Source organism: the organism of the source record quoted next, unplaced genomic scaffold (genome assembly GCF_019419815.1).
Source record: "Pyrus x bretschneideri cultivar Hongxiangsu unplaced genomic scaffold, Pyrus_bretschneideri_v1 Contig27, whole genome shotgun sequence".
NCBI classification, from domain to species: Eukaryota; Viridiplantae; Streptophyta; class Magnoliopsida; order Rosales; family Rosaceae; genus Pyrus; species Pyrus x bretschneideri.
In genome coordinates, this window is record NW_025999579.1 from 2,879,013 (window position 1) to 3,015,671 (window position 136,659).

Here is a 136,659-nt window from a genome sequence, read left to right on the forward strand (position 1 = left end):
GGAAATTGTAGAGAGAAGGTGTGAAGTAGAAGAGAACCAGAAAGGTGAAGAAAATCGGCCACACAAACAGTGTGTGGATCAAAATATTAACTCGGTTGCTGTGGTAAGCACCATGGAAGGCGAAGTGACTTTCCAGATCGAACAATCCAGTCCTCCCCATGAATTTTTCAGGGAAAATCGAATTGGGTTTCCGGGAAAATAGACGGATTTTCCTAGAAAATCGATTCGGAAGGACAATGAAAATGTAATGAAGTAATAAAACAAGATAATAAACAAAATAATAAAGTAAAACAAGATAAATAAACAAAATAATAAGGTCCCGAACCTGCGACCTTCGCGTCGTTAGCTACCAGCTGAGGTAATAGGCCAGTTGACAATTTCTGTTAAAATATTTATTTAGTCTAATTTCTCAACTTTTCATATGCCTTAAGCTTCAATTTTTCAATTTTTCATATGCCTTAACCGGCTGAGCAAATGGTTCTCTTATCCACTTTCCCTCCAAACCAAAGAAAAACAAAAATTGTTACCTAAACTCCTACAATTGAATTTGGCAGTGCTGCTCAACTCATTGGAGACAATGGCAAAAGCTATCATGGCATTCACCATTACCACTCCACACATTCACAGCTCTTCTCTCCAAACAACAAAGTTGGACATCAGCAGCTCATCTACCATATTGGTAAACATCCAACCTTTTTCCTTATTTTAAATTTTCTTGCTACGTTTGAAACGGGACATGGGTGGACGTGGATTAGGCCAGTTGGCCAAAATAGTTTGCTCATCCTTCAATGCGTAGATTAGAGAAGTTGAGTGTCTTGTCTTGTAAAAAATATGGTACATGGAAATGCTTTTGAGTACTTTTCTTTTGCAGCTTAGGCAGTCTTCTAGCTCTGAACTATTCAGCGGTTGCAAGCAGGTAATTAACCATATTGATAATTTCTTAGTCCTCAAAAAAATGAAATTTTTATGAATATGTCAAAACCATTTTCTGCATTAAATTTTGGTTTTATAGATTGAATCAAGGAAAAAGAGCAAAAGAGCCTCTTTCTGCAGAACAAATGCTTTCCCAGATTGGCCTTTGATGGCAGTTCTAGTTGAGCACATAGAAGGCCAGAGAGACCTCATAACCCACAAATCCATTGTGCATCTCAGTGATGAAAACATAAAGAATGTCTGTAAGTATTATATTTTCCTAATTACTTTTTATATATGTTTTTGTGTAGTTTGTGGTGGATTTCAATTGGGAATCCATGAAAATTGTGACAATTTTTTGTTTTTGTAGATACTTTTTACATCATGTTCACTTGTTGGGGATGCTTGTTCTTTGGTTCCATGAAGGTATTTAATTAGCTACTCTCACTTCACTCCTTCTTCTTTGGAAATTTAATTACGTTATATTATTTCATTATCTTAGGGATTATTTTGAAAGGTGGGTGAATGTTTTCAGGATCCGTACTACGAATCTACGATTCAAAGACGTATAGAGGAGATGGAGGTGATGGCACTGGGTTCTGGATTTATGAGAAGGTACTTAATTATCATTTAAATTACTTTAATTTCCCATTTATGTATCTTATCTCCAAAAAATATTTCCACACTTTTGAATAATGTTGAGTTAGATCATAGATTAAGCAAAAGACCAATTGCTTCTCATAGTTTTATCAGGAAAAAAAAAAGGCTTTCGGGCAAGAGCAAAAGATATAGCAGTCGGACCAAACTATCTATAAAAGGTAGAAGAGGCCCTAGAGATAAGGACACTCAACCAAACAAACAAACATACAAACTCTACTCTCAAGCCAAATTTGCATCCAAAAGCTGAAATCAACCCATATTCAATCATTTTTAGTGATAGTTCTCTGAAAAAGCAATCTCTTGTCTAGTATAAAAGCTATGCTACCGCCCTTAGTGTTGTAGTATCGATTCTCTCGAGTAAACTTGTTTACCATCCATCATTTTTTAGCATATAAACCCTGTAAATTCAAAGAGAAGTGACTCCAAGAAGTTCAACCTTGCCAGACAAGGTGAAATCTTGCCCGAAGCTCTTTGTTTGTTTTCTAAATTAGTAGATCTATTACTTAATGCACTCTTCAACATGTATTCAAATTATTCCCACCTGTTTCTCTATTTTAAAAGTCTCGTTTGCATCTAGATCTGATTAGCTTAATGGATATGTTTTCGTTAAGAATAGTTTGGAATCAACAAATGATTTAAGGTGCTCTGGACTCCCTTCATTCAAACATACAAGACTATGAACTAAAAGTCCCTGTTTATAAGGCAAGAAAAAGAACTTAATGCAGACTTAACTCATCCATGACAATCCCTTGATAGCAAAAAGTTTAAGTAACTTGGGGCGCAAGTAATCAACTTAAAACAGACTTATTCTACATCTGCTATGCCGAGATAGCAGTGGCACACCTAGCACTTAGTTAGTTTTGATTGCAAGCCTCAAGGCCTATACCTAAGGCCTCACAAACGCACATTTCAGAACTAACTTTGTTCTCTTATTGTAGCACATTAAAAAGTAAGAACCTGATTACATATCCAACGTACCAATCCCTTGAGGAGCTCTGCTGAGGTTCGAGGAGCCTTCTTCAGAGAAATCTTTACTCGAACAACCGTTAACCACCTTTGGCACCTAAATTCAAAACCTTCGTCGCTAAAGCTAAAGAAAGACATGTAAGAATAATCTGACCTTTAAAAACAATGAAGAAGATGAAGTCATAGTCGACTTCAATAGTAAACTTCTTCTCTCTTGCAAAAATAATATGCTTGACTTACAATATGTCTAAGTCCAATACTGAGGCAGTTTTCTATGAAAGCAGTGACCACTATTTATATATAGAAACAATCCATATGATTCTCCTATTAGAATCCTTATAGGAAACTAACATGGTCTCCCAGTTGTAATAAGCGAGTAATTTAGGATCAATTCCCAATTTCAATCGTATATAAACTGTAGGACATCCAAACCTCCTTCAATAAGACTTTTCTAAACCAATTTGCCCTAAACTATCTAGCCAAAATACTCCTACACTTATGCTTATATTTTACCATTCTCCCACTTGAGCATAAAGTAAAAGTGTTGCACAAATTTTTAAAATCATTTTAGAAGTGATCACTAAGTTTTAAACCAAAATAGTTTATCATCACACAAAAATTACCAATGCGTTTCAAAATATAGAATCAAAGAATCATTGCTACAATTATAATGCATTACGGTGTCCAAGATTACAGATATCCAATTTGCATGAATATTGTTTTCAACTGTAAAAGCAAACTCAAAATCATTATTCTCACTTTAACGGCAATAATGTTAAGCTTTAGTTAACAACAAATGAGTATATAAAGTAATAATTCAACCGATTGATGAATCAAACAACAATTTGATTCATAAGCATCAAAATGAATTATAACTTTATAAGAGACATGAACTAACTAGCAAAACAAAACCAAAATCGTTTTCTCCCACTTATCCATGCATGCCAAACTCAATATTAATAAATAATACTTCGTTCCAATAATCTCATTACTCAAGCGTAATGAATAACATGATCATCATTCAACTAATTGCTTAAACAAAAATCTTAAAAAGATCTATAAGCAACACCATGAATGATTATACTACAATTCCAACAACTGCCTTATCAAATCAGAAACGATTTTAAAGCATCAAGTAATTGGATAAGCACATCTAGCATGAGGTTCTCCAAAACGAGTTTCTATGAAGCGCATTTAAACTTTTCTGATAAACGTGATCAAGAATGTTTTTGGTTGTTAGAAAGGAGAGAGGATCCTCGCCGAATCCTTTTTACGAGGTTCCGGAAAATTTTCAATCATTTATGTTTATCGTATACCGTACGATTAGTTTTTATCAGGTACTTTTTATTTTTATTTTTAAATAAAAAAAAATTTCCAATGAAGTTTTTTAAAGGTAGTTCCATACTGACCCATAAGTTAGTCAGTTTTCTAGGACCAATTAATGATAGTGTAACAGAATATCTGATTTTTGGCACAAGCCTTTGTGGCTGGCAAAAGCATGTTTAAAGCAGCTTTCCCGGCAAGTCTGTTCCTAGAACCGGTCTTGGACTCGAGTCGTGGGAATGTAAGGTAAAACAGTCACACATAGTTAAAAGAAGAAATTTTGCAAAAGTTTATAAGAGATTATACTATTCCTCATATTACTTACAATGAAATCTCAACTTTCTTCATGGTATCAGAACAAACTGACCACTTGTGAAGCCCAACGGCTACACGTAATTCTCTTCACCCAATTTATGTTGTCCATATATTTGGTTTGAAAATTTACCACACGTGAAGAGGCAAATAAAGATGTTGAGATAAAAAGTCTCCTATCGATGAAAGGAGAATAAAGAATTTGTTAATTGTAAGCGAGTGGACCAAGATGCACTCTTCTCTTGCGATGCACACAAACATTATCCTTCAGTTTGTTACAACTATCAGCCACCATTGGCGCCTAAAATGAAAATTTTTCAGTAGCCGAAGACAACGAAAGACAGGACTACGTTCTTCTAGCTAACATGCATGAAAGTTCGGGCCGGCAGAACAAAGTTACGAGAGTAAGAAAATCAATGAAGGACAGGGGAGTTGAAAAACCAGAGACTGGTTAAGTACGGATAGAGATTACAGATTAATACATTAATCTCATTCTTTACAGACGGTTAAACAGTACTAGTTTAGTGATTACAGTCTGATATAGCCCATCTAAGCTAAGTGATTTTCTTTTGTTTCTTGTCCCTCCACTCCTTGATCTGAGCTTCTATCTTTTCTTCCACACTTGAATGAAACCCTTGATATGGTTCATAGCCGAATACCGATTGAAGACACTGCACGATGCAAGAACAAAATTGACTCACTCATCACCAACAAGAGAAACCATTTCCGGTTCGGAAAGGATTTAGATTCGTTACCTCAAGCAGCACAAAGAAAGGAGCCATTAGAAATGCTTGAACAAGGTTGTCCAAAAGAGCTGGTGCTCGTTTCTGAAAAGAAATACATATTCTCGTGAGATGTATATACATATTTTGCTGCTTTCGGTCAAGAAAATGATTATCGTGAGATGTATACTGCATTAGGAACATGGGAGCAGTGCAAATTACAAAATCTCAGTTACCTCGAACACCCCGTGGCCTATGAACTGTCCAGTCCAACAGAACAACTGAGCAGCCAACACAACCTGGATAAGTGATTCCTCAAAGAATTAGGACTCGAGTTTTCGATACTCTTAGATTACATTGTTAATTTATCTACATGCTTAAGAAGGAAAGATTAATAATTTTCGTATTTTGGCCGACTTGAGATTTCATTCAAATACACCGCAAAACGTTGGAAACAGAAAAACAAGGCAAAGGAGACCAAACGGGAAATCAGGTAAGCTAAAGTCCAAGCAAACCTAAACAAACATGAATGTCCCCAAAATTAACAAGAGACAGCTACAATCGAAAGTTGATGAGTACAAAGAGCTTCTCTCTAATTAAAACCATGAATACAACTCTCACGCTTCTCCTCTACATAAAGAAGATTAGATTTCCATCTTTTCTTCGCAAACAACTCATTGAACGATGAATTATGTTTTAAATTGTATATTTTTATTTGTCGTATCCATGACGTATCGTATCTTAATTTTTAGAGATTGTTCGTAAGTGGGACAATTGGGTACTACGATATCAATGCAAAAAACCCAGAGCAAAGCCAAGAGCTTGCCAAGTTGAACTCGTCAACAAAACTATCAAAACTCCTAACCCATAAGTGCTTAACCCTAACCTAAATTCAGGAAAAAGACAGCAAATTTAATTAGATTAAAAAGTTAGAAAACCATCATATCAAACCCAAAAACCAAATCCTTAGAACCATAAAATCATCAACCAAAAAATCACAATAAGGAGAAAGCTTGCTTTACCTTCCATGACAGAGAAAACCCAAGACGGCTAGCAAGCAGGGTGGACTGAACCCAGCAGAGAACACAGAGCAGAGCAGCAACAGACCCAGCTTTCTTATCCAAGCACACATAAAACCCAGCATAGATCACAGTGAAAGCAAACCCTAAATTCAAACAGAAACCATTCGGGAAATTGTAGAGAGAAGGTGTGAAGTAGAAGAGAACCAGAGAGGTGAAGAAAATCGGCCACACAAACAGTGTGTGGATCAAAATATTAACTCGGTTGCTGTGGTAAGCGCCATAGAAAGCGAAGTGACTTTCCAGATCGAACAATCCAGTCCTCCCCATGAATTTTTCCGGGAAAATCGAATTGGGTTTCCGGGAAAATAGACGGATTTTCCTAGAAAATCGATTGGGAAGGAGAATGAAAATGTAATGAAGTAATAAACCAAGATAAATAAACAAAATAATAAAGTAAAACAGGAAAAAATTGCGTGGCCCATGCAGGTCTCGAACCTGCGACCTTCGCGTTATTAGCACGACGCTCTAACCAGCTGAGCTAATAGGCCAGTTGATAACTTCCGTTAAAGTATATTATTTATTCTAATTTCTCAATTTTTATATGGCTTAAATTTTAGTAGAAGGGTGGTTGCAAATGGTTCTCCTATCCACTTTCCCTCCAAACCAATGAAAAACAAAAATTGCAACCTAAACTCCTACAATTCAATTTGGCAGAGCTGCTCAACTCATTGGAGACAATGGCAAAAGCTATCATGGGATTCACCATTACCACTCCACACATTCACAGCTCTTCTCTCCAAACAACAAGGTTGGACATCAGCAGCTCATCTACGAGATTGGTAAGCATTTAACCTGTTTCCTTATCTCAAATTTTCTTGTTATGTTTGAAATGGTACATGGGCGGACGTGGATTAGGCCAATTGGCCAAAACAATTTGAATGTCTTTCAAACATGTAGATAAGAGTAGTTTAGTGTATTGTCTCTTGTAAACAATATGGTACATGGAAATGCTTTTGAGTACTTTTCTTTTGCAGCTTGGGCAGTCTTCAAGCTCTGAACTATTCAGCGGCTGCAAGCAGGTAATTAACCATATTGATAATTTCTTAATCCCCAAAAAATGAAATTTTTATGAATATGTCAAAACCATTTTCTGCATTAATTTTGGTTTTATAGATTGAATTAGGGAAAAAGAGCAAAAGAGCCTCTTTCTGCAGAACAAATGCTTTCCCAGATTGGCCTTTGATGGCAGTTTTAATTGAGCACATAGAAGGCCAGAGAGACCTCATAACCCACAAATCCATTGTGCATCTCGGTGATGAAAACATAAAGAATGTCTGTAAGTATTATATTGCCTAATTATCTTTTTTTATGGGAGTTTTAACGAAACACTCATGGTACTATTCACTTTAACGAAAAACCACATTTTTACCTTTCACTGATACTATTCACTATACCTTTATTTGTCATTTTTCATTAAAACTAAAGTTTTTTTTTTTTTACTTTTCATTAGTTTGTTTTTTTTTTTTTAATTTGTTTTTGTGTAGTTTGTGGTGGATTTCAATTGGGAATGCATGAAAATTGTGACAGCTTTTGTTTTGTAGATACTTTTTACATCATGTTCACTTGTTGGGGATGCTTGTTCTTTGGTTCCATGAAGGTAGTTAATTAGCTACTCTCACTTCACTCTTTTTTCTTGGGAAATTTAATTACGTTATATTATTTCATTAGCTTAGAGATTATTTTGAAGGGTGGGTTAATTCTTTCAGGATCCGTACTACGATTCAGAGACGTATAGAGGAGATGGAGGTGATGGCACTGGGTTCTGGATTTATGAGAAGGTACTTAATTATCATTTAAATTACTTTAATTTCCCATTTATGTATCTTATCTCCAAAAAATATTTCCACACTTTTGAATAATGTTGAGTTAGATCATAGATTAAGCAAAAGACCAATTGCTTCTCATAGTTTTATCAGGAAAAAAAAAGGCTTCTTCCCGTTGAAAAGGAGAATAAGAAGTAAGGACTCTTGCAAATAAGCTCCTCAAAACTCCATTTCTTATTAAGAAAACAAAAAAACACTTGAATGACCGTTTGAAGAAGAAACTCCCCTAAACCCAACGGTTATTGCACCCGGTATTAGTGGTTGACAAGGGTTTTGTTTTTTGAGTGAATAATGACATTTATTGAATGAATGCAACGTACAAAGGAACAAGTGTAAGGAGTGGTTCGGTTAAAACCTTGTCGAGACTTTCAACCAAATAACATTTTTGTTTGTTTACCATGGTTTAGTGACCACTTTGTAAACTGATTTTTGGCTTGTTTTGGCAACCCTGTCCATGTGTGCTAGCCTCCTATATAAAGTGATATGAGCATCATAATTAATTGAAGATTCAATTATATATTTTGCTTGCCCTACAACTAAAAATTGTGGTATAACTGGTGATATTATTGCAGCAAGAAGACATAGAAGAATCAGCAAGAGCAGAATTGTGGAGGGAGGAGCTGATTGAGGAGATAGAACAGAAGGTTGGAAGTCTTAGAGAGTTGGAAGAGGCTGGAAAGAAGGAGGAGCTTGTCAAGTGAATCATCATGCATTGTTTAATATTCTTCCACGGTTTCACTTACACCCCTTCAAACATCCAGACGTTATTGTATATATACAAGCTTTGAATGTTTTATCTAAGAGATAATAAAGCATAATATAATTCAACTAAAACCATGTTGAAGATAGTTAAGTTCTCATGTAAAGAAACACCAACTTTTGGAGAGTATGATGAAGTTGTTACAATTTCACTGCCATGAACACAGCAATCAGTCTGAGTGCCATGACCTTTGTCAAATGTCATTCCTTTGCATTGGAATCCGATGATTTTTATTAGATTGTGAGCATCCAATCTAATACTAATTGAGAATAAGGTAAAAGGCTTAAAATCTTTTAAGCTCTAAGCTATATAAATCTTCAACCTTCAATGTAGAATACGAATTTCAACGATGAGAAAATGACAATATTCTCATATCATGCACTATCATGTATTTTACTTTGTCTGTATAACATTTAATAATTGATCATGAGATACCGGCACCTCCACGTCTCAATTGCATGCAAGTTCTTCTCATTCGATGGAACTAAACTCTATCAATCCAGACAAAAAAGAAAAAAAGCATACCATAGCTAAAAGAACAAGAAACCGATTTGCCACTTGGCCTTGGACTGCTCAAGAAATATAAATAAATAAAACAGTAAAGTGGATTGATGGATAATTGGATTATTAGGGTTGTGGAGAACAAAACTGCACATTGATATGCCCCTTGTTGCTTTGCTTGGTGTAGACTCTTGTGGCACGAGAAAAAACAGTTCCAAAACTCGATGGACTTATTCTAGAAGAACCTTTTCCCTTGGTTTTCTTGCGAACCAGTGTTCCAAATTCAAAACTTATGGGCCACCCTAACTTTCAGCACACAAAAAATGCTCAAAATCCATGGGCAAAGAGGTTCATGAACTGAAATAAACAGATCGCATGCACATGCAGATGTAGTGGAACTTTATCATCATCATCATCTCATCATCTAGAACTAATATATATCTCAGGCGCTCTCATTGTCACGCAATTTTATAAAAATATCCGAGCCAACTCTCTTGCACGACACTCCCATAATCTATGTGGGTTTTTGGTCCTACTCCATTTTTGTATTTGCCTGAACCTGCAGTTATTGCTGCCTGCAGCCGTTTGCCATTTAAAATGGAATTATTTTGGGGGATCCTCAGTTAGTTTGTAAACTTGGAGGAAGTAAAATGAATACATATATATAATATATATGCGTGTATGTACAGAAATTCTATGTGCATGGCCATGTAAGAAGATGTCACATTTACGCAATTTCTTTAGTTTTGACTTATTTATTGACATGATTAATGGCTTAGGATATGAAATAGAGTTTCAACTTCAAAGTTAAGTCCAAAATTGGATACTTAAATAAGCGATTAACCAATCAAAAAATAGAAAACTAAAGTCTAAGAGATGAGTATGCGTCGTAAAACATTAATCACGTCAACCGAAAAGTGAAGAAATTAAGTAACGATAAAGTCTTCACAACGTCGCTTTTTTTTAATATTAAAATATTAAAATATTTAATCTTAAGATTTAGAAGATCAACCTAATTCAATTATGAATCACCTCCACGTTACGTGATGTGATCATGTACTTAATTTAATCGTGCTATCTTTCAACTAATATAAAATCAATTATCTCTTAATCCAACAACTAACTTAATTATTTGAACAAAAAAAAACAAAAACCAAATAATAACTAACTTGCGTTCTAAAGAGACTTTGGTTGAGTAAAGTGCAGAGCTTCAAACTTCTTGGAAATATCAAAATTTAGTTTAACTACAACTTGATTTTCTTTCTTTTTCCCTTGATTAGGGATCGGATTAGGCCTCTTGTACCATGACTCATCACACATAATTATTAATGGGAAACTATCATCTGCATCTCAAACCCTAGTGTGTCTATCGTGTGTTTGCAGTAGATATTTTGTATTAATTTATTGTTTTTTTTAAAGAATATTAGATGGTGATTTCGTTACGATATTTTATCATTTTTTGGTAAAAAAAAACTTACAGTTGTATTTCAGCCTCCACATGGCCACTATCGTAGATTTACAATAATCGAACCCAAATCATACCGTGTAACGCGTCTAAAATTCGTTCCTAACTACTAAGTTATTCCATGATGGTTGTACTAATTTATTGTTTAAGTCATAGTTTATGACCAAGATTTGCCATTATTGATTAGGCACTAAGCAGAAGACTGACCACAAAGCATCTCATTGGCATTTGTTTATTAAGTAAGATTAATAGGAAATTATAAGAAGACAGAAAACATTAGCCCTGGTCATGTGTTATGCCTTGTGAGGATCCCTTGTTTTCATATGATCAAGTGATTGGGTATGAAGTTAATCCACCCTACACATATGAATAAATGTTAAAACTATTAAGGTTTGATGGTAATTAAACAAAACCCTTGTAATTCTAAAAATCTAAAATTACCTCTAATGAATTTTAAAATTATCTTCGCACGAATTTAGTCATTCATGAAAGCTAATTGAAGAGCTTTTTTTTTTTTTTTTTGCCGACGAAAAAGGTAAAAGTTTGAACTTGGAATCTTTTTTAAGATATCATTAAACTAACAACTGGTGGTTAAGGGACACCGATTACAAAACATTTCGCGTGTTAAAATATTTGTTGACTACTAGCTACAATGGTTATAACGTGTGATAAATGCTAAGCAAACCGCATTTTTGTAATAGGTGAAAAATTAAATTATGAGGAATTACCTAAAAATATGAAAGAATGATAATTTATCTATAAAAAGAAGAATTTGATGATATGCATCTTTTGACTTTTTTTTTAATCAGAAAATAGTAAGAATTTCACAAAGAAATGGATTTTTACTAACCATAATAGCAGCGTACACTATATTTAGAAAGAATTTTATGAGGAATTAAATAAAATCATTCAAAAAAGATAATTTATCTATATAAAGAAAAATTTGACGATACGAATGACTTGATAAAAAAAATGAACTTTTTTTATCAGAAAATTGTACGAATTTCACAAAGGTAAAGATTTTACCACCCAAAATAGCATTTACCATAAAGAAAAAGTCAAAAACCAAGAAACAATTTTACTAGCAAGTAAAAAGAGAGATAAAAAGATAATCATCTTATCTAAATTTTGATGACGCAGACACAATCCGGCTATCAGCTGCCAATTTTATCCGCTTTCATAATTTATTGGATAAATATCCTAATTAATATTTACACAAAACTAGAAGTTTTGACTGCCAAACATTTTCCTGAAATATAGCAAATTGTTTAAAAACTTGCCAACTCAAATCCGAAACCAATTCCCAAAAATACAACATATACAATCCCATATAAAATCAAGACACAGCTATAATTCTGTGTCATTTATCCAAAAAATAATAAAAATAGAAATAAAATTTTTGGATAAGAATCACAGATTTTAACCTATAAAAAAGTTTTTGGATAAGAGTAAAAATCCATATCAGAAAGACCCCACCCAACTTTTTTCGTTTTTTTTTTCCTAAATACCCACTTCTTCCTCCTCGTCCTCCTCCCTCCCTCTCTATCTCTCTCTCACACGGCCAAGTTTTCAAAGAACCGGCACAACTCTTGTTAATTAGATTTTTAGTTTAAAAGGAGGCAGCTTTTTGTGCAAAGCTTTGAACTTTTTGTTTAAAAGAACGAGTTTTGTTGGACTTTTGATTGCAAGGATTTAATTTTGATCCATTACGCCGTTTCGATTCGAAAAAGTGGTTTTTTAGGCAGAGGATCAAGTGGGTTTTCTTGTTTTCGTTGTGAAATCTCGGAAAAAGGGCGTTTGATTCGACATGGCCAAGGCATTTGCATCCCAGAGTGGTTTCTGCATTTCTTCTGGGTTGGATGAAATTGCAGTTGGCTCCAAATCCCCCAAAGGGGAATTCAGGGTTTCTCCCTCCTTCAGTACCTCACAATTTAAGGATGCAAATTCAAGAGCTTTTCCTTCATTGAGTGTTGATTTCTTGGGAAAACCCATGACTCTCTCAGATCACAAGGGTTTTGAGAATTGGAGGGTCAGAAAACCTAGCAATTTCTCTGTGCATGTATGTAAAGCTCTCTCCTTTCTCCCTTTTGACTTTTGGCTTATGGCTTTTGTAGATTGCTGTGTTTTCCCATTGCATTTTTTGTGATCTTTTTTTAGTTTGGAATTTATGGTTTTTCAGGCTCAAGCATCTGTCTGTGTAAGCAGAGCTATGAGGTGGTGGGAAAAGACCCTTCACCCCAACATGGTGGAGATCCATTCCGCTCAAGAACTTGTTGATTCCCTGAAAAATGCTGGGGACAGATTGGTTGTAGTTGACTTTTACTCACCCGGCTGTGGAGGCTGCAGAGCTCTCCATCCCAAGGTATATATATATATGATTTTTAGTTTATGTTCTAGCAACCTTTCAGAGAGACGGACCAACGGTCGCACTAATCCGCCTCGGAATCATGGCAGCTTGATTGATTTATTTGTTAGAGCTTTAATCTGAAACTTTATGCGACATTTGTTGACCAAGAGTTGTCCATTTTATCAGATCTGTCAGCTGGCTGAATCGAACCCGAATGCGATTTTCCTCAAAGTTAACTATGAACAGCACAAGACTATGTGTCATGCTCTCAACATTCATGTGCTGCCGTTCTTTAGATTCTTTAGAGGCGCAGATGGTCGCGTGTGCAGCTTTAGCTGCACCAATGCAACTGTGAGTATTTCCCGCAATCATTATCTTGTTCATCGAGTTTTAATTGCAATGAATTAGTGGATTGTTTGTGGATCAAGAAACTGAGTCAGAATTCTTATTTAACAGATTAAGAAATTCAAAGATGCATTGGCGAAACACGGGTCCGATCGTTGTAATCTTGGGCCGGCGAAAGGGTTGGATGAATCTGAGATACTAAAGTTAGCTTCAATAGGTGAAATATCAACAACAACATCATCACCTTCCACGAAGGAAGAAAGATTGGAGGATCTGCTCACGAAAAGCGTTGATTTTTTGGGTGTTTGGAACAATGCAGGCCATAGCATAGAACTAGAGGAAGAAAATTCCATGGTGAAAGTTTAAAAGCAGCTTCTCTAGGGCAGTTTCCTACATGGTGTGGTTGTACATAGCTTTTAGCTTTTGGGTTTCCCATAAGCAGGGGGCTCTGGCTTTTTTTACATTGAGCCCTGCCTAGTTTGGTTAAATCTGTTATTTAGATTGGATGTTATGATTTGATTAATGATTTTTAATCAGATCTAAAGCTTCTTGGCTTCAAATTTGCCTCTTCTATTAGAACAAGGTGTTCTGGATTTGGTACCTAGAACTATGCTTTTCTTGGAAGTGCTTTTTGTCAAACTTCTTGAATTCTTTCAAATGCGTATGGCAATCTTAACTGGGTCCTAACAATGTCTTTCTTGCAGGCCCCAAACTTATTTTGTCAATGATTCCAGACGGGAAATTTAAACAATTCCCTCTTTAATTTTTTAAAACTTTTTCATTTCCGTCTGACTGTCAAATTTTCCGTCGAAATTAGGAGTTTATTTCCTTCCGCTCGCGTTTGCAAAACTTTCATAAGTGTGCATTTTAAGACTTACGGAGACTCGTAACCAAAGTAAAAGTTAAGAGGGTAAATCGGAATTCTACAAGATTAAAAAGATTTTTTTTCTATTAGTGTTTGTATTACTTGGTGAGCAAGTTCTATCTTCCTTACTAAAATAAATAAAATCATAAGGTATGAGGAATATTACACACGTAGAACTTATTTCGAAGTGCTTTAAGATAACTAAAAGCACTTTTTTGGGAACAAAAAAAAAACGTGTTTAGGTTTCAAAGCACTTGAAGTGCTTCTTGTAAGAAGCAACAATCACCTAAAATGCTTTTAATCATTTTAAAAGCACTTCCAAATAAGATCATAATTCTTCATACCTCTCTCTCTGTCAATTTTCCTTTCTCCCCTCTCTAAATTTATGCCACAGGTGTAACTTCATGTGGATTTTTTTTTATCAATTTGTGGCCACCCTTGAATATTGACAATGGAAGTATGAAGCAATGGTGTTGGAAACCGGCCGAACTTTGTCGGCTTTGCATCTTGGATTTGGATTATGATTTGGCTTTTGTTAGAGAAGGAAGGAATCATGGGATATATTTGGACTTTTGGGATTTTGTCTGTCGTTTTGGAATCAATGTGGCAGTTGGAGAGCCAAAGTTTGTATTGTTTTCAACATCCACTTCCCCTCAAAGTTATGTGAGTTTAATAAAACGTTTCACGTGAAAACATCATCCACTTTTTTAATGGCCTGTCAATTTGGTGGCATGTGGTGAGCCAAATGTGGTGTGTAAAATAAGTTAGGTCATATTAATTAATAGGAGAGATTTTTTTAATGTGACGCGAATACAATCTGAAATATCAAGTGTTATAATATAAAATGTTAGAATTTATTTTTCAAGTATCCAACTACTTGTATTACAACATTTAATGTATCGAGTTGGGTTTCTAACACATTAAAAAATTTCTCTACTAATATGATCCGAAAAGAACTTACATGCACTCATAACACCATAATCACAATGTTCTAAGTCAATTAAGCGATGAAACTTTACATGCACTTATAACACCATAATCACAATGTTCTAAGTCAATTAGGTGATGAAACTCAACAGTGATAGGCTATAAAGTACGGTGGTGCTATTGAAACACCCATTTTTATCTTTCGTGATCAAATGAATTTATGAAGATTAAAGAACAAAATTCACAAAAAGTTTGTAAGAAGTAAAAATGTGTGTGTGGATAGCACCGCCCTTAAAATATCACTACTTTGGCATCTATGACATGAATTTCTCCTAAACCAAATACATTAAGTCCGTTCTCATATGAACATTGCCAAAAATAGATGAAACTCATTAGTCGATGAGTTTTAAAACAAATTTATATTTACATATCTCAAAAATGTAAAATGAAACGTAAATGTAATTTATGCATCTTAAATTTGCGTCTTTTTATTAGAGATGCTCTAATAAGTGGAAAAAAAAACAAGGATTCAATTTGATTACAAGTAGTTCAAAAAATGTTCATTACACACTCTTCAAAGTTAACCTAAGCAATGAGCACATAAGTGCCCTACACATTCTGGAAAATGATTTTAAACAAAAAAATAAATAAGCAAAAAGGAGGCCAACGAGTTTTGATTGGTCAACTAACGTGGAACTGACGTGGATGGGCCCAGAATCCTACTCAGCGTGGGTCCCAGGGAGGAAAATATTGTAAAAAAAGTACGGGCAAGTGAGGATGATCTAGAGAATTGGATCCTCTCTAGGGCAATACATCGGGATCATACTTATCGGACAATATAGATCGTTAGATTTTTATCTAATGAATACAATTATTATAACTTTAAACAAACCTCCATGTTTGTAACCGTTTGATCAAAATCCAACAATCTATATTGTCTGGTCAGTAAGATCCCAGAGGCATTGCCTCGGATAGGATCCAATTCCATGAACCTGCATCGCTTTGCTGGCTGTATATTTGATAAAAAAACGTGCAGAATCCATGCAAATCCACAACAATCTGCAGTTTTTATTCTCCACTTCCATGTTAGTGGATAAATTTTTTTATTTTTATTTTCTCGAAGATTTGGATAAATTATTGGATAAGGTGAGAGTTGTGAACATTTTGATAATCTAGTAATGAAAAATTTTATTTGAACCCAGTAAATTTATTTCTACATTTGTTAGATTTTGTTGAATTATATATTTCAATTATGTCCTAAAAAAAGGGGTGTAGAGAGATATTATCAACTGGCAAATGGTTGGTCGAAATGACCGTGAGAGCCACAATTGGCATGTGGGTGGGTTGCCGGAAATCGAAAAAAGGGATTGATGGAGGTAGAGGAGAACGGTAAAAAGATACTGGAGGGGGGTTGTGGTCTTTGACGGCATCGGGAGAATGTGTCGTCTGAGATAGGTTGGGTTCGTCGGAGAAATATAGGGGTTGTGATAGTGATATCGACTACTCTCTCTCTCAATTTTTGGCGTCTCATCAATACCCTCTTCACTCAATCTCAAATGCTAAAAGCTTTGTTCACGAAGGTTTTAAGAAAATAGTAGTCATACAAAAATCCAGCCCCATGCAATTGGGCACGAAAAATTGAACATCGACGAGAAAGGGCAGGTCGGCGACGACATTTTTGGGAATGACGACCGGAACCAAGTCCGATTGCTGTCACGGTAGGTGGTTTATGTGTTTGTGTTCTTGTTTTTGTCAAGTTTGTAAATTTTGCATTTGAGGGTAACATGGTAGATTTGTAGAACAAAGTTTTTAACTTGGTTTCTTTTCTTTTTAGGAAAACTAATAAAAAGAATTTGAAAACTTTAAGTTTTACGATAAAAACAAAATAAAATGTAAAGTAAATAGATCAGCATTGATTTTTTTAGTATAAAAATATGATTTTTCATTAAAATGTATAGTGCTGAAAACTTTCCCGATTTTTTTTTTCAACGTGTTTAAGTTAGTTTCGGAAAGAGTATTATTGGGTTTGGATAAAATTTTCCTTTGTTACTAAATAAAATTTGAGAATGTCGGCCTCCGCCCAAAATTGTGGGCTTTGAAAAATCAAAGACAAAAACTTTGGATTAGGAGAAGTAAATTAAACGTCGGATGCCAATGACATACAGAAATCACAAGAAACTTATTGCCGAGCAAAGGAGGGAAACAAGATGTAAAATTTGTGAGAAGGCCTTCATATACTATCCAGCGTGAACGATTATTTCATAAGGTGCTTTTGGAGCCCGACACAATGTCGAGCTCCCACAAAAGCAACCCTTCAAATCTCCGTTCTTTTGTTCAATCATCAGGCTTTTGCAAACAAATTCATACACGAAAAGCTAATAGCATTCAAACTTTGCAAACATACATTCAAATCATCTTCCCCGTAAGAGGTAGAAGAACAGAGAGTCGCTATTTGAGAAAATAAAAATACGCATTTGAAATGCATCATTGGCAAAACATTAACTAAGGGCATCAGAGAGATTCCCATCGACAATTCACCATCCACCTGAAGGAGTTCTGATGTCCCTGTCTGTTTTATCGTCACTTGCACAGCACTCCATCATAAAACACATCAAATGCAATTACACAATGATTCAGAAACTACGCGGTTCGTGTTCCCGGTACACACAAAAATTTATCGAGATCAAAGGACACAATCATGCTTATAACTAAAAAAAAAAAAAAACTAATGAAAAGAACTTGAAAATTTTGAATTTTAATTGACAAAAAAGTATTATGAGTAAATAGTATCATAAATGACTTTTAAAGTAAAATTATCATTTTTCGTCAAAATAAACAGCAAGCGTTTCGTTAAAACACCTCCAACTCAAATCAATGGCATTTCAAAAATAAATAAATAAATAAATAAAGATTAAAAATGCATCAGAGAGATTCCCGTTTAGACTAATCATCAATCTCCAATGGAGTGCAGATGTCCCTGTCTGTTTTATCATCACTTGCAACTCCAAATACCACAAATTTTCTTTCTAATTACCTTAAAAACCAAACTTTCTTGGAAATTATGAAACATTTAAGTGAGAATTAAGCATAAATTTCAAAACTTTCAACCGTAACCAAGTAAAGGCTAGTAATTTCAGTAAAAAAACAGCAGAAAATTTGATAAAGAATGGTAGAACCTCATGCCTCAGATGTAAATTTGTTTCATGGAATTTAATCTCAAAGTATATTTAACGCCATCATAGGCATGGGCATACAAAAAATAAACAGAGCAGAATAATATAAGTAAATAGAAACAGTTCAGAGACCTGGGATTTGACTATGAATTTCAGATTCAAAAACCCAGTTGAGATAGGCCGGAGACGTAGAGGGAGGGCTTAGAGGAAGAGGCTAGAGAGGGTTGGAAGCTAGGGTTTTGACTCTGTGTGAATATATAGAGGGTGTTGCACGCAGAAAGGACGCACTTTGATCAGGACCGTTGATTTGTGACATAGAGATGTGTCAGTGTAGAAGTGGGCTAAAAAGCCCAAACGTAGCCTGGTACAAATGGACCTTTTCAAGCCTGGTAACCCAAAGGGTTTTCAGAGTGGAACAAGCGGTAGTCTAAACTCTTCTGATCAAGGAGAGGCTGTGCTTACTAGATGTTAGACTTTAACTCCTAGGCTTTATCCCTTTCAATTTTCGACCATCAAACTGAATGAAGTAAGAGAAACAAATGACAAGAAATTATCATGGTGTGTATGGAAAGTAAAAAGGAGCGTATGAATAACAACACCCTTTAGAGTATTCAAAAAACTTAAATTTGAATCTTGTATTGTCGGTATGAATTTGGAATCAATGAACTTGGTCCAAATCACCTCTGTGCCCTGTCTCAGTTTAATCTGCATAATTAGCGGCCTTATCAATTTGGAGTCGAAGTTAATGTACAATTAAGAAGGAAAAAAAAAAAGTGAAAAAAAACCAGTGATTGAAGTCCAGTTTTAGCTTCACGCAACCATTTCCTCTAATGGCATCAAGTTTTATCTTGTTGGAGAAGATTCTAAATTCAAATCTCATGAACGACAATCCTTATGCAAATCCTGTTGCGTCATAAGTCGTAATAGTTTACTGGTTACACTTTTGCGTAAGTGAGTAGTAAACATTGATTTTGACATTGTGATAAGGTTAGATATATAACAGATATGAAACAACAACTGAATAAAACAAACGAGCAAGATTGGAAGCTTGAGCATTCATAGAAGTTAACTAAGAATATCAAAATTGTGAAGGGAAATGCAAAAATAAGTAGATAAAGATTTAGTCTGGTTCTCAAAAATAGCACATCTATGATGTCTATGATTCATGAAATGCTGCAATCTCTCTATACAGTGTCCAGACAATGATGAATCCAGACAGGAGCTAGTGTATGCAATTGGCCCACTAGTATTGCTACACTTGAAGAAATTTATGTTTATTTGATATTCTCCTTTGACTACAAGTCTATAATGGGTGCAAAGTTTTTAACAAAATGCCTTGAAAAAAAATATGAGGAAGAGTGGATAGCCAAAGTAGTGTACTACCTTCATCTTGATTTTTAGGAGAAAAACTTCCTTACCAAGGAAGTGGGGATAAGACATCTTTGATTACTATATATATATTTTTTTATATTAGGTGTTTCAAAAATTCCCGCCCAACGCTACCTAGGCCCTTTATTCACTAGGTGGCTAATTACGGCTACAATTAATTCCTAGGTGTTTAAAAACTAATAAAGGGCGCATAGACCTGCCTATGCGCCCGTCTATACCGCCTATACCCTCCACCTAGATTGTTTGGGTCGCGATCTCACTTAGACAGAAAATAGATAATTTCCATTTTACATTTTGTTTTTTCAAAAAATTGTAAGAGATTTGTTAGATAATTGGATGAATACTTATTATATGTTTGTTCTTCATGTTTTAAATATGTTTTGGTACTTTATAATTTATTTGTCATTTTATTTTGCAGTTTATGTACCCCAATATAATTATATATCTTTTTAAATACAAGTAAACATTTATTTATATATTATATGATGAATTTAATTAAAATTAAAAAATCGACTAGACCTTGTCTAGACGCCTAGGCGCTTGACCCTTCTCTCCGACTAGCACTTAGCGCCTTTTAAAACTTTTTATATTGTATTATTAAGGAAGAAAGCATGTTTTTACAACTGAAATGAGTTGTACTTATCTAAATTTAAGAATATATTCCGTGCGATATTGTAATATAAGTCCCAAAACATGCACCGTGATGCTTGCCTATCTGGCTAATTGGTATCTCTTCCCACCAAAGCTGCTTTATCCGTAGCAAGATAAAAAAAGGAGCCGAAAAGATTAAAAAGATGTCTCCACATTGAAGTTGTTGATTCTCTTTAATCGTGGGTTCATGATTTTGACAAACTTAATCTACTTTTCCACATGTATTTTTTCAAGGAAGAACATTCTTTCACGCCTCTTGCCCGTTTTCTCCATGAATTCTGGCCGTTTGTTTAAACTTTGGATGTTTATCGCAAATAGTTACTGATGTAGGCATAAAGCATAGGATAATACTTGAATCTCTTCTTTGTGTATTATGTATGAGCTCATTCTCTCACTTGCAAATGACGTATTTTCATTGTTAGAATTTCATAATTGAACTATTCAATCTATTAATCTTCATTTAAAATCATTCGAATCAGAGATCGTTAAGTCATCCGAATGGATCAAGTACCAAGTTGCATATGTTAGAAACAATCAAATGTTAAGTATATATATTATACAACAATTGTACAGTTTATTTCGAATATAAATTTCACAAGGAAACAATATATATATATATATATATATATCTTACAATATAAACAATTAATAAAACTGAATTAATAAACCACAAAACACTGACTTGGTTAGGAAGATAAAGGCTTGCAGTAGCAATCTCCTAAGACAGAAATACGCCCCTACACCAGTGCAGTAGTTCAAATGGACGTCTATCTTGCAGGATACAACTATCTAATCCAAGTTCTTGCACACGAACTTGGATTCTAGGCGAATTGATTGAGTGTTTCTCTGTGAAATATGGAGAAAGGAAAATGAAATTAATTATTTAGTTTCTGATTTTATTGCCATATATATAATGGCATAATTTGAACAAACACAACCGTTCATGCTTATCAGTTTAAAAAAAAAAAAAAAAAAAAAAACCGAATGTAATTGTTCAATCAGTTTTATCCTTTCGGAAAAAACTGAATCCAAAAAATAAAAAACGTAACTTGTGTTTTTCGTCCATCAAAGCCCCAAGGACCATCTTTGACATTTAATATATACACTCAAACCCTCCAAGTTTAAGGTCCAAGGTCTATGGCTTTGGCCCAATTCAATTCAAGTTATAAGTGAGTGAACTCACTTATAAAGGTGATGTTCAAAGAAAGTTTGGGCGATGTGGGACTCAAAGTCCCACATAAAACACAAGTTCCAACAACATATCCATAATGAAGATTTATTTGATATATTTGGATGACTAAACGATTTCCAATTCGAATAATTTTTTGTAAGGATAATCTCCAAATGAAGATAAAAGATTGAATAGTTCCGAGAGTAAAATTTTTACGATGAAGATGAGTTATTTGCTAGCGTGGAATGAGCTCATCTCCCCAAAAGAAGCAATGCAAGCATTATCTGAAAGTATGACGTTACGGACACTTATCAATTTCCAATAATACAGAAAGAAATTAAACTGAATCACACCATTAACCAACCATAATTAGAAATGAAACTCGTTACCTAAGTAAGTTGAATATGAAACATTCCCCCAGGTCACAAGAACATCACTAAATTATAACGAGATGAGTACAATTTTAACATTGAAACTTCGTATCATTCTTCAGATCGCTACTTACAACGTGGGATTCTCAAACTGTATTCACCAACAAGGTATCAAGTTTTTGGACATTAATTTTGTTTTCGTATAGTAAAGGTCATGAACTTAAAAGCAAAGGAGACAAACACTCGATTTAATTACCACGTCGATCATGATACTGTCCTCTTGTAATCGTAATCACAAAATAAGCATCGTGCTCCAAACTTCGAAATTCAAATCAATGTTCAATCATGCATGCCTCTGAAAAGTAATGTCTCCATGGGTTATATTATCTTAGGTACTTAGTTAGGTCAACATAGATAATCGTCGACAACTTATTGTCATAAAATCTTCATGTAATCTTGACATCTCGCCTGCAGTATAGGACAGTCCGCATTTTTGTTGTTCTCTTCTTTATTAAAAAGAGCAAATATTTTATGATCAAATACATTGGATTTGGATGGTTAGCGTCTTTTTACTTACTTCTTACTTCTTTTATCGAAAGCTAATTCCTATATTTTATAAAATATTAATTTCGTATGATTTATTTATTTGCACCAAATACATTGGATTTGGGCCATTTGGCAGATAACAGCTTATTGCAATGGCCGAAAACAATCAAACATATGCACTCTAATGCTGATCCCTTCATTCTAACAACTAATAATTTATCATTTGTAAAATAAAATAAAAAATAAAAAAACAAACAAACCTTGGATTTGAATGCGTAATTCAAACTACGAGAAGAGTAATTCAAACTTGAGTGCCGAAAATAAAGCACATTACTCTAGCCAGTTTCACGTCCAAGTCTGCTGAAATTGCTTTTGTATATGCAGATTAATAACTATCTTTTCTTTTCTTTTTTGTCTAAATAACCTTCTTATTACTGGTTACTAAAAAATTCCAGTGAGTCGATAGCATTCATAACATATTGAGAGAGAAGCAGGATTTATTTAATAGAGGGCTATAATTTATTAGAAAATTTGACAAGCTATAAAATATCTTGCAACTTGCAAACAATAATCTTGTTATCTTGTTAATTCCGTTTCGCCACATATAAATTCAGTTACTTATTTACGATTTTTCTGACATTTCTGGGCAATATTATTTTGTTATATATTTCCTTCTCCATCTCTGCTGTGCCATTTATATTGACTTATTGTTCTCGTACTCGGTTTTTCTCCTCTACAATCGGAACGTACGGCAGGATTTCAGATTTTGTTCATTAATTCTAACTTATCCAGGGACTGCACTTCAGCACATCTCTTGAAAAATAGTAGCCGTGTGTGACTAAAATATATATTTTGCTGTTTTATGCATAACAACTCCCGCCAGACTCTGAAATTAAACTACAGGTTAAGATGTGAAACGAATATCCAGTTAAAAATCCAGATTATTAATCTTATATTTGATCACAAACTTGAAGGAAAATCAAACAAAAATCAGACGGTGCGGTTGTAATTTACTCAGAAATATCAAGGGAGGTAGAGAAAGACGCTTGAAAAGTGGCTTTGCATGATTCATTCACACGTATGCATGGGTCTATTTGCATGATAGATTTGTAAAGTAGTGTTGGTGGCTTCTTGGTTGTTTTCCAGATTTAGAACTCGACTAGACGGTCAGTAGATTTCGGTTCTGAAGAAAGAATCCATGAAGGATAAGGAAATTACAGAAGAGAAAAAAGACAAACCCTAATTATAAAGCTACGTGTGCAGCTAAAAGAATGACGACTGTATGATCTAAAAATGGAACCAAACTAGTGCGGTACGTACGTGTTCGATCCCTTATTATAACCCTTCACGTTGCTTTCCCCGAGAGCTAAGCTAGCTGGCTAATCTAACATGTGGCACAATTCCACAACAATATCTCACTTTCAACTCTTTTTCTCTTTGTTGTGTTGAAGAATGTAATTCCACATCGGAAATTTCACATAATTTATTACTATTTATAAAAATAAATGGTACCATTACTACTAACATTGAAACATTTATGATAAGATCCAACACTTGCTAAGCTGTGTATGCTGGTGAGTTGGTTACACTTTCGTTAGCTTGTTTTCATGGCATTGATACTCTATTCGATCGATATGGTGTTTTCTATGCCTTACACACTCAAATCTGCTAGCAGTGCTAATGTGTTGGTGGCTTTTTTTTTTTTGGTAGGTTTTGTGGTATCCGTATTCGGATTTACTTAATTGTGCAAATTTACTTCATATCAATTTTTTTATCACTAAAATTATAAGCCTAATTGGTATTGTCTGTATTTATTTATGATGTTGAATGAAATACCACTCTTATCGCTTATTAAAAAAAAAAACCAATCGAGTATTGGTGACTACATGAATAGATTTTCTTCAGGTCTATTTTCACGGTATACAAGTAGATGTTCGTTGTAATGAATCAAAAGATAAGATAGGAATACATGCTATACGTTCATCACACCAACTGAATCATGCATGTTATCGGAGTTCGTGCATGACTCCTCCATGTCTTAACAGCAATTATACATGTATATGTTTTCAAGGATGCGGTATAATTAAAGTTTTTTATTCATCCACTACTTTGAATTCTCCCACCTCCTTAGTAAAATTAAATTAGATGGGTAATGTTAGGTAAATTAAAAATTTAAAATAAAATTTTAAACTAAATGATGTGTCATCAATAGGAAATAATCATGTTTCAACACTTAAGTAATAATCCAATCATCAATAACCATATCATTTAATTTACAAAATTTAGTCTCCATACTATTACCCAATTTAAATTAGAATTATAGCTTGTACATATACGACTTCTACATCAAATCTAGCTATACATATACACTTTCTATTTATGTATTATGTATAAACCATTTCTTTATATACATGTACAGCGGATATGCATGCACATGCATGCATCCTTATGATCGCAATTTTCAATTTATTCACGGAACTGCACATGCATGCAACTTTGAGAGACGGGTGTGTTTGCAGCTTATGCAGAACTGGTTGGCAACAAAATTAATGAAATATAATAAATGGGATTGAGTTGTTGGTGTGCTTTCTCATCAGATGGTCCTACTCTCCTCTCCCTCTCCCTCATCAGCTCCCTCTGTTCTATGAACGATCGTAATGTAACAGCCTGATGAGCCCTGCTCATCAATATTACGAACATTTCATCATCCACGTTATAAATAAGAAAAATAGAAAGATAAAGAATCATTTTCTCATCATCCATGTGCTCTCCAAGCGTCTACAACCAAATTGTCAAACCGATAACATTGAAGGAGATTTCTGCATTTGACATATCCCAAGCACAATAATTGGGTCAAACTTTCTCATTAATTTTATTAAGTTTGTTCACAACATGAAAATGTATATTGGTCATGGAGTCAACACTCAACAGCCATAACATGTTTTATTTTTTCATTTGTCGGTCTGATCATTATCAAATTTTTCCAAATTAAAATTTACCCATTTCCATGCATATTACCAAAAGTTCAATCCCATTGTTAATATCCTAGCTAAATGCTCATAGAATAGATGAAAAAATTTGACTCCTTAATTTGATATGGGCTTGCTTGGAAATGTCCTTTTAAAATGTACTTGTGTTTACGTCGAAGTTTTTAATAAAAATACAAGTGAGTGTTGAAAGGCACTCAAAAGTACTTTTTAATTTTTTTTTTTTTTTGGCAAACATTGTTAAAAACACTTTTAGTTAGCTACATACGTTTTTTTTTTTATTTTAAAAATACTTTCAAACCTTTTGTTTTTTATTTCTAATAAGTCACTGTAGTATATGTCTAATTTTAAGTTTACATTAACTATAAAGAGTCAAACAATGTTCTAACGGTGGTGTGAGTGGATTCTTCCACATTCAATAGCCATGCATGTCTATTATATATAAAGAGAAGAAAAAGTGAATAGTGTTTTGGTGTCACCAAACTTCAACAAAAATAATTGGATAAAATTGCCCCCAAAACAAAAAACTTTAAAGGCATCCCAAAATAAGGCATCAGATAAGGTAGGGGCATTTTTATCATTTTAATAGTATTTTTTTAATAATTAAATTATTTTGTGGTTTTTTTTTTTTAAATAGTACCTCACAATAGGCTAGCAATAATTCGATTAAATTTATTTATTTCTAAATACATTCAAAACATCTTAAAAGACGTGTAATGCCGATTATAAAAAAGATTATTTATACGCGAATAATAATGTGATTAAATTAGTTGTCAAATGATTTTTTTTTTGGTAACAAACGATATTATCTATACCAAGGAAGAGAGAAGTGGGTTTAGCCTCATAATGAGCTAGCAACAATATAATTCAATCGGTTGTTTATTAAATATTATTTTCTCTATTTTAAACACGTTCAAAACATCTTAAGAGGCATGTAATGCCGGTTATAAAAAAAGTATTTTGCACGCGGATAATGATGTGATTAAATTAGTTGTTAAATGATTGATTTTTTTTTTTTTAACAAACGATATTATCTACACTAAGGGGAAGGGGGTGGGTTTAGCCTCACAATAGGCTAGCAATAATGTGATTCAATCAATTGTTTATTAAATATTATTTTCTTTATTCTTAATGTAAATTCTATAGAGACCAATTTTATTATATGAATTCAGCTACTTTAATTGGTTTTTGAGGGGTTTCTTCTAACATGATCTAAGATTATTTATTTACTTCAAATATTTAACCTTCTTTTTGTCAATTTACACACACACACGTGTGTGTATATATATATATATATATATATATATATATATGCATTTAAAACATGTAAGTCGCGCATAACACGTCGTGATTCAAAAAATGCATTTTGCACGCACATGAGCGTGTGCATAAAGGCTAGTATATGGAATATAAGTAAAATATACTTTAATGGTAGTTAATTTCCACATGCATTTTCGTTTGGACATGGATTGAAAGATGGTTAGAAATTTGGGAAATCAAACTACTAGTTACTTAGAACATCTCCAACTTTTGGGTTAAAATTTAAAATTTTTAACCCAGAAAATTGATGTTTTAACCCATTAACAGCTTTTTTGCTACAACCTTTATGGGTTAAAATTTTAGCACCATATTATTAAAAAATGAATTTAGACTTATTTTTTTTTTCTTAAAGTAACTTTTTTAAAAGAAAAATTATGTAGACTATCCTAATTTAATTTTCTGAACATTTTAACCTAAAATTATGTAGATTTTGACAAATATTGAAATATCACTAACAGACATCATGAGACTCGTGAAATACTATGAAAGAATATGAAGCACATAAAAGATTTTTTTTTAATTACTTCAGCCGTTGGATTTAAATTTGGACTGTTAGATTTTTTTTTTTTTTTTACGGTTGAATTTCATCAAATTAGATCTTAACCGTTGGATTCAATGAATTTATAAATATAAAACTAAAAAAATATAGTGGGCCAGCCCCACTAACTTAGGGAGAATTCTAAGTTAAATTTGGCCTTGAAATGAGTTTTGAGTTTTAATTTATATTTACCCCAAGGGTTAGGGCAAGTTGGAATAAGTTTAGAACTTAAAATTTGAGGTTGGAGTAAGCCTTATCTTAACTTTGTAGATATTTCAAAGTACACTATTTATGATAATCACTTTAGCCGTATTAGTCCTTCTTCTGTACCTTTGTAGACCGGACATTAACGGCACGGGACCATCTGAATGCATCTGCGTTTTCCTCTTGGCTAAAGAGGCTGAAGCTGCTGTTTAAAGAAAACAGAGGAAAAGACAAATTGCAACTAAAAGACTCAGTTTGGTGCAACTGTAGTAAATGATAGATACAATGAATGGTCGTTACAACTCCAGATGTAAAACACTTGGTTATTTATTTAGTACCGAATTTTAAGTTGGTAACATTTATCTAAATCATGTCGTTTAAACGTCTAGAAGGACTTGTGTACCTAGCTACACCGTTCACGATGCCTCTGTGTCATCTCAGACCTAAAGTATGATACTGGTTTGGACATTGTCACTTTCTCTATCATATTTCAGGTACATTCATTTCCTTTTATGCATGTCATAACACTTAAATTATTAAGAGTGCTTCATGCAGTCTAGTGGGAATGCAATTTCTGTAACTAGACATCTACCTTCAGTGCAAATTGCCAAAACCACTTTGGGGTCGTGAACCCTAGTTGAGTCTTTTAATCTATATGAATTTATTTGAACGCACCAACACCAGCACAACAGAAATGTGAATGGCTCCAAACCACGTGGTTCGGAGAACAGTGTGCTTTGGTTCCACAGGAACATGCATAAAACCGCTTGCACTTGGCGGTTCAAGGGCCCCACACATCAAAATTTAGGGTCAGTTAGTTGGTGTGACGTTGCCCTTTGCAAAAAAAAAAAAAAAAAACCTCTCCCTCCAACTCCAAGCATCTATTTATCCCCCATCTCACCCCCTCCACTTCTCTTCACAACTCACAAACACAAAGCCTCTTTTGCTCTCTGTTTATCTCACTACCAAAAGTTGTGTTTCTGCTACGAAAACAAGTACAAACCTTTTTGTGCAGGAAAAAACATGGCAATTCTTGGTTTTCTCTTGGTGGTTCTTTCTTTGAGCTCTTTTGCTTGTGGGTATGGAGGAGGTGGCGGTGGTTGGGTTGATGCACATGCCACTTTCTACGGCGGAGGTGATGCGTCCGGTACAATGGGTAAGTAAACATATATAAATTATCTTTACAGAGCGTTAAAAACATACATGCATTGTTATTGTGACAAATGAATCTATAACATGTCAATACATTTTGTTAGCGCATATCTATTCAACGGTCCGTTTATTAATACCCGCCACGTCTTAATTTTTTTTAATGTATCTAAATTGCAGGTGGGGCTTGTGGCTATGGAAATCTGTATAGCCAAGGCTATGGAACTAACACTGCAGCTCTGAGCACAGCACTGTTCAACAATGGGTTGAGCTGTGGGGCTTGTTTTGAGATTAGGTGTGTGAGTGACCCCAAATGGTGTCGTCCGGGATCAATTATGGTCACGGCCACCAATTTCTGCCCGCCAAACAACGCTCTTCCCAACAATGCCGGAGGCTGGTGCAACCCGCCGCAGCACCACTTTGATCTCGCCCAGCCCGTCTTCCAGCGGATTGCTCAGTACCGAGCTGGAATCGTGCCTGTGTCTTACAGAAGGTATGCAATTTCAGGCTTGGCCTGCTTTATGTTTCTTTAGAAACTCCACTTTCGGCAGGGGCTGTTTTCCAACTTAATAAAAATGAATTTACAAGGGAAAATTGCACATATACCCCTTAAATTGTTAGGGGTGTGCACAGACACCTCACACAATTTTCAAGGGCATTTTTCGTCATTTCATAATTCATAAACGATGTTTGGGTAAGAATCGCGTTTACTGAAGCTTGTGAGCACAATAGACGCCATACAAAGTCATGACAATTCTGTTGAGCTGATAACTTCTGGAAAAACACAATTCTTACCCAAAATTATCGAATGATCATGACTGTTTAATCTTTGTTAGCATCTCATGCTTTAATAGTTTAGGGAGTGTTAGTGAAAAATTTCCAATTGATATTATGTATAGATTCGGCGCATTTATAAAGGTTGAAACATGTGTCCACAAGAAGCCTGCTCTAAAATCGGTTACCTTATATCATCAGCTGTAGCCCTTTCTGTTTTGCCGACCAAAGCACTTACAAGAACCAACCAATTTACCTAACGTCATCTTTTCCAATTTCTGCAATTTCCAAAAGTACCCTGTCCTATCGTCACGTGATTATAGCAATTTGTTCATATTATCATATATTAATTAAGTTGTCAACTTATATCGTAAACGTATAGTTAAACGTATGTGATAATGTGACTGTCACACTTAAAAAACTTTATTGACGGCGAAGACTCATGATTTGTTGTTTATGAGTTTTTGCAGGGTGCCTTGCTTAAAGAAGGGAGGGATCAGATTCACAATCAACGGTCATTCATACTTCAATTTAGTGCTGATCACAAACGTTGGAGGTGCTGGTGATGTTCATGCAGTTTCCATCAAAGGGTCAAGAACTGGCTGGCAACCCATGTCAAGGAACTGGGGCCAAAACTGGCAGAGCAACTCTTTCCTCAACGGCCAGAGCCTCTCCTTCAAGGTCACAACCAGTGACGGCCGCACGATTGTCTCCAACAACGTTGTTCCTGCCGGCTGGTCCTTTGGCCAAACATTCAGCGGCCTACAGTTCTAAACACCAAACATTAAATTAAACAAATTATAGTTACATGTTTGTTTAGGGTCTAGCTACGGTTATTGAAACCTAGTACTGTTGAGAGTCAAAAAATGAGAAGGGCTTATATTAAGGGGGCTCTTTATCATTTGGAATTAAATTATGAGGTTATTGTGCTTCTTTACTCTGCTCTCTTTTGGAAAAAGGCAGACAGAGATTTCGGCAGCGGTGGGTGTAAAACCACCCGCCTGGTTTTGTTAGGTTACTTAGTTGTCCGTCTGGTTTGGTTTGGTTCAATTACGTTGTAATGCGTTTTATCTTGTAAGGTTTCGGAGAATAAAGTTTCTCTCTTCATGAGGATGAAACTAGCTACTTGAAGTTTGAATTCATTCTATACGGAATGGTTTTGATCACCATTCCTGCTTGACCTCAAAGTGAAATTCCCGCGTACACTTTCTTAATAGAACGATGTTCTATTTTAATCAACTGGGAATATGAATCTTCACCGTGTAATAAAACGTTGCCATGATTGCACATCTTGGGCCAAAAATCTGTAACCATTCTCTTCGTTAACCATCAGACTTCGGCCACAGCCCAAGTTCTGCCTAAACGTGGACTTTGAAGTGGGCTACTGTCTCCTTTAATTGTAGACAACTTTTTCCTCTGCATATGGCAGTGATGCTGCATCACCCACGATATGATGTGTCGACGAGTTGGAGTATCCATGAAGCATGGATCATTGGGAATGTGTCAAGGAGTTTAAGAAGGGTCATGGAGATGCAGTGCCACATATTGTGTTTTCGAAATTGATCACCCGAAGCCGGCTCAGAGGCAAAGGCGGAGAAGGCATGCAACTTGTATACTTCACTTGCCTCTTTAATGTGAACTTGATCGGTACTATTTTCTCATTCCTCAAAGCTACTTAATTGCAGCAGTTAGTTTGCTTTTGCAGCAAGAAAAGCGCAACCAAGCATGGCGAATCACGTAGATAGAAGCCCCTATCTGCCAGCGCGCGAATAGATAGGGTGAGTGAAAGCATGATAGTCTCGTTCTTTCTACTATACTAACTTCCTTCATGTCACTAAAGCCGCACAACACACTGTGTTTATTGTTGGATTGAAAAATCAGATGACAAGCAACTGAAAATGATAATTAATCTGCTAACGGAACTAGTATGCGTACTAAACACGGGATTTGATGAATATCTTTAATAACAGTCATGACTCATGAGGCAACAAGCTGCTACTGCAAGAGCCCAACTGCTCCCTCCCTCGCCATTTGAGCTAATCCTACGGTTTAGGATAGTCAAATCTTTAACGATATGCCATCCTGTCACTTTTCCAACTTTTTACTGTTTCATCAAAATGTACCATAACTCTTGTCAAATGGAAATGGTTTACATACGCGTAACTGGGAAAGCTTACTTGCTTGCCGATGAGCCATTGTAATCATCTTTGGCTGCATTTGTCTGTCTCATGGTTAAGCGGTGTAGAAGAAGTTCTCCTCTCCAAAAGCAAGAGGATGAATAGTTGCCTGACCTTTCATCATTTTATCTGTTATCACATTCTAACTCAACGTCACGTAGAGTTAAAATCGAGGCATTGTGCATGGTTTTTGAGCTTTGGTTATAATTTGATATTATAATGAAAAAAAAAATATGCACGAATATCTGTTACATAAAGATGCATATAAGAGGTAAACCAAGTGTGTGAACAACACTCCTCTTTTTTTATTTTCAACCCAAAAATGTTGAGAGGGCGTACGTGCCCCTGCCCTTCATTAGATTCGCCATTAGGTAAGATGTAGTTTGAGCCAGCCATTTGTCATGCAACTATAGGCTCCCTTAGATTCGACGTGGAAGGAGATCCTAATCATCATATCCATATCCTGTTAAAAAAAACCTTCATGCGTGGCCACAAAGTAGACCCCCACAGTCTCATTTCAGCCAACAGCATCCCTGGTATAGATTTGTGGATACAACCCTAAAGATAAAAAGATAAGGTCCAAGATTTCCCATTGGCTCATCTCAAACCATAAACAAATCTCCATCGTTGGGATCACAAAAATCTTGCAAACCAACGGTCAAATTCCATCAAAGAACAACCTCCACAAGACCCGCATTGACAAGTTGGCATCAAATATACAAAGCCATGGACTCACATTGCACAATTTACGTTTTCGTTTAGCTCCATACCTTCTATTCCTCTACACCACTAATCCCCCATCCTACCTGAAAATCCGACCATAATTCAGTTGGGAAAACAATGGCTACGGTCACAACTCAAGCCTCGGCGGCCGTTTTCCGGCCGTGTGTCAACTCGAAATCAAGGTTCCTTTCAGGGTCTTCGAGTAAATTAAATAGGGAAGTGGCTTTTAGGCCTATGGCTTCTCCTTCTGCTTCTTCATTTAAAGTTGAGGCCAAGAAGGGTGAGTGGTTACCCGGTTTGGCTTCACCGGACTACCTCAACGGAAGGTATGTTTAAAATTTCTCGTTTAAACTAATCGATCTATCATTACAGTCTAAATTAACCGTTATATACTTCTCCAATTACAATTTAATTTAAAAAAAAAAAAAAAAAACAGTGCACGATGACTTTTTTGGATGACCGATGAAAATGCCTGTAAATATTTCGATTGAGGAAAAACCATTGATTGAATAAGATATGTTTTTGTGGGCAGTCTTCCTGGTGACAATGGATTTGATCCTCTCGCACTTGCTGAGGACCCAGAGAACTTGAGGTGGTTTGTCCAAGCTGAGCTTGTCAATGGCAGATGGGCAATGTTGGGTGTTGCTGGGATGCTATTGCCTGAAGTGTTCACCAGCTTGGGGATCCTTAACGTCCCCAAATGGTATGATGCCGGAAAGGGCGAGTACTTCGCCTCTTCGTCCACCCTCTTTGTGATTGAGTTCATCCTGTTCCACTACGTCGAGATCAGACGGTGGCAAGACATCAAGAACCCAGGAAGTGTGAACCAAGACCCCATCTTCAAGCAATACAGCTTGCCCCCAGGTGAGGTGGGTTACCCAGGCGGCATCTTCAACCCCCTCAACTTCGCACCGACTCTCGAGGCCAAGGAGAAGGAAATTGCCAATGGTAAGCGTTTGATCTTGTGTCCAACATTGCCCTGACCAACTAGCCTAACTCGCATCTGCTTTTCTGTTTAAAATGAGGTCTAATATGTTGTTTTGAAATGTGTTATGCAGGGAGACTGGCAATGTTGGCATTCCTAGGGTTTGTGGTTCAACACAATGTGACCGGAAAAGGACCGTTCGACAACCTGTTGCAGCACCTCTCAGACCCATGGCATAACACCATTATCCAAACCCTAAGAGGCTTCTAGATCCATTGCAACACAAGAAAAGTGGGGGAAGAAAATATGGAAATTCTGTTCTTATTTATTTTGTAACAATGAATTAATGGTTTTTGAGTGAGTGTGAGATGGTGAGCATCAATGTAGACAAAATGTTTGACCAGTGTACAGGAACCATGGGGCATTTAATATTATCATTCTCATTACATCTACCAATATAATATTGATTATTGAGCATATGGGCCTCGTCAAGTTGGCTAGTGCAAAGCTCCCCATCTACGCCCAAACTCAAATTCCCCTCCCCCTAAATTAGACTAGATTAGAAATCGCTCAGTTACAAAAAAATAGCGGGCGAATATAATATAAATCACAAGGTTGCTCAAGCAATCCATCATGTTTGCTTTCATTTTCTATGAGTAATAGTTTACAAAAGTGGTGGATGCTCTGAATTAAGGAACCCAACGATGTTAGTATACAGATGAACCATAATTCTATATGTCTTGTACAATACACACACACACACACACACAGATTTAGTCTAATCCCCCAAGTAGCCTATTAGCATCAATACATATCTTGGATTACTCTTTAGATTTCCAACTCATATCATTTGCTCGGTATGTGGCTCCCGTAAATCCTTCCAACATTTTGTCAGCTACAATCTCACGTTTGGTTGCTACAAGAGACGAGCCGCAAGTCACCAATGGAACAATAAAATACATAGACCAATACTTTATCCATTATTTCATAAGCTTGCCGAAACAGAACGAAAAATATCGATGGAAGGACTCACCGGTTGGTAGGTATTCTCCTTGTACACAGCAATGCCGCTAGGCCCAGATGAAGAAAGCCAAGCATGCTGATCAGTTTCATACAAAGATGTTGGCAGTTCAAAGTTGCTACTTAGCTGATAGTCCACCGGATTTGCTGGTACGTTCTTTTCCATTTCATGCTTCAATTTCTGATCGTCTGGCACGTAAGAACTACAATATGATGGATAAGCATAATGCTTACCAGGTTCCGTACTTAAACAAGCATTAATGTCAAACTCATTTAAGCCACCGCCTCCTTCCATATTAGAAATTTGTCCCATAGGATCTAGTTGTACTGGATCACCGACCTCAGATTGTTTGCTGGTGCTAGGGCTAGTGCTCGTCCCAGTGCCAAAGTAACTAGTATAATGTGGAACAGTGGCATTTGTAGAGCACTCCAAACCTCTGGGGAGAGAGACAGAGAGCATCATAGCATCGGTAATTTACTAATTTATCAGAAAGAAAGTTCTCAGGCATTAGGCTCTGTACTGGTGGATGCATAACAGCAATAGACTAACCTATGTGGAAGATAGTTCGGCTCATTCGGGAATATCATATGTTGATTGTTGCCATTGAAAAGCCAAGTTATAGGTTGAGCTTCTTGCATACCACCACCAACTAATAAAGACGAAGGCATTCCATTTTGAAACTTTGATACACAAAAATCAAGCCTCAAATTAGATTATATTAGAGAGAGAGAGAGAGAGAGAGAGAGAGAGAGAGCACTGTTTCATCAGCTAAAGTATTTATTACCTGGTTTGTGCAATCTAGTGATGTTAGTTGATGTTTTCCCAAATTTTCCTAACAAGTTTAGTTATCCAATATGTTAGCATCAATTCAATAGCCACCCGCACATAAAGCAGGTAGAAAAAGTAGCAACTCAGGCGGATCAGGTAAGTCATGGCTACTTCAACTCACCATGACACCAAAACCAACCAAAGCCGTTCATCGATGATATATCACTGTTCATACTTCATCTTTTCTTTTCAGTCGTTTGGTAAACAAAACTGTAAACCGTTGTTTTTCTTTCACATTGCAAGCCTTAGAATTTATTATGCAATACTGTAACATGAAATACAAAATTATACCTTGCATAGACAGGTTCGGTTGATTGATTCCTTAAGCATGTCTTCCATCTGCCTAAGCTGTTCAAGATTGTCAACCTTATCTGGGTCGCTCCAAAAGCTGAAAAAGTGTCAAGAGCTAGAATATCACATGGATTCTCTATATGCATATACCTTACTGATCAATGCATAGTTTAATATGCAATGCATCGCGATCATTTGTAGATTCAATGAAATTTGAATACGAAAACAGGTCAAAATATGTGTAATATAATCAAGAACACACAAGACAATTCAAACAGAAAGAGTTTCTATACAATTTCTTAGGGCCTGTATGAAAGTTATCGTTCTGCAGGTATATAGAAACTGAAGCACAAACATTTTCGAAACATACGGCACAACCCAAATCGACCATCAAGACCAAAAAGACAAGGCAATACTTTAAAAACTAAAAGCTCCAAAGGTGCACCTCAGTTTCTTATGGAGTTCTGAAAGTTGGGTTTGCAATACCGTTACTTGATGAGTCAGATCCTGCCAATAGCAATTTATCACAAGACATTAGTTGTCGTAGTTAAATTAAGAAATCGAAAAGCATTTATAATTCTATTGGTGGTAAAGAATATATACCTGAACTGTCTGAGAGCTGCAAGGAACAGAAGAGAAAAAGAACGTTAAGAAACGGTCTGCATCAGATATTCCCATAGATTTCACTCAAAGGAAATGACAAATGTGATAAAAACAATCACATACCTTGAACTCATGAAATCTTGTACGTTAACGTCATGATCCAACTTCTTAAAAGTTTTTTTCAGTACCTATATCCACAAAAAAACACCAAAACACAAGTATAGAATGAATCAAGTGGCATAAGTTAGTTTTCGTTTAATACAACAAACGCAAGAGAAACAAATGTTCCCGTTTGAAATGCTATTTGCGAAAGTCTTACTTCGAGGCTCTCCAATTTCCTGTCAAAGACAAAATGGACAAGTAGTTAGCTGTAATGCCATCCAAACTCAATCGAGCTAGAAAATGAGAAAATTCAAATCTCGTTGCAAGTATTGCAGTACCTCTTTGCCCTCTCCTGTGGAGTTAACTGTGCAAACTTCGAAACAATCTCTTCAAAATTACTGAGAATGTCATGAAAGCAAAGAAGCTATATTAACATATGATATAGAAAGTTCATTCGCTCCCTATTTTAGTCTCATTCTAGTTATCTTATGCTAGTTTGTCTGTAAAATTGTGATCAAAGAACGAATGTAAACTTTCCGATTACAATACCTGCGGTCCCCTTGGAATATCGTAGGCCTTCCAGTGGGGGAAAACATGAGAAGGACAATATCTACATCACATAAGATTGACAACTCCTTAGCTTTCTTCAAGATTCCATTTCTCCGTTTTGAAAACGTAACCTGCCGGTTACCACTGCTCTCTAATTTCTTTATCTTTAACTTAACCCTTCCCATCCTGCAATCCAACAAGCAAACCCCTCGAAAGTCTTACGAAATGCCAACTGCGAAAACTTCTCGACACCCTTGTTTATTGTTGAAATGTACATCGACTCACTTTAGTTACACAACAACAATGCACTTCTCCAAATGCAGCTTTCATCCCAGGCACCAGAACTTGATAACCATTAATTCGAAAAGAACAATTCCACCCCAAATCTGATAAAATTAATTGTTTTTGCAGAAAAACAGAGCCTGCTTATCATATAAGCAGACAAGCTCGTGAAATCAGAATGAAACCTTAAAATCCCGGAAAGAAAACGACCACCTAATGACAAATACAAACAAATTTCTGCAATCAGAGACGTTGATAATTCATGAAATCATCAACAAAAAATTGATATAATCCACAAAAAGTGTGGACTTAGATGAGAAATATCATCAATCAATGGGAAAAGATAACATTTTTATGAATATGGGAAAAGGGCAATTCAAAAAAAAAAAAATACAGGGGAAGCCAGACAAAGAAATAGCAGAGTAACATGGAGGGAAAGCAAGAAATGGGGTATTAAGATTGAAAGCTTACGAATTTGCACACGACGGGTCAAGCTGTGATTTCGGTCGTTAGAATGTGCAGAGCCACCACCAGAAATTTACTGCGGCAGAGAGAGAAACAGAGTGTGGAGAGAGAGAGAGAGAGGTGCAATGAACGGTGCGCTTTGTGAGTTTGCAGTGGCACCGAGAACGAAGAGGGGAAAAGAACAAAAATCTTGGGTTGGGAAGGTGAAGAGCTTCTCCACCAAGAAAGCCAACATGGCTGTCTTTGCGGTTAACATGGTAGGCGGGCCGAGTCGAGAAATTTGCATGGAGTTTTGTTCCAAGCCAATCATGTACTGTTACGTATTTTATATTGAAATATGTGATTGTGTCGAGATACCACATGATAAAACGTGATTGGTTTGTAATAATGATAATGAGAAATGCTAAGAAGACTTTTTAAAAGTGAGACCCTCTATAGATTTCTTGTCACCTCATCTTTTCTGCATAATGTTTTATAATGTTAGAACACAAATTGACGTTAAAGTATGAAGTAGCAAAAAATCTATAGAAAGTTCCATTTTAAAAGTGTCTAATTAGCATTTCTCAATGAAAATACTATTTCAAGTATATGAAAATCCTTCTCCGATGGTCGTGCATTTAATAACCTGCATTGCAAATTTCCGAAAAACTGGACTAACGTATATTTTTGTCCAAAAAGGTATTTAACATTTGTTTGATCAGTGTTTTGAAAAATGAGCCTTAAGGCATGTGTAGGCGGCCTTCGAGGTGGGGCGGTGAGAAAAACACTTCTAATTAGAGAAAGTAAGCTTAAATTCGCTTAGGCATGGTCGAGGCGTGTCTAGGCACTTGAGGTATTAGTTGGGTTATTTTTTACGATTAGAGTTTCTCACTTACTGTGAAGAAATTGTTGATTATTCTTCTATAATGTTTGATTTCAACTCTATTATTGATTGAAAAATGCTAATCACACACTTATTTTTACCTTTCACACTCTTGTTAATTTTTTATCATTGATCTTCTTCATTACATTCGATTTGACGATTAAAAAATTAAAAAAGGTGTATGAGAAGTAAAAATTAGTTTATGGATTATATTATTTGTATATAATCGTATATAATATAGATTAATAATTTTAGATCCCGTGAGACAAACCTCAAGTTTTGCCTAGACGGGCCATTCTTGAAACGCCTTAACTTCGTTTTCGCCTTTTAAAACATTAGTGTGGATTGAAAAAAATAGGTTACATTTATTAAAAAATTGAAGGGTGGTACTATGGGAATACCACCCTCACTGAATACTCAATTTCACTTTCATTACAATGACAATGATCGAGAGAGATTTCTTTCAGCCTGAGAGTCAAAAGCTGCTGCTTCCTCTAATTCCTGCCTTGTCAACAGCCTAGTTGAGGGTACAAACTTTGTACTCGAGGTAGGTTCAATGGCGTCCGACCGTTCCGATCTCACCGAGAATTGGGATCCGAGTGCCTCGACTGTTTTCTCAAGAAAAACTGATCTTGGGATGTAGTCTTTCATGCGGCATATGAATTCTAAATTATCTCTTGCCTGCAAAGGAAATAGATAGCATATCGGCATATTTAAGGTGTGGAATTCACAGGCTTTTCTTCGGCTACGTGGGAAATAAATGTTGAACCACAAAATTTAAAGGAACCACAGAAAAATAGATGTGACAACTTAATAACATACCAATCGATATTCAGGAACCCGTTTTGGATGCTTCAGGTATGCCATGTTCCTAACATCAAAGTCCCATAGAAAGGAAGTGTGGTGGATCCACCGGTTTTTACTAATAGATTGAGCGTTCCCACCAAACTTGCGGTTTCCAAATACATAATCTGCAATCGGATGGGACCAAATATTTTGTCAGGGAAAAGTCGAAACACAAAACTAACATTTGATACCACACAAAAAGATCAGATAAAGAACCTCAAATCACATCCAGAAATTTCAAATCAAAATAGCAAGAAACAATAGGATTAACAGAAGAGGTAAGAAAAGGATACTAATCAGTCTAATAAACATTACAAACACGTAATCTTATATCATAAAGCACCCTAGTAGACAGTAGCGTTAGAAAGGTTCGTTAAGTTACCATTTTCACGAAGTTGAAAATCAGCAAGTCCTTCAAACACTTTGCTGTAAACTAGGCTACTCCAGGACATTATAGGTCGAGGATATGGTTGCAAGCCAGGAACCGCATCCTTGTTGCATATGAAAGTGACAAATAGTGTATTTTGATCTACAGTAACAGTGCCACCTCCGGTAAACCTTCTAATGACAGGAATCTGGTCTCGTAACACCAAATCAATTTCAAGAAGCTCTGCAGGTTTTCTATGCAGAACATACATGGATCCTTTACAATCTCCAATACAAAAAACATACATAAATAAATAATAAAACTACAAACCTAAGAGAATGAACAGAGCCAGAATCATGTAATTCGGAAAATAAGTCTGCGATTGACCAAGCAATGACACTCTTACATTGGACAGTCCGCGACAATATCATCCTACTTGATCAGTGATAGTATTCTAATACAGAGAACATACCAACTTAATCAATAGTGACAATGAGTAAGAAGCTCATCTTACCCCGAAACACCCATGACAATAGCGGGATCATTAGTTCCATCGTTTACAATGCACCAATTATGGGACGAGGTCCTAAGAAGTTGCTCCTCTAAATGAAGCTGTTGGAGAATGGGAATTCCTTTTAATTTGATAAGGTTCATGAGTGGAAGCCCAATGCTTCTTGCTTGAGGAGTAGTCATTGAAACCATCCTATCCATCAAATACACCCAACGAAAAGAACAGATCATCACAGAGAAATTGAAACTATACATTTTTCAACTGATTAAATTGTAAAAAATTCATCAAAAAGCTTCCATCTTGGAATTCTGATGTAAATTGGGTAACAGCATGCAACTGGGTTCTGCTTATTTCTCCTCTGACCAAGTTATAAATATATATACATATATATATATATATATGCATATACACACATTTGCAGTATATTTCCGAAATAATTATCATAGAAACGAAAATCAAAATATGAACTTGTGTTTTCTTCTTTAGCCATACAATCTGACAATCAAAAGCAGATCAGAATACAATCGGACCATGGAAAATAGGCGGATCAAATTTCAATTGGGAAGGAAAAACCAACATACAATTAATAATATGGAAATCAAAGGTCAAAGATCTTATCTTTACCGGGACGAAAACAGGGCAACGAGACCGGGGAGCTGCCTCCGGTGGCCGAGAGAGACGGAGAGAGAGTTGTTGACTTCTTGTATCTTCTTGTATTGCTGCTGCTGAAAGTCACAGAGGGGTTAATCGCGGGAACGAAGAAACCTGGGCCAAAGAACTTTCAGCCCAATTCTCAAGCTTTTTCCACTCGGCAACAAAGTGGACAGTGTTCCATTTGCTTGTTGGTCTGACCGAGGATGGTGGCTGATTAGACTGAGGTTCGATAGGTGTCCGTGTGGACTCTTTTTCATTTCGTTGTAGTTGTACATTATGCTCGAACACGATACGAAGGTTCTTAAAAATATTAAGCGTCAATCAGATAACGGGTTAGGTAGGGATCTAAGTAGAGTAGATGGATTTGATTTAATTTAATTCATTATATAACATATAAATACGTGACTACTTACTTTCTAAAAGAAACCGTACTTGTATTTAGAATTTAAAAAAGTTAAAGTTTAAGCAATTAAAGCTCTACATCATCAGAGACAAATGTAGCACAAATAAAAAAAACTCAAAACCAAATTAAAAAAATTCAATAATTCATAATCTAAAATTGACATCATCTTTCATCACAGATTAATCAAGATTCAATGAATCAACATATGTAAATGGGATCGTGCATCTAGAATTCAACGCTATTCAATTGCAGTATGAAGAAAATTAAAGATTAAAAGCTAAAAATAACAAAATAATGAGCCCAGACGATGGTGCACAAGAGTTTAGTAGACGACAATTGCAAGAGACAGTGCAAGCAAAGTCAGAATCGACTTGAGCGAATGCGAGAGAGAGAGAGAGAGAGAGAGAGAGAGAGAGAGAGAGAGAGAGAGAGAGAGAAGGAGAGAAAGAGAGGGAGAGAGAGGGAGAGAGAGGGACAGAGAGAGAGAGAGAGAGAGAACACACCTGTGTGGAGAGACAAGGAGAACAAAAACACGAAACAGCAATCGAAATAATGTGGGCTTTTTTTGGGTAGGTTATCCAGAAAATCCTTTTAATTTAATTAAAAAAATAAAATAAAATAATGGAACCCTAACCCCGGAACCACCTACCCACTGCTTAGGCCGCCTAGTTCGCCTAAGCGATCGCCTAGTGCCTACTTGATTTTCCTCTGCGTTTTGACCTAAATAGCATCCATCCTTCACCGCCCAACGTCTAGGCAGCCGCCTTGCCCAATTTTTAGAACAGTGACGATAACTATTCTAACTATCAACCATAGTTAGTAAATTCGCCATAACATTATACATATACTAACGTTTTTTTTTTTTTTCAAAAATACTTCTATTTTCCGTACACTTTTTAATGATTTAAATTACTTTTTTTTTAATTGTAAAGTATAATATATTTACGTACATATGTTTCATTTTTAATACACATTATTTTCACACATTATTAATAATACAAATAAAATTCACATATTTCAAACGCATTTTAAACATCTAAAACTACATTAACGAAACCCTCTTTGTCAACCAAAAGAATGTGAAAAGAGGTGTGAGTGGCCTAGAATTTGAGAGCAATTTATGTTGTGAACTCAGCAGAAGCTGTTTTCCATGAGTCTAACAAACTCATCGAAATCTATGCGTCCATCTCCGTCAACATCAAATGCCTTGATCATCCGTTTGCATTCCACTTCCGAAGCTTCAACGAAACCCAATACAGAGAGAACCTTCATTAGCTCACCTGCATCAATGAAGCCGTCCTCGTTCTCATCAAACACGCGAAAAGCTTCTTTTACTTCCTCCAAGCTCGGGTCCTCCTCAAACAAATCAGCAATCTCCTTCGACCCGAGTCTCCCCTCACTTAATGTTCCTAGTGTCTCCATCACTAGTCCTAGTTCTCCTACACACAGATTCTTCTCGCCATCTGCAACATTTTCGTGAATGTAACTAATCTCCGCTGCGTGAACTGAAGGGACTTGATCAGGACTTGTAGTTATAGAGTTGGTTTCAACTCCTTCGGATGGTTTGTGATAACATACGTTCTCGTCGGTGCAACTTCTTTGGATCACGGGCTTAATCTGCATAACATCGCAAAGGAAGCATAAAAACAAGTAGCGTAAATTCGAGTTGAAGTGCAGTACAAGGAGCCAGTTAAGAATGATTAGGACTAAGAGAAGTGCAAGAAGCGAAGCGGGGCTGCATCCGAACCCATCGCTCATCGCCTTGTCCATGACCGGTGGATAAAATCTGGAGAGTCGAAAGAGAGAGTGCTTAATTAGGCCGCTAGTCGCTTAACTGCGATTCGAAAGTCTTGAGAGACTTGAGAGTTGGGTGTGGAAACCAGAACCAAGTTCGGTTTATAATATATAGAGCTAAAGAATTTGCTTAATTAATTTCCAAGAAATTGTGTGGAAGGAAAGGAAGTTTCAACCAAATTAATAGCATCCATAGTCACATCGTAAACTAAGGGAAGTTGTTGTACTCTACTTCTTTGTTAATTTATTAGACATTAGGGTCATCATCTCGTGGAAATTTCCAGGTATTTGCATGCATGTTATTTGCATGCTGGAGCGGCCGCAATTGCACAGAAATGTCGAGTGTGAAAAGGAAATAAGTAGTTAAATTATTCTCTCAAAGTCTTCGTCTATGGAAGACTTTTGAGTATATGATATAAATCTTGATACTCATTGATACGTGTTTTATATAAGATTTAATCGTTATATATAATTATTAAATTTTTATTTACAAAATTTAATTATTAATTTTTTGGATCATTCAATTGTACCATTTAAAAAGAATTACACAACATATAGGTCATCAGAGATTAATTTAATTACTTTTTTAGTCAATTTATTAAAACAAAGAGAATAAAAAATTATAAAAAAAAGGTCGATGTCATGTGGTTCACGTGCCTGTCACGTGTTTGTGGTTTTTTTATTTGGACAACTCTGTCGTGATTTGGTTGTCCACGTTTCTGCTGTTGAGGAGACACAGCCAGAGAGAATGGGCATTTGAGGAGGAAGGAAGGAAGGAAATGGGGTCAATTGGTAATAAATTCCACTACAAGACAAACGACAATGGGGTCACTTAACAAATAAGAAGAATTGGTAATGGTCCTTTCTACCCTCCCAGATTACAAAGAGCCCCTTAGAGGCATAAGAGGCGGGATACGCCCTTCATCTCCACTCAGAGCAGTTTCACCGTGGGCAATAGCCCGATGGACTGACTCTCAAACAGGGCTAGATAGCCTGAGCAATGAGGTCCAGCGTGTGCTGGCAATTGAACCTGAGCTAGCCTGAGAGAGAGGCCTGGCACGAGTAGCTAGCCCAAGAGCTCGAAGGTCACGTGACGCAAGACTGACGTTTGGGTGACGTCATCCATGTTTTATATATTTTTTGCATCAGGCGCATGCGCTTCAAGCGCGAGTGGCCGCGTGTTGTCCGACAAGGTTTCAAACCTAGGGCCCGCGGAGCGTTTCAGAAATGTTACCGTTGGGGAGGTTACGTGGCTTCCCCACGTCCGTTGGATTTCAACGACAACAATTTATGGACCGTTGGATTTCCAATGGTAAAAAAAATTTAAAAATCTTTTTTAATTTAAGCCGTTGGATATGAGATCAACAGTCCACGTTATTCGGCTTTATAAATTAAAAAAAAAAAACAGTTTAAAATTCTGAAATGTTACCGTTGTGCCACATGGCACAATTTGGAGTGTTGAAATTCAGATTTTTTTTAATCCAACGGCTGAGATTAATTATGTGAATAAAAAAATAATAAAAAATAATAAAAATCCGAAAATAAAATTTGAGAAATTAAAAAAAAAAATTTGATTTTACTTTTCTATAAATACCTTCTCATTATCTTCTACCTTACAACACAATTTCATATTTTATCAACTAGTTTTAACCACATTCCTATCTTTCTCTCAAAGTTTCAATCCAATTTTTTTCCAACAAAATAACTAATGATGCATGTACGAATTAGACGCTTATTGAAGATGTTACGTTGAGTTCTAGTTGGGTTGAAGTTACTCATGATTTGATTACGAGTAATGAGATGAAGTTCCGAGAAATGTGGAGTCTTATTCATGCCAATTATCTTGAGAAAATTAGTGGGAAAAGAACAAAACAATCGATGTCCAATCGTTGAAGAATACTCAGCTAATCATTTAGTATGTGGAGAGATGCCTTGGCACAAGCTAGTAGTAATCTTCGAAGTGGGGAAAATTTAGCAGATCAGGTAACAATATATTATTAAAAATCTTATCCGAAATTACAAATAAAATTATTTTGTATTATTTTATAAATAAAAAAATAATATTATTTTATTGCCTATTAACAGGACTACTTAATGTAGGAGTGGAGATGTAAAAGACAATTACTGTTCATTAAAGGCAGTTACTATTTACTGGGTAGATTAAATAATGAATATCCTTAGGGGACCTTAGCAACGGTGGAGTTGCTCTCATGGACCAAACCGCACCACCGCCCCAACCCCCCGGCAGTTTCGAGCAGCGGGGAAGCTCACCGCTGAAACCTCTCGCCTCCATTCTTATCAATATGGACCTCATCATCACAGACGTGACTGCTATTGCCTGCTTCGAAAAAGAGGTCACGGTTCCTTCTTCTTTTAATAATTACAACCCGTGAAGTTTTCTGTACAGCGTGAAGTAGTGCTAGGAAAAGGCCAAGAAGATCAAGAGCGGAATTAGAAATTTATTAATGGGTAGGTAGCTAAAGTTATTAACTAAGTATCTTTAAAAGAGATGTCAAAAGGTCTATATGAGCAGTTAATAAAAATAACAAAAATATTTTTAACCAAACCAAAATTGACGTGGCATGATATAGATTGGCAACCTTCTTCCTTGCTGCCAAATTGACGGTTTCGAAAAAAAAAAAAGTTAATTATTAAACATTTTATTAATTTTATAATTTTTGTTATATTAAAACATATATTATGATAGTTTAATGTAACATGGGTGCCACTTAGTACTACGGTCTAGTGGTATTCCTCTTCACTTATAAGTAAGAGGTCTTAAGTTCAATTCTAGTCAAAGGCGAATTTGAACCACATTATTACTAACCCATTGTGAGGCTAAGCCCACCATCTCTCCCTCAGAATAGATAATATCGATTGTTCGGAAAAAAAAAATAATATAACATATCGGGTGGTAGGGATGGCAACGGTTCAGTTTGGGGACGGAAAATGTTATATCCATCCCTATAAGCACGAAAATTAACTATATCCATAACCACAAATTAACCATAATCATACCCACTGGATAACAGATTCCCCATCGGTTAACGGTTATATCTATCTTTGTCAGTATAAAAAATATATTTGTTCAATTAATGTCACATCCCAGCCCGGGGTCCACCACATCCCGGGCCCGCTCCACCACTGTAGCACGAAATTGTCCGCTTTGGGCTCCGACCACAGCCTCACGGTTTTGTTTTTGGGAACTCACACGAGAACTTCCCAGTGGGTCACCCATCATGGGATTGCTCTCACGCTACTTGCTTAACTTTGGAGTTCCAATGGAACCCGAATCCAGTGAGCTCCCAAAAGGCCTCGTGTTAGGTAAAGATGGGAATATACATATAAGGATCACTTCTCTGGACGATGTGAGATCTTACAATTAACGCATGATAATTTAGTAAATATTAATTTCGTACAATTAACGCATGATAATTTAGTAAATATTAATTTCGTCATTAAATATTTGATATATAAAATGATTTAATAAATGGATCTTGTGGAGCATAAAAATTAAAGTTAAACATTGATAATGTTGCCTGATCTTTAATATCTCTCATAAGTAGCATTGAAATTTCATATATTTTGATTCATCAAAAAACCTTATGAACTTTCCCACAAAATGCAATCACATAATGCAATTTTTATATTTACACTCAAAGTAAGGGATTTGACAAATAAAGAATATACATGTGTGTGTGTGTGTGTGTGTGTATTTTAATACTTTAATAGTATGAATAATTATATTATATATTATTCAATTCGGATTCAGGGACGGATACGGATTGGGAACCCCTATAACCATAACCGAATAATATTCATGGTTTTTCCCCATAACCAAAATATACCCCAATTTTTATATTCAAATCCAATCCATTCAGACGGTTATCCACGGTTATCAAGTTTAATGGTTAAAATTGCCATCTCTATTGGGTGGTGATCAAAATTTTAAGATATTTTATGTTTAAAATTTAGATCTCTTTTGCAAATGATCAATATTTTTGTAGGGAAAGAGGAAAAGGAAGAGAAAAATACTTGACAAATAATGAATTTCATTTAAAAAAGGGTTTTATCATAATAGTCTCTCAAAATTGACTTAACACTTGATTTTCAACCTTAAGGTCGAAAATTGATCAATGGCGTCTCTAAAATTTGATGTCATAAATTAATTTGGTTCTTCTATTAGAATTTCGTCAAAAATTGCATTAGGACACTAATGAGACCCACAAATCCGATACTAGCAATAGACACATGTACAATCAAGATGATGCAACTTGGCATCACATCATAATCTTGTGACAGAAAAGTCACAAGGCTAACCTAGTAATGAGGGTGCACTAAGTTTGCAGGCCACTGCATTGTGTGAGTTGAGACTTGGGAGGTAAGAAAATGAAAAAAAACAAGAAATGTGGCCGATTTGCAGGGCCAAGCTTGGCCCAATATGTGCAGGGCGATTGTCTAGGGTCTAAAAAAATTGGAGGTATAAAAAATATTAGGATATATATGTTTTCAGAAGAGTATAAATTTGTAAAATTTGGCTTAACGACCAAGAAGTTTGACAAAGCAATGGTTTTTGCTCCTTGAAATTAAGGAGGATGTCGTAGGTTTGAAACCTAATATTTTTTTTTCCCCAATTTTATGAATTCCTTTCCATAAGAGTATAAATTTACAAAATTTGGTCATATGATCAAGAAGTTTAATCATAATTGGTGGTTTCCGCTATTTAAAATTAAGGGGGAGGTTTGGCTACGAAATGATATGAGTGTTTGTTTTTTTTTTCATTTCAGTTTTGTTGTTAATTTTTCTTTTACATCCTGTTAGATTTATAATTATTAGTTAGTAGCTATGTGAGGTGCAATTTTTAGATGTTCATTCCAATTCAAGTCTAACCATTAAGAAAAAGTAATGCAATGTAGACCAAATTGTTAGACTAAATTTGCAAACCATATGATGTGTTGCCAATAAAAAATAAGCACATTAATCAATATTTAAGGAATAATCTAATCACCAACAAACACATTATATGGTTTATAAAATTTGATTTAAAAATTTAGACTTTCTAGCGTTAGCTTTATCTATGTCTTTACCAACACTAGCCCAGTAAATTTAATTTGGTACTATTCATTGCTTATATATATATATATATCAATTAAAGATTCGAAAATATAATTAATTTTTTTAGTCTCATATTCAGAAAGTTAGTAAATAAGATAAAATATCTTGCGATTCATATAAGAGGGAAATTAAACCCATCATCTATCTACTTGTGCGGTGAGGATTGTTTTGTTCCCTTCTCTCAATACAAAATAAATTGATGTTTCTGTGTTTCTAAATTATTGAGCTTGAAATGCTGATCTAAGTATAATTTTATAATTTGCTCAAAAAAAGTATATAATTTTATCAAAATCTTACGTGCGAAAACAACTTTTCTTAGATAAAATTAGTGCATATTTTTTGGCACTGCATTCGACAATGGCGTCAATTGGCAAATACGAATAATAATAGATAACGTGGTTTCTATCTTGCTATTTTAAAATACTAAGGGGTAGTATCGTCTTTTCATGTTGAGAAAAGATGAAGCCGAGCAAAGAGCCAAAGGGGCGGAGCCGCCATTCTTCTCCGCTCAAGGACCGAACCACCGCTCCCTCCCCCCGTTTCGAACGACGGAGTAGCTCACCGCCCAAGCCTCGCGCCTCTGTGCTTCTCAAGCGGGATCTCGTCATCACCGACGTCACTGCCACTGCTCGCTTCGAAGAAGAGCTCGCAACTTCTTTGTCTTTTAATAACAACCCGCGAAGCTTTCCGTATACCGTGAAGCAGCAGTGCTGGGACAAGGCGGAGAAGATCAAAGGTCGGGACCCGGACCGGTGGCGACGTGACCCTCTCGGAAACACCATTTTCCGGAAGCTCGTGGGTTGCCCCGGTTGCCTCTGTCACGATTACGACCACATTGTGCCATACTCTAAGGTCAGATTCCTCTCTCTCCCTCTCTCTAAATTTCACGTTCTTATGGATTTTTGAGTGTTTCTGTTTCTGGGCGTTGCTTTTTTTAGTTTCTGATTGGATTTTTTTGTGGTGGGTTCCTTTGGAATTTGGCAATTGAGGTTCTGTTTCGGGGATGCATTTGATTCTACAAATTCAAAGTTCTTTGCTTTTTTTTGGTTTGGTGGCTCTTTCCCATGGAACATTATTATTTATTTGGGTGCAATTTTGAGCATTTTGTGTGAAGGAAGATGCAATTTGGAAATGCTTGTGTTACTGAATTTCATACATTTAGTTATGCTGTAAAAGTTGAGCACTTTTTTAGCTATGTAGTATGCCCTTGCTTATTATATACGCGATTCGTGAACATGGTTGTATGAAACCGATAGTTGTTTTGGGAACATGGTTATATACGCGAACAAGTAATTGTCTTATTGCAATTATACAGCTGCTGAAGCTAGGGAATTTGTTTAATTAGTTTAGTTACATACTTGCAATATGCATGTACGATACTGGAGGCGATAGATATTAGTACAAGCTTAGGTAGAAAGCTTTTCTCACCTTTGGTGGAAAATGCATGTAAGGTAATCTGGAGTTTTGTTATGGCGGTTGATTGAGCAGAATGACTATGAGGTCGCAAATTCCAATATTCCATATTACATTGCGACCGTAGACATAGAGAGTGGCAGCTTGGCATGACTGGTGTTGTGGGATTATGTGAATTTGAACTACTGTGACAGAGAGATTGTGATATAATATGGGTAATCATGGTGATACATATTTAGTTGAAGGACTGTTTAGACCTATGAGGAGCCTTGAGGTGTAATACAGGCTTGATTCACCGGTGAATTTTATTACCAACATGGCTCCAAATGATTAGGATTTAGTTGATTGACAGTGCACGAGAAGATAATTCAGTAATGAATATACACCGGCTGAGGCATTTGTTCGAAAGAGGAGCGGCTTAGCAAGTTTCAAGAAGAAGCTCGTTCTGCAATCTGTTTCTTGCAGATTGAAAAGTTATGGCAAACTCATAATTCTACTGGTCTTGCTTGGCAAATTTGAAACAAAGTCTGGAAACCAACATTGAAGATGTTTCGTTGTGTGTCCGTTTATGCTGATTTTGTTGGAAAGGAATATTAGAGGAAACAAGGAGTTCAGGAAATGGGTTGCTTTGTCATCCCAACTTAATATGATAATCTTGATAGCTGAACAAATGTTTCTTCATTTTGTTTCCCCCAGCCCTCTGATCCCTGAGGCTAATTTTGGAGGATTAATTTTTTTTATTTTCACATTTCAGGGAGGACAAAGTACGCTCGAAAATTGTCAGATCTTACAGGTATGGACTTCATTCCCCTTTGGAACCTTGAACTTTTACATGATTTTTGTATCTTTATTTTGGGTGGTATCTCCATTCCATAGAAACCCTTCACCAGTAGATGTTAGCACACCGTAGTTTCCTACTGTATATTGCTGACCTTCAAAGGGATGCCAAAATACCTACACTACTTGAGCTATCTTAGGATTCTTAACAATCAGCAAACCGTACAGTTGCGGTATGATAATGGAAGAGATTCTACTGTAGGATGATAATGCGAGGGCAGAGTCCAATATGTTTTGTGGAATCCTAGTTCAAAGTGGATGGTTGATCCAGAGATTCTAAAGGCGATGGCTGCCCTTTGCTGTGGCTTAAACCATTCAAGAAATCAGAACCATGTGTCTCTTCTCTCTTTCCCTACTGTTAAACCATCTTCTAAAATTTTAGAATCAATTTTAAGATCTCCACAAAGTCTCGGCCCAGGTTGCACATTTTCATTTCATTTCTTTCCGCTCTGCACTCATATTCAAATGATTATTGAAACTGACGTTTGCCTTGAATTTAATAACTTACACCTTACGCTTTAATAAAAGCATTTTCTCTTGCATATTGTAGGCAACGGTCAATCGATCAAAAGGAAATCGAACTGAGTTTTCTAGGGCCGAGCTCATCCAGAAGAGTTCTTACTGTCGGGTTTCAGGTAATCTCAAGAAACACCAAATTCTTGTGGAAGTTCTTCCAGGGATGAATTCAACTAATTTAGGAGAGCAAGTGACAGCGTATCGCTTTGAAATGTAGGTAGTGACATGGATCTTCTCGAACTGTCAGCCTATGGCAATGTCCGTCGGGGACAAGATTCAGGGGGATGTAGAATCCAATGACAATTTACGACGTTGTGTAACTTCTTGTAGAATTCATCCTAGCATTGAAGGGGAAACTGGAAACTAGTATTGCTACATGTTCTCCCAGTTGGACAGGAAATATTTGTATCAAGCTGCACTGCACAGAATGTCATCCCTTGCCTTTTAATATATGAGAAATTTGGCTCAGCATTTTCTTCATTCTTCTTCCCATTGATAAATATGGGTTGCATAAGACAAATGGACAGTCCGTTTTATGTGAAGCAAAATCCATGCTCCTTTGCTTTGGAATAATCTTTAATTGCAATTGATAATATCGCAATTCATAATGTGAGGAGAAAAATTTCTTTCATTTTGTCAAAGACAATAATTTTTCGATCTCTCTCATTATGCAACTTAAATTTTAGATTCAGTACATTTCTCTAACCAAGTGAAACATCACATTGCACTTTCTTCTTTAGTGCTTGAAAAACGTTGACTAGACTCTTTTCAAAGGAAAACTTTTCATCAACTCTCTATCACTTTACAGTTAACGTTAATTTTCACGTCAAAATTATAAAACGTTGTGCAAAAAACTTGAGGTGGCAGAGAGTTATACTTTTGAAAGCATTTTCTTCTTTTTTGCACTAGGTCTTTTTGTTTTTACAAACGATGATGTGAATAAGTTAAAATATTGGTTGTTAAGTAAAAGAAAAATTAACGAAAATTGAATTCGCATTTAAACGTATAAACATGAATGCATTTTGCTAATGCCGTAAAATGTCATATGCTTTTTGCACTAAGCATTTAAATTTAAAATGTTAGAATCAGTTAGGAAAAGGGGGAGGCACACGCTTTGATTTTTTTTCTCTCTATTATTCTCATTTGGACCTTCACTTTAGTGCCCCTACACGTGTCCTAACTCCCAATTGATCTCATACAGTGTATTTGAAAAGGGAAATGTTATTGATACTTCAAAAATCTCATTTTACACTTCTCACAAGAGTATTTTTTTTCTTTCTTAATATAGATAGTTTAGAATGTATAATGAAATTTTTAAACTCCTAATAACAATTCGCTTTGAAAATATAATAAATAAACAATGGTCGTGCGTTTCCTTTGGATGAAAGTAAAGGCACAGCGCACCATCATAAGCATACATTGTACACTGATGTTCTGCTTTTTGACTTCTTTCCAACTTTTTAGGCTTAAAAAGCTTCAACTCCAAGATTGAAGATTCAAACTCTTGTGGATATCGGATTTGGATTTTATCCGGATTTAAATTGTAGAAATTCTAGAAATCTTTATATTCTATTTGTTCATTATACATTGTGCATCTATAACTTATTTTGAATTTTTTATTTAAAATTAAACATAAATAGTATCTAACAAAAACTGGCTGCACGAAATATAATGTACGGTTAGAATGTGATGATCCTCACAAAGAGGATCCAGAGAGGATTCTCATCCGTGACTAACTAAGAGTAAAAGATATAATTACTATAAGTAAAGTTTAGCGCATAGTATACGTTGGTTGAGAATGAATCATTCACATTTCATTTGATGATCAAAGGTGAATTGAAAGTTAAGTAATGATATTCTAAGAATTCGAACAATATTTGCAAATAATATAATATTTCACTAATATAAAAAATGTACATTAATCAACACTTGTGGATAACTCGAAAACTAATAGTTGTTTACACACACATAATGATTAATAGTAATTAGGCTTACATTGCTGAAACTTAGGCTTACATTGCTAAAACTTATCCTAAAAGTTTGGCTAGCTTGTATGTTAGAAGTGATTAATAAAGACAAAACCTCTATAGCAATCTTCTGCAATGTAGGATTGCCGAAACTTAGGCTTAGATTGCGGAAATTTATCTTATGAATAGTTAGTGTTTGTTGTTGCTGTTTTGGTGTAGCATTGTTGACAGTTGTTTTTTGTTTTTTTTTTTTAATATATTTATTTACCAAAAAAATAGTAATTAATTTAAGTGAATTCAACATTTCTTTCAATAATAATAGTTCTCCGTCCCTAACACGTAGGTACATTTTCCCCCTCAATTTCTATACAATTTGGATGACTTTGAATGATATTATAAAAGAGAACTAAAATAGAGGATAAGTGAGAGCGGGGGCTTTGACTATCACTCCCAACGTGCCAAAACGTACTTTTCTAAGTCAATATCAGCTGTAGTTTTAGGGCTAAATACATTTCACACTTGTTATATTTTGAGTGGTTTTCAAAATAGGCTATGAGGTTTTAATTGAATAAGGATTTTTTTTAGATTTTTTTTGTGAGGATTCTAAGAATCTTTGTATCATGTCATTTATCGTATATCATGTTATCAAAAATTATTTTAAGCATTTTTATTTAAAATTAAACACAAATAGTACCTGATGAAAACTGACCGCACGATATACGATGAATAGACACGATATGAGGATCCAGAGAGGATCCTCATTCGTTTTAATTTTCTCACATTGCTGTTTTATTTTTCTCATATTGCTCTCTAACATTTTGAAATTATATTAATTTGTTCTTTTTGTCTCATAAATTGTTTGAATAATTCATTAAATTGATGACATGGGGAGGATAAAACCATAATTGCGAGACAAGTTGTAAACAACATTTGCACCACATTGACTAAAAAAAATCATCAATTAAACGAATATTTAAGTGTTCAAATATTTAAAAGTTGTTAACTTATACAATTTCAAAATCTTAGAGAGTAATGCGAGAAAACTAATATCTCACAATACATTTTAAAAATCACCTCAATTCTTAAGTGTGTAAAGTGTTATTAGCATTTATTTTTATCATGGAAAAAGTGGAAATATAGAGGTTAAAATCGCTGACCAAACTCTTTTCTACTGCAAATTCTTAATCCATGTAAACTGAGCCAAATGGGAGATGGTAAAACCGCAGATAATTTGGTGCTGTAATAATTAAACATGCAGAAGATTGGGTTTGGTTTGTTAAGGAAAAATAATGAGCAAATAAAATAAGTGGTTCTCTACCTAGCCTCATATTATATTAAGAACAAAACTTGGTTGCTTAAAAAAAAAAAGCATGAGCTTCTTCTCTCGTCCAATAATAACTTAATAAGTGTCTAAAAAATTGAAAAAATAAAATAAAATAACTTGAACTAATAACACACACTTATCAAGTTGTTATTGAGTGAGAGTAGGAGCTCATGTTTTTTTTTTTTCAAGCAGCCAAGTTTTGTTCTTATATTAATCAATTACTAAATGATAATTTGTTGCTTAATCTGCCCTGTTAAGTTGATTGAGTACTTAAATGAATTGCTTCCACGAGTGGCATGAGCATTCTAGGTGAGAGGATTAGTGATGGGATTAGACAAGATTTATTTGTTTTTGGTAACTAGGGGATTGATGTTTCTTTGTTTTTCTCTTCACAGATTTAGTTTTCATCTTCCGCTTGTAGTCTTTTATTTTTACTTTTCTTTATTGATAAATCTTTGAGATAGGGAACGAGGGGGTTGTTCTATCATGAAGTTAGCTCTTTCTGATCGCTTTAAAGCAAGAAGGAAGTAGCTTGCTTGTAGTTGGTGGCTAATCCCACGGTCTTGTTCTTTCTATTGCCTTGTATTGGTTTACAGAGTAAAGTTTTTACTATTGTAATCTGACAATCAATCTTATATATAGTTCGACTGGCCTACCCATTATCATCATTTCATTCTGATTATCTTATAAGAACATTATAATACTCAAACTAGGGTAGATATTTTCGAATCTAGGTGGGTTGGAAGTTGTAGGACGCCCCAGCCAGGCATGCTTCCGTTCCTGCTCGGTGTGTTTAGGTTCGTTATGCCTTTTTGTTGCCTTTTCTTTCTTTTTGTTCTTTCCCTTGTAAAATGCAGGTTTTTGAGAAAAATGGGAGAGCTCCATGTTAGTCTGTTGGAGCAGTAAAATGACATGACATGACTTAAGCAAACCCTTTCTCCTCCTTTTTCATTTCTCTACAGAGAGACCTTTTAGGGTTGTTAGCAAGAGGGAAGGCTCAATTCTTCATATTTGGAAACACACCATTTAGCAACACCACCAAATTTGCCACTAGAATTTTGAGCACAATATGTCATTTTTATCTTCTTTGGTCTCCCACACAAAGCTTTAAAATTAGGTATGTGGATGAGAATAGAGGGGCAATTGCTTTCGTATAGGATGAAGGAAAAGAGCAAAAAAGGAAGAAACGAACAGAAAAGGTGAAAGCGAGAGAGGATAAGAACTTATGTAAGACAAGTTCATCGTTGTTATAACTTTTTGATTCAATAACACAATGTTATATTTAAATTTTACTCCGCATACTATTAAATTATCAGATCAAGATGACGTATATCAGTGAACTTATTTTATATAAGTTGATTTTCAGATAAGAGAGAGAGAGAGTGCCAAATGATTCATGGCATTATGTGCAGAATTAGGGTCCCATTTAACAACTCATCTTTACAAAAAATGTGGCCTGCATTTGCCTGTTGCACCAAAATATCTGTGTTTTTAAATGGTGATTGATTTGAGACACATACATCACTGATGTTGATGCGTCAAACCATGTGCTTTGCAAAGAAAATTAGGTAAATATGTATTTCACCAAGTAATCCTAATATCCATAGTTTCTTATCAAAGGAGAAACAGTCCTACTTTCTGTCACGGGCTAGTTAGAGGGAGATGAGTTTGGATTTAATTCGTGCACTTTTTATGGCTCAAATTAATAGGTTATCTGTATGAAATGACTCGTTTGAACGAGTAGTCGTTCATAGCTGAATGAAGGGTCGAATGAGTCATGAATGTTACCAATGAGTCATGAATTGTAGCATCGCAATCTCTGATTATGTGTTTATAAAATTTTGTTTCTTTAGCATCAATTTATATATGATTTTTGCTAGAAAAACCATGGATGCGTAATTGAGGACTGATGCTACGATCTAAGACTCTTTGATAGAATACCATACCGTACCATACTTCCAAAATTTTCTTCTCATGTAGGTTGGCAATTTATGGCTTCAACAATTGCGGGCTCATTTTGAAGTATTTTTCTAAGATTCATTTACATTTGTGTTAAAGATCGGTATCAAAAATATTTTTACTAAAAGCGTTTTTAGTCATTTTAAAAACACTTCCAAACAAGGCATGTATTGGTTGAACCCAAAAAAGCAAACACCAGTTGTGTTGGTTTATTCTTTCTTAGGCTTGAACTTACTTGTTTTGTAAGCGTAATTACTAAAAATGAGAAGAAAACAGTGAGAAAAAGGAGAGTAGGATAATATCGGACAGTCTGCAACCAAACTTGTGTGCAAGTTGTTCAGATCCTTTGGTGGTGAAAGGGAAAGGCAATTTGGCACTTGTTAGGAATAAAGAACAATTTTGTTGGTTTGTCGCCATCTCCATTTTAGCCCCACAAGAGTGGCTGCTAAGATATGAATGGTGCAAACAACTTAACTGTTAGCGAAAATGTCATTGTGACGATATCTCGAACCAATTAAACAGTATTACCTATAAAAGTTAAACACAACATTACTTGATCAGTTGAAATATTGCTACAATAGCGTCCCAATTGCAGGTCCTTGGCCCACAAGAAAAGATACTTGGATTGGATCTCATCATAGAGAAGATACTTGTTTATGCAGTTTAGAACTTTAGATGAAGGAGAATGATAGAAAAAAGAGAACAAAAAGATCTTTGAATTTCAAATATATAGAGATATAGACATGTAGACATGTACATGAACACAAACTCAGGAAAACTAAGTACATCAGAGCTTTATCCTGTGCATTACAAGGAGGCAAAAATAGTTGCCACTAGAGCTTTATCCTACATTAGTTCCCCTATCATTCTGAGGAACCCTAGAGAGTAGAGACAGCCACTCCCATTCCGCATCCCGGATTCGACCGGCTCAACTAAAATGGCCTTAGCTGGATGTGGTTCTGTCAAAACTCATGGCTACTTGGCTAGGTAGCTACTTCATGAGCTCTCATGAAAGTTGAGGGATCTAGACAATGCAGCTGGATTTGCTCGCAAAGCGGGAGAGGATTCAGAGACGGTTTTCTTTTTGTCACTCTTTGATTGGAAAGCCTTAAACAACCCTCCGCCGCTGATGGAGTCGTTCTTGATTCCGAGCGTTGCCCATATTGAACTCTTTGCAGCTTCACTCGGATCATCAATCCTCAATGTTTTTGGAACCAAAACACATCCATTTTTCTGTCTTGATGGCTCTTCTTTCTCCAAAATTTCTGGTTTTAGAACGTCTTCGTCCCTTGAGTGCTTCCCCAATGTTGGAGAATTTGAACCAGAGCGGGGAGACTTTTGGTTTGGAGAAGCGGGTTGTTGACCAAACCAAGGAACGTTCCAAGCGCCAGGCACACCACAGTTCCAATAAGGTGCAGGACAAAATGATAGAGGAAATCCTGGAGGACAAAAAGCCGGTGGGGGAACTGCTGCATTCCATGGATAAGGCCAGGGAACACCGGGAAGACAAGGAATTTGCGAAGAGAAGCCATTGACATTCTGCACATGTGGTTTTGAAACATTTACAGAAGATGCACTGGAGCTATCATCGCCATTGTCCCTAGCTTTGCAAGGAGATGGAAATACCTGTTCTTCGCTTTTATGTAAACCATTTCGAGTACCATTCGGAACCTTTTTATCTGCAGGATTTAGAGAAGAAGCCATGGAATCACAAATAGGTGCATCCACTCCGAAGCTGAGGACTCTACCATTGCTTTTTAATGCAGCGTGGTGAACTCCATTTGGAGCATCAATCCGAGCTGCTTCAAGAGCCTCGCTAATGGTCATGCGGCGAAAGTGTGAGGCAGAGTTCTTGTTTTTGCGACGTCCAGCTCCCACAGGCACATTCCTCATGGTACCGCCTGCTGTCCAGTATCTTTGACAGGCTTTACAGAAATGGCGTGGTTGATTGACGTTGTAATTGTTGTAGTAACAAAATTTAGTGTCCATGCTATTGCAGCGGGGGCATGGAAGTATCTTGTCAGGCTTCTTCAGGGTTTTCTCTTCCGAGTTTTCAGTACTCTGTTCTTTCTCCGTCTGAGCAGTTTTTGTTTGTGCACTTTCTTCATCTATAGAGGGTGTCTTCGGGTTCACAACAGAACCTGGTAATGTTTCCAGATTTGTAGGGTCTTCAGATTTTGGTTGAGAACCATCATCTTGTTCTATGCTCTCAGTCGATTTTTGTGACGGCGAATCCTGAAAATTTTAAAAATACACTTAGTAAACAAGTATCGCAAAATAAACTTGAAACAAAATGGAATCGATCAATTTGACCTACAAGAAATTAGTACTCTAAATTTATGTGTTTACAAGGAGTTTTCTTCTTTTTTTCAACAGAAAAGTGATCATCTTTTGCCTTTTTATCCTTTTTGTTGCAAGTTTGGTTGTACTATAGTTTCATTCACACAATCAAATCTACCGGAACTTCTAGAAATTGGAGAATCCAAATTACTCTGTTACATAAATCCAAGAAGTCTAGAAAATTAATGAAAACAACAGTTCAGAAAATCAATAGACAACCCTTCCAATATTCCTTTCATATTGATAAAAAAAAAAAAAAATTATACGAAGGCAACAAGGCCAGAAATACTTTATACACAGAAAGTTGGACGGTTAAGCATCAACACGTGTAAAAAAAAAAATGTACGGAGATAAAAATGCCTCGTTGAATGTGTGGCATTAAAGAAGGAATAAGACTAAGAACGAAGATATCCGAGATAAAGTAGGAGTAGGCCCAATTGAAGATAAGATGAGAAAAAATCAGTTAAGGTGGTTTACACGCGTGAAACGAAGACCTACATACGTTTGGTTAAATGATGCGATTATGGGCTCAGGGCAAAAAATACAGAGGAAAACTTAAGAAAACTTGGATAAAGACTCTAAGAAGTCATGGAGTACTTAGAGCTAACGAAAACTTAGCACAAAATCGAGCACGGTTTAGGATTCAACGGCCTATCTCACTTAGTGAGATAAAGTTTTGTTGTTGTTTTTATTCATAAATTTTAAATCTCACAGCTGAAAACCTGGCTGCCTAATTAGGAAAAAAAAATCAAGAAGCCCAAACAGTTTCACAGTTTTTAATCTGCAATCACTTAAAAAAAAAAAAAATCTAATTAGCTAGTGGCATATGTAAATTGAACTTAACTAACCAAAACAAAAAAACATCGAAGTAACTAAATGAATCAATTTTATACTTTTTCCAAAAGCTGGATCGAAATTCATTGATTGAAAATCTTTCATTAATAACAAAACTGAATCAAACAATCAAAAGGCAACAAATTTTCCATTCCATTTCCAAATGGCCAAAAAAGGATCAGAATTTCCATTTCCTTTCCCTGATTCTTTCATCTTCTAGACTTTAAAAGTTAATTAAACAGGATAAAAAAAAAAAAAGAATCAAACAAAAAAAGAAAAATGAAAACGAATAAAAAAAAAGGAGCTCGACCCATCAAAGCTCCCATCAATTTAACAAAAGGGTCGAATCCAAACAAACAATTTAAATAAGAACTTTCTCTCTGAGTTACAAACTGTTACCTGCTCAGTCTCTGCATCTTCTTCTTCCTCTTCGCACTCCTCTTCCAATTCTACTTCCACTTCTTTCTCTACAGGGCGATCAAAGCCCAGGTCCTCGATGTCGGCGGGGAGGGAAATCTTCTTCCCGAAGAGCTTGATCGCGGGGTCCTTAGTTTCCAGCATTTTCTCGGCAGCCAAACAGTGGAAAAAGAGGCGCGATCGTCGGAGGTGTTTTCCTTCTCTTTTCTTCTGTGGGGAGAGAGTGGTGGTGGCATTGGGCGTGGTAAAACCTCGTCTACGATTTTGATCCGTTTAAAAATAGTTGGAGGTGGTGCCACGTCAGCATATGGGTTTGATTGTCAGCCACATGTTCTTGTGGCCTCAAGATTCTCCTTGTCAATTTTCTTTTGGATTCTCCGATGCATGGAATTTCTGTGCTACATGTATCTAATTCTTGATTTCTGGTTTTTTTTGGTATGTACCAGTATTTTTCACAGTTTTAATGTTGAATTTATTGATGGATTTTTAGTTGTATTCAAATAAGATTCCGAGAGATTTTAATTCTTTTATGTATATATGGGTATTTAATTAAAATTTTAAGTGATTTTTGAAATTTAAAATGTATTTAATAAGGATTGTAAGATAGGGAATTAAAATCCTTAAAAATCTGAATGTATTCAATTAGAATTTTAAACCAGTTTATAACATTTCGGATTAGGAATTGATTTTAAAAAGATTTCGTAGTATATTTTAAGCATCCACAAATCTCACATCTCCTCATAAGATTTCGAGGGAATTGAATCAAAATTTTACATAAAATATCTACAAATCAATTATACTTCATAAAATTCTATGGATTTATAAATTCATTTAAATCTCTCAAATTCTCAATTGAATACATCATCCCAAGAGTTTATTCCTCATATGCTATACATACATCGAAGTATAACAGATTCATTATCACCTCAAATTAGATCACACGAAACGCGATTTTCAACCTCTGGTCAGTATCTAAAATGCCTCATGCCCTCAATAAGTGAATAGCAAATGCCAAATCACAAGAAATTTTCAAATTCTTTTTAAAAACATAAAAATTGAAAAAAAAAAGTTTGGTTGCACCTACCTACATGTTACATGATTATTGGAAATGGTTGTATTTATGAGTATGTATTTGGGATATTTTAGTTTTGGTATTGAATTTTTCTTTTGGTAATATTAAGGAGATCAGATTTATAAACTAAATTTTGTGAACTACATGGTATGGTTGTTAATGATTAAATTATTACTTAAGTGTTGATTCGTACTTATTTCGTATTGTTGACATATCATTTAATTTGTAAACTTAATTTTAAATTTTAGTCTACCTGCTGTTACCCTTTTTATTTTTAGTAACCCCCACAAAACAATTCACGTGTGTACAAATATATGAGACACTAGTGGCCACATCCTTTAATAAGAGGAGAAGTGTTGTATACAAACTTTCATTCCTAGAACTTCATGTCTGCTACATGTTTAAGCAATTTGAAACCAATTGAAGACTACATGTGGACCAAAAAAAAAAAAATTGAAGATCATACGTGGCCTAATATCTTAATGAATAAAGTGTAAGTTTTAACCATACGTTTCGCATTCAAAACATGTCACCTAAATTATTGTATTAGTTTCAAACTATCCCGGTCTTCTGTTTCTCTCATCTTCTTGTGTGCAACTCTGCTGTGCACACCAAATATTCGATGAAATGCCTTAATTGACAGGTCTTAACAGTTTTCAATATTACTCTATAATTTTCTATAGTCACCATCGACAAGCCTTTACAGACAATAGTAGTTGTTGGCATAATAAGCCTTCAGAAAATGTTGTCAAGAATTGACAAGTTTCTATTAGTGCTCGATAAAATTGTCCAATGAAGTTTTCTATTATAAAAATCATAACTCTATTATTTGAAAATTCTTGACTCTATCACTAAAAATATCCATTAATGGAGTTTGAGAAAATTACTTAACTGACTCGTATGTAGGTCCACAATGTACGTAATACAAGAGACATAAAATAAAATTCAATTCCATAGCAGTGGCCGTATGTTTGAATTTTGGTTGCATGACTCTCATTTACGAAATGTATTGATGCAACTATATTTACCATGTATCATGTGTTACAATACACATCTTATAAATAACCGAAAACGTTTTTTTATAAAATTATTTTTAGAATCAATCATTTGTAAAAATGTAAGTAAATTTTAGAAAGACATTTAAAGTGTCTTTTGAAAGAATGACATAACTGGTGCTTGCAGAAAACATTTTACGTGCTTTTGAAACTCAAAATTATTCTTTATAAACGCTTGCAGTCATTTTAATATCATTTTCAAAAGAATCTAATATATTTAATTTCAGATCAGGACAACGTTTATTGCCCTATCAGCTGCAGAAACAATTCAATGGGGTCCACTCAAAAAGCTCAAAGTTGAAAAGCTATCGTAGTTTTTCCACAAGCTCCCTTAGATAAGCAACACGTGTCCTAGTGCATGACACGCGTAGTCCATCTACCACTTTGTATGTGAGCAGAGCTCTCAAAGGATGACACCAAATCCCCAGTGGAGGAATATTAAGAAATATAAAAGCAAAAAATATGACTTTAGTACAGTCTACACGCAGGGATAAAAAGTTCCCAGCATAAGGTTTGGTCTTTCGGTGTAAAAGGTCAAATGGTTTTGATTAGTTTAATCACATACTTATCAGTTGATTTTTCAATGTCTCTGGAATGCGATTCAGTATACCAAGTATCATCACATAGCTAGTTAATTTTTTTATATTTTATTTTAAAATTTCTAACCAATTCTATTATCGACACTTGGTGCATTGAGCCATATTCTCGACACATTGAATAACCACTTGTGGAGATAATGCTTGTATTATATACACGTTGTCAAATCTTAAATGTTAAAACATTGATAAACAAGTCTAATTAGGTAGTTAAAGTTGATTTGTTTAATGTCGGATTGGGCCAGTGGGCGGTTAAGGATTTGGCTATCTTGTTTTTCAATTAGGAGGCTTATGCCAGACATTTGACTTGGACAGTATAAACAAATAAACTTGATTAAGATGAGATTAGGATGAAAGTTGGAAAGAAATTTCCCTTAATTATGATTAAAGTAAGTTGCTTTGTCAGTGTCAATGAGGTTGAAAGTAATTGTAATATGGCCCAGTGAAAACTTTGCCAGTGGGCACAGAGTGAGGTCCATTTGAGCTCCCAAATAGTGTAAGGTGTCCCAAAAAGCCCAAAGGCTCTTATCAAGGTGGCCCAAAAAAAATTGATATGGCCCAAAATCAAAATCCAAAAGTCTCATCGATCATCGCTCATATTCGGAAGAAAAACTTGCCTATCTACGTAAAATGGAGAAGACTCACTAGTCATCAGTCATCGTCTGAAGAAAATCATACATATCATAAGTTCGTGTAACCTATACTTGAACGATTATACCAGACTATCTCTCTCAACTCGCTCATCTTCGAAAGAAAACTTGCCTATCTACATGAACGTTTCATGTAAGTTGCTAAGCACATGAGCTCAATGTGAATTGTGTGACAAATTGATCCTTAATGGCATGAAAGGATTGACTAAATTGGGTGAGATCAAGCAAGCATCATCAACGGACAGCATCCCATCTGAAAGGGTTGACTAAAGTTTGAGTAAAAAGTAGCATGATAAATATTGAACCATGCAAAAGCAGCAGAAAGTAGAGTACGATTATTCTGAAATGATCATTTAGCTTTTTCTTGCTTTATCTTTTTAACTTTTTCAGCCCCATTTCGGATAATTAGGCTTTTAGCTTCACATTGTAATTAGTTAATTGATTTTGTTAATTAATTTTTGAAATTGGCTAGTTGACGCAACATAAAGCTCAAAGGCTTACAAGCATAATTCTTTGAAGTACAAAATTCTGGAATCCATCAGTTTTGAGATAAATTCCAAAAGGTTTGTTTGATTAATGATTGGAGGATGATCACAGCAGGAGTCAGCCAATAGCTTAAATAACCCGAACACAGCACCCTAGGGTAACTCAAGGACCTTAGGAAATTAAATGAAAATAAAACGACATCAATTGGACGACAATAAAATGTTCGATTTTTATTATAGAATTTAAAATGTAGTTCTGGAAGTCTAAATAGCTTCACATAGCCAAAATGTATCATAACGAAGCAGAGTGTTTGAACTGTTGCGTTGTTCTCTTTTTGGAAATATATCATAGCCCTAATCAGAGCTCGGACGTCAAATATACAAACTCTTATTAAGTTCTTTAAACTTTCATCAGTCCATCTCCTCTTCAATCTACTCAGCCATTTATTCTACGTCACTAATACATCAGCCAGCTTGTTTGTTTCATTGTCAATGACTACTTTAACCATGTAAGTGCGGTGACACACCAAACACACACTGGAGCAATTTGAAGCTTAATTGGTCATTTATAAAGTCAAACAGTTTAAAGTAAAAGCATGACAACTTGATCCCAATATGTCTACTGAAGTCAATACAAAGTTGAATGGTTAAATTGATTGTGTTACCATCCAACTGTAATTATGTTATGCACGTATCATCCAACCAGATCATTGTGTCTTCTATTTGTAAAAAAAGAATCGTAACAAGAGGAGGTCATGAATAGGAAAAGTAAAAAATAAGGAAGATAAGGAATGGAAATGAGACCAGCTACTACACTAATCAATCTAATTGCTGGTGTTTTTAGTTTTCAGTTATGAATCGTAACGTAAGAGTCATATTTTTTTGAGTCCGTACATGTCACGATGTTAGTAAATGCATGTCAAATAATCTATCATACTAACTGTAATATCCATGCATCAGTAAATACAGAAAAATTACGAATCGAAAAATCTAAATACCTGTACTAACTTCTTCCATGTAAACATGTCATTCTCTTCTACAATTTTTTTCAAACAAGTGATAATTGTAATGCATAACTACATGCTATCACATTTGGTGGTTGTTGTTTGTTTTCCCTACCCCTTAGTTGACATGCCACTAAAAAGGAATCCCAAAAGTCTAAGTCCATATGCCTTTGCTTTTTTAGTGAGTTTCTTCTTCCAATTCAATTTGCTTTTTTAGTGAGTTTCTTCTTCGAATTCATTGAATATCCTTGTGCTCCAATGATGATGACTCCCACTAAACCTTAACCTACAATTTAGTGCATGAGGCCTTGAGCTCAAATTTTGCCACAAAATCATCCTTTGTGTCACCTCCACTACCATATTTACTTAAATATCATTTCCCCCACTCAACAATTTCCCCGCAATCTCACTGCAATTTTGGGTAAATTCCACCTCTGCGGTTCACACTTCTCTTCTCTTTCACCTTATTGACTTTTGCCAAATCCCAACAACCCAAAAAACGGTGATCTACAAAAGCAGCTTTTGTGAGTTGTATAAATTGAGTAGTGATAGCTTTAAGACAATTAACATTCAACTTCATAGAGAAAATGGCAAGCAGTCTCCTTCATGTGCTTGTGATCTTGCTAGGGTTTTCTCACCTTGTCTTCTTGAATGCCATCCCAGCTACAAGTAAACTTTTAACAACCTTCTGCTTCTGCATCTTCTTCTTCTTATTCTTTTCCTTATTGTTCTCATTTGCTTTTTACAACATGCAGGAATTGGAAGCCTAAATCATGGACCTCAACTTCATCAAATTGCAGGAAGTAACAAACTGGTATTACTCCATATTTTCGATATTATAGTTCTCCACAACTCGCGAGGATCCTCTAAGGATCTTAATATACATTTAGTCATAGTACATGTGTCATGTAACACAACTCGCGAGAAGCACTTCTAGGAAAATATATATATGTGTTGAGTTACTAGCCTTCCATTACTTAATTTTCATTTTTCAAAACAGGTAACCACAGAGAAGAGTTATAAAGAGCAAGCTATCACTGAAAGAATGGATGTGGAGCTTCATGACTACCCAGGTTCAGGCGCCAACAACCGCCACACCCCGAGGCCGCAGTCTGAAAGATGCTCCGATTGCTAGTTTTCTGTTGGAACTATTGGTTTTAAGGTTTACATTGGACTGTTATGTATGGAAGTATTGTAAACGATATTTTCGTTGCTAGGTCAGTCATTTAACTTTATTATTTGGGGTTAGACGGAGTAGGAATGTAGGAACTAAATGCATGACGTGAAATGAAATCATGGATTAATGCAAATTTATATGTACAACGGTTATGATGAGTATTGATTTGATCAAGCAGAATGAATGTGTGAGCTTTTGATGCTGTTGATAATCTCATTAACTATGTGCTTAAGCTTTGACTTTCGTTAATTCATGTAATTAAGCAGATTATTTCACAATATAGAGGATTATTGGCCTCTTGTTATATGAGTGAAAAAATTCATATGTAAGTTGGAAATTTCATGGCCATTTGATATACTCAATATAAGGCAATAATGCAGAGAGTGAAATTTTTAGGGCAAAACCTCCAAGAGTCAGAAACACAAATTTGAATTCGCAAACCATAATTCTAGTTGTATATAAAAATCTTCTTAAATCTTGATCATCACTAAGAAGTAGTTGTTAGAGAGCATTTCATTTCTCTAGTGTAGGAGCAATCACTTATTGTCACAAAAGAAAATTAAAACACTTAAATAAATGGTGAAGATCTACCGGAAGCACATTACAAGCGTTTTTAAATTTTTATTTCAAATGTAGTTAGAAGCATTTTTAGTTGTCAGAAAACGCTTTTAGTGCTTCTGGAACCAAATCTTGAACGGGACCTGAGAATTCTTGGACTTCTTGTAAGATTATGCTTTGCCTAAAAATATTAACTGAGATTTATAGTATGGATACCAGCTGAGAAGAAAAAGTATAAGATTGGGATCAAACCGATGGCTTTGCTAAAGTCTCAATTCAAAGTTTACATGAGGTACAAGATTGCTTCTTCCTTTTTCCCCTGGTAGTTTAATCTTTGATTTGGCCTTAAAAATTAAGTTGGTGTAACTTGTTTGATCTGAATATGTTGTCAGGAAAACATGAAGCTCATCCAACTTGTTTCCGAAACCAAAAATGCAAATGTTGTTGCTTTATCAATCTGGTTTGGCTAATCTAATTGGTTTTTGATGATTTTTTTGGTTGAATTTCTCTTTGATGTTATTATATTCTGAATGTGTTTACAGAACACCGAGATCTTGCTTAAACTCTTGGAAGACAGGACGTATCCTTTCGCTTCGTGATCTATTCAATCATTTATTTTCGCTTGTTGATTTTACCATTTGGGTTTCTTAGTTCAGTTTTGCAAGTAAATGTGTGGAAAACCTTGTGGAGTTGGAAAAAATCAGAGAGGCGACCAAGGCGCTTGTTAAGGAGGATGACAGGGTAAGTTCAACTCATGGTGTCACAACACAGATTGATTGTTTAACATGGATTAACCGGTTGTGTATGTGTACGTATTGTAAGATTATTAAACTGGACGTTGTTTGACGTGTACATCTGTTCATTCAACAGGATGTGAAGGAGAAGAAGCCGGGAATTCAGAAGCAAGAACTTCAGAAGAAGGATGGAAGAGAGGAAGCTTGCTCCTCTAGACCTGGTAATTGACTCAACATCTCGCGTGTTTGAGATTTTGTCATCTCTGTACTACTGCACCCACATTCTTTTTGACATTTCGTAAATTCCTGCAGCTTTGCGGCCTTGTGGTGATGAAATAGTCGGAGCCAGAGAGGAGGCACACAAGAAGATACTCCCCTGCCCTCATTGCGATAGCAGGAACACAACATTTGACAAGTTCAGTCGTAACAATCCCAGTAAACCAGTTCGTGCATGCAAAGATTGCAAAAGAAGCTGGGTTGCATGCGGGAACTTGGAAAGGGGCTAGTGTTTACAACTCCGTAAAGCTAGGGTTAGTGCCTCTGTAAATGGAGTAGGACTCCAGGATATGTACGTACCAACGAGGAGGTGTGCAGATCTTACTAAATATGTATAACTTTATAGGCAAAATCCCGAAGATTCAGAAACAAATATATTTGAATTAACAAAACCAAACAATAGTTGTAAGCGAAAAGCTATTCAATAATCACTATGAAGTTGCTTTAGGAAAGCAATTGTAATCAGCGGAGACTGCTCGCTTGATTGTACCACAAGTTATCCCTTTGGTGATTGAACAATGGCAGGTGCAGGGGAAGGACCATCTGTTTCACCAACGCGCGAGAAACCGAATTTCTTTATGAGTTCCGTGGCAATAAGCTTGTTTGCGCTGTCCGATGGATGGTACTCGTCCCAAAACACATATTTGCTTCTGTCTTTGCACAGTGCTGATGCAGGGACGCACGTCAACGCCGGTCGAATTCTTCCAAATGAGCAGCATGGTGAGTCCGCATTGCTGAATCCTGCCATGGTCCGAATTTGAATGAAGAAACGGTCAGTAGAGAAACAAGGAGATATATGAAATGTTTTTGGTTCTGTCTTAACATACCGTATTTTTTTGGATCGCTGATCACATTGTTGACAACATCATACGCGTCACCAAATCGATAGCTCGCGTTAGGAAGCTGGCTGGACAAATCTTCCATAAGCTTGCTACCAGCTTTGTTGAAGCTGAGAGCTAGTTTGTTTGTTCTATCTTGGCAAGCCGAAGATGTACTTAGCACCCTTTGGAGTGGAATACAACCCATCGGTCCTAGCCCGAACACCATCAGCTGCCTCGCCCCTAGGCTGTGCAACAGCTGCTCGAAAGCACGTAAACCCCAAGTCAGGAAAATAACGACGATCAACTGGTAGAAATTAGATAAACTATGATAATTCTAACCTTAAGTTGCTTCTCTAGCGTTCCAATTAAGTATTCCATGAAAGTTTGATCGTTGTAACTCCACGAATCGCTGTAAACAGGCATCAAATAGTTGTTAATGAAGTCGTTGCTGCCTAAAGCAACCACATAACGAGCGTCTTGGAAGAACTTCTCCGCTGCTTGTTCACCGATTTTGCTTCTGATAAGTGTTTGTGTTCCTTGAAAAAGCTCGATCTGCTTGTAGAGCGAAAGCCTCTGAATCTGCAAACACATTTTTTATCAAATCGCGCACAATCTTAATTGAAAGCTCAATTTTTATGTGTTTTTGTTACATTTAAGGCTGCAACTTACAAAGTAGCCACCGGTTTCATTCAAAATCCCACCACCTCCAGAGGCGTAGTTCACTCCGTTTTCGAGTATCATGTCTTCATTTAAAGACGGATCGAGAAAGGCCGGTGGCCGTGGGAGCCCCATGTTATCACCTAAACAAACAAACAAGTTTAGCAGAAAAATAAACGCGACAACAAATTCTATGTTTGAGTAACCGAGGTTTTACCAACATGTCATATCTTTAAAAAAGGACAGGACGTCCTGCACAGAATCGAAACCGCTACAACATACGTTACCTATTATATCAGCAACGGTACGGCCATTAGAGAACCTTCCATTAGGCAGTCCATTGCCCATATCAATGCCATACCAAGGCAGGTTTGCTTGGGCGATACTCTTGCTCAAGTACATGTTGTTTCCGACGTCGGAGAGGGAGTCCCCGAATATAAACTGCACGATTTTGCAGTCGTGGCCATCGATGAGGAGGCCGAAGACGGCCACAGCCGCCATCATTGCTGCCAACGTTGTGAACTTCATGGCTGAAAAAACTCGAGAAATGCAGGTGTTTTTAGACCTTCCGATGTGAAATCGAAGACCTGGGTTTTGGATTTAAACACAACGTTGGGAGAATATATAAGTAGAAGGGTTAATGGGAATTAAGATTTCGTGTGAAATTTGAGTTTGGGAAATTGGGAGGAAGGACTTGAAACTGTGTGGTGCATTTGTGAAAAACAGAGAGGGTAGCTTAGCTAGCTTGTCTGATGAACTAACTGTAACTCAGTCGTACCTAAATGCACCTAAACCGTGATTTGTCTTTTGTTACAAGTTATATTTATATACAAGTTTACAACAGTATGAGTCCCTAAAGTCCCAATTATGTAGTATTTTGATGCGTGTCGACGTTCTGAATACTTTCGTATTTTTATAGAAAAATAATTTTTGTACTCTCTTTTTATCTTAAGAGAAATCCAAAAAAATTTAAGAAAATAAATTATAAGTCAAGATGATTTTGCATTTGTGAGAATGTTTTAAGGAAGTGTGGGTTCACCTACCAATCAATTTGGCCTTCTCTTTCAACATGTTGGCAAACTATATAGGCTCGTTTCCTAAGTTTCTTCATTGGAATGAAGTTCCAACAATTTTTAATTCCTTATCTTCTCCCCTAATTCCCTATTTTAACAAGAACTTTTTTAAAGGGGACGAGCGGGTGGTTTCGTCGTAGCAGTCCATCTTTTAGGGGACCGGGAAGACTCACAGAGATATTTCAATTTTCCTTTGACCAGCATCATATGATTCACCAGTCACATTAGTCAAACTTAGAACGTACCGTGTGGCACACGAACTTAAAATTCGTTCTTAGCCACTAGACCACCCTATAGTAGTTCTTTAACAAGATTTCTAACTTTGCGCGAGGGAACTAGCCAGGTGAAAACATTTACCAAATATTTTCCCTTTGATTTTCCTTTGACTCAACAACCACTACAAGAATACTTGGCTTTTACAATATTATTTAGTTGATTAAATATTGAATTATTGATGTTGATATTTCATATATGTTAGTTAACAAAACATAATGGTGATAACTCATATATTTCATACATTTATACCATCCATTTCTAGTCTCTTTGTGATATTTTTGAGTTAAATTAGTTGCATTTTACCCTCTTTTGTATTAGTGTGCAGCTAATCGTATTTTGGAGCTCAGTTGAGGACAAATAAGGCAAAATGGTGGTAAAATGGAGAATTGAATAATGATGCTGATGTAGACAAAGAATTAAAAGTAGAAACTGAATATGGTGATGAATATAACTCTTTATAAGACCAATAACAGCAAAAAAACATGGGAATTAAATGCCCAATTACTGGGATGTATTGACAATCTGTAATAGCCTCTTTAACCTTATAAAACTAAGAGTTTCAGCCACTTTTACAAAAAGCTTCCCCTTGGGGACGCCCATAGCTCTCTCTATCTCTTCTCTTTCTTTGGCCTTTCTTCCAGAAACAAAATCCTTTCTTCATTCACTATCTGCAGCCACCAAAGAAACCACGCAACTGCGCTGTTCTTGGAGAAGTTCAACATCAGAATTTTTTCAAGGGGGTTTCTTTTATGAACTTCAATTTCACTCATGTTGTTCTTGATATTTATATATTTTGTAATCATGTTGTGTAATTAAGTTCATAGTTGGGGAATTTGATGTAGCCTTGCAAACCTACTCTATGTTATTAAGTTAAAGTATTCAAATTACCAATATGTGTTCTTGTTTTAGTCATTGATGTTATAGTATAATTTGTTTGTTAATCTTAATGTTTGATCACCATTAGGGCTGCTTACAGATTATGTGATCAAGGTTATAGTACACATCATGCTTAATCTTGCTAGACATATGAATGAATGAATAAACTGTTATGCATACATCATGCCATGTGATTTCTTTGGTTCTTTGAAGTTTTCAAGTTCTTAATGGATTCTTATTTGGTAAACTAAGTTGAACATCACAACTAGGTTGCAGATTAGGAGTACTTGATCATAACCACATATCAAATGGATGATCATAAATGAGTAAAACGAACCCTAGTTGCAGATTGGAGAGTTGAATGTGTTTTGACTTAATTTCATGGAATTGGCTTGTAATGGTGAAATTAGTAGCCCTAGTTCCATTTCCATTGTTTCTGAATCATTCTATTGTTCATATTTACATTCTCTTGCATTTTAAGTTACTTTACCTCTCAAAACAAAAAAATCTAAATTCAGTTTTCATTTTCATTGCGTAGTTAGGGTTCACATAAAGCTAGTAATTTGTAGAGTTCTAATCAGTCTCTGTGGTTCGACACCCTTACTTGTGCCATTATACTATCTTTATATTTGCACTTGAAAGGAACACAACAAATGGCACATCTAGTAGTATTCATCTTCATTTATAAGTGAGAAATTTTAGGTTCAATTCTCCTTAAAAACAAATTTGAACCACATTATTACTAGCATGTTGTGAGCTTAAGCCCACGTCATATCTCTTAATATAAATAATATCGTTTGTTCCAAAAAAAAAAAAAACATAACGACACGTCTAATTAGTATTATGATCCTACTTAGATGCTTTAGCCTTTAGAGGAACAATTTAAAGAAGATATTTGCCAAGTCACTTTCGAGAAGTTGAAAACATATTTTGCGAAAAAATAATGTTAGAGAGACCATTTATTTCAATTATATTTTATAAATCATATAACGTGATTATTGATTATTTGAATTGACATGTTAATTTCTTTATGATGACACTATCATTTTTGGGTAAAAAATCTATTAAAACTTAATGACAATGGTGACTTGACTTTTTATAGAGCTTCAGATGTACACATTGCTAGTAATCGCTGGTCAGTCATACATCGGTAGTGCCCATCCAACTATGTAATATTTATTCTCCAAAAAAAAAAAAAAAAAAAAAAAGCTATGTAATATTTATTGCACCGAAAAATCAGTGCCAAACATAGAGGTCCCAGTTTACTGGCGTGGCAATCCACCATTGGTTGCATGTAAAAGATGTCTGACATGTCTACCACCATCATATGATTCACCAACTGCATTAGTCGAACTTAGAACGTACCGAGTGGCACACGAACTTAAAATTCGTTCTTAACCACTAAACCATCTTGTAGTGGTTCTTTATTTGTAAGTGAGAGATTTTAAGTTCAATTCTTCTCAAAGGCGAAATTGAACCACATTATTACTAACATGTTGTGAGCTTAAGCCAACCTCCTATCTCTTAATATAAATAATATCGTTTGTTTCAAAACCAAAAAATTAAACATAACGGCATGTCTAATTAGTATTATGATCCTACTTAGATGCTTTAGCCTCTAGAGGAACAATTTAAAGAAGATATTTTCCAAGTCACTTTCGAGAAGTTGAAAACATATTTTGCGAAAAAAAAATAATGTTAGAGAGATTATTTATTTAAATCATATAACGTGATTATTGATGATGATTTGAATTGACATGCTAATTTCTTTATGATGACGCCATCATTTCTTTCATTTTTGGGTCAAGTGTAACATCTCGGGGTCCCCACCACATCCTGGGCTTGCTCTACCACCGTAATACGATATTGTCCGCTTTGGGCCCCAACTACGCTCTCACGGTTTTGTTTTTGGGAACTCACACGAGAACTTCTCAGTGGATCACCCATCATGAGAGTGCTCTCGCGCGCTACTCGCTTAACTTCGGAGTTCCCATAGAACCCGAAGTCAGTGAGCTCCCAAAAGACCTCGTGCTAGGTAGGGATGAGAATATACATATAAGGATCATTTCCCTAGACGATGTGGGATCTAACATCAAGTATCTATTAAAACTTAATGACAATGGTGACTTGACTTTTTAGAGAGCTTCAGATGTACACGTCGCTAGTAATCGCTGGAAAAATAAAAATAAAAACTATGTAATATTTATTGCACCGAAAAATCAGTGCCACACATAGAGGTCCCAGTTTACTGACGTGGCAATCCAGAATCTACACAACCAGACAAATCCTCTACAAAAACAGACAACGTGGCATTATGTCATCCCCTCCCATTTCCAAACCCAAAACAAAATTCAAGCCAAACCTCCCCCTCCCTAAATCAGTCAAAATCCAAAAAATCCAACTCATTATCCACAAAAAATCTCAGCCCTCCATTTTCCCAATCCAACGGCCACTTGCCCCACTCATATCCCAAACCATATCCCCCAAATACATAAAAATAAGAAATTAAATCACGCTCTTGCCACTCTCACCCTCCTCTCCACCTCCTCTGCTTCAGCTGCTCCGACCAAGAAAATGGCCTCCATCGCCCTGAAATCCTTCATCGGCCTCCGCCAAACCGCCGCGGAGAAAACCAATTTCACAATGCAAGCAAAACCCGTTTCTCCGAAACCCTCAAACCACCGAACCCTCCAAGTCAAAGCCGCCAAGACCAGCCCAAAAGTCACCGGTCGAAACCTCCGCGTCGCCGTCATAGGAGGCGGACCCGCCGGCGGCGCGGCCGCAGAAACTCTAGCCAAGGGCGGCGTCGAGACGTTCCTCATCGAGCGGAAGATGGACAACTGCAAGCCCTGCGGCGGGGCCATCCCGCTCTGCATGGTGGGCGAGTTCGACCTCCCGCTGGACATCATTGACCGCCGCGTCACAAAGATGAAGATGATATCGCCATCGAACGTGGCGGTGGACATCGGGCAGACCCTGAAGCCACACGAGTACATTGGGATGGTGAGGCGGGAGGTGCTGGACCAGTACCTGAGGAACAGGGCGAGTGAGAACGGCGCGACGGTGATAAATGGGTTGTTTTTGAAGATGGATAAGCCGGGAGATGGGGAGGCGCCGTACGTCCTGCATTACACAGAGTACGACGGGAAGGCCGGCGGCGCCGGCGTGAAGAAGACGATGGAGGTTGATGCGGTGATTGGAGCTGATGGGGCAAATTCCAGAGTGGCCAAGAGCATTGATGCTGGTGATTATGAGTATGCTATTGCCTTCCAGGTAATTAATTATGTACTTGCTTTGTTTTTTCTCTTTTTAGGAAATTGCAATATTCTAAACTACTCTAATCTCGAATTCGGTTGAAGGGGAACTAAAACTAGTGCAATGGGCCTGACAAACTGATCTAACTCACATCTACGTTGAAAATTGCTACTTAATTATTTGCAGTCAATTGCTGTGCTTTGTGTTTGAAATCTCGATCAATTTGCAGAATTTGGTGTTTTGTCAATGGACTAGGCTCAGTGCATGTGATTTGAAGTTGTTAATTAACATTATGTCAGTAATTTTGATGAACAGTAAGAGAATTATCAATGAATTACTCGAAATCGAGATATAATTTTCAGGTATGCATTGGTCATCAGTCGTGAAAATGTGGCTACCATAGAAAATTTTGTGCTAATAACACGCGAACCGCTTTAAAACCTGAAATTTTCTCGAATTTTATGACCGTGCTCTTGTGTATGTTGTTATATGATTACCAAATTCAAAGTTTATGGAGTAACATTAGATGTTGATTTGGTTCAATGTTTGGTTCGTTCTTATTAAATTCTTGGTTTCGGCCTTTTCAGGAGAGAATCAAAATCCCCGATGACAAGATGGTGTACTATGAAAACCTCGCTGAGATGTATGTCGGCGATGATGTCTCGCCAGACTTTTACGGGTGGGTGTTCCCGAAATGTGACCATGTAGCAGTTGGTACCGGCACTGTGACTCACAAAGGAGACATCAAGAAATTCCAACTAGCAACAAGAAACAGAGCCAATGACAAGATTCTAGGCGGCAAAATTCTCCGGGTGGAGGCACATCCAATTCCAGAACACCCCCGGCCACGAAGGTTGGCAGGCAGAGTAGCACTCGTTGGTGATGCAGCCGGGTACGTAACAAAGTGTTCTGGTGAAGGCATCTACTTTGCGGCAAAGAGTGGCAGGATGTGTGCCGAGGCAATAGTTGAGGGGTCGGAGAATGGGAAGAGGATGGTGAATGAGGCGGACTTGAGGACGTACTTGGAGAAGTGGGACAAGACCTATTGGCCTACTTACAAGGTGTTGGATGTGTTGCAGAAGGTGTTCTATAGGTCGAACCCCGCGAGGGAAGCGTTCGTGGAGATGTGTGCGGATGAGTACGTGCAGAAGATGACGTTCGATAGCTACTTGTACAAGAGGGTGGTGCCGGGGAATCCGTGGGAGGATTTGAAGTTGGCTGTGAATACCATTGGGAGCTTGGTTAGGGCTAATGCACTTAGGAGGGAGATGGAGAAAATTAATGTATGAAAGGAGGAAGCCTTGTTGGTTGTGTAATTTTATGTTATTTTTTGTACTTTTTTTTTTTCCTTGTGTAATGAGGAATAAACTCTTTGAATCCAACATATTTGAGTGGGAATTCCATATTTGTGTAATAAGGTACAATATCAGTGTTAACTTAAAAGGCCTTATTCTGATTTACCCTTTGAACTTTCAATTTAGTTATGAGCCCGTCTAGTATTTTAAAACGTGCTAATTCGGCATGTCTATAACAAAATTATGAAATGACCAAGCCAACCGGAAGGAGGTCATGAGTTCTAGGGCAAGGGCGGAGCTAGGCTCCCATGGGCTATAGCCTAGTGCAATTCTTGGAAAAATTAGAAATTACTATTGAGATTTAGCCTATATAAATTTCCAGGTCTGCCCTTGTTTTAGGGTTGTTGCGGAAATTTTCCTTTAAAATATCACAGTGACAGTATCTCAAATTAATAATACATTGTCATGTGTTGAGCGTTTTACATGTAGAAATATGTTAATGATGCCACTTAGTACTACATTCTAGTGGTATTCCTCTTCACTTATGAGTGAGAGTCTTAGGTTCGATTCTCGTCAGAGGCGAGTTTGAATCACATTATTGCTAGCCCATTGTGAGGCTAAGACCACCCTCTTCCCCTTAGTGTAGATTATATCATTTGTTAAAAAAAAATGTTAATGATTTGAGTTATTGCCAAAGTGACGTTTTCGAGTATAACTGATCCTTCCTCTTATAACAAAGAGCTCTTTTTTTTTTTTTTTTCTCTAAAGTAAAATAAGGGGGTGGATCACCCCAAAAACTAGCTCAAAGAGTTATTACATATAATTCATGTCCTAGAGATTCCCATCATATCATCAAATAATCGAGTTCCAATTCAATCAGGAGGATTCTCAAAATAATGGTATCCAAGATCTATATTATAGTTCCAATCGACAATATCATCTGTCACCATGTTCTTTTCTCGATAAATATGCACTAACTTGCATTCAGCTATATGTGTCATAAGTTGTCTACACTGATCAATGATGTTGGCAAGAAGATGAAAGCTGGTATCGGTCATATTAATGATTAAATTAACCACAATAGCAGAATCCATCTCCACACATAATCTTGAAATACTTTTGTCAACTGCATTCAATCCAAAATATAGCCCCCCAAAATTTAACATCAACTACATAAGCTTTGCCCAAGTTGATAGAGAACCCTCCAAGCCAATCATCGATGTTGTCTCTAAGAACTCCTCTTGCACCTTTAGGTGAATGCCAAGCCAGAGACACTTGCATCTTAGGAACATTAGAACATACACACTTAGAGGCATCACACCATCATTTGCAGCCTTAAACATGATAGTTTGGGAGATTGCGGTATTGTGAAGTTGTCTTCTAAGAGTTGTTTATTCCTCCATTTCCGTACATACTTGGTTGAGTATTTCCCATTTTATTCTAATAATCGCATCCGTTGGAAGGAATCAGAGATTAACGGCTGGATGAAGCGAACAAAATAGGGGAGATTCGATGTGCACTGGCCCACTGTACGGTCAAACACACATAAAAAATTGAAATAAAGTGTTTGGAACGTGGATTCATCCGAGGCCCATTGGCGGAGATTCTCACGAATTCAATAAGCCAAAACCCCCAAAGGGTCCAAAAACCCACTCTCTCTCTCTCTCTCTCTCTCTCGCTCCTCTTATATTCTCTCTCTAAATCCCTCCTTTTGCCATTTCACGTCTCCGTAGCTCTCTGGTCGTTGGACTTGGCGTTCATCTTCCTCAAGGTATGAACTTTTCAGCTCTATTTCTGAAGATTTATTTTTTATTTTTTTTGTTTATTTCGTACACCCAAGGATCTACGAGCAATAGTTTCAGATCTAATGGGTTTTTTTTCGAGTTTTCCCAGCTGTGTAGTTCTTCACTTCTTTTGCTTCTGAATTGGAACAATGGATTGAAATCTTTTATTTTATTTTATTGTTTTAGACATAACCCATAATTTATTTTTTCATTTGGTGAATTGGGTTGCAGTTCAACGGAATTCAGATGTCAAATTTTTATGCTTTTTATGTGTTTTGAATTCGAGTTTTTGAGTTCGATTTGGATTTCTGTGTGCTACAGAGCGTGAGAGATGGCAGCAGCTACCTTTTCCGTCGGAACCAATTGTTCCCTCGGCCACAAAGCGGCGGCGTTTCAGCAGTCAAAGCCTTGTGCTTTGAGGTTCAACTCCCAAAACCCTCTCAAGAGCTCTTTCAATGGGCTCAGGGCAACCCCATCTTTCAATTGTGAAGCCGAGACCTCGTTCTCCGGCAAAGAAACCGCGCCGGCTCTTCGAGCTTCTTTCGCTCGAAAAGCCTACAAGGAAGCGCAGGTGGTTCAGTCTCAGTTCCAGCCCCAGGCCTCATATAAAGTAACTGTTCTTGGAGCTGCCGGTGGGATCGGTCAGCCACTGGCTCTTCTTATCAAGATGTCGCCTTTGGTCTCCTCCCTGCATCTTTACGATATTGCTAATGTCAAGGGTGTTGCTGCTGACTTGAGTCACTGCAACACTCCTTCTGAAGTTATTGATTTCACCGGAGCTGCCGAGTTGCCCAATTCCTTGAAAGGTGTGGATGTGGTGGTCATTCCTGCCGGAGTTCCAAGAAAGCCTGGTATGACCCGCGATGACCTCTTCAACATTAATGCCGGCATTGTGAAGAACTTGATCGAGGCTGTGGCAGATAACTGCCCTGATGCATTCATTCATATTATCAGTAATCCGGTGAACTCCACGGTGCCAATTGCTGCTGAAGTTCTGAAGCAGAAGGGTGTTTATAACCCAAAAAAGCTCTTTGGTGTTTCTACCTTGGATGTTGTGAGGGCGAACACATTTGTTGCTCAGAAGAAGAATCTGAAACTGATTGATGTTGATGTCCCAGTTGTCGGAGGACATGCTGGGATAACTATTCTGCCCCTGCTATCCAAGACAAAACCCTCTGTTAGCCTCACTGACGAAGAAGTTGAACAGCTAACTGTTAGGATACAAAATGCTGGAACCGAGGTTGTAGAGGCAAAGGCAGGTGCTGGGTCCGCGACATTGTCAATGGCATATGCAGCAGCCAGATTTGTTGAGTCATCTCTGCGTGCACTGGACGGAGATGGGGATGTCTATGAGTGCTCTTATGTAGCGTCTGATCTGACTGAGCTTCCATTCTTTGCATCAAGGGTTAAGCTTGGAAGGAACGGAATTGAAGCTTTCATACCGTCTGACCTCCAAGGCTTGACAGAATATGAGCAAAAAGCTTTGGAAGCACTCAAGCCGGAACTGAAAGCCAGCATTGAAAAGGGTATTGCTTTTGCCAACAAGCAGACCGTGACTGCTTAGGTCACTATTATCGGAAGCTTCTATTACCTCATTCTAATGAATGCTTTACAGATATTTTTGAGCAGATTTAGCAATGCATCAGTACTTTCAGTTTTGTAGAATGAAGTCGGTATCCTTTCAGTGTTCTATGTTGAAGCTATTTTCGGAAGAAATATAGAGTTGCTTCTATTGTTGTAGATTGAGGAATATAAGCCTTCTCTTGCGGGCCGAAACTTGTAGTGACAGTTTTGAAATAACTTGGCTGGTCGATCATGAGTTTTTAGGAAATATCATGTATTTCTATCTTGCGTGTATGCAAGGGCTAGCTTCTGATGCGAAAATAAATTCGAAGAATGCGAATTCATACTTTTCAATTGCATTGCTTGTTTTCCTCTTCTACATGCTTTCTTATGTTCGATATTTGAATCAGTAGAAAATTGTTCACAAATGCAGAAAATTGTTCCCAAATGCTCATCTTCTGTAAATCTTCAGTTTTCCTACCAATAGGCATTGCAGGAGCGGCGTCCCTCTCGGAAATGATGAAACCGGGCGCGGTCTCTGATAATTACCTCTCTGTTGTAAACCCCTGAGAGAGCCATTGCGAAATTGTGGCAATCAACACAAATGCGAAGATTCTTGGCCACTCTGATTGGCGTGCCGGGAGTAGTTGACTGGACACCGAAAGCAATAGCCCATTTCTCGCTGTGGTAAGAGGGGACGAGCCCCTTGTCTTCTGCTCCCAAGTTGTGCAATTCAGATGTTACATCTGCAACGTAACCAGCAATCTTCAACTGGCTATTAATCTCATCCAGCATTTTGTAGATTTCATCCGTCAAAGGATGTGAAACATCATCCACAACAAACTCGTGTGCTACTCCTTTAGTTCAATCGTGCTACATCCCAGCGTAGTTTGAATTGCTTTTTCCTTCATAAACTTCCTCAATTCTGTTAGCTTCTCCCAGGTTCCAGCTGAAGAGAAAATATTCATCAACAGGACATAATCCCCTGCCTCTTGAGGCTTGAGTTCAATCAAATGGCCTACCACTCGTTCCGCAAGGGAATTATTGCCGTGAATTCTGCAAGCCCTGAGTAAGGTCCTCCATAATGTCGGATCTGGTTTGATATTCATCGATTTTAGAAGCTGATAGGCCTGATCAAGTCGACCAGTACGACCCAAAAGATCAACTATGCACCCATAGTGATGGATATTAGGCACTACCCCAAACTCTTTGCTCATACGATCGAAAATCATCATCCCTTCATCAACCAAACCGCAATGGCTGCAAGCACAAAGTCTTAAATTTCAGGTAGACGAACCATGGGCCCACCCCAACAACACCGATACTGTCCCCACTTGGCCACCTGCTCAATCCATTAGGTGTGGGGTTTTATCATAAAATATCTCGGTGTTAATTAGAGTGGGGTAATTCTATATAAATTGCTTGTTCTCAAGCCTTCTGGCCGATGTGGGACAGAGGAATTCTAACACAAAGAACCCCAGTAAAAGTCTGATCATCAGGTAAAACACCCATTTTCTGCATCTCTCCAAACGCTTCAATAGCTTCTCTACCATAACCATTCACCGCCAACCCAGAAATCATCGCACTCCACAAAACCACATTCTTATATCGCATTCCCTTAAACACCCCATACGCCTTATCCAAACTGCCACACCGTGAATACATCGATACAAGAGAGTTGTACAAATTTGAAGCACCACCATAACCATGTTCTTCGATGTACTTATGAACCCGTTCGCCAAACTCCAACGCGTTCAAGCTGGCACAAGCTTGGAGCACAAGTAAACACGTAACGTCATCAGGCTCACACATATGAACCTCACTCTGCATAATCTCAAATAAACCCAAAGCCACAGTATCTTTCTTCAGCATTTATCAAACACTTTACACGCTTAATCATACTTACCACAAGTCGAATTCAAGCCCATCAATGCGGTGAGCAAAAGACTATCTGATCGATGCCCATCTCTCAAAATCCTAGCATGCAGCTAAATCCCACCCACCAACGACGAAACTCTAATGCAAGACTTGATGACGAAAGACGACGCCATAGAGTCAGCGAAAAGGCCGCGCCACCGCAAATATCTGAACAGATAAAATCCCTCCGCCGGCAAGTCGCTCTTGGAGTAAGCTCTTATCATTTTGTTGTAGTGAAAAGCCGTCGGCTTTGGTATTTGGTCGAAGAATTAGCGGGAATATGTGATGCTTTTTGATGGGGAAAGAGCGACGGCGAGGGACAAGAACCGGAAGGAAATGGTGGGTTCCTGTTCCAGAACAAGCGATGTTCGGAGGATGTGGGCGTGGACTTGGCGGAGGTGGGATTTGGTGGTGCATGATTTGATGAGGGACAGTAAACGGGTTGACGAAGAGGTTTGAAATAGTTGGTGGTACGAGATTTGAGCTTTGGTTGGGACTGAGAGTGCTGTCATTTTTCACTCTCTCGCTTTTTCTAGCAAAGATGTCAACTTTTTTTAAGTTCAGTGTCAATTTTCAAAGAGAATGAGGGTTGTTTGGAATTTGACACATAGAAAACACTTTACTCGTAAGCATTTTTATTCGCTGCAGTGCGAAGGAAGAGCTCCTCGATCTGGGCATATACTTCCGGCTAGAGCTAAATGTTTTCATTAGAAACACATTAAACTTTTATTATAAACAAGTTAAACATTTTATTGAAAAGCTTTTGCCAAATTCTTGAAAATGCTTCCTCAAGAAAAAATTTTCCTTCAAAAAGTGCTTCTATGAGCTTGAGACACTTCAAATTATTCTTTCAAACACAATACAAAGTGCCAAGTACAAGTGTTTGTATCACGAATGAGAGGATATTTCGCCTAATCACTTGACCATATGTCATGTTCGACTAACTTTGCAAAAGCATGAGATTACTTGGATGTTAATAACATCTTGCCCACGTTATTATTACCCTTCCGAGAGAGCTACCCCATGCAAATTTTTTCTCTTGAATAGAACCACATCGGTAGAAAGTTGAAAGTAACTTGTATAACTAATTTCTAATCGTTGATGCTTGTGGATTTTATTGTGAGATGCACACATGTATTTACATTTTATGGTAAAAATGTAATTAGAATTTTCGTATATCATGATGTAAAAATGCCATTATCACATTCAATTTATTGAGGAAAAATTCAAAATTAAATAACTTGTGCCAAAGTGGAATTTTTCTTTTTGTGAAAATTAAGTATTAAAACAGAATATAACATAAATTTGGATTTGGACCAACTGTATTCAATTCAGAGCCCCATTGCTCATGAAGTTAAACCCTCATAATATATCACTAAAATTAAAATTGAAAAACATGAAGTCTAATGAGGAAAATTAAAAACAAAAACATGAAAAATAAATTAAAATTAAAAAAGAAAATCCAACTGATTAAAATTTAAAATAGAGTGATGCATGCATTGTTATTCGAGGAAAAAGAGTCAGACAATAGAGACTTGATTTCTTCGTCTTCCTCGTTAGCATCCATCGAACTTGTTGGATACTGAATGTTGCTGCAACTAAAAGATGATTGTGATTTTTCCATAACCTTCGTCCCCATGATCTTCCTCTTCTTGTAATTTGCTTTGAAGCATGCCTGCCTTAGACGCTTCGTATTGTCCTCAAGCTGCATATCAGGCGCTTCCTCCAGCAGCTTCCTCTCCATCTCCAGCAACGCGATCGCGTTTCGAAGCTTCTCTTCGCCCTCCTCTCCTTCCTTTCCTAACTCCTGCATGCATAAAAACGATATAATCGGTACACATTCATTTTTTTCGAATCAGACACGAACACGTACAAATATGTAACGCCTATTAACCTGAATGTTTCGGATTAGGGTTTGAAGGCTGGTCAACTTCCGATGAGGCCAACGACGAATGCCCAACTCTCGACACCTTTTCTTCAGAAGAGTTAGCCCTACGTTGAGTTCCTTGGCAGCCTGAGTGATTGGCATGTAGAAGTACTGGGAAATGGTCTGTCTTGACAACATTTTGGAGGAAGAGAGGGAAGAGCTTGATGATCTATGTCTTTTAGAAGAGTGTGGCCTCTCACTAATCGCCTTATCCCTCTCTTCCAGGGAATCGTTCATGTCCGTAATGCCATTTTCATCGTTCTTGCAAGTCAGAAGCAATGGAGGTTGCTGCTGTTGTTGAAATTGCGGATGATGATTGTGATTAATCTCAGTTAACCCACCACAGAAATCATTAGAATTAACTCCAAACAACGCGTTTCCATTTCCGTAGAAAATTTCATCATCTGCTTAATTTTTTATTCATTAGATTAACTTCAACTGTACATCAAAGATGTCAAAAGTACTAACCATAATACTGAAACACACCTTGCAATACAGTTCGGATTGGTGGAATGTCAAGAGAGAAGTAAATGGGATCAATATTCACACAGCTCTCGAGTGAAGGAAGAGGATCAGGAAATCTATGATCTTGTACTATTGGCAAATCAAATTGCCAATCGCATGCATACCCCCTAATATAATTTGACATCCACAAGAAATTAAAAAAAAAAAAAAAAAACACTTTAAAAGTATAACACGATGAAATATGTGTGTGTGTGTGTATGCAAACGTCCATATATAATATTCACACACCGGAAATCATGTACAGAGGGAAATGCAGGTTGATGTGGGAAGAAAAATGGGTCTTCACCAAGATCCTTGACGACGTCGTACTTGGCCAGCCAACCCATTTGATGAGAGAGAGAGAGAGAGAGAATGTACAGGAGGAGGAAGAAGGGGAAGAGACGAGTAGTGGGTATATATATCGCATGGATAAAAATCCCATGCATGAATATGGAGTGTTTAGGAGTGTTATTCATTCATTGTTCACTGTGCGTGCCTAATTATTATACCTAGTGAGAGTTACAAGTTGTATTAATGGAGGATATTATCTCCTCCTAAACACATAATTATTTGTTTTAATTGATTATTAGGAGGGCTTCGTAATGATCATTAGCCTACATGAACGTGCGCCGCCACGCCTCCCACCACCACACCAGTTAATTAATTTGATTATTCTTCCTTTTTCTCTTAATTTCTTTCTTGATTTTGCTAATTAACCGTACTCTACTCAACTGAAATCATTCTTTTCTTTGTAATTTGTTTGGCTGCAATATAATTACTTAAGGACTTAGAAGTGTGCTGCATGATTGCCACGTGTCATCGATTTTACTTTTGCAGAAGCCACCTACATATTTACTTGGAGTATTAGTAATCTTGGAACCATAATCTGGGCAGTAGTAGCCGTATCTATATGTTTATGATTATCATTTCCAGTCACGTTTGTTCACCTTTTGGAATTATTACGTCTCTCTTTCGTCATTTGGATCAAATTATTTTTCAAAATCCTAATGATTTTCTGGATCATCACCCTTTCATTTGTACAAGTTGCGGGATATATAAGCACAATAATAAATAAATAAAAGTATTGTGTATATACAGGTTGAAATTTCCAACAAAGTTCTTATAGAAGTCTCATATTATTTTTCTTCGTGAACGAATATTATATGACATTAAATTGATTCACCATATCCATTTTAATTTTGAAAAATAAGATTATGCTCTATAATTTTTTGTGGTTTTTTTGTTCATTTTTCAAATTGTGAAAAATAACTTTGCTTAGATTAATTACACTACATTGTGGATTGGGTTTTAATATGGATGCATGTAACGTAGCAATAATCATGTACAAATTAATGGCTTATTCATTAAATTTATTAGGATAGAAGGGAACTTATGAAGTTATGATTAGTGGGAAGAGAGGGAGAGATACTATATCGTGTAGAATTTATTTTTTGTCATCAGTTAGGAATAGTTTGATTAACAAACGATATTATCTACCTTAAGGAGAGGGGTGGGCTTAACCTCACAATGGGCTAACAATAATATGGTTCAAACTCGCATTTACAAGAATCGAATCTGAGACCTCTCAGGTAAAAGTAAAGAGGAATACCACTAGACCAGAGTATTAAGTGACCTTATCATTTTTCTGATTATTGCATATGAGTGGAGGCCAATTAGAACTTAGAAGAGTTAGGCCATCTCCAATCATGGGTCATAGGCTATATATAGCTTTAAATTTGACAAAACCATTCTCAAACCAAATGGCTAAAAGAATCAGGCTAAGTTCTTTTTTTTTCCTTTTTTTTTAAACAAACAATATTATCTAAACTAAAGTGGAGATGTGTGGTGTAACAACCCGTCCTTAATTTTACGATTTTATTAATTTTAAAAGTGTGAATTGACAAAAATGCCCCTAGAGGCGAGATTGTTGACTTTCGTTGACCGTCCTTTCGCGACGTGTACGAACTACCATTACTGTATTCTCGAAGTACTCGACGCATAGGCGCAAGCTGAATCGAAATCAGAGTTACAGTTAAAATTTTATACGAATTCGAAAGATTATTTCTGAAGAAATTACTATTTAATTATTCTATATTACTATATTATTGAAATATATTATTTTAATATTTTCTTATTGGATATTTTTAATTATTTTACTAATATTTCTAGTTGTGGGGCCCACACCACACTCAAACTCTCTTTCATCTCTCTCCCTTCTTCTTCGGCAAGCACCGAGATGGTGCAACAGCGAACTCCACCATCGCCACTCTTCTCCGGTGAGCCTCTCCACCATCACCCCTACCTCGTCCCATCTTTCTTCTCGAGCCCAGAAACTTATACGACCTTCGAACTCGCACTCAAATCGAAGAAACAAGAAATGGAGAACTCTGGTGAGTTCTCAGATTTTCCGACCAAGGTGAGGGTTTGGACACTCAATCTGCCTTCCTTGTTTCATTTTAATGGTGATGGACTCATTATACACATGTTTTGGCGGCATTTTGATGTAGAAATACCTTGGGGCAACTTTCCCAGTTTTTTGGCAAAAGATCCGACGACTTTCGAGCTGTTTTCCGGCTAAATCTGGCCACGGCTGAGGAAACCAATGGTATATTCCGATTCTTTGTTCTCTGAACTTCGATTTGATATATTGGAAGGCTAGGTTTAGTGAAGTTTTTTTGTTGGTGAGAGCTGGCAATTGGCTGAAGAAGAAGAAAAAAAAAAAAGATTCAGAAACCCAAATCCAAATCCAGTTCCGAACCTGGGATCTGGAATATTCCTAGAGTTGACTTTTACGAAATTTTCTCAGAAACCCTCCTAGGTTAATTTCGACGTCTCGAGTCTATTTTTGACATCCATTTAGTGAAATTTTGAAGTTTTAACATAACTGACCACCGGGGCGTCTCGGTTGACTTATTAGAGTTGATCGTTGACTTTTTTGTTGACTTTTTACAAAAATTTGCCCATGACCCCTCTTAGCATATTTCGATGCTCTGATTCTAAATTCGCGCTCTGTTTTCCTAAATTTAATCGTCTTAGTTGAGTTTTATTGACGAAACCCAATATTATGCTTAGGTGCGATTACTATCAGAGACTCCGATTTTCCTAGTTCGAGTGACTGCGATCTTGCAAGTATTAGTGAGTGGGTCTTGACTTTTAAATACTATATATTTATTTGGTTTCCACATATTTATTTAACAAAGAATTTACTACGTATACCTAGATTAGATTAAGGTTTATAAGACTTAGCGGAACAACGGAATTTACGAAAGTATGCTAAATCTTACGAGATGCACATGTATGCGTACTACAAGAGGATTTTATATACGACCATGATCAATATTTTATTTGGATAATATGTTGTTGACTAGATTTCTTGAATCAATAAGTTATGACTATATTTACGTTATCTACTCATCGTGTACTACACTGGTGTTTGTACTCGACATGCCAAGATCAAGTTTTATGTGTATGTTCACATCGCACCGTATGCTCATTTTGGATCCATTGTAGGTGTCAATCTTGTCCTAGATTGCTATCAGAAATTAGGACTCGAATGTGATGCGCATAGCGCCAGTCTTCACATGATTATAGTACTAAAGCGTAAATCATTATTACACCTAGTCCTGTTCTTGTTAGAATGTCTCTGCATGAACTCGTGTGTCAGCATATGTCTATGAGCACTTGTTATGACATCTATATTTCTGCAAGATATTTTGATTACTGGAAGTTATATACTTAATTTCAAATTATATTGAAGTATTGCATTTGTGAGGTTTTGCTGGCTACTGTAAGTACTTTCACACTATACGTAGTATGTTATATCTGGAAACTATACTTATTTTACGGCGAGGGGTTATTATATTTTTGAAAAGGTTTTTATAAAGCTTTATTTTTAGGCCTACTCACCCTCATTTTTCATCCCTCCAAGTTTTAGTAGCAGAGCTTTTGTATCGACAAGGATTCTTGGCAAATTTTGGTATTGGAGATTACCTTCGATGATATAATTCTCATTCTACTTTTACTGTACTTTACCTATGCTCTAATATTACGTGTGAAATAGGTTCATTCTCGCTCACGTGCACACTATTATATTTAGACACTTTTATGTTTAAATTTATTCACATTTTCCACATGTACTACACTTTATGGCTTCTTCACCTTCCTGGTGTCGGCCAACACAACTCAATTTGGAGTCCAGGTGGACATTCTGGGTCGGGGTGTGTCAAATGGGTTTAGCTTCACAATGGGCAAGTAATAAGATGGTTCAAATTCACCTTTGGTGAGAATCGAACCTAAGACTTCTCACTTACAAAGTGAAAATGAATATCATTATACCCTAGTACTAAGTAACACCAATCATGCTAAGTTTGGCTTCAAGATAGGCAACATGTAGTCCCAGGGCAAGCTAAATTTGACCCAAAAAGTAATAAAATTTGAAAGGGAATAAATATAGCCATAGATGAATGGAGATGGAAAAATTTAGCCTACAATAGTCTTTAAAGTAATAATTTTAAAATGGCTAAAACATAACTAAGACCATCTCCAAAGGAGATGCTAAATCTTAGATGGAATGCCAACTAATCACTTTTGACAGCAAATATTGCTACAACTGAACAATCTTTTAGCTGACCTGGAATGGCAGTCCGGCCTCAGGTGTCAATTTTAACGCTGCCTTCATTTCTACTTTATTTTTTTTAAATTTGTGGGGCCCATAATCCACTACAAGATAAAGCTTTAAAAATGATTTTTTTTTGTTTATTTTATTTTAAAGTAGGCCCTATATGATAGTAAAATAATAAGTAACATACCGGTTGGAATATAAAGAAATTTGACATCATACTTCAAAATGCCACATTAGCCATCAATTAAGAATTTGATAGAAAAATTTGACATACCCATTGAAGATGCTCTATAGCTACATTTAATCTTCCATGACTGGAGATGGTCTTATAGTAGCAATGAGTAGGGGTGATAGTTATGTGGTTAAAAATGGATAATGAGTAATTTCTATTCCCAATATTGATAGATATTTGAATTCAAATTCTCTCTTCCGGTTCATCAAAATTATAAAATAACAACTACCGAGTACTTGATTAATATTTTGGTTAAATTTTTTTTTTGTCAAACGATAAATTTTGTTAGATTAGATGTTAGATTAGCCATTGACGGGATTTAAATACACGCCGTAATGCAATGGCTCAACACATTTCTATCACTGTGGTAAAGATTGAGCAATGTGTGAAAGAAAGATTCTATATAGGATCTTAATTTGTAAAAGCATTTTTAATGGGAGATGTAAAATATATTGAAAGATGTGTGTTTTACATTTCTTGTTTTTACTTTTTAAGGTGTAAGTATACAAATTTGGAATGTAAAAGCCACATTTACATCATATTTTACATTTTCAAAAATATATATTTTAGTTTTTCTCCAATGAGAAAGATGTAAAGATGGGGAAAAGTGATTGGTCACAATTTTAGCCCTAAAACTAATTCTTTTGACATGTCATGGGCCCGATTTACTGGACTTGGACACGCTTCTTGAAGTTGGACCTTCGAAAGATGCGCTAGCTCAACTTAAGGCTATTGAAGCTACTAAATGACAGAGCCTTCGAAAATTGGCAGCAAAAGCTGAATAATGACAAACTAAAGACTAAATTCCAATTGGTCGATCAATTGGGCTTTCGGAAAGATTGGTGTTAGCTTTCGTTTAATGACTTGACTAGTTCCCAATATGAGAGTTGGTTTCACTTATGACACTGTGTGGTCACTAGTGAGGGAGCGTGTTGGAGAATAGATTCTCACATCACCATATGACAAAATACAACCCAACTTATATATAGGATATTCCAACGCTATTATCATGGATGCTTTTTATATAAAACACCACACGTAGTGATAGGTAATTAGATGGAGACGATAACAGTGATATTGATGGTAAACCTGTATGAACCTACAAAGTTTATCAACATGCCCTTTGGTTGGAAATTACATATGTTGTTCAATTTAGGCTAATATTGGCCAAATGCCATTGATTGGTGATGGCCTAATGTGACTTATATATATCTCGATTGAAATGCTCTAATGGAAAGAATTGTCTAGGGGCAACAGTCCTTGAACTCAACCGAGCATTCTAAAGAAATGTGGTATCACCATCTAAACCATAACAAAAACACCATTTTTCGAAAGTGTGTATTTTTACAGCAAGGTTGATGATTTCAGCTAAGATCCTAATTTTTTTTGTATTAGTATGCAAACATAGTACATTAATCGCAATAGAAACTGCGAAAGAAGCCATTAAGAATCAAAATTTAAATAATACAACTGTTTAGTGCAATAAAAAGGAGGTAATTTAACGGGTCCAAAAATTTTCTACTTTGAACCTCTGCTAAACGTAAAACGCCCGCCAGCAAGGAGAAAACTTTACATTTCAGTTTAGCTTCTCGGCTTACCCCTTCCATGACCACGCCAGCCTCCTCTTCCACCACTGCCACCACCCCTGCCGCCCTTACCACCTAAGGCTTTATTTGCATCAGCGTTTGCTTTCATGTTCTCAGGCAAGGGAAGTATCTGATCCACACACTTCCTGAAGCTAAAATCATCAACAACTTCATCTTCCCTAATGAGGAAGAAGCACCTGCTTTTATACAACGGATGGGTCCGAACTTGGAATGCCTTGACCCCTCCACCAATCTTCTTATCGGGTTCAGCATGACCCTTCTTAAGCAAGTCGAGCAAAACCAGATGCTCATACTGCAACATAACAAGAATTTCTATCAAAAACTTCATCCAACCACAATCACAGCCATTTTACACAGAACTTACAAAATTCATCACTTTTTAGTTGAAAATTCTAAAGCCGATCTCATTGTGTAAATATAATTCAACTCTGTGAACTAATATCCAGAGTGATGTGAACAGATTCTAGCTTCATGTAGCAAAAGACAGTGAATTTGAAATTTTGAATAAAGAACTACCATCATCGAGCTTCTTACCAAATTCTAAGAGAATTCACATTCACACAAACTATATCGTCAAACACATGAATGTATAATACTTACTCAAATTCGAAACATAACATTAAACTCAAAACCAATATTTTCCGTAGCAAAGTGACTTTTGCACTCTTATTTTCTTCCGCTCCCATCGATCTTTCTAGCAATCAGATTGAATAAATCAAACAAAACAACTCCGAAATCACTGATTAAAACAAAAACCTATTTGTAATACTGCATTAGCATATGTAGCTGAATCCTAACTAAAATTTATTTCATAAAACTATGTAATTCCCAAATCCGCGGTAGTTGATGATCCAAACGAAGGAAAGCAAACAACCCAAAACTAAATTTCCCAAATCCTAATTAATCTCGATTACAAAACACCAAATTGAATAAATAATATGATTATATTGCTATACACTACCAAAAAGTTCCAATCTTTAACTTTCAGCAAAAGAAAATTAGTGCTGAAAAGATTAAGAATAATCAAATAGCTTTGTTTTGGGTACCTTATTGACATTGAGATCAGTAGGCCAGTAATGGAGGAATTTGTAGAAGTAGTCGAACATCTCCACCGACGACCCAAAACTCTTCGGACCCAAGCCGACCCGACCCGACTTCTCCCCTTCCCCTAACTTCTCCTCCAACCGTTCTTCCTCCGGCGACTTGTCCACCTTCGTCTTCTTAGCATCGTTTCCTTCACTCCCCTCCTCGTCCCTGACCCGCTTCGAGTTTGCCTCCGCCTCCCCATTAATGGCGTCAGCCTCGTCGCAATTTTGAGCCGCAGCAGGCTCTGAAGTTTCTACGTCCATATGTTTAGCGCCATCAGCGGCGGCGGCGGCTTCCGAGGTTTCGGCGAGTTTCTCTGGCATCTTTGTGATTGTGTGTCAAGCCAAAACCCTAGGATTTTGTGTTGCTTATATATGAGAAATTCCATCTTCCGTTAAGTAACCGGTAGTATTTATCAAATATAGCAAAAAATAATTATTAATTTCGAAAATGTAATTTTTTATAAAAACTTTCAAATATATCTAAAATAAAATGATTCATGATAGACAAATTCAAGAATACTACTATTGATTATCATTAATTGTTAAGGACCATATTAAGGAGATATGTCAATGTTACGAATCATTTTGGCTTAAAAGCCTTTAATTTATTTAATTGTTAAATTTGAGGGTATTTGTGTCTATTTATGTGTAATTTTAGATATATTTGAAATATTTTATAAAAAGTGACATTTTTGAAATTAAGGGTTAATTTTTTGCTATATTTGATAAATACTCTAGTATTTTTCTTTTGTGAAAAAATCATGATCCACACACGAAATTTGAAAATATTCACATTACATGTAACTCCATATAAAAACATGAGTAGAGCTAAAGAGTTCTTCTAGGTCGTAGAATTATGACTTATTTGAAAATACTTTTAAATAATCGAAAGCATTTTTAGAAAAAAAACTGATTTTGAGTTTTAAAAGCAGTTAAACTGATTGTACAAGAAGCATCAGTTATGCGATTTTTTCATGAAGCATTTCAAGTGATTTTTGAAGATTCACTTGCATTGTTGCTAAGGATTGGCATAAAAACATTTTCAAAAAAAACGCTTTCAGTTATTTTAAAAACACTTCCAAATGAGCTCTTACTTTTTAGAGAGTCACATATCATTTTGGAGAAGCACATGTGAGGTGTTTCATGAAGAAACACTTCCAAGTGATGCACTTGAACTTGTACCAAAAATTTCGACTTGTTTGTAACAATAGCATTTCTAAGAGAAATGAAAACTTATGAGCAAAAATGTTTTTTTTTTTTTAAGGTAGTTTGAAACGAGTCCAAACAATTATCATCGTTATCATCACTATTGTCACTATCATCAACAAGAAAAACCTAAGGCTTGTTTGATATATATATTTTTTTAATGTTTGTTTAGTGTGACTCCATTTTATTTAAAATTTCAAACCAGATTTTTTGTGCATAACTCTCTAAATAATATCGTGTCAAAATTCTCTAAATAATATTCCGGTATATCTTTCATTGGAATTCTTGGTTTTGACCAAAGAAAAATCTTATTGGCACATGGATTGGAAATGACAAAAATGAGTTAAGGGTTCACACAATTTGCTCACTTTTTCAACAAAGGTAAAAAGTCAAGTTATGACGTTATTCGGTGTTTCTACGAGACTCAACCCATATGTTCATAAATCACCACGAGGTGGTCTAGTAGTTGAAAATATATTTTAAATCTGTATTTCACATAGCATGTTTTGAGTTTGACTTCTGGCATTAATGAATCGTACGATAGTGTCCAGAAAAAACTAAAATGCATCTGTGAATTTTCTAACATTTGAAAAAATGGACTGTCCTAACAAAACCGCTAGCTGATCTCTTAAAAAAATAATAAATAAAAAAAAAAAAAAACTCATATGTTCATAATTTCAACTCATATGTACATGAACCGATCAATGGGGTTCCACTTGTATTTCAAATATTCAATTTCGCAAGTCATCATGAAAAATTCAAAATTACCGTATCATTTTTAATAAAAAGAAGATGAATTCCTAATTCGAGACTTAGGCACAATGATGAATGCTTTTTTCTTTTTCTTTTTTTTTTTTTGGTAACAAGTTTAAGAAAAGATTGGTTATTCTCATCACTAGCCTTAGGGTATATCACAATTTCGAGCTGAAAGAATTTATGCATGTCATCTAATTATCAACTGTTACTGTATGAATTTATGTAAAAAATTACAAATCCCGCAACAGGACTGTCAGCAATGATGAAAGTTTAAGAGCTCGTTTTGATGTGCTTTAAAAATAATTGAAAGTGTTTTTAGTGAAAATGTTTTTGGAACTAATCCTTAGTAAAAATACAAGTAAATCGTGGAAAACAACTTAAAGTGCTTCTTGGAAGAAGCAAATAACCGGTGCTTCTTCCAGGAAGCACTTAAAGTGCTTTTGGAACCCAAAAACATTTTCCCTAAAAGCATTTTCAGCTATTTTAAAAGTACATCCAAACAAGCACTAACTCCACCACAATTCTCTTACTTTAAAATTGTTAATGTATAAAATATTGCAAAAAATAATTCCCCAACAAATGTATGATTACAATTATTAATTTTTGGTTGGAAATTATTAATTGCTATATGGGTTTAAAAATAGAAAACTTTAACGAAAAATGGCTGATACTATTTACTTTAACGAAAAACCATATTTTTGCACAAAAAAATCAATCTTGGTACTATTCACTGTAATCGTTAAAACTCAAAGTTTTCATACCATTTTCATTAGTTTTCCTTTAAAATTAATATGCCTAACAAAATTGTATTTATGATTAAAAAAGAAGTTTGACAAAAGAATTTAAAAAAGAAAATTATCCCAAAAAAAAAAAAAAAACTCGTTTATATTTCCTTTCATGACAAGGCATTGTCCTATTCGTTTACTATTAAAACAACCGCTAAATCCGCGGACCCGCCAGCAGGGGAAGGAACGAAGTACAGCTGGACCGTCCAAGTCACAATCTTGTCTAACTCAACGGTAGCGATTTACCTAAAACCCTCCATTTGGTACCGAACCCACAGAGGATTGTACCCTTGCTTTGGATGGACGTTACCGTCCCCGGGCTCCTCGAACCCAAACCTGATGCCTTAGAAATTAAATTAAATTAAATTTTAAATTTGTCCCTCGTGGAAAAGGAAAAGGTTAAAAGCCAGAGACTTTTTCACAAGAGCAGAATTTCTCAGCATTTCCACAGCTCAAATTCCAGGTCTTGTCAGAGGTGCTTTCGAATTTCGATTCTCCTTTTTCCCCCAATTTGTTTAAATTTCTTATAAGTTCCGTTTTCTGAATTTTCACAATGTATTTTTTCTGTAGATTTTGTATTTTTCGGTGTTGGGGATCATAAAGTTGTTGCATTTCGATCTGGGTTGTGATTTTTTGGGTTTTTTTGCATCGCCGATTGGATTGAATCGGTGAGTTTTGTGAAATTCGAGTGGCGATTTAGTGTTTTGGGTTGGGGAAGTTTGGGGATTTTGGTGGGTTAGGGATTCGGCAAGTGGGGGGCTTTTTGTTTGGTGGCTGAGAAAGGAGGTGATTCTTTTTTCTTGGCTTTCTTATTGCCTAGGTTATAGTTGGAAGATTATATGGGGCCAATGGAGCACTGATCGTGCTGTATCGGTTTATTAGTATACAATGTTAGATTCTTTGATTTCCTTTGCTTTTTGTTTGGCCTTTTATGCTATGTTCTTAGCATCCAACGGCTGAAACCATTCGAACGCAGGGTAGTTTGGGAAAGTTTTAAGCTTTAACGTTTGGTTTTCTGCCTTTTTGTTGTAAAGGTGGTTTAAGATCCGATTCCTTAAATTTTTCTTCACATGCAGGATTTTTTTTTCTGTGATCAATGGAACCCATAATCGTGATTTTCTACATACCTAACTTTCAATGTGGTGGATCTTATTGTATTCTTAAGGAGATTGTATTGAAATGATTGAAGTTTCTCTGTGTGTTGTGGATGCAGGAGTTTTAATTTGAGTGCGAATGGGTGATCACCTGGTGTTGTGTGTTGACCGCTTCACAAAAACTGAAAGCTTGCAAGGGAGTGAGACCCCGGGATCTTCTGTAGAGGGTTCAAGCTCCCAATCTGCTGAGCTACCCACTTGTGCCATTGATGTTAAGGGGGTCGGGGAGAAGGCTATAGCTGAAGAAGAAGAGCCTCTGATTCAGACGGTTGAATGTCGCATTTGCCAGGAAGAAGATAGCGTTAAGAATTTGGAGGTCCCCTGTTCTTGCAGCGGTAGCTTAAAAGTAAGTTGATTTATTGATACATATCCTTTTTTTAAACTAGAATTTTGGATTTTTTTGGGGGGCTATGGGTGAGGGGAATCACTTTCTTGATTTCATTGACCCCAAATACTTAAATGCGTCAAGATTTATGATAGAGAAATTCTTGAAGTAGGTTACTCTTGAGTGTTTAAATTGGATTGTTGTTAGTGATGTTCAGAAATTCTTTTCTACCGCAGTTAGTGTCGGCTATATGCCCAAATCAGTTTGTGGCATGAAGTCCTACCATTAAATGTTTTGATGATCCCTTTTATTTATGGTTTGACCATATGGAGAGATCTTAGCTCTATATGAAGTTTTTATTGCAAACTAGTTGTTTTAACGTCCAAATCATGCTCATTATCTTATGTTTGTTAACCAACTTCAGTGACTTCTTAGACTAATATTATATGTTGATAACCAATGCCAATGATTTCTTTCTTCCGTTTCTCCGTTCAGTTCGCTCATAGGAAATGTGTCCAGCGATGGTGCAATGAGAAGGGAGATATAATTTGTGAAATTTGTCATCAGGTAAATTTCTAGAATCCTTACCATCTGCAATTGTCATTTTTTATGATTTTAAGTAGTGAATCTGTACCATTCAGTTCTATATTCGAGATTAATACTTTTCAGGGATGTTGCTTATGTTCATATAAGTAAGCAACTTCACTTAGTTTGAAGCTATCTTAGTCAATAGTCTTGCCTTTTCTTTTCTGGAAGGGATGAAATATAATGTTTTATTATGAGAAGATATTTGGTTTTTATCAATAAACCACGATGATGCATCCGTGTAATATATTAAAGTCATGTGAGCATTTGCGGGCAACCTCTTGGTCATTACAATTGGTTATTATGAATTTTTTCCATTCATGAGTTGCAAGTCATTGAGTGGGTTTTTACGAAAAGTTTCTCTGATGTAGTCATACCAACCTGATTATACTGCCCCACCACCTCCTCCTCAGTCTGAAGATACCACAATTGACATCAGGCAAGTTTAGAACTTACATATGCTTTGCAACCTTGTTCATGTTGTTAGTAAGGGTTCTTTATTCCGTTTTATCTTTCGTTTTTGCAAATTAGCATTTGGCTAGATGTGATGAGGACTTTGCTTGTTTTTATATCTTGGGCACTTTAGTTTTGCCCGTCTCTCTGCATTACCATTTTCTTGAGGGTCAATACAACATAGCTTTATATAAGTTTCGTATCTGTTTTGATTTGTTGTTTTGCTTCTTGGATCCGCCTGACAGTGATGGTTGGACAATCTCTGGTACCCCTTTGGATTTGCGTGATCCTCGACTATTAGCAATGGCAGCGGCTGAACGTCACTTTCTAGAGGCCGAATATGATGAGTATTCTGACACAAATGCTAGTGGAGCAGCCTTTTGCCGTTCTGTTGCTCTAATTGTAAGCCATAGTTGTCACCATTAATGATGTGTGGTTCTTTATAGTAGCCCATGTTGGAATGAAATATTGTTGTCGCATTTTCTTTCTGATTTGATTTTGTGGATCTTATCAGACGATGGGGATAACCTAGCTGATGCTTTTGTCAGCTATAAAAAATATCCCTAATCTTTAACTTTTATATTTTCTTAGTGCACCTTTTCTCTATGGTCATTCTGAACTAGTGCAACTAGTTGCAGGTTCTGTTCTGGGCCCTGCAACTTGTTGCTATGCACATTCACACTCTAAACCTAGACACGTGCTCTACTCTCAGTTGAATAAGAGAATTTAATTTAATTTCTATTGGTCTCCTCTCTTGTTTCTCGGCAGTTAATGGCTCTTCTTCTATTGAGGCATGCATTGACCCTCCCCAATGGTGACGGGGATGATGATGATGATGCATCCACTTTTTTTTCTGTAAGTGGCATAAGTATGTTGAATGTGTCTTATATCATTCCAGATCGTTGCACTATCTAACTAAATGATCAAACGTTAACAGCTTTTCTTGCTCCGGGCTGCTGGTTTTCTTCTCCCGTGCTACATTATGGCTTGGGCTATCAGCATATTACAACGTCGAAGGCAAAGACAGGTAAGTTCTGGCCTCTGCTGTCTTTGAGAAACCCAAGAATAATCACCTTTTTATATATCCTTGGTGAGACGAGATATCGTTTCTTAGATTGTTTACATAACGAAGCTTGAACGGGCTTTGGCATGCTTCCCACTGCACTAAAAGAAAGCAGGAATCATGTCTCCGGACAAAGAAGCTTTCTGGTCGTGAATGCAAACATGTTCTTTTAATTACATGCTAATTTGTTTATATGTTACTGTTGATCCAGGAAGCAGCAGCACTTGCGGCAACTGAGGTTGCATTTATGCTGCAGGCAGGGCAACGCAGGGGCTTGCAGTTCACAATAGCTCCGGGACCTGCAGTGACTCCGCATCAGGAGCCAATTCAATGATTTGGTGTTCTTCAACCATGGCAATGTTCTATGTATTTCGGTGAAGAGGATTATGCTGGAACTGGAAATATGAGCGTGTTGTTTCTGTAGCATAAACAAGCGTTAAAGAGGAAAATCAGAAGGCTTTAGCTTTCTGACTGTCGTGTATCTGTAATCGAATTATTTTACATACTCTGTACAAGCTCACTACTTTCCTTCCTTGTCTATTTCCCGTGTTTTGTACATAATCTTTGTTATCACCGCAGCAGTTATGCTGCACGGTAAACTGCTGTCGAAAGAGGTGTGTTACTGATTGTAGTTGCAACTGTCTTCGGATGCATTCTTTGGGCCAAACATCAACTTTACTTGCGTTGTGTATCGGTATCCTGTTCTTATTTAACCCGACTGTGCCAACGGCTAGTTCACTTGGCTCTCGGCACCAAGGCAGGAAGGCCTCTGGTCGAGGCCAATCTGGTTGGAATATGATGATTTGGGATTTCAAGCTTTTAGATGCCTCACACACCGTTGCTTTCGTGAAGTGTGATTGTTCAAGAAAACCCTGTCATCTTCCGTTGTAGTTGTTAAAGTAAAATGTGATGGTGAAGGATGATTGTGGAAAGCAAACGTTCCATTCAAATTCTTTTACTTTAATACAGCTCTCAAAGCTCATGTCCAGCTTGGACCATGACCAGTCCACCTCCTCATCGATTTTGTACTCGAACGGACACTCCTTTTCAATATTGTTCTTTCCATTTCCAGTTCGAACTGATATTCCTAACTATTCAAATCTCCGAAAAAAAATGAAATTCAAACCGGGTTTCAAAGGATCGAGAACACTGCTTTGATTATCTGACTTAACCCACGCCTGCAACGGGAAATGAAGATGGTTTTCATAGATAAGCGATTTAAAGAGAGGGTAAAGAAAAAGCATAAAGGACTTCCATTCAGCACAAGACACCAAGACTGGGATTTCTTGGTGCATGGAGGGAAGAGCTTGGAATTCTAAAGCAAGTTGTTAGCTTAAAGCATGTGGTTGGTGCATCAAGCTTTGCTATTGGTTGGTTTATTTGGTTATTTGTTTTTGGCTTTTTGGTGGATGGATTTCTAGTCCCTACCATTACTCCAACATCTCTACTTTTGAAGGGTTTTTTTGCTGCATTAGTTATCTAAATATGGAACTGGCTGCTGCATTGGTGAGGTGTGTTTAAGATTTTTAGGCAGGGTGGGATTTGTTATTGGATGAGATCAAAATACAATCGAAATTTCGATGTGATTGTTTTATTAAAGCATTTAGACACACGTGGATCAATGTAGATCAGGTGGAACCATTCTATACTTTTGTGAGAGGTGTCTTACAGATGAAGTGATCAGGTGTCTCTACCCAAATTTTTCTCCTAAAATACAAAGAATTTCGTTCTTTTGTGATGTTGGTGACCATCCACGTGATCAGGCGGCTCGACTGAAGATTTTGAAGAGATGAGGAGCCCATAAGAACTCTACACATAAGCATTGGGTAGATGAGGTGGCATGTTGGAAAAGCATTCAAGAGGCACAAAACTGGTCTTTGGTTTGGTAAAAAAGAGCAAGGCAAATGATAGAGAGAAAGATACTTGGCTTCCCAAGGACAGCGTTCCAACTTAACTTGTGATTCAAACCTGTCAGAGTCTTCTAAAACAGCCCTATATATTGCTTCTGAGGCAGGCTGCCTATGATTGTGGTGAATCTAAATATTCCCTAAATGTTCTGCCTGCCCTTCTTCTGAGGGGCCTCACTTTGTGCTTTATGCCCTTAGTCCTCCAAATCCCATAAAAGACATTCCCTTGGCTTCTCCTCACAGGGATTGAAACCATAACAAACACTACTCCTCATTATCTTATCCAACACAGATAGCTGCAGAAGCATGGGGGTTTTGGCTTACAGAAGGGCTCTTCTTCTTCTTGTTTGCATTGGGTTTCTAGCTCTTCAACCCGAAAAGGTTTCCGCCTTAAGAAGCAGGGACTTGGCTCTCAGATGGGACAAGGGGCACTTGCCGTTTCTTAAAAGCTTGCATCTTTTTAAGGCTGTTGCTGTAGAGGACATGGAAGCTAAGATGAGTTTGGCACCTGCACCCGCGATGACATTCGATGCGAATCAATCGAACAAAAGAAAAGTTGGAAGGGGATCTGACCCCATTCACAACAAATGTTGATAACATGCTGATGCAGTTTGCTATGGGGAGAAGATGCCGAAAACAGAGCATTGCAGGCAGAATAAGAAGCTGGTGTGGCTGTTACTAATACAAAAATGTTCAACGGGGTGGCGGGCATCCTCTTTTGTTTGAATTATATGTTTTCGTATGTTTTTTGGTGAAAGTTTTTTTGTTGAGCTGAAGAACTGCAGCTGAAACCCGATCATCGAGCTAGCATCATCTGTATTGTATAAACATAGGTCCTAACCAATAGATGAATACTTTGAGAGAATGACGATGCTAGCTCTCACAGATTACAAGCATTTCTGATATTTCCCTACAAAAGAAAAGGACTTCTACAGTTCTGTGTTGTGAATACTTATGCCTTTTCCAGTGTTGCTTTTTGGTTTTAGTTTCATCAAAACAGTCAAAATTTCGCGAACGGTAGCTGTAACAATAGAACTAATTCTTTGTTGAAAGATATTCACAAATGAATGAATAATTGGATTGAAATTTATTACGTAACTACAACTAAATCAGTATCGATGTGTGCGTATATATACTGTCAAAAACAAAATCCCTTGCATATCTGAAGTTCTCAACTTAGCCTGTACGTCCCTTGTACTCCGGCTTCGGCAAAATTTTGATGTTTCCCCGACGGTGCAAGGTCAAGAGATCTTAGTGATTTTGAACATTTGAAACGCTTTCAGATGGGTGAGTGTCATTTCGTTCTTATACCAGAAGTTGAGCTGTCATATCTCTTCTTCCTGTGAAATTTAAACTGTCTGGAGTGAAATTTAAACTCTGGAGGATATCTTATGAGAAACTGCCTGCCAAATCATATCAACTGCATCACCTGGCTGGGATGGATACTGATATCCGAAATGATGTACGACTTCCTTCAACCTTTCCCACATCTTGGTCCATGTTTCTTGCTTGATTCCTCGGAGAATATTCAGTAGGTAACCCTTCTTACTAGCGTAAGATGAGCGAACAAATATGCAAAACTGTGAGTAGTCTAACACATCTTCAAATGGTAGCTCAATCTCATCGCTAATTATTACAGGGACACAATGGCTAGCAATGGCATCAAATAGGCGATTTGAGGAAGGGGTATCACCAGCAAGATTCAGGCAAAACTTTGATGAGGCCATTCCTTGGCTTGCCTTGTTAATACCATGTCCTTGAACGCTACCAAAAGTGAAGTGGACATCCTTCTCATCTTTAAGAAGATAATACAATTTCTTCCGTACTATTCCTCCCTGGTTCAGTTTAAAGTAACAATACCGTACGTAAGATATTAGCAATTATAAAACTGATTAGTGCTAAAACAATGTAGTGAATGATATAAAGGAAGAATGAAAGTAACCAGCTTTTGGGTAACATAAACATAGAGCCAGAACTAATGACAAAAGTGCATCGGATATCAGAATAGATGAAGTAGGATCATGAAATAGATCACGTCAATCATGATACAAACACTTTGTATGCTTCAATGGAATCAGGATGTATTACCATACTATATAAAGTTAGCAATCCGTTGTGGAGACTGCCCTATGCTGGGGAGTAGTTTATGTATTAAACTGCCATCATAATGACAGTAAACTATCTGCTCCTCTATTTCAAATCGTCACCAAGCTTTGAAAATATAAAGCTAATGAGACATCCCTATTAAGAATTTCCTAATTGCCAGATAATTCTTTCTGAGATCAAACTCAGAGTAATATGAGCTCATCGAAACAAATTTCGCCATGTATTTAGCACCCTTATCATCCTATATAAACCAAATACAATGTAATTAAAATGCTGTTTATGTCATGACAAGAGGTAAGTGAGGTAAAAACATACATCTTTCCTGTATATTGCCCCTCGGAAATATAATAGTATAGGACGTTCGTTGAATGAGGGTGATTTGCTGCTCTGAACAGTCAGTACCAAATGTCTATAAGGAGCAATTATGTCCTTCTCAAGATTTGCTGTTTCAGCTGGGTATCTTCCAAAATCCGCAAGCACAAACATGGCAGAGCCCAACTTCTTTCTTGCATCTAACATGCTATTTGGATGGTGAGCAACTAGTAAATGATCCTTTCCACCCCTTCTTTTCCATTCATCCCGACCCATCAAATACTGCACCAACTTGCCCTGCAACTTCTTGTTCACACTTACTTTCTCATTTCCACGAAGCTTAGAATGCCTGTTGTAACTCAGGGATGCGAAGAATGGGATAAAAATAACATCTGCTTGACTTGAATTGTGCACCCTGACTACCGTGCACGGTCTAACCACAGTTGGGATACTTGATGATAGAAGATCAAGGGTGAGCCAGTATTCGATACTGTGCTGTAAATTCAGGCCACCTGGGTAAGCAGGAATGAGACTCAGGTTTTTGACATTTGGCCATGTTTGATTCTCCTTACCCTTCCAACCCAATAACCCAAAGTGAAACTCAGGAGGCAACTCATACATAAACACCCTCAAGAGAGCCTGCGTCGAGTCACAAGCAACCATTTTCTTTTTTTCTAAAGATCCCAACTTCTTGCTTGAATTGGAAACTTGACATCCCAATTCACATCTTTTTGTGAATCTTTGAGCATCAACTCGGGTAACCTCGGAAGAGAAGGAAGGAAGGTTTTTGTCCCTACTTTTTACAAGGGGCTCTAAGTATGTGCCATTAAGAACAATAAGCTTAAACACTGTGGGTGCAAAAGAAGTATTGCTAAACTGAAGTAGGAAGACAGAGGAAGAGATTAAAAGGAACACCGAAATCGTTATCAAGTAGAAAATAAACTTCGATGGAATCCTACTCTTTTCCAACATTTATGAAATTTCAGGCAACCAAACTCTACTGAGTTTTGCAAATTGAACAAGATAACAACTGCAATTGCAAAAAAAAAAAAAAAAGGAATGCAATCAATGCTACTCTCCTAAAAACTCAATGCCTTCCGGTTCAGCTTCTCAACAAAGCAGCTCAATTGCCAAAAAAGTCGCCAAAATCTCTAAAAACAACAACCATCAAGATTCCATTCATGGAAAATAAATCTCTATATTCTGTGAACTTACTACACATAAAACCTTGAATTTCTGAAAAAAAAAAACCATAATCTCTCTCTCTTAAAATCATAGCCAGAGCAACTGAGAAAGTGATAAATCTGCGCACACAGTGTTATTTGGATTCTTAAGTAGTTCAGCTAAAATTGCAGTCAAAAAAAAAAAAAAAAGAACAGAAAAGCATGAAAGGATTAAAATTTATAAAATATCTTAACTGGGTTTTTACAGAAACATGATTTGATGAAAAGGGTCGATTAGAAATAGAAAAAAGATTGCACCTGATGAACTGGGATTCTGAAACTCCATGGCATGCAGATATATATATTTTCAGACCTTTGCAAAAGGGACCAAGCTTGGAGGAGGAAGCTATTCTAAAACATAGAAAGGGACCTTTGAACAAAATCCATGAATATTTTATTATTATTTCTAATCCCTTCTGGTGAGCTATATGGCATTTGAAAAATCATGAAAATAACATTTTTATACTAATCTTTTTGTTTGTTCACGGGGAGAACAGAAAGCTCGTGACTTTATGAAACATTTCTTGTGGAAATTTTGAATCTTGAGTTCTGCTATGGTGTGCTCGTCCTCATGTTATCAGTGCTGTCGGCGAACAACTTACATAAAATAAATTTACTTTTTGTTATGAGCGGTGAATAAAAATGAGATTATATTATTTGATGGGAATATATACTGTAGATGTGAACTTGTTACGTGTAAAACTTTCGAGTGTCCAAACAAATAAAATTGCGAGAATATGGCCTTTGTTTTTGCTCAGAAAACATTGCGAGAAATAGGGTTCAAATTTCTTGAGATGGCGTGTGAAATTGTTGACCGACAGAAATTGCAATAAATTATTATCAATTTTCATTTAATTGCTTGCTTAATAAAGTAGGTTAAGTTGGATTTGTTACCAAATTTAACGGAGACAATTGGGAGACCACAGACAATTATTAAAAGAAGCTGAGAAGAACTGTGAGAGTACGTCGGAGAAGAGAGGGCTTTCACCGAAGTTGCACAGTGCCAAAACTACAGACGAGTCATTTTAGTCGTTCCAATGCAAACTGAAGTCTACGACGAAAATAAGATTGGGTATGAAAAAAATGTGAGGCATGGCTTCAAGCGAGGGTCAAGGAATATGACTTGTTCGCCTTTTTTCTTTTGGCCAATTTTGTAACTAAAGAGTATAAAAAGGTATATTTAAAGTTCGTTTGGATGTGCTTTTAAAATGACTAAAAGCGTTTTTAATAAAAATGTTTTTAGAACATATTCTTGATAAAAATACAAGTAAATTCTGGAAAAACACTTAATGTGCTTCCTAGAAGAATCACATAACTAATGTTTCTTGCAAAAAGCACTTCGAGTGCTTTTGGAATCTAAAAATATTTTCTCTAAAAACGATTTCAATTATTTTAAAAGCACATCTAAAGGAGCCCTTAATCAATGAAAAATGGTCTTACTATTTATTGAGGTCATAAATATTTTTTTAAATGCGATTGTTGGGTTTCTTAAATTTTTTGTGTGCGCAATAAGAAAAGTATTGAAAATCTTTAGAACCATAAAAGAAAATTTGCGTGCGTAGTAAGAAAAATATCGTTTATCGAGTAATTTAAATCTTTTTTTTTTCACTATTAAAATTATCAAAGATTCAAAGGGTAATGTCATTTTGAATTAGAGGAGGAAAGTGTTGGGATTAGCCAAACTTCAACTCTTGAACAACCCGCTTAGGGTGTGTTTGTTTGGGCTCAATAACTCTCCTTGGATTGGACTGGATTAGTTATTATTGTAGTCCCATGTTTGTTAGGCTGAAGGATTAGGTTTAATGGGATTAAGTCGGACTCACTCCGACTGACTCTCTCACTAAAAGTTCTTAGCTAGACCCCACAAATATCACAGGATTGCTAAGACCCCCTGCTGCTTCGTATGACTCGTCCAAACCCTGTGCCTCGTTTACGAGATCTCAATCCTCGAAAATAAGGATTTTTTTCACCTGGGTTCGATAATTTGGGGTCTTCCACCATCTGGGTCTTTTCGTATCTCATATCATACATGTACATACATCGCTCTCTCTCATAAACGCCCTTAATTTTCACTTACCAACCACCCCGCTTCCACTAATTCTTCCCCCACTAGTCGCGTTCTGTCGCGGGAATTCAATTTTCGACTCTCGTTTTCAGCAGACCATGATCTGAATCTGGTACGCCAGACAAGGTAAGCAATTATTTGGAATTGGGGATTTTGAAAGGTGTTTCGTTGGTTGATTTTTTGCAAATGGGATTGCATGAAAGCAGCAAATGTTCAGGCCAAGCCTGCTAAAGGAAACAATCAAGAGGCAGAGAGGATTGAGACGAATGGAGAAAAAAGGGGGGAGTGATAAGGTAGAGACGACAGAGCATTCTGAAAAAAGGGTTTCTAGAAGAAAAAAAAAAGAGAAAGAACTAATATAAATATTCTAGATATGCTTTAAAATAATATAATTTTTGAATTTTGTTAATTATCCTGCTTCTTAGTCCAACACTGCACCAAACACTTCACTAAGCTAGTCCAGCTTAGTCTAGTCTAAGCCAGTTCAACTTAGTCCCTGAAGCTAGTCCAGTCCGAGACAGTCCAATGCAACAAACGCACCCTTAAAGACTAAAGAGTCACAATAACAAAGCCAATTTCTTATTTAGTAGGTAGTCTTCCATTAAAAAATTCCTAAGCAAGGATTGAGAATTTTGTGCAATTATATCATACTAGCTTTTCTGCACACGTGAGCATATACAAGACATCTTTCTCAATCGCACTAATTATGTGCAACTTATGTACAAACTTTTAATCATGTACCCTTAGTGCAACTTACAAAATTTTATTTCATCTTGAGAACTACTAGACTTACCTCAATATCCTATTTCTCTACCCACATAAAAAGTTAAAAAATTGAAATGTTATTTCTCCACTCACAATTATTTCTGAAGTACCCTCTAACATGCTATTTCGCCACCTAATATTATTACTAAAAAAATTGAAATTTCAAAAGCAAGGTCTCCTCGACGATAATTTATCAGCAAATAAATGACCCTCCAAATGCTCTATTGTGTGTGATTATGCACTTTAGTAACTACCATCAATATCTAATCATCATCAGTTGCTAGCGCTTACCTTTAATAATTGAAAAGGGAGCATCCACATCTTTTCGTTCCAAAATTCCTTCTATCCTCATCCTTGTCTTTTTTTGCGAATTCAACTTACATAATTTGCATTCCTTTCACAACCCAATGTAAGTCTAGGTTCCTATTACCTTTCACACTCAACTTATTATTATTATATATCTTTTAAGGTCCTTATTGGTTATTTTACAAATGAGAAAACTTGTAATTAGAATTTCATTAAAAGGTAAATTGGAAAATAAGATATTGGGATGATAATAACAACACTTTTTTATTTTTTATATTTTTATTTCTCAACTGACTTTTTGGCCATCGACTGCAGTGCAAATCGGCAGTTGTGGCAGAGAAAGAAGATGAAATAATCACATTTGATTAACATAATAAACCATAAATTTATCTGTCAACGCTCACATTTGGAGAGGGTGTTTAACAACCAATATCCCAATTCCCAAAGGAGCAATGGACTACTGCAATTAAACTAACATTCCCAGGTCACCGAACCTATGACCTTTACAGAGAAGAAGATCACAATTCGAAATTAATACTTACGAAATTGGGTACTTAAATCTTTGATGATTTTGGTAAAAATGGATTAAGCAGAAGTGTTGATCAAGGGCATTTTGGTCCTCCTTGCTGGGTCTTCCAGTTGTTGTAGCAAGGGCACACAGCTTTGTTGCCGTAGAAGCCAGGAGGAACACAGAGGCACTTGGCACAGCATTTCTGGCAGAAGAACATGCATGGCTTGTGGTATTGTGTCTGGCTGCATCTCCTTGTGCATTGTGATGGGCATTCTGGTAATTCCACGTAAAAAAAGTCAATATTTCGATAAAATATTACTAAACTAACCTAATTTACAAAGAAAAATATTCAAAATAAAACGATAGATGTTACTTACGGTAGCTCTTGAGACTCCCAGGACCATATCCTCCCTGGAAAAGAATATAAAAATTACATTTTATTAGAAAATGCCAGTTTTAGCCATAATATTCAAATAATATTGCATTTATTTAAAAATTTCTTACACTGTCCAACTGATTCCGGGCTTCTTCTTTTGCCATAACCTACAAACATGGAAAAAAAAAATATAGAAAATGATTAAGAAATAGTGTACCATTTTTCTTTGGTAAACAAGAAATAGTGTACTTCAGAAAGGGTAAAATGGAAAAAAAAGTGTTGGTTTAGTGGGAGGAGAGGGACTACTCACCTGGGTTGCAGCCATGGAAATCCCAAGGAGTGCTAGCAGCAGAAGGCAGACAAGCTTAGCCATTGCCATTGCCTCTTTGGAAGGAAGGAAGGAAGGAAGAAAGATGCAGAAGAGGACTGGTTTCTGTGTGGGGTTTGATTTAGAATGCAAGAGTGAGTGTTAGGGTTAGCTATATATATAGATATCTTTGAAGGGGGAAGGGCAGATGCCATGATTGAATACTGCCCTATTGTGTAAATTATTCCGAAATTGTCCACGTTAGCGAAGAGAACAGTTTTTCGTTTTCTAGATATAGAGATAAAGCGTAAAATGTGTTCGGTAGTCGGAGTATTCAACTGTTACGTTACTTTTTTTAGTCAAGCTTGTGCATTGCTTAACATTCTCGTTTTCTCCTCATAAATAATTTCCGCTCATCTTCATTTCATTTTTCTGCATATACATGTACGTTTTTTGCTTTGGATCGATTATATTAAAGGAGATCAAGAAACGAAGATAAACAGGAGTGTACATTCGTAACACAGGTGCATGCGACATTATGGATAGTATTTGGAAGGGCTTAACTGTAATTCCACAGATGTGGTACCTTTTCAGTTGATTTGCAGTAACATGGGAAGGTCGTTACGTGCAGGTCCACAAAAACAGAGCGAGTCGGGCAATTAGATCTTAAAGATTCATCATTTATAAAGTATATCAATAAATTTTACTAACAAATAAATTATAAAATACCCAAAAAAAGGTGGATCCTACGTGAACCCACACACTACAGTATCATACACCGCAGTCCTATCAAAACAAACGGCTTCCATCACATTTATCAAATTATAATTAGAACTTTTTTTTAAAAATTATTTATAAAAAATCATTTGACTTGTAGACCTCATCATCCATCTTTAAAGTTAACAAAATATACCTGAAAATATTTCTTTTAGATTCTAACGCGGGAATTAGAATTTGAATCTGGTTCTGGCAACCGAATCCAAATTCATCGGATCCGACCCGCTTTAGAATCTAGAAGGAATATTTTTAGGTATATTCTATTAACTTTTTATTAACTTTAACTAAATATTTTTTCGCTAAATCAAATATAAAAGTTCATCATGAGAATGTTATTGAGTACCAGGATTCTAAATTCGCTAGACACAAATCATGATTAGCAAGTTTTCAAATCGAATAAATTATTCTACAAAAAATCTTTTGATGATAAAAGAATGAACACTTTTGATCAATCGTATTGTATAAAATACTATCACGTTAGTGGGAAATGAGTTCCCCCACGTAGAGAATGAAGAATTGATGCAACGTGGATGACGTGGCAAGATCTTAGGGTTGGGTGTCAAGAAACTATGGTGTGCCAAAGTGTAGGATGCAAAAATAATGGGACCCCAATAATTGAAACAGTGGGACCGGCCCACGGGAGGAGTTTGATATCGAGAGCCATGTGAGCATGTGACCCTATCTGAACCGAGCACATGACTAAAAAGCCAAAACGACAGGAGTACATGTCGTGTGCCGTAAATAATGGACATCCGGAATCCCAACCTTTCCTGTCTATTTGTGTCTTTTCCCATGAGAGGGCTGAAGTGAATGAAAGGCTTTTTTTTTTCTTTTCACTGGGCTCCAAAAATGGTGTGGGCCTATGACAGCATGGGATTGGGCCTAAAATATGAAGTAACCCTTTTGCAAGGGGCCATCATAAGTTGAGCCCAAGTATGGCCCCACTGGATTTGTGGACATAGCATCCCTACCATGAGACTCCCCTATCATTTGCCCTTTCTCTTGCTAAATCCAAAATCTAGCTACCCATATATATTACCTAACCAATAGCTCCATGTCTTTTGTTTTTGATCACCCACTCCCAAAATGAGATGAGTGTGGTTTATGGGTCTGGTCAGATGTCACTTTTCAGGTACAACTTTGGTGTCCCTCTATCTCTCTCAACTAGGTGTTTTAGGTCATCTCTAGATAAACGAGCTAAACATAGCTTTGTTCAGAATTATAGTTATACAATAAGTTACTTTAAATGAACAGTATTCGACCATATTCATATATCATTTTCAACCAAAAGGGCTAAGCATAGCTTTCTTAGTAATTTATTAGTTTTGAGTTTACTTTTTAAATTTATTGGTTAATTTAGTTAAAAGTACCATATTAAATAAGGTTGTTCATACATGATTTTTGAGTGTCATGTGTCGCTAAGTGGGCAGGTCTCCAAATTTCTTATCTTTATATAATCTCAATAATTTTTCGGAGGTGGCCATTTAAAAAAAATTGAAAAATGTAAATTTAAATAATTGGAAGAGGTAAGAGAGGTGTGTTTATGAAAATAATGTTTGAGACTCTCAGGTGAATAGAATATGAAAAATTGGATTAAAAGGTAAGATAGTATGTAAGGGTGAAGAAGGTGTGGGAAATGAGATAGACACTTATAGAAAAAAAATAGATTTTTTTTTTTTTGAATTCCACCTAAAAAAAAATTAGCAGATAGCTAACATCAGCTAGCAGTTGCCCTTCCCTGTTGTTGGATTTAAATGTGTATATGTAGCTCTGCTACTTGGCCACAGAAAACGGGTTGGGAGGAGGGTCAAGCTTGGCTATCCCGATGCTTTTTTGGCCAAAATATAGATTAATGAGCTCCATTAAATTATAGCTTAATCATTCATTAGAGATGAGTTATGAGACTATTCTGACCATTTTTTGACTTTTGGACGTTTAACTCTCTTTATTGGAGATGGCCTTATAAATTTGACCAAGTCACAGGACAAGGATTAAAAAGTAATGGGCGTCTCCATGGTTACATGTGGGAACTTCTCATGAAATGACTTTCAATTTTTAATAAGTTTGAACTTAGATCTAAGGGTGGCAATCTACTTGTGTTCAGTTTACTATTTTTTTATCCATGTGTTCATCTCAACTCATCATTTTATCAATACATAAATCGATATAAACATAATAATATAACACAATAACTCCAAATCATGTGATATGTGTTGAAAAAAATGAGTCAATGACACATAGGCAGTGACTTGGTTAAGGAAAACCCACAAGAACCGTAGCGGAAGCGAGTCTTCATACAACAATTATCGCTACTTATGGAATTGAACCTTGGTGACCGATAGTCGGCAATTCATAGGTGTGATGAGATTGTATCCATAGTTGTATATGAGAAGTTCTCCAAAAATGTCTTCCCAATTTCAATTAGTTGGAACTTGGAACTTAGGGTGGCAATTGAATTGTGTTTTGGTTACCTATTTAAATGGGAAATGATTTATATATGCTTGTTTTTCTCCTCAGCACTCGTATAAATCATTTTTCATTGCTATGTAAAAGGTTTTTTAGCCAAAATAATCTCTAAGATTTGCATAACACATCACTTTGGTCCCTGAGAATGAAAATTAATAGAAATGGTCTATGAGATTGTCCACCATCCATTATTTTGGTCATTCCGTTAAAAACTCCATTAAGTGTCTCGGAGCTCTTGGCCGAAAGTTTGGGCAATTTTCAAAGCTTAGTAACTCAATCGTTTTTTAACCAAATTCGACCCATAATATATCAAAATGAAGATAGGAAAGTGTAGAATAAGATATACCTATTTGGAAGCCCGATGGTTGCCGAAGATGGCCGGAAAATAGCCTGAAAGGTGACTGGTTCTTTGGAAAACTCGTCAGAAACTGAGTAAAATTTAAACGTTCCTAACTTTTTCAATACTCAACGAAATCAAGTAATTCAAAAACAAAAATCATACTTCTTGATGAGACAAAGAGAATGGTACTTTCTAGATGGCTAATTCGTTATGGTTTGGCCGGAAAACAGCTCGAAAGTGGCTAACTCGAGACCAAGACAACCATTTTCGAGTCATTTTCTGGCTAAACCACAGCGATTTAGTCATCTATAAAGGTACCATTGTCTTCTTCTCATCGATAAGTATGATTTTCATTTTTGAATGACTCGATTTTGTTGAGTATTGAAGAAGTTATGAACGTTTAAAATTTACCCAGTTTCCAGCTAGTTTTCCAATTTTCCCGCAGACCAATCACCTTGCAAGCTATTTTCCGACCATCTCCGGCAACCATTGGGCTTCCAAATCGGTATAATCTTGTTCTACATTTTCCTATCTTCATTTTGATAATTATGGGTCGAATTTGGTTAAGAAACGATTGAGTTACGAAGCTTTAAAAATTGCCCAAACTTCCAACCAAGAGCACCGAGATACTTAACAGAGTTTTTAATAGAATGAATAAAATAATGGATGGTGGACAATCTCAGGGACCATTTCTATTGATTTTCAATCTCAATGACCAAAGTGATGTGTCATGCAAATCTCAATGACCATTTTGGCTAAAAAGCCTATGTAAAATATATTCTTCTTTTTCTCAAAATTGTTCATTCTTAATTTATAGAACTTCATGTTTATAATCAGAATCGATCATATTATAAATCACCCTATAATGATCGACTCTACAAAAAATCAATTAAAACTAAGGTCGTTTAGTCATCAAACTGTTTAAAAACAAATGAACGGTATTGGTAAGAGTATTACAGACCGTCTATGTATTTGCTACAATAGATTGACTAAACGACCTTAGTTTTAATTTATTTTTTTGTAGAGATGATCTTTACATTGTGATTCATAATATGAACGGTTCTGATCATAAGCACAAAACTCTGTGATTAAAACATTAAGAGTTTTGAGTAGAAGCTTCTACTCATCTTTGTGTAGTCAAGTATTGTTCTATATTAAGTGTGGAGCCATGCCACCGACTAGTATTGGACAAAAATATTGGTATAGCTTTTGATTCTTTTGTTGCCACTGGGAAACGACAGCATGCTTGTATTGCCTAGCCATATGCATTGGCTTGAAGCACCAAATCCCAAATCAAGTAATGCATATGTTGAGAATACTGCTTAATTATTGATTTTATACTACTCTTGTGTAGCTGTACGTATTCATATGAGAACCGTACATATACGATGCTGTTTACAATTTGAGAGTTGTTATTGGGTACTTTAAAATGTTCATGTGGCATGAACTCCTCTTTTATAAATATAAAAGAGAAATTGTGTTCGGAGAAGAATGAAGAATGACTATCCAATTTGGAGCGCCAAATAACAATCTCTATGAGAGAGAGAGAGAGAGAGAGGATGTCTTTAAGGGAATGGATTCTCAATTTTTTTTTTTAAATGGACACTAGTTAGGCTTAAAAAAATAAACGGTTCGAATTGTTGAAGTTCGATGTAGTGTAGGTCCTACAACTAATCCCTATTTTTTGAAAAAATTGGAAATCCCTATACATAAACAGCCTGGTAAATATATTGGTTTGAGCTAAGCTTTGTATTGCTTAATACCTACTGATCATACTGGAATATTACACCAGACATGACTCAACCCACATCTAATCAGCACTATTGCAGTCATGATTCTGCTGCTGGCCTGAGTGAAAAGATATAATGCTATATTCATTCGTGTGACACGGTTGAGATTTAATGTCTATAACACTAGCACTACAAGTACTCAATAATATATTCTAGCCAAAGTAATCTAATCAAGGAGAGTTCTTTACAACCATGCATGAGCTATAATCTAACTTGCTCTTTTGTTTGTTGATTATACACATGTTTAATATCGATTCGTTATTATAATAGTAATTAGAATAACACAAAAAAGATGATCCCAAACCATTAAGGCTTTCCGTTTTTCGAAGATCAAATGCGAACGTCTATCATTCTCAATCTTTGCAAAGAGACTATTTTTATGACTTGAACCCATGACCTTTCGATCACAAAGGAGTAACCTTTTTGTTGTTTGTACAAAACCCCTTATAAAACCAATTAATTAGAGAAAAAACTCCTTACCTAACCACTTGTCATGTGTGTTTTTGTTTTATTTTCTTTTGAAGTAGTATAGTTGAAGGTGAAGTTGTTACATACTTATTTGTGAGAAGCCCTTAAAATAATAATCTAAATTCTTCATGTGTTCGATATATAGTGGCATTGAGAGCATCCATGCTTGCCCTAAATTCTTTATATTAATTGCCTAAGAGTGCTTCTCACATATCCGCACCAGTAATATTCTAACCAAAGAAATCTCATCAAGGAGAGTTCTTTACAACCATGCATGAGATATAATCTAACTTGCATATTATAAAGCCCTAAATATAAGTGTTCATATGATCGATAGCTTACAGAACTTTCTTACATGCCCTAAAGTCTCCCTACTAGTTATCTTAAGAGATCTCACAAATCCATGCTAAATTCGGACACAATATTGGAGGGGTGGAGAGAATCATATAATATTTGTTATAATTACAAACGAAACACAGTGAGTTGAAGAAGATTTTATCCATCAAGAATATCCAGATAACCTTACAAATTAAATATGCAATATTACTACTCACGAGCTAGCAAGCTACTAATTAGCTAATTAGTTATAAATTAGAGGCTGTCAAGCTTGTGCACAGCCAGTTACACAACGGTACAAACATGAATAGAAAAATAAAGAGGGGCCAAATGTCTCCAAGGATATCGAAGTGCAGTTTCCACTAGCTAATTTAATAAAGCTGTTTCTTTTAATTTACATTATTTTCTCTTTTATTTGGTTCCAACGAATTCCAGCGGATGGCCGCCAAAAAGTAGAGATGAGGGACACTCCACAGTACCATAGCTTTATAATTTCCATTTTAAGCTTAGCTTTGTTGAACCAATATTAAATAGGTTTTAGGATGTGCTGCTAACATGATTGGATGTGGGGGCCTATAAGAAGTTATAACATATTCACGGTAAAAGGAAAATGATCAGTGTCCTGGAGCTAAAAATGATTAAAACTGTTGATGATGTAGGAGATTGATTATTATATGATACACCTATCCTTAGAAGAAGAAGAAAAATCATCCTTGTTTCACTCAATATATTGGTAGGAAACTGGTGAAGTTCCGCCATCTTTCCCCTCTGGTTTTGATGTATATTTTATCCTAATGTTGCTTTATTATGCCAACAAATTCAATATAGTTGAACTATGGTAGTTTCATTTCGATAAATTCTCAAAGAAATTCAAAGGCAAACAAAGAATAAAACCGGAACCATGAATAATCTTATAGGAAATAAAAGATTCAAACTTAATCAAAGCATGATGTATTAGTTTCTGAAGCCATAACCATATCTCAAGAACATGTAAACAACATCAATCGAAACTTATCTGTTGACAATGATATCGATGAACAATTCGAGAACAATTCACAATCAGTTAATTTCAGAAATCAAGACCCTTTTTCTCCCTATATACATGATTCATTTGATTATTGAGTACACAATTCGCCATAAGAATTGGGTGGAGAATACTCACAAACAACCTCAGTTTCCACTTCCCTTCTGTGAAAATTTCTGTGGCAACCACAAGCAGCGCATGTAAGAGCCTCAGTCGTCCCCTCCTCACCACTTGCCATGAATTCTCTACACCCGTCAACAGCATACCCTCCTAAATTTGCAGCATGATTCTTCTGGCACTCGCAATACCTCACAGTTCTCACCATTGAAGATGAAGTACTTGAGCTCCTCCCCGATCCATCTCGTTTCACCACCACTTGGCGCTTCTTCATGCTTCAGAAAACCCTAGTCCGCCTTTGTGTTGATGTAATTGGATGTTTGAGAGCAATAAGTACAGTACTCTGCACTCTCTATATATTCAGTACTTTAATCATCCAAACAAGGATTACTGAGGAGCTCACAAAAGGAGGGGGTTTGGGGGCGCGTTGTATTAGTCGCTTGGTGACTTAACCCTAACCCTAGCAGGTATGTTTATATAGGTTAGTGCGTGGTATACCACTAGCTAGCCACTAGCGTAGAAGAAAGAAATACAAGGAGGGAGAAGGATTTGGTTAAATTAATTGATATTGGTCATTCCATTAAAAAACACCGTTAAGTGGTCCTTGAGCTTTTTAATGGAATGACCAAAATGATGGATGATGAACAATCTCAGGAACCAAAATTATGTGTTATGCAAATCTCATGGATCAAAGTTATATGTTATACCCTCAACTTAACGGAGTTTTTTTAACGGAATGATCAAAATAATAGATGGTGGATAATCTCAAGGACCACATTGATTTTAAATCTCATGAACCAAAACTATGTGTTATGCAAATCTTAGAGACCATTTTGATTAAAAAAAACCTTAGTTATTTATAAGTGTCGAATTTAAAACTTTTGGTCATCCATAAACTTTGAATTTAAATTCTATTATTTATAAATAAACTAATAAACTGCATCAAGCAGGCCTTGTTTTTACCCTAGGGGAATTTTCTATGTGCCTATTGGGTTTAATAAAGAGAGCAAGGATTTATCCCTCGACATAGAATTCATGTTGTCGGTTACGGACTGTGAAACAAGTCACAAAGAAAATTGATCGCAACTTTAATTAGAATGCCAAAATAAAAAGGTAGAAGTTTGGTGAACTTTGATTAAAAGATTGCGACCATCTCTTTTGGACGTTTAAATAAAAGTTTCCTCCAGACTGTAAACGTGGCTCACTCTCATATCAATAGTGGAATTCAAAGTAGAAAATTTTGTCCTTACATATAGACAATGTAAAGTGAAAACCCTAGCTAGCTAGGTTGGTGTTTGAAATGATATCTCAACCGTCTTGCCAGACATTTAAATGAACAAAAAAATTAAAGGAATTGGTTCCAAAAATCTTATTTTACATTTCAAACTTTCTATATTGAGAAATAAAAATACACTTGTGAGGAGTGCAGAATGAGATTTTAGGAATGCCAATAACGCTTCTCAAAAATCAATTCTTAACTTGAAGTTAATTAGTACTAATGTGCGAGAAAAATGAAATTTTTATTTATATTTTATAGATCGAAAATTATTTATGCACATTAGTTTTTTTAATTAAAGTCAAGTGTGAAGGTGAGAAAAATAGATTTTGAAGCAAACAAATCAAACACATTTAGCAGTTGAAATTAAGAAAAAATTTGCAGAAGATTAAAAAAATAATATAATCATTTCCCTAGTCAACATTTAATTACAAGATATGTGACAATAATGTGGCTATTAGATAATGTACACGAATTAGTGAGGATTGTTTAGCACAGAATGGCAAATCAATTATCCAGATTCTATTTCTTTTTTGGGTTTTCATGGGTCCAAATTGATAGGTTAAAGACAGGTTGCCAGGGCCCTTGAAAATGTGACAACAACTCTTGTCTAAGTACCTAAGATCTAATTATTAAGGAATAAGGATCCTCTTTGTGAGGATACGAGAAATCTCAAATTATGTTCATTTATCGTATATTGTACGGTTAAAAATTATTTTAAATATTTTTATTTAAAATTAAATATGAATAATATCTGACGAAAATTGATTGCACAATATATGATGAACAAATATAATTTAAAGATTCTCAAGATTCTCACAAAAGGGAATTTGGAGATGGTTCTCATTAATTATTAAGAGCATTGCCCACGCTCTTGAAAATGACCACAATTCTTTTCTCTTTGCATCACATCGTGGGCAATCAGAACTTTATAACATTTCAACATCAACAAGATGCTCTTCAAATCGAATCCCTTTTCAAACTGAAAATTTGATTAAAGGTTTAAAGATATCAATTTTTATACAATAAGTAGAAAAAGAAAGGTATGTATTATGATGACTTTGTTTTCTAGATTAATTAATTATCAATATTTATGTTATTGTAAATTAATAGTCAATATATCATAGTTAGGTCTATGAATAATAGAATAGAAAACTTGATATCAACTCAAAAGCATCAAACCCATTTTAGGGAAAACCCAAAAATTTTGAAATTTTAAATTAAATCCTTTAACCAATACTATTGCACGCAAACAAGCTGCAAACTTTCATCATTTGAGGTGATGAGTCATTTACTATTTCTTTTCATACCCACTCTACCCTGCTTGGCTATTAGGCACACATTTTCAATTATAATTTATTTAAAATTACTTTTAAAATTATTGGAAGTGATTTTGGTAAAAATACTTTTGAAATCAATTTTTAATAAAAATGTAAATGAATCATGCAAAAGTTATTCAAGTGCTTTAGAATCCAAAACATTTTTTTCTAAAAACATTTCTAGTCATTTTAAATGCACTTACAAATGAGCTCTTAATTTTTGTGTTTAATTTCATACGTTTTGTTGTTTATTATTGGCTGAAGTCGAGGCTTTTCTTGGCATATGCTGAATTTGCCACGGGCATGTTCATACATATATAACATATCTACCAAAGAAACCATTCATTTCTTTTCTATTTTCATCCCAAACCATAACATACCTATCAAAGAGATATCTAAACTGGAAAAACACTTACGTCCTTGCAACCTACACTACAGAACAAGAGTTTCATTTCATTCATGAAATTGCTAATTGCATCATTTCGACTAAAAATAAATCACCTATAGGAAAAGAACTCAGAAAACCCTATTGCAACTAATGAAGCTAAAAACCCCACTGCAACTTAAATATATACCAACGTTCAAAGCTTACACAAATCACAACCCCAAATCAATGAGATAACATACATCATAAACACAACCTCAATTTCAGGTAATAATAAAATCTACGAGCCAAATTAGAAGAATGTTCTGGAAAGTTTATCTGATGACGAGACACCAAGCAATCAAAAGAAAATAAAAAGGGGACTTAATATGGAATTAATTACTTCCTTATAAACCTTCACTACAGGACCTGGATTTTATATAAGAAATTCCTGCCATTGAGACCTTTGATATTTTGAATTCAACAATGGTGCAACCGGCCGACGCAGCAAGGTTTTTGGGATTCTGTAACTGATTTCAGATTGTGTAGAAGGCTAACCTAGGGCTATATCTTACTTACCTGGATTATCTTTGCTAACTTATTTTGATTATATTTAATGGTGTAGATAGTGAGTTTTTCCCATAACTATACCATTGACGGAGCATAAACCAAAAGTTCGCGTAATGTAATTGGAAATATTTTTTTTTACTACTCTCAAGTGATGATGATGCTCACCACCATATTTATTATTGTTGGATGAATTTAAATTTCGAAATTTGTGTAATAAATAGACACAAATCTTAAATTATAAACTCATCTAACTACAATAAGTAAGGCAGTGAGACAATGGTGAGCAAAACTAAAAACATGAAAACCACCATATTTGTGGAGGTGGTCAATAAAAGCAATAAGAGTAATGGATGCAGAGCACAAGCTAGTAGGCACGACGAGCTTCCACCATATCAAATTATCAATGTGAGGAACAAGGGTGAGACAGATACAGTGGGACGATAACATATGCTTATATTTTGACACCTTCTAAAATATTAAAGTGATCGATCATCGAGGGACAAAGACAGATGTGGTTGTCAATCAACAAGTTTCCACAAAATGGTCAGAGTCTCAATTATATATGCGATTATTATAAACAACCCTATCTTTTTAATTGCAGTTGGTGAAAAAAAACAAATTTAGAGCAGGGAGTTGATTTGTGTACATCGGAGTAAGCCAACCACAAACTTCTATTTTTCTGTGATAAATCATTGTTGGCCTGTCAAGAAGTAGGGTAATCTTAACTCTCAACATACAACATGACACTTCTACCTGGCATTCAGCTATTGGTTTGGATTCGGCTTTCACATCAATTGTTGCAGAGACATTGCTTGGTCGGCATTGAATCTTATGAACGTGAACCACATGTACAATTTATAATTATTTACTTGAAATTAGCGATGCAATAAGCCATTAATTATTTAGTTATCTACCAACTACAAAGTCATATGAGATTATTGTAAGACAATATGATCAAGTAACGGAATCAATTTGGTACAGTTTTATTTCCAAGGTCCGGGGAATGGATTCTCAGGTCTCTAGTTTGGGTGTAAGATCTGGAGGTCTCGATTTGGTAGAGTTGGCATTTCCAAGGTTCCGGGAATGAGGGTGTTAGCTCGATATACATTGTTAATTCATTCTCTATCATATTGATTTTTGGAATCTAGTGCTTGATATACATTCTATATCCATTAAATATGTGATATTTAACGTTACTATCTTGGTATATCTAGTTAGAGGAGAACTAATAACCGATACTTTTAAATATCACTCATTGCTATGTGAAAAAAATACAACACATAATATATAACAATAATTGATTTGCTTAAAATATCATAGTAATGGTACCTGATCAAGTGCAAATAAGCTTCTCTCATGTCTCATCCTAGAACCCTTACCGCTCTCTTGCTTTTTTGGGGCATGGTTTTGCAATTTTGATGTGACTTTACTTGGAAATGATTTATTCGGTTTTACGCGTTACAAATTATTTTACGTAGCTTTCCTATATATGAACAAACATGTAATTACTACTTTGGGCAAGAAACCCCAAGGCAAATCTGTATTTGAAACTTGATTTGCTTTCCTTATAGTAGAAGTTCAAGATTGTATGTTTTAATGCCAAGAAAAGCAAAATTCCACGTCAAGCAGCAGGTGTAGAAAAGCTCTTCTATGGCTTCACCTGTTATCTAGTTCTGCACTAACTAATCACCCACACCATGAATTAAGGGACTTATGAATTCATTATCAAACAAAGTCATGATCAAGTCCTCCTTTTAATTTTATATTCTAATTATTCTATTTTTTTTTCCTACGATAATGAGATGCTCTTGAACAAATTAGGGCCCACAAATCAACTTTCTCTTGAAAATTGAACAAACTAACTCTCATTATTTGATATGAAAAAGTTGTTTATGGAGCCACGGAATTTGTTGTAGACAAATAGCATCTTCTCCTAAATAAGTTAGATGGTGGAAGGTCCAATTGCCCCATCAATCAATCCAAACACTATCAACAAAGATCATCTGTTAGCAATTAGCACGATACACACACAGCATATATATATATATATATATATATATATATATATATATAAGATCAGGAGACGCATATTTTTTTAATAATAATTTTACACATTTTTTTTTGTAATTTTCATTATGTAATTTTACTCAAGAATTAAAGTCGTCTATATTTCAATTCATCATTTATAAATCATTTTGTAAAAAATTAGACAAAACAAAACCATGAAAACATTCATTTGTAATAAAGAAAATTAACGTTTACGGATTTATAAAGAAACACTAAAACAACTACTATTTAATTCAACAGTATTCGGTTTCGAATTTAGATGATTTTTTATGGAAATAATCTATAAATGAAGATCTAAAAGATAAACGATTAGATCGTTCAAATATTCTACAAAAGTGTGCCCTAAAAATGTGTCAAAATGTGTGAGAGAAAATATAAATATATTATATATATCTGCCAATTAAAATTCTTATATAAGCACTGCCTTTAATATCAAGTTTGGACAATTAAGGGGCATAGGCCCCCCACTACTAGATTTTAACTAAAGTTTTTTTTTCGTATTGAGAGGACCTGTACCCACCCCCACTAGCTACTTAATAACCCTTTCAATTTTTTGTATGCTCCACCATCATGAATGGGATTAGGCTTATGCCCATGTTTGACACACATAACATACACTCACAGTCACATTACATTTCAAGTGCTAATTTTTTTTATTTCCCCTATAAATCTCCATCCCCAATTTCATTTTACTTGGGAGATTTGTAGAAACTAGATGGGGGGTTCCATTCGTGTATTTGGTTGGTAACTTGGGTTGGGATTCTGAGGAACATGTGGAATTAGGATTATGAACCACAAAGAAAAACGTTGCAAGTCGAGAGGCTCCAGGCCCGGAAAGGAATAAAATCTAAAGAAAAACTATTTCAAACGAGGGAAAGCAATTCTTATTTAATAGTTTGAGATTATTATGTAGTCTAGGAAATAAACAGTGAAGATTGACTAAAATCATCATATTAAGAGTAGAATGCAAAAGTGATGGTATATATAATATGATGAAAACAACTAGATCTTCAGCACGTTATTTGTTTCAGAGTTGATGCATGGAGTTGAAACAACTTTGGTGCACTTTCGTTTCCCCTGGAATAGGGGCAACCTTGCAAACTACGAAGCATGGAGCACAAAAATGTGTCAGCTTTATTGCGCTTGGACCAGGTAGAATTGTCTTTGGTTATTTAAAAGAACAATTTGTTTTATCATTTTGTTAATGAACAAATTTTTTTATAAATTATAACATATATTTTACTAGCAATAACTATAACATATTACAACCGCAATTTATATGTTTCCTGCCTCGAGCAAAAGGCAAAAATAACACAAAAGGTATTTTAACGTCTTGGCAGACTTTTCTTTCAATTCACTACTACTAGGTACCGTGCAGGAAAGAAATCAAGATGAAGAGAAGGTACGTACCTTGCCATATGATTTTCTGAATTCTGATGCCAGCAGCAACAAATGCAAGAGATTCACCCGATATATAGTACTTTACACCAACCTTGTGTCACCGTTTTTAGGAACCAAATCACACTGAAGGAACAAATTAACATAATATCTGTATAATCATATGAGTAATCTAATAAGAGTAAATAAGTACACAAAATACTGATGAAGTGATCAAGAAATAGAACGCATTGGTTAGTGCCATTGGATCCTCATGGCCCAAGCTCCGTTCAAGTTTCAACCAATTACAGCCCCCCACCGCAGTCGAAAGGGAGATGTCACCTCCATCCAATCCCTAAATACAGACTGCCGAACGGTTACTGAGAAAGCTATGCATATAAGTATACCCATGTTGATTTTTCTCCTGTACATCAAGAAACAGAACGCATTTGTTAGAGCCATAGTCAAAAGTGAAATTTTCGATCATCTTTTTTTTCTTTCTTGAAGAGTAAGACATTCAAATCTAAAAAAACTACAACCCAAAAATCCTCTGGAAAAAAAATCAAAATCGTGACTATACGACCACCTAATATTGCAACCATTCATGTAACAATTCTGATGAACAAGTCAGAGGGACTTAGTAGACAATATTATATCAACATTAGCTTTTCTACACGCGCTAACGTGCGTGCAAGAGACATTTTTGTATCACGGGCGCTACACGTCTCTAAAGGTGTATTGCGTTAGTTTTTTTATTGTAATTGTCAAGATGTATTTTAAATGTATTGTGCAAATAGGAACTTTTTCTATACCATGCACATCCTAAAAAGTTGTCATATTTTTCGTTTTCACTTTGCGTAAAGTAATGATTTAAATGTTACACAAAGTGAAAGCGAAAAACATGGCAACTTTTTAGGACGTGCATGGTAAAGAAAAAGTTCCTCTTTGCACAATACATTTAAAATATATCTTGACAATTACAATGGAACAAAACTAACGCAATACACCTTTAGGGGCACGTAGCACCCATGATAAAGTGCGTGCGGAGAGGCTAGTTTAGTATTAAGTACTATTTACTTTCGATTTTAAGTCCCCTTTATTTCTTTTGTTTTCTAAAAATATTTGTTTTATTTTTTTGTGTGTTTGGCAACTGGCAATTGGTTGTCATTCACCATTTTAAATACAAAGAATGAAAGAAGATTCATGAAAACTGAATAAACATTGTATATGCAACTGATCAAGAAAAATAGAATTCAATATAAATTATTCTTTCTTTTGATCAAATTTTTCAGACGATACACGTTAGAATAGAATATCAAAAAATAGAACATTTGGGTATCGATGGAGAATAGCACTTCATGGACATTGTTGTTTGTTTTTAGATTTTGTAAGATTAATCATCGGCAGGCTTCGAATGCCACTTCATGAACATTTTATTTTATACTTTTCACATGCGTTGAATGAAATTGACATGCAACTATGCAAGCTACATATTTAGGATAGTCATCACACAAACTCAATACATGTGAGATCAAGTTCATTTGAAATCATGGAAGATCAGGACCCAATTGACACAAAAAAGTGTTAAACTATTCTAACAAAGAGCTTGAACCAAGTAGCAGCATGTAGAAAAAAGCCCACAGATGGAAAAATTGAATGGTCAAACAAAAACTCAAACTGAAAAAGAACAGGAAAAAATTGAAAGCAGAAACTTATAACCTAAACGTACAATTAAGATCAAGAGCACAGTTGACAAATTCTCCCTCGAAGTCTCCACCCAGTCAAATCGTGGTCCTTCGCAAAATCTTCATCAATTGATTTTCATTGTAGCCCCCACTATGTCGATGTTTTCAAATGTTAGGTTGGAGCTTGACAATTTTTTTCCTATGTTCTTTATTTTCGGTTTTCATTTTCTCTCCGCTTCCGTCAAAATGCTTTCATATACACGTTCTCGTCATTTTGTCATGTTTGTCATTTATTTGCTTGCACTTTATGCTTTAGATTTTTATGGTTAATCTGCAAGTAATGATGATATAATAAAAAGTCTAAGAGCATCTTCAAATAATATGTCAAAATCCTAGGTGAAATGTCACTCTATATATTTGACATAAAAAATCTCTCAAATTGAAAAGTTATTTGCTGATTGGATTTGAAGGTTTAGTGATTTGATGTCAAATTTATTTTAATAGTGGGTCCTTTATTCCACTAACATTTCAACCAATAAAAATTTTGTTTCAACATTTTTTTAGTAATTACAATCATTTAAATCTTTATTTAAATGATAAAATAATATTTGACAATTCGGTTGGAGAAGTACAAAATTGACATAAAGCTTCAGATTGCCACATTAGTCATCAATTATAATTTGACTCTTATAATTTGACATTTTCTTTGGAGATGGTATAACTGGTTAAGATGAGAATAATGCACTATAATGCACAATCCCAAATATAAAGGTTGTAAGCAATTTAACCTAAATACCTTTAACTTTGACAAATTTCCCATATCAATACTTTTACTCCAGTTACTTTTAGAATACTGAAAGATAAATAATTTGTCAAGTTTGAGGTAACAAATTGTAATCATGTTTACAAAATTAAATAGTAGGAAATGTTACCTTAATCTTGTACTTCAACATTTGTAATTTGAGATGGGTGTGATACTTGTAAAACTGATTAAAATGCAATTTTATTTCTATTTGAAAATTGAATGCAATTTGAATTTATAGTATACTTCCATATGAAAATAAGAGAAGAGTTGCCATATTTAGAAAAGTTATTTAGTCACTATTAATCTCTTTCCTACACCCATAAATTGTTTTTTTAATTTTATAATTTGTGATAATTAATTTGAAAAATAGAGAATGCCATTAAAAATAAATAGGTAAGAAATGGTGTTGTACCTAATTTGTTGGACTTTATTTCAAATACATATGATGTGATGAGTTGTTGAAGGTTTTAATTCTTCTACAACCTTTTTCATGCCCCACCTATATATTAAAGGTATATATAATGTTAGATTTCTTGTAACAAATTTAATAAAGAAAATAGAATACATCCTGCTCATGCTTCTTCTTTTTCCACTCTTTGAGAATCAGTTGGCTTAGATCAGTAGTTTTTACTCTGACAAATATCTCCCAATCAGGTGTAAAAATAGAGACACGTCTGTTTGGAATCTTATCAGGTAGTTCCTTCTTCATTTTTTGGTGGTTATTCTTGTAAATATCCTGAGAATAAAAACAAATAATTTTTTAAATTACCATAACACACGTATAGCACATTAAGATAATCAAAATTGAAACTGACAATCTGAGTAATTATAATCATGAGGAGAAATTGAACGAAAGGGGAATCGAACTGTAACAGTTGTAGCACCACGCCTAAATTGTCCAGTCCTGTGCATAAAAAAAAATAAAAAAAAAATAAAAAAAGCAAACAAAGAAAAATAGATAAAATTTGTTAAACAATTAGAGTCGGGCAACTTCTTAAATAAGGTAGCAAAGAGTGTCATTTAATATCTATACACAACGTAATGGATCATGATCATGACATGTAGATGATTATGATGAGTTGGTATGACATGATACATGCATGTATGTGTGTGCATACAAGAATGTAGGTGAGGAAAGGAGGAGAGAGGTAGAATAGCATTTGACTTGGTTTCAGAAGAGAGAGAGAGAGATAGAAACAGAGACGAAGAAAGAGAAAAAGGTAAAGAATGAAGAAAATTCAATCGAATTGGATACAAATTTGACGTTTGCAAGGACACTCTCTCTCCCTCTTATATTTGGTTGTCTACAACTCTCTAATGTCCCTCTGTAAACTGAAAATCAATTCGGAGAAAGAGGAATCCGTACCAGTTTGAGATGATTCTGGACGACAGGAGCAATCTGACCGAGATTCGGAAGAAACTTTGAAAAAACATGTGGAGGAGATTGGTTTGTGTAGGAGAAGAAGTGAATTCGTTTACCTTTTTGTATGTGTTCCCGGGTGGGATGGGGTGGTGGAGTGATTCGTTGCTCACTTTAAACGTGCTGTATATGACAGTTCTGTCTCTGCAGTTTGCAATCGTTGCAACTGCTGTGGAGAGTTCCATCTCTGCAGTTTGCAACCTATGTACCTGTTGTTGGAAGTTCGTGGCTTAGTGCCCATCTGGAGTATTATTTTTCTTTTATTTATTTTCTTCTTGTTTTCTGTATAGTGGAAATATAGAATGTGATGAAGTAGTTATATGATGATTAATTTAAGGGATGACAATGAATTTAAAGTGCGTGTGTTTTCATCTAGTGGTTTGATGGGTGCATGTAGTATTATATATGCGTACATGTTAGTTGGATCGATTGTGTCCATGCATATTGATGTACCGTACCAGCGTACCTCAGGTTGGATTAGAGTGCGAGGCACTGAAACTAGTGTTTCAAGACCTTTCACTAGGGTCACGCTTGGGCCTTGTGTTATACACCTTTAGTCGGCAAACCGTGGCTGCGCCTTGCTCTTCCCATTCCTACTGTTCACATCCAAACAATGATTTGGCTTTCCCGGAAATGTTTACACTCCTCTCTGGTTTCTTCGCCATCTTTGTGGTCTGTTGTTTAGTCGCCGGTAAATTGCCGGAAGTAACTGGTCGAATTTTCTTTGGTGTCAAATAGAAAGAAGAAACCTCGATTTAGGGTTTTGAAGCAACATGGATGGATTAGTTAGGTTTAAATGTGGACCAAGATATCTACCAATATTTGGGCTTAGCGGAATGCCTGGATTTGTTTTGAAGAGGCCCAATAATGTAGGGCCGAATTACTTTTGTCTACAAACCCATAAAATTGTACGGTTGCACTCTCTACTTTCAATTTGGACAAATTTAAAAGTTAGCTTTTGTTCTTAGGAGAAATTTTTTTTAATGCCATAAACATAGCCCGGTACATCGTCATTACACAATTGGTTGATTTTTTTTTTTTTTTTGTAAAGTTTCCTGCTAATTGTATTATTACACTTAATGTATCAGACTGCATTCTCAGCAAAATGAACAATATCTGGTTTCTTGCTTCAACGTACATTAAGTTTTGTGAGCTGTCCAATCCAGTGTAAGCCTAGTCACTAGAGAAGGAGCAAAACATTTTTTTTTTCCTCCACCACCCTACTTTATGCTTTTCCCATTTTCTGCGTCTCATCTCATATCTTACAACTCTAGTTTTTCTCCCAATCCCACACACCCAACTGGCAGGCAAAAAGTAATTCAAAAAACAATGAAAACATGTTTTTTTTTTTTTTTTTATAAGCATACACTGGTAAATTAATGCATCTAACATGATATGGATCAGTTCAACGATGTAAAATGGGTAAAAGAACAGCAAATAATATGTAAGTGTGATTTTTTTTTTCTTCTTTTAATTAGTGATGGAATTAATTGTGCCCAATTTTGGTCTAGCTATAGAGCATGAGTTGAATATGATTTATAATTTGCTGGCCATTTTTATGGTGATGAAACAAAACAATCAAAGCTCAGTAGAGACCCGTGGGCTGTAGCATAAGAGTATTTTTAAATGAGATGTTAAAATGTCTAAATTAATGAAAATAGTAAAAAAAGATAGCTGCAATGCTTTCCAACCGAGAAGCGAAATCTGATGTGGTATGACATGAAATAGCAGCTCTCCCCCTTTGCTGCCAAATTTGATAGCACTGCCAAATATTTTTTTGTTAATTTTTTTTATCTTTGCAACTCTCCTCGCCCATACGCATATGGCAGACTTGTGCATTTCCTAGTCCTCCCTTTTCCTCCTATGCCCCAAAATTGGAGCTTTCCACAACACTGCCTTTTCTCTTCCCCTCGTTGACGGCGGAGCTCGGCGCTTGCAGCACAACAACAACAGTCTCACCTTTCACGGATTCAGAGCATCTCGCGGTTTGAGCTACACCACGTCGATTCAAAAGCTTGGAGTGGTTTCCGACACCAAAACTAGCACCATATTCACTGTTGATTCGGGAATCAAGGATATTGGTATCGAACCGATTGCCGTCGACGGAGAAGGTGGGGGTGATTTTGGCGGTAGCGGAGGCGGCGGTGGAGGGGGTGGAGGTGATAATAGTGAGGGTAAAGGGGAGGGCGAGGAGGGCCTGAAGAGATCAAGAAGAAAGGGATAAAATAATAGTTTAATAAAATAAAAAGAAAATAAAATAATGTAATAAAATAATATTTAATTTGAAATTCTAGGTGGAAAATAAAATTTTGAAAGATGTCAAAAAGCCACATATGTTGTCAAATTCAAATTTTAAGTTTAAAATTTAACATTTTATTAGGAGATGGTCTACGCATTGATTCCCATTTCCCACGGGACCAAGCTACCTTAGTTGTGTCTTGTGGAGATCGATCTACTTGCGAAGAACTTGTATGTACCACATGATTTACTTATTCAGGTGTTAGGTTGGGATAGCAAAACTCCCTTGTCTAAAGATGCACATGGTTTTGTCCAATCAATCGGTGTCTTTGATAGAGAAAAATCAAAAGAACTGTTAAGTTTCTGTGTCCCACTTCTTTTCTTTAATATGGGATAGGGAAATTTTGTCTTTCCAACTGACAGGGAAAATCTTTAGTGAGATAATTGTCATGGGAAGAAATGCAAGACTTTGACGCACAAGGTGAGAAAGAAAGCAAGCTAAGCTTGGTTGTCGCTCTGGAGAGGAACATGGGTTCTCATGACTTTGGCTTAAACACCCATTACTCTAGCTACCACGGTCCACGCATATGCACTACTTAATGTCTGTCTCAAACGAAGCTTCCGCTTAACTTTGAATTGGAGCTTCGAGTTCTGTAAAAAATTAGGCCTTGCAGTAAGTAACTATTTAATTTGTAGCTTTGAAGTTGAAAACTTCTGAAGATCGCAGAGTCAGCAGCTAGTCTGTGAATCTCTGTGCAAGCTGCATGCACATGTGCAGTGTTTCAATAAATTATGGCTGCAAATGCGTTGCCAATTAGAAAGGAGAGGAGGATAAAGTACTGTTCATGAAAGACTTAATGCATTTGCAGCATCGATCCTTCCTCCAAATCCAATGCTTTTACTACTACAGTATAGTTATATTTCTCTTCATTTGTAAGTGAAAGGTTCATGCTCGACTCACATGAATAACGGTGACGTGTTATATATGTGATGAGTTCAATATTTAGTTAGTGGCCTAGTTCAATCTCAAGTAGATTATCTCTTTTTTTCTTTAGTAGCCCTTTTGGTGAAAATGTTTTTGAAACCAATTCTTAGTAAAAATTCAAGTGAATCCTGGAAAAACACTTTAAGTGCTTCCTAAAAGAAGCACATATCATGTGCTGTTGGATTTATCCAATATAAATCAATCTTTAATTGGTCTACTACATGTAATAGGAATGTAATATTGGAGACTAATGTTGATTGTGATTTGATCTCTTAAAGGTATCAATCCTATATAAGGTGTCTTATATTGGAAATATGATTGATGTAATCCTTAATTGTCTATGATTATGATACTTGACTTAGAGGCTAAGAAAGTAAAGTTTAAGTTTCCTTTATGGATGGAAACCCCAGTTTTTAGCCTATATAAAAACACCGGTCCCTATAAACCCTAGAACACACAACATAATACTTCTCATAGAGTAGTTGTATTCGGCTAGAAGTTTATAGAAAATCCTGGTGTTGCCGTGCCCTTTCTCTTTTCCTGCTCGAGTACCATGATTACAATGGGATTTGTCACTCCTTCTTTTGTATTTTAATTGTATAACCTTATAAGGCTAACATGTGCTTCTTCGGAAAAGCACTGACAGTGTTTTTGAAACCCAAAATCAATTTCACCAAAAATACTTTCTGTCATTTTAAAAACATTTTCAAACCAATATTTTATCATTGTATTAAAGATAATAATTTAATTTAAAAAGTCAAACACTTTACATGTTTTGCACGTCAGACTTCAATTTGCATATTTCCGAGGCAATTCTTGGCTTTAGATTTTCCTATGTCGTCTCACTCATCAGAACCCACTCTTAGTAATCAGAATGGAAATTTTGACAATGAAAGATAAAACCGACAAGACACCATAGCCGATAATCGATATATTAGGTTTGAGTAGAAAACCATCTGACAGATTGGGGTTTGCCCCAAAAGGGCTTGTAATTATGAATTCAAAAGTAATACTGTATTTAAGAAAATCACTCATGAACTAGAAGTCTCACTTGTCGGCCCTTAATTACTAGTTGCTTAATCTTAATTACTTTTTTTGGTCGAGCTTAATCCTGATTACTGATTAGCACTTCTTTGAGGAATATAAGAAACCGGGGTATGAAACGATTTTTCTTTGGACTATAATATTGACTTCTTGCCGCTTGGACTATATCTCAAACTTGAGTTTAAATTAGGGGTTTTAACGAAAAGCCCACGGTACTGTTTACTTTAACGAAAAACCATATTTTTACACTGAAAAGTCAATCATGATACTATTCACTTTACCCTTTATTTTTTCCTTATCATTAAAACTCAAAGTTTTTAAGTCATTTTCATTAGTTTTCCTTTTAAATTAACTATGGAGAGTAAATTCACCACGCACACATATGGACAATGTAGAGAATGTTAGTAATAGTGGTGATAATTATGGGCTCGTTTAAAGGTATTTTAAAACATATGCAAGACTTTTTGATGAAAAATGTTTTTGGAACCAATACTTAGTTAAAATGTGAGTAAATCATAAAAAAAACACTAAAAGTCATTTGTGCAAGAAGTACATAACTTGTTTTTTTTGTAGGAAAGCATTTCAAGTGACTCTTGGAAAACGATTTTAGTCATTTTAAAAGTATTTTCAAACGAGTCCTACGCCTAATTTAATGGAAATTAATCTTCCACGTCTTGTATGTATGATATATCAATATAAGAATACTACCCCCTATGTACGTAGTCTGTGTTGATGATGTTATAGTGTTATTAATTTTTAGGTTATTTTAGTAGGAATACCTTAACTATCTCTGCTGAAGGAGAAGAGTTTTGGGCCAAAGAATTACCAAGTCGACAATATCGTCTAGTGTGTGCACTTTAAAACACAATGGTCACTGTTACGGTGGTTTATGATAGCTATTGTTCGAGTAACAAGTGTTGCAAGTAAAAAAATAAAATAGTGGTAGTCATTTAGTATTACATTTTATTGGTTTTTCTCTTCACTTGTAAGTGAGAGGTTTCGGGTTTTAGGTTTGATTCTCATCAAAGAAGAATTAAACTACATTTTTGCTAGTCATTATGAGGCTAAAGCTCACCATTATTCTTTAATGTAGATAATATCGTTAAAAAAAAACAGTTATAAAATGTAAAAAACGTGGGTATTAGGTTATTAGGTATGATTATGTTTTGTTCTCAATTTACATTATAAAAAATTTCACCTTTATAAGTGCAACTTTCTATTAGAGCACCATTAGTTGTTATGGCCAACAATAATTAATTACCACGTAATAGTGACTATGACACAAAGAACACAAATAACCGCACTCAATATTATCGTGTAGTGGTGATTATGTTACTCAACAATAGTTACCCTATTAATTGTTATGCCCAATAACAGTTACCATGTAATTTTGAACACATCCAACTAGAAAGAAGAGGAATAGTCGCACAAAAGTAAACAACCGCACAAAGAATTTATAGTGATTGGACAAAATTTTGTTGCGTCGACTCCAATGACAAATTTTTTAGTGCGCCGGAAAAATGGTCTAATACACTACGCGTGATAATACAATTTGTTAGAAACTTAAAAAAAAAATTTCAATCAATTTTATTATGACACTTGATGTATTGGACCGTATTTCCGGCACATTGAAAAATTTCTTCACTCTAATAACACACTGAGAAATTTCACTATCGAAGAATAGGAACCACTTCGGTTAAACAACTAACCCCGCTGGCCCCTATATATCAAATGTAGGTATTAATCTCTCTCACACCAAAACCTTTGATGTCTCCTTGTAACTTGTGTAGGAGTTCGATAAACTCGAGAGATTTTTCAAGTACTAGGTATTCAAGTGGTATTCCATATGTTAAAATACAAGTAGAAGAAATGATAAATTTTTTGTGTTCTTCCACTTGTATTATGACACGTTGAGTACCCGCTTAAATACCCAACAGTTGGAGAAATTTCTCAATAAACTCAAGAAGTTCTCCCAATTTAATTAATTCTATACGTTCAAATCTCATCTCCCTCAACCCTTAAATGTCCCAGTTATAATACATAGACTTCAACAAATTACAATAGGAATCCAAAAAAGGCCATGAAACCAAAAGAAACCCTAGTTTACCAAAATTGGTGCCACACTTGGAACAAGTTAAAATCTAATACCCACTCAAGCGGGTTTAGGGCGAGATTTACAATGGGTTTTACTATTTGTTGTTGCTTGAGAGAGACTTGGAACCCAACTCCGATATCTATAACGAGTCAATTTCTCAATACATGCTTAACAAACCAAATAATAACATAACTTAGAATTATAAATTTGTTGTGACTTTTGTACCATGATATATAAAGACAATATAAATTTATAGTGTAATGGTTTAGAGCATTTACACACTCAACGACCGAAGATTCCCTCTTTCCCTCTTACCTTCATTGTAACAAAAAAAGAAAAAACAGAATAATAAGAAATTAATGAGATTCCAATGATGATTAAATCTATGCAAAGATAAAGTTTAATCTATCTTTAAAATATAATAATACAAGTTTTGTTTTGTTAATGGAGGAAATATATTATAAATTAGTACAAGGTTAATTATATATATGATGTTTTGCAGATATTTAATCCAAGCATACAGGCACAAGATCAAGTGCAATGGATCTGGTATAAATGTTGAATAAGTACTGTATAGCTACACAGGCTATAACTTTTTAAAGAACTGGTCGAACTGTATATGTTTAAACAAAATTAATGCGATTAGTAATATTGAACCTACCAATCGTAGCAGACTTTATTTCTCCTGCCGACATCAATGTAATAGTGAAACCCTAGTACTAAACCGTATATCAGACATGGTATATTAATGAGTCGATGTTATATTATGTATTTTGCCCTTAGTTTACCATTAATTTATTAGTTATTTTGTGAGAATTTTGATACTTTGAATTATATTTTCAATGTAGGACATTCAACTTCTTCTTAAGCAAAAAGTGGTCAAACGGATAAATTTTGGAGTGATTCCAATTGGAGGATGTTCGTGTGTCTCTCAACTTGTTTGTACGAAAGTTTCAGATTTTTCTACAATGCGATTTATTTATGGAAATGAAATAAAGGTTTAATGCGCGGGGCTAGAAAGTAACATTTTTGGGCTTAATTGCAAGTTTTGGAGCCCAACGTGGCCCTCTGGAGAAGTTTCAGAATATTCCAAACTTTAAATCTAGCTATTTTTGGGCCTGTTTTGGAGCAGATATAGGTTCAAAACGTGGCTGATTTGTGGCCGGACAGATTTGCCATATTTGATTAGAATTATGTTTTCTAGTTTCTCTAAAGTTATTATGTTTCCTGGTTTTTAGAAGACATTTTATAGTAAGGATTTTATTATGGAGTAGTATAAATAATTCTTTTTAGCCATTAGGGTTTTAGAAAGAGGTGGAGAAGAACACATCAATACTTTGCTAGGCTTTGACAATTTGTGCTTTTCTTTCAAGGTGTTATCTATACTTTTTCTATTTTAATTAAATTCCTTTTGTTTTATGATTGTTCGTAACTAATCTCTTTTGCTAGGGTGCTAGGGCGAGGTCACAAACCTTAGCAAGAATATGTAGTTTTTTTCAATTTGCTCATGATATTATGCATGCATGTTTGAATTATTAATCACCGTGTTTAAACTATCTCCTTGTCTTGATGCTTGATTACCATTAGGATATTTAGAAAAATAATTTGATGCAATTTTGGTCCGAGGTCGGTCCCTGAAATTGACGGAGGCTTCTTGTGGTTAATATGTGCAACTTCACTTAGGATGAATACCGCATCTTAAGATTGCATGGTTTTTCAGAGGGTTTTTACAAAACTTAATGAGTCATGCATGTTTAGATTTGATCTAAATACCACAAACAGGTTGCATATTTGATATACGCTCTATGTTGGGGGTCCAAGTAGGCATACTTTAGGAAAACCTAACCTTCAAAATATGCATGTGTAAGTCATAAGTAATTGGAAAAACTACGTAGGATTGTTAAGGTGACGGCAGAATCCTAGTGCTTAACTTTATTTACAAAACTATTTTCTTTTGTTTTCTCTACTTTGCAATTTATTCTATTTTTAAATTTAAAATTCGTTTTTATTATTTTGAATCACAAAACAACTTTTTTCTCAAACTTTGTTTTAAAGAATTAATTAATTAAGATTTGGTTTGACATAAATTATTCATTCAATCCCTGTGGAGAATAACCTTGCTAGAGCTGCTCTAGTAATATTACCTTTTGCTCTTGCAAGTGGTGGAAAAATGTTAAGGAGACTCTCAAAAGTGGAAGCCATGGACTCTTTGCTACCTTATGTTTTTTGAACAATGTTTTATAATATTGACACATAAATTGACGTTAAATTGTAACGTGGCAGAACGTCTCTAGAGAATCCTACTTTAAGAGTCTCCTTCGCATTTCTCATCATTCATGAATCCCCCGAATCCTAGTCTGTGGAATTAAGCTTTTTCCTATATGTATAGACTGAGGGGAAACTAATATCATGATTCCCATACTTTCTGCACAAGAAATATGTAAAAAACGAGAGGAATTAAATAGATATACACAGTTTTTAACCTACTAATAAGGTCCACAAAAAGATGAAATTAAACAGCTTGATTCATTATTCTCCAGAACAAAAGCAGATATGTAAACATGGATATACTTTTAATTAACTTACACTTTTCTGTTTCTTGCTTAAGGTGGTGATATCTTTCTGCTTAGGCTAGTTGACAAAATAAAAAGAGTACTACAAGGCTGCTGGCTAGCTACAGCTCCAAAGCCTAACTTTCAGAGAAATTAAACAAAAGAAACCCTAATATAGTAATATAGTGCTTGATCTTGTTTTTTTTTTTCCTTTTCAAAACAAGCCTGCACCATTCTCGAATGACATGTTAATTAGGTCTTCGTGGGCATGAAGTGCAGCATCATCACAGAGCCACTTCTCCAGCAATGTGAGAGGGACTTGTCCCTCCAAATTGGGCTTGCTCTCATCCTGAAACAGACAGCTTGTCTGATCTGCTGTGAAATTTGCATTGTTCTCATCGACTGACATGGACTGAGACACATCAGATGGGGATGAGTTGAAGCTGAACAATGAATCGAAAGCCTGATCCGGCGTAGTGGCTGCGCTGTGCGCCCCTTCACTAGAAGTACTCATTGAACAACCTCTATTAGTTGTAGTGCCACCTTTGTTGTTGTTATTGAAGGAATTGATCTGATCAGCATTGGCCTGATCCGCGTTTGTTTGATGAGTGGAAACCATCGGCGAATTTTTCATCCAGTTTTTGAGCAATTTTGCAATGTTATCAGTATTGGATGCATATGTGGAGGCTTGGTGAGGTCTTGTGCTTGTGATAGGGTTATCATTAATATTGTAATTACCAATATTAATGGAGGGCTTCAAGGCTTGCAAGTGAAGATCATGAGAAGTAGTAGCACTAGTACTAATAATACTTGGTTTGTTAATGGAGAGAGCCTCAGAAAGAGCTTGCTTGGCCATGTGGATGTCTGTCTGAAGCCTTCTCTCCCACTGACCCTTGGAGATTGGCTGATCAAGTGAATCACCTGAAAAACCATCCTGGTCGTTGTGATGGTCATGACCATCAAGCCCTGTCTGGAGCTTTTTCAGCTTTTTTTTCAAGTGAGTGTTCCAGTAATTTTTGATGTCATTGTCTGTTCTCTGAGGAAGGTATGAAGCAATGGCTGCCCATCTGCACCCATTAAAACAATTTCATCATCAAATTTGGGGAATTACAAAACAAGATCAATGATTCTATTTTTAATTTCCCCTGACTTAAAAAACAAATTAAAAAATCACTTCCATATATTCAACTCTCCTAATTTAACAAAAAAAAAAAAAAAAAATCACTCCCCTATATAATATGTCATCAAACAACAATATAGAACTTCACTACTGGGATTTAAGAGTATCTAACCCCAATATCCAAAAACAAAAGATATAATAAATTAACAGTACTTTAATCAAGTCAAAATCCATAAAATTCATGCCCCAAACATATAAAAATATAAATTCAAATTTGGAGTAAACAAAATATAGGCAACAAGTAGATATGGGGTGCAAGCTATTTGGTTTAGTAATTTTCCGGATGTAATATTCTAGATTAAGATTTGACTTGTCAAGTAATAAAATTCGATGAGGATCTCTATGTAATGTTTTATTTCAATTTTTTAATTTTTTAATTTAAAAAAAAAAAAAAAAAAGGTAGAGATGGGGGGAAGTGTTATACCTATTGCCCAAAAGAGCTTGGAGATGGATTATCATCTTCTCCTCATGATCGGTGAAGTTACCGCGTTTGATACCCGGGCGGAGATAATTAGTCCATCTAAGTCTGCAGCTCTTACTGCATCTCAGCAAACCTTTAAAAAGAAGTTATTAATTAAAATTACTGACAATATTCCGACCAAATTAATAAAATTACTGTCAAAAATCAATATAATCAGACCATGCATCTGTAAACAGTACTTGTTCCGAGATGGAAAAACCAGTACCAGGTCATAAGTACATGTCATAAGTACATGACTTTAATGATTAAACCAACCCCAATCTGAAACCAGTTATTACCAAAACAAGAGAGGTAAAAAAAACTACCAATATACTTACACAAGATGGATGATAGTACTGGTCTAAAATCTAAACGGAGAAAGAATTTAATATGGGAGGTGATTTCTCCCGACTGTTTTTCCGCATGCACACTGTTTATTTCCACCTTTTAGCTCGAATAAAACAAAAATAATTAATGAACAAAAATAAACACGAGTGAACACAAATAATTTAATTACCAAGAATAATACTAAATTACTAATTGGAATTCAAAGTAGCTCAGCTAAAATTCATTTAAAAAGTTTAAGCTAAATATAATTATATAGAAAATTAATTACCAGTGTTAGTAGGAACTGATCTCCAATTCCCAGCACCACGTTCTTGAATGTAAGAAACCAGTATGATGTCTTCCTCTGGAGTCCATGGCCCCTTCTTCATACCGAGTTTGTCACAGCAAGGTGGCCTTCCCATAATTTCCAATAATCTAATTCCCACTCGCTAGCTTCAAGAGATGAAGAAATTGAATTATCTCACTCTCTGATATCTTCCAAGATTATTGATTTCACAACAAGATTGGAGGCAACTGAAAAAAAAGGTTTATTTTTATCTTGACAAATCTCTAAGATGAAATAAAAAGAGAAGTTCTTGTTGCCTCTTCCTTTCTTTTTCTTTTTCTTCTCTGAACTGATGAAGGATTGCAAAAACAAGTGTCCAAGGCAGGTGAGTTGGGCTTGTCTTGTATGTGTGTATATATATATATATATATATATAGAGAGAGAGAGAGAGAGAGAGAGAGAGAGAGAGAGAGAGAGAGAGAGAGAGAGAGAAAGAAGGCTGTGGTGAGCGCTGAGTGCTGACAAAAGCAAGTACAAGGAGTCAAAATGGGCAGCAAAACAGCATTTACTCACTG

The 136,659-nt window shown here is 35.8% G+C and overlaps 21 protein-coding genes, 4 non-coding genes and 2 pseudogenes across 38 annotated transcripts in view; 9 read left to right on the forward strand and 18 right to left on the reverse strand.

Annotated features, from left to right (window-relative positions):
• LOC103931285 (2-hydroxy-palmitic acid dioxygenase mpo1-like) overlaps positions 1-524 on the reverse strand; it is a 2,015-nt gene extending 1,491 nt beyond the window's left edge. The window contains exon 1 of the mRNA XM_048587847.1: positions 1-524. This exon is cut by the window's left edge and continues 167 nt beyond it. Coding sequence (XP_048443804.1) covers positions 1-160 — 160 coding nt within the window. The 5' untranslated portion in view covers positions 161-524.
• Positions 525-562: 38 nt separating this feature from the next.
• On the forward strand, positions 563-1,675 carry LOC103931316 (annotated as a pseudogene).
• A 2,930-nt stretch (positions 1,676-4,605) lies between these two features.
• Positions 4,606-6,386, reverse strand: LOC103931306 (2-hydroxy-palmitic acid dioxygenase mpo1). The gene is made up of 4 exons (XM_009340753.3): positions 5,918-6,386; positions 5,132-5,194; positions 4,929-5,000; positions 4,606-4,844 (listed from the first exon to the last, which is right to left on the reverse strand). Exons 1-4 carry the CDS (start codon positions 6,242-6,244, stop codon positions 4,728-4,730), a joined length of 579 nt encoding a protein of 192 aa, XP_009339028.2. The 5' UTR covers positions 6,245-6,386; the 3' UTR covers positions 4,606-4,727.
• A 5-nt stretch (positions 6,387-6,391) lies between these two features.
• TRNAI-AAU lies at positions 6,392-6,465 on the reverse strand. The gene has a single exon. It is a non-coding gene; the product is annotated as a tRNA-Ile (tRNA).
• A 107-nt stretch (positions 6,466-6,572) lies between these two features.
• Positions 6,573-8,711, forward strand: LOC103931297 (photosynthetic NDH subunit of subcomplex B 4, chloroplastic-like). Its single transcript, XM_009340743.3, has 6 exons — positions 6,573-6,756; positions 6,952-6,996; positions 7,091-7,253; positions 7,519-7,574; positions 7,684-7,755; positions 8,373-8,711. The coding sequence occupies exons 1-6, from the start codon at positions 6,655-6,657 to the stop codon at positions 8,499-8,501; spliced, it is 567 nt and encodes a 188-aa protein (XP_009339018.2). The 5' UTR covers positions 6,573-6,654; the 3' UTR covers positions 8,502-8,711.
• A 3,322-nt stretch (positions 8,712-12,033) lies between these two features.
• On the forward strand, positions 12,034-13,811 carry LOC103931324 (thioredoxin-like 1-2, chloroplastic). Its single transcript, XM_009340776.3, has 4 exons — positions 12,034-12,585; positions 12,706-12,888; positions 13,060-13,224; positions 13,330-13,811. Exons 1-4 carry the CDS (start codon positions 12,334-12,336, stop codon positions 13,582-13,584), a joined length of 855 nt encoding a protein of 284 aa, XP_009339051.2. The 5' UTR covers positions 12,034-12,333; the 3' UTR covers positions 13,585-13,811.
• A 3,704-nt stretch (positions 13,812-17,515) lies between these two features.
• LOC125479066 lies at positions 17,516-17,601 on the reverse strand. The gene has a single exon (XR_007259774.1). It is a non-coding gene; the product is annotated as a small nucleolar RNA R44/J54/Z268 family (small nucleolar RNA).
• A 325-nt stretch (positions 17,602-17,926) lies between these two features.
• LOC125479065 lies at positions 17,927-18,013 on the reverse strand. The gene has a single exon (XR_007259773.1). It is a non-coding gene; the product is annotated as a small nucleolar RNA R44/J54/Z268 family (small nucleolar RNA).
• Positions 18,014-18,186: 173 nt separating this feature from the next.
• LOC125479064 lies at positions 18,187-18,259 on the reverse strand. The gene has a single exon (XR_007259772.1). It is a non-coding gene; the product is annotated as a small nucleolar RNA Z267 (small nucleolar RNA).
• Positions 18,260-28,290: 10,031 nt separating this feature from the next.
• Positions 28,291-30,121, forward strand: LOC103931331 (expansin-A1). The gene is made up of 3 exons (XM_048587537.1): positions 28,291-28,516; positions 28,690-29,002; positions 29,754-30,121. The coding sequence occupies exons 1-3, from the start codon at positions 28,384-28,386 to the stop codon at positions 30,055-30,057; spliced, it is 750 nt and encodes a 249-aa protein (XP_048443494.1). The 5' UTR covers positions 28,291-28,383; the 3' UTR covers positions 30,058-30,121.
• Positions 30,122-32,192: 2,071 nt separating this feature from the next.
• LOC103931352 (chlorophyll a-b binding protein P4, chloroplastic) lies at positions 32,193-33,560 on the forward strand. The gene is made up of 3 exons (XM_009340819.3): positions 32,193-32,509; positions 32,716-33,131; positions 33,242-33,560. Exons 1-3 carry the CDS (start codon positions 32,301-32,303, stop codon positions 33,376-33,378), a joined length of 762 nt encoding a protein of 253 aa, XP_009339094.2. The 5' UTR covers positions 32,193-32,300; the 3' UTR covers positions 33,379-33,560.
• A 167-nt stretch (positions 33,561-33,727) lies between these two features.
• Positions 33,728-37,517, reverse strand: LOC103931338 (agamous-like MADS-box protein AGL65). Of its 4 annotated transcripts, XM_048587680.1 has the most exons (13): positions 37,256-37,515; positions 36,788-36,997; positions 36,503-36,688; positions 36,292-36,351; positions 36,171-36,189; positions 35,975-36,039; positions 35,852-35,867; positions 35,694-35,755; positions 35,249-35,345; positions 34,914-34,961; positions 34,679-34,809; positions 34,142-34,565; positions 33,728-34,024 (listed from the first exon to the last, which is right to left on the reverse strand). In XM_048587680.1, the coding sequence occupies exons 3-13, from the start codon at positions 36,685-36,687 to the stop codon at positions 34,004-34,006; spliced, it is 1,128 nt and encodes a 375-aa protein (XP_048443637.1). In that variant the 5' UTR covers position 36,688; positions 36,788-36,997; positions 37,256-37,515; the 3' UTR covers positions 33,728-34,003. The 4 variants fall into 4 exon arrangements, with proteins under 4 accessions (XP_048443637.1, XP_009339073.2, XP_048443638.1 ...); XM_009340798.3 differs by lacking the exon at positions 36,788-36,997; XM_048587681.1 differs by having other exon boundaries at positions 36,503-36,924.
• Positions 37,518-38,452: 935 nt separating this feature from the next.
• Positions 38,453-41,293, reverse strand: LOC103931360 (putative lipoate-protein ligase A). Of its 5 annotated transcripts, none has more exons than XM_048587685.1 (5): positions 40,460-41,293; positions 39,839-40,027; positions 39,340-39,600; positions 38,934-39,082; positions 38,453-38,792 (listed from the first exon to the last, which is right to left on the reverse strand). In XM_048587685.1, the coding sequence occupies exons 2-5, from the start codon at positions 39,876-39,878 to the stop codon at positions 38,544-38,546; spliced, it is 699 nt and encodes a 232-aa protein (XP_048443642.1). In that variant the 5' UTR covers positions 39,879-40,027; positions 40,460-41,293; the 3' UTR covers positions 38,453-38,543. The 5 variants fall into 5 exon arrangements, with proteins under 5 accessions (XP_048443642.1, XP_048443641.1, XP_048443643.1 ...); XM_048587684.1 differs by having other exon boundaries at positions 39,340-39,609; XM_048587686.1 differs by having other exon boundaries at positions 39,340-39,567; positions 40,460-41,292.
• A 592-nt stretch (positions 41,294-41,885) lies between these two features.
• On the reverse strand, positions 41,886-42,796 carry LOC103931383 (probable calcium-binding protein CML47). The gene has a single exon (XM_009340866.3). The coding sequence runs from the start codon at positions 42,660-42,662 to the stop codon at positions 42,024-42,026; it is 639 nt and encodes a 212-aa protein (XP_009339141.2). The 5' UTR covers positions 42,663-42,796; the 3' UTR covers positions 41,886-42,023.
• A 5,387-nt stretch (positions 42,797-48,183) lies between these two features.
• Positions 48,184-51,047, forward strand: LOC103931395. 2 transcript variants are annotated; one of them, XM_048587544.1, is made up of 4 exons: positions 48,185-48,653; positions 49,969-50,007; positions 50,602-50,686; positions 50,785-51,047. In XM_048587544.1, exons 1-4 carry the CDS (start codon positions 48,261-48,263, stop codon positions 50,865-50,867), a joined length of 600 nt encoding a protein of 199 aa, XP_048443501.1. In that variant the 5' UTR covers positions 48,185-48,260; the 3' UTR covers positions 50,868-51,047. The 2 variants fall into 2 exon arrangements, with proteins under 2 accessions (XP_048443500.1, XP_048443501.1); XM_048587543.1 differs by having other exon boundaries at positions 48,184-48,653; positions 50,602-51,047.
• Positions 51,048-56,517: 5,470 nt separating this feature from the next.
• LOC103931406 (cyclic dof factor 1-like) lies at positions 56,518-59,669 on the reverse strand. 2 transcript variants are annotated; one of them, XM_048587983.1, is made up of 3 exons: positions 59,391-59,669; positions 57,444-58,052; positions 56,518-57,356 (listed from the first exon to the last, which is right to left on the reverse strand). In XM_048587983.1, the coding sequence occupies exons 1-3, from the start codon at positions 59,550-59,552 to the stop codon at positions 56,814-56,816; spliced, it is 1,314 nt and encodes a 437-aa protein (XP_048443940.1). In that variant the 5' UTR covers positions 59,553-59,669; the 3' UTR covers positions 56,518-56,813. The 2 variants fall into 2 exon arrangements, with proteins under 2 accessions (XP_048443940.1, XP_009339156.2); XM_009340881.3 differs by having other exon boundaries at positions 56,518-58,052.
• Positions 59,670-67,376: 7,707 nt separating this feature from the next.
• Positions 67,377-69,174, reverse strand: LOC103931426 (GDSL esterase/lipase At1g74460-like). Its single transcript, XM_009340905.3, has 5 exons — positions 68,781-69,174; positions 68,506-68,636; positions 68,176-68,415; positions 67,843-68,092; positions 67,377-67,756 (listed from the first exon to the last, which is right to left on the reverse strand). Exons 1-5 carry the CDS (start codon positions 69,019-69,021, stop codon positions 67,512-67,514), a joined length of 1,107 nt encoding a protein of 368 aa, XP_009339180.2. The 5' UTR covers positions 69,022-69,174; the 3' UTR covers positions 67,377-67,511.
• Positions 69,175-73,259: 4,085 nt separating this feature from the next.
• On the forward strand, positions 73,260-75,433 carry LOC103931434 (geranylgeranyl diphosphate reductase, chloroplastic). The gene is made up of 2 exons (XM_009340916.3): positions 73,260-73,991; positions 74,561-75,433. Exons 1-2 carry the CDS (start codon positions 73,293-73,295, stop codon positions 75,260-75,262), a joined length of 1,401 nt encoding a protein of 466 aa, XP_009339191.2. The 5' UTR covers positions 73,260-73,292; the 3' UTR covers positions 75,263-75,433.
• A 1,439-nt stretch (positions 75,434-76,872) lies between these two features.
• Positions 76,873-78,974, forward strand: LOC103931443 (malate dehydrogenase, chloroplastic). 2 transcript variants are annotated; one of them, XM_048587879.1, is made up of 2 exons: positions 76,873-77,039; positions 77,356-78,974. In XM_048587879.1, the coding sequence occupies exon 2, from the start codon at positions 77,384-77,386 to the stop codon at positions 78,614-78,616; it is 1,233 nt and encodes a 410-aa protein (XP_048443836.1). In that variant the 5' UTR covers positions 76,873-77,039; positions 77,356-77,383; the 3' UTR covers positions 78,617-78,974. The 2 variants fall into 2 exon arrangements, with proteins under 2 accessions (XP_048443836.1, XP_009339202.2); XM_009340927.3 differs by having other exon boundaries at positions 76,875-77,039; positions 77,374-78,974.
• Positions 78,975-79,092: 118 nt separating this feature from the next.
• LOC108865402 lies at positions 79,093-81,044 on the reverse strand (annotated as a pseudogene).
• A 621-nt stretch (positions 81,045-81,665) lies between these two features.
• LOC103931952 (protein RKD2-like) lies at positions 81,666-83,310 on the reverse strand. The gene is made up of 4 exons (XM_018643578.2): positions 83,213-83,310; positions 82,946-83,091; positions 82,427-82,863; positions 81,666-82,339 (listed from the first exon to the last, which is right to left on the reverse strand). The coding sequence occupies exons 1-4, from the start codon at positions 83,308-83,310 to the stop codon at positions 82,010-82,012; spliced, it is 1,011 nt and encodes a 336-aa protein (XP_018499094.2). The 3' UTR covers positions 81,666-82,009.
• Positions 83,311-89,178: 5,868 nt separating this feature from the next.
• LOC103931495 (protein EMBRYO DEFECTIVE 514) lies at positions 89,179-90,888 on the reverse strand. The gene is made up of 2 exons (XM_009341010.3): positions 90,470-90,888; positions 89,179-89,715 (listed from the first exon to the last, which is right to left on the reverse strand). The coding sequence occupies exons 1-2, from the start codon at positions 90,830-90,832 to the stop codon at positions 89,398-89,400; spliced, it is 681 nt and encodes a 226-aa protein (XP_009339285.2). The 5' UTR covers positions 90,833-90,888; the 3' UTR covers positions 89,179-89,397.
• A 2,689-nt stretch (positions 90,889-93,577) lies between these two features.
• LOC103931466 lies at positions 93,578-97,491 on the forward strand. Of its 3 annotated transcripts, none has more exons than XM_009340967.3 (8): positions 93,578-93,733; positions 94,472-94,758; positions 95,233-95,304; positions 95,694-95,761; positions 96,021-96,177; positions 96,544-96,630; positions 96,713-96,802; positions 97,050-97,491. In XM_009340967.3, the coding sequence occupies exons 2-8, from the start codon at positions 94,492-94,494 to the stop codon at positions 97,170-97,172; spliced, it is 864 nt and encodes a 287-aa protein (XP_009339242.2). In that variant the 5' UTR covers positions 93,578-93,733; positions 94,472-94,491; the 3' UTR covers positions 97,173-97,491. The 3 variants fall into 3 exon arrangements, with proteins under 3 accessions (XP_009339242.2, XP_048443617.1, XP_009339268.2); XM_048587660.1 differs by lacking the exon at positions 93,578-93,733 and adding an exon at positions 93,781-93,926; XM_009340993.3 differs by lacking the exon at positions 93,578-93,733 and adding an exon at positions 94,079-94,369.
• A 2,310-nt stretch (positions 97,492-99,801) lies between these two features.
• LOC103931451 (probable arabinosyltransferase ARAD1) lies at positions 99,802-102,932 on the reverse strand. 2 transcript variants are annotated; one of them, XM_048587659.1, is made up of 4 exons: positions 102,645-102,932; positions 101,167-102,467; positions 100,175-100,580; positions 99,802-100,085 (listed from the first exon to the last, which is right to left on the reverse strand). In XM_048587659.1, exons 2-4 carry the CDS (start codon positions 102,133-102,135, stop codon positions 100,051-100,053), a joined length of 1,410 nt encoding a protein of 469 aa, XP_048443616.1. In that variant the 5' UTR covers positions 102,136-102,467; positions 102,645-102,932; the 3' UTR covers positions 99,802-100,050. The 2 variants fall into 2 exon arrangements, with proteins under 2 accessions (XP_048443616.1, XP_009339214.2); XM_009340939.3 differs by having other exon boundaries at positions 99,802-100,580; positions 102,645-102,929.
• A 2,937-nt stretch (positions 102,933-105,869) lies between these two features.
• On the reverse strand, positions 105,870-106,874 carry LOC103931505 (gibberellin-regulated protein 6). The gene is made up of 4 exons (XM_009341018.3): positions 106,720-106,874; positions 106,538-106,576; positions 106,411-106,444; positions 105,870-106,306 (listed from the first exon to the last, which is right to left on the reverse strand). The coding sequence occupies exons 1-4, from the start codon at positions 106,786-106,788 to the stop codon at positions 106,125-106,127; spliced, it is 324 nt and encodes a 107-aa protein (XP_009339293.2). The 5' UTR covers positions 106,789-106,874; the 3' UTR covers positions 105,870-106,124.
• A 6,925-nt stretch (positions 106,875-113,799) lies between these two features.
• LOC103931514 (mini zinc finger protein 3-like) lies at positions 113,800-114,511 on the reverse strand. Its single transcript, XM_009341026.3, has one exon. It carries the CDS (start codon positions 114,306-114,308, stop codon positions 114,009-114,011), a length of 300 nt encoding a protein of 99 aa, XP_009339301.2. The 5' UTR covers positions 114,309-114,511; the 3' UTR covers positions 113,800-114,008.
• A 19,275-nt stretch (positions 114,512-133,786) lies between these two features.
• LOC103957761 (myb-related protein 306) lies at positions 133,787-136,482 on the reverse strand. The gene is made up of 3 exons (XM_009369965.3): positions 136,088-136,482; positions 135,436-135,565; positions 133,787-134,898 (listed from the first exon to the last, which is right to left on the reverse strand). The coding sequence occupies exons 1-3, from the start codon at positions 136,218-136,220 to the stop codon at positions 134,046-134,048; spliced, it is 1,116 nt and encodes a 371-aa protein (XP_009368240.2). The 5' UTR covers positions 136,221-136,482; the 3' UTR covers positions 133,787-134,045.
• Between the last annotated feature and the right edge of the window lie 177 nt (positions 136,483-136,659).

Excerpts from the sequence above, each read along its gene's own strand:
- LOC103931306 (XM_009340753.3), bottom strand. The coding sequence starts at position 6,244 with ATGGGGAGGACTGGATTGTTCGATCTGGAAAGTCACTTCGCTTTCTAT. Across the intron at positions 5,195-5,917 it reads GGTTTTCTCTGTCATGGAAG|GTTGTGTTGGCTGCTCAGTT; the intron begins GTAAAGCAAGCT and ends TCACTTATCCAG. Across the intron at positions 4,845-4,928 it reads CTTTCTTTGTGCTGCTTGAG|TGTCTTCAATCGGTATTCGG; the intron begins GTAACGAATCTA and ends TGCATCGTGCAG.
- LOC103931297 (XM_009340743.3), top strand. The coding sequence starts at position 6,655 with ATGGCAAAAGCTATCATGGGATTCACCATTACCACTCCACACATTCAC. Across the intron at positions 6,997-7,090 it reads TATTCAGCGGCTGCAAGCAG|ATTGAATTAGGGAAAAAGAG; the intron begins GTAATTAACCAT and ends TTGGTTTTATAG. Across the intron at positions 7,575-7,683 it reads TGTTCTTTGGTTCCATGAAG|GATCCGTACTACGATTCAGA; the intron begins GTAGTTAATTAG and ends TAATTCTTTCAG.
- LOC103931324 (XM_009340776.3), top strand. The coding sequence starts at position 12,334 with ATGGCCAAGGCATTTGCATCCCAGAGTGGTTTCTGCATTTCTTCTGGG. Across the intron at positions 12,586-12,705 it reads CTAGCAATTTCTCTGTGCAT|GCTCAAGCATCTGTCTGTGT; the intron begins GTATGTAAAGCT and ends ATGGTTTTTCAG. Across the intron at positions 13,225-13,329 it reads TTAGCTGCACCAATGCAACT|ATTAAGAAATTCAAAGATGC; the intron begins GTGAGTATTTCC and ends CTTATTTAACAG.
- LOC103931331 (XM_048587537.1), top strand. The coding sequence starts at position 28,384 with ATGGCAATTCTTGGTTTTCTCTTGGTGGTTCTTTCTTTGAGCTCTTTT. Across the intron at positions 28,517-28,689 it reads TGATGCGTCCGGTACAATGG|GTGGGGCTTGTGGCTATGGA; the intron begins GTAAGTAAACAT and ends TCTAAATTGCAG. Across the intron at positions 29,003-29,753 it reads GTGCCTGTGTCTTACAGAAG|GGTGCCTTGCTTAAAGAAGG; the intron begins GTATGCAATTTC and ends GAGTTTTTGCAG.
- LOC103931352 (XM_009340819.3), top strand. The coding sequence starts at position 32,301 with ATGGCTACGGTCACAACTCAAGCCTCGGCGGCCGTTTTCCGGCCGTGT. Across the intron at positions 32,510-32,715 it reads CCGGACTACCTCAACGGAAG|TCTTCCTGGTGACAATGGAT; the intron begins GTATGTTTAAAA and ends TTTTGTGGGCAG. Across the intron at positions 33,132-33,241 it reads GGAGAAGGAAATTGCCAATG|GGAGACTGGCAATGTTGGCA; the intron begins GTAAGCGTTTGA and ends TGTGTTATGCAG.
- LOC103931338 (XM_009340798.3), bottom strand. The coding sequence starts at position 36,687 with ATGGGAAGGGTTAAGTTAAAGATAAAGAAATTAGAGAGCAGTGGTAAC. Across the intron at positions 34,962-35,248 it reads ACCGAACCTGTCTATGCAAG|GAAAATTTGGGAAAACATCA; the intron begins GTATAATTTTGT and ends TAAACTTGTTAG. Across the intron at positions 34,810-34,913 it reads CACTAGATTGCACAAACCAG|TTTCAAAATGGAATGCCTTC; the intron begins GTAATAAATACT and ends TGTGTATCAAAG.
- LOC103931360 (XM_048587683.1), bottom strand. The coding sequence starts at position 40,089 with ATGTATAGTTTCAATTTCTCTGTGATGATCTGTTCTTTTCGTTGGGTG. Across the intron at positions 39,579-39,838 it reads ATTGTCATGGGTGTTTCGGG|AAAACCTGCAGAGCTTCTTG; the intron begins GTAAGATGAGCT and ends TGTTCTGCATAG. Across the intron at positions 39,083-39,339 it reads TTTTCAACTTCGTGAAAATG|ATTATGTATTTGGAAACCGC; the intron begins GTAACTTAACGA and ends ATCCGATTGCAG.
- LOC103931383 (XM_009340866.3), bottom strand. The coding sequence starts at position 42,662 with ATGGACAAGGCGATGAGCGATGGGTTCGGATGCAGCCCCGCTTCGCTT.
- LOC103931395 (XM_048587543.1), top strand. The coding sequence starts at position 48,261 with ATGAAGCCGAGCAAAGAGCCAAAGGGGCGGAGCCGCCATTCTTCTCCG. Across the intron at positions 48,654-49,968 it reads ACATTGTGCCATACTCTAAG|GGAGGACAAAGTACGCTCGA; the intron begins GTCAGATTCCTC and ends TTCACATTTCAG. Across the intron at positions 50,008-50,601 it reads AAAATTGTCAGATCTTACAG|GCAACGGTCAATCGATCAAA; the intron begins GTATGGACTTCA and ends TGCATATTGTAG.
- LOC103931406 (XM_009340881.3), bottom strand. The coding sequence starts at position 59,552 with ATGCTGGAAACTAAGGACCCCGCGATCAAGCTCTTCGGGAAGAAGATT. Across the intron at positions 58,053-59,390 it reads AAGATGCAGAGACTGAGCAG|GATTCGCCGTCACAAAAATC; the intron begins GTAACAGTTTGT and ends TAAAATTTTCAG.
- LOC103931426 (XM_009340905.3), bottom strand. The coding sequence starts at position 69,021 with ATGAAGTTCACAACGTTGGCAGCAATGATGGCGGCTGTGGCCGTCTTC. Across the intron at positions 68,637-68,780 it reads TACCGTTGCTGATATAATAG|GTGATAACATGGGGCTCCCA; the intron begins GTAACGTATGTT and ends TTGTTTGTTTAG. Across the intron at positions 67,757-67,842 it reads CAGCGATCCAAAAAAATACG|GATTCAGCAATGCGGACTCA; the intron begins GTATGTTAAGAC and ends GGACCATGGCAG.
- LOC103931434 (XM_009340916.3), top strand. The coding sequence starts at position 73,293 with ATGGCCTCCATCGCCCTGAAATCCTTCATCGGCCTCCGCCAAACCGCC. Across the intron at positions 73,992-74,560 it reads AGTATGCTATTGCCTTCCAG|GAGAGAATCAAAATCCCCGA; the intron begins GTAATTAATTAT and ends CGGCCTTTTCAG.
- LOC103931443 (XM_048587879.1), top strand. The coding sequence starts at position 77,384 with ATGGCAGCAGCTACCTTTTCCGTCGGAACCAATTGTTCCCTCGGCCAC.
- LOC103931952 (XM_018643578.2), bottom strand. The coding sequence starts at position 83,310 with ATGGGTTGGCTGGCCAAGTACGACGTCGTCAAGGATCTTGGTGAAGAC. Across the intron at positions 83,092-83,212 it reads CCCTCTGTACATGATTTCCG|GGGGTATGCATGCGATTGGC; the intron begins GTGTGTGAATAT and ends AAATTATATTAG. Across the intron at positions 82,340-82,426 it reads CCCTAATCCGAAACATTCAG|GAGTTAGGAAAGGAAGGAGA; the intron begins GTTAATAGGCGT and ends TTATGCATGCAG.
- LOC103931495 (XM_009341010.3), bottom strand. The coding sequence starts at position 90,832 with ATGCCAGAGAAACTCGCCGAAACCTCGGAAGCCGCCGCCGCCGCTGAT. Across the intron at positions 89,716-90,469 it reads CTGATCTCAATGTCAATAAG|TATGAGCATCTGGTTTTGCT; the intron begins GTACCCAAAACA and ends GTTATGTTGCAG.
- LOC103931466 (XM_009340967.3), top strand. The coding sequence starts at position 94,492 with ATGGGTGATCACCTGGTGTTGTGTGTTGACCGCTTCACAAAAACTGAA. Across the intron at positions 95,762-96,020 it reads GATACCACAATTGACATCAG|TGATGGTTGGACAATCTCTG; the intron begins GCAAGTTTAGAA and ends TCCGCCTGACAG. Across the intron at positions 96,178-96,543 it reads GCCGTTCTGTTGCTCTAATT|TTAATGGCTCTTCTTCTATT; the intron begins GTAAGCCATAGT and ends GTTTCTCGGCAG.
- LOC103931451 (XM_009340939.3), bottom strand. The coding sequence starts at position 102,135 with ATGTTGGAAAAGAGTAGGATTCCATCGAAGTTTATTTTCTACTTGATA. Across the intron at positions 100,581-101,166 it reads GGGCAATATACAGGAAAGAT|GGAGGAATAGTACGGAAGAA; the intron begins GTATGTTTTTAC and ends AAACTGAACCAG.
- LOC103931505 (XM_009341018.3), bottom strand. The coding sequence starts at position 106,788 with ATGGCAATGGCTAAGCTTGTCTGCCTTCTGCTGCTAGCACTCCTTGGG. Across the intron at positions 106,445-106,537 it reads CCCGGAATCAGTTGGACAGT|GGAGGATATGGTCCTGGGAG; the intron begins GTAAGAAATTTT and ends ATTCTTTTCCAG. Across the intron at positions 106,307-106,410 it reads TGGGAGTCTCAAGAGCTACC|AATGCCCATCACAATGCACA; the intron begins GTAAGTAACATC and ends TGGAATTACCAG.
- LOC103931514 (XM_009341026.3), bottom strand. The coding sequence starts at position 114,308 with ATGAAGAAGCGCCAAGTGGTGGTGAAACGAGATGGATCGGGGAGGAGC.
- LOC103957761 (XM_009369965.3), bottom strand. The coding sequence starts at position 136,220 with ATGGGAAGGCCACCTTGCTGTGACAAACTCGGTATGAAGAAGGGGCCA. Across the intron at positions 135,566-136,087 it reads ATCAGTTCCTACTAACACTG|GTTTGCTGAGATGCAGTAAG; the intron begins GTAATTAATTTT and ends TTCTTTTTAAAG. Across the intron at positions 134,899-135,435 it reads CAAGCTCTTTTGGGCAATAG|ATGGGCAGCCATTGCTTCAT; the intron begins GTATAACACTTC and ends TAATGGGTGCAG.